The following is a 140214-nucleotide window of genomic DNA, read 5'->3' as shown; positions in this document are numbered from 1 at the left end:
TACACATCCTGTTTTGCAAGCCTTGGGCTTTGTGGCTTGTCCCCACAATCCATGAGGCCATAAAACCTGAAACTCAAGGCTACCAGGGTCCACAAATACCCTTGGGGTGAAGGTTAGTCTCAGAGTTCTATTTACCAATCCAAGTTCCTGTCTTGACTTAACTTTTAGACTCTGGGATTCCTTATTTTTTCATCACCTCACTGGAGCACTTAAAAAGAGGATTTTAAAATATTTTATGGAGCAATTTCAGTTATTTTCATCAGGAAGGTTATTCATAGCATCTACTTTACCAAACTGACTGGAAGAAAGAGAAATCAACCGCATGTTTTGAAATGCCATAAAACTTACATGCATGCTGCCATAAAAACAGCTTCCCTCATGTTTTTCTGATTGCCAAAACCTGGACACATTCATGCGAGTCTCTCTTTCTCTCACTCCCAGTGTTTTGTTAAGGGGTGGCCTTGTCTTTCTATTGTAGATATTTTTGCACCAATAATTACACACTTACTTATTAGATATGGCACCAGATGGCTGTACCCGCACTAGATAATAACAGAGACCACTTCTGTTGTTTTCTCCTCCATCAGTAAACATTACGTTCAGGTACACCCATGAGAAAAACTCATAACGATGGCAACTTAACCAAAGTAGGCATTTGTCTTCTGCACTAATAAAGTCCAGAGGTAAAACATTTAGAGCTAGTATACCATATTTTTCAAATTATAAGATGCACTTTCCCCAAAAATTTGGGAGGAAAGGGGGTGCATCTTATAGTCTGAATGTAAACTTACCTGGCTCACTGTGGGGTGGGGGCAGTGGAGTGGGGTCACAGGTTATTAAATATTTTACCACATTTTTTGCCTCAATTTTTTTTTCCTATTTTCCTCCTCTAAAACCTAGCTGTGTCTTATGGTCCGGTGCATCTTATAGTCCTACAAATACAGTAGATATTCCCCCAAAAAATCATTAGGGATTAAGGTTGTTTCTGGATCATTCCAACTCACTGTTACATAATCCCTAGAGTGTGACTTTCATTGCCTTGACCCAAAATGGCAGCCAGAGCTCCAGCCATCACACCAGAATGAGATGAGGAAGAGAACAAAGGAAGGGGTGAACAAGGAGAACAAGGAATGTCCCAAAGAATGCTATACAAAACTTCCAGTTAAATCTCACTGACCAGAACTTGTCATATGGTCACACCTCGCTATAAAGTTGGCTCAGAAGTGGTCTTTATTCAGGCAGCCATCGACCCAGCTAAAGCTCTGCCACCAGATAACAATGAGGAAGCAACCAGCGGTCTTCACCATAACCACTGCATCCAGAGAACCTGGTTCTGACATTCAACCAGCACTCTTCATATGTTGAAATAATTCAGGAGGAAGGGGGCAGGCAGTCCCACAGACCTGTCAAGAGTAGGTATTTAGCAAAAGACTGGAGACATCACCCATTTCCAATGCACCACCCAATCCTGGACCCAAGCTACATCAGCTGTGCCAGGCCTGTGTCTTGAAGCATTTTATAGCTGGCTAAATGAATGAGGAAAAGCTTTGCATACCCTGAAATATCTCCAGGACATAATAATACATCCAAAGGCTATGAGGATATAAATATGCACATATAGATATTGTTACATGAAAAATGTTTCTGTAATTCAAACAAAATCGAAAAGAAAACTAAAGCAATTCCTAAGCACCAAAAAAAAAAAAATCAAAAAACCAAAAACGAATGGAACCAGTTGGTGGCATAAGCTGAACAAAAAGCATTTCAATTGTCTTGAAAATGTGTTATTTTGACTGCATACACTTAATGGGTTATATCTTAAGGATAAAAAGAACTGCAAACAACTCTTAAACTGTAATCAGCAGTACCTACATGTGGTCTCTCTGAATATCATTTCCTTCTAACAAGAACTAGTAGGACTCCTTGAAGACATGTCACAATCCAGGTCTGAAGCAGGAAATATACAAGATGTGCCTTGGGACATCCTACTGTAGCAGGAAGTAAGGAAACTCTCAGATCACTAGGACCAAGACTGGGAAACACAGGAGCCACCTTAAATGAGCTCCCACAGGCCAAAGATGAGACCATCTCTGCATAAAAAGAACGATGGTAACAGCTGAAGTGTATTCAGAATTCTTAATGAGTGTTCAATCTGGATGTTGCTAGGGAGCCATGTCATCATTCTGAAGGGTAATAAATAGAAAGAATGTTCTTGCATCGATCCTGTTTTTCCTAGATCACCTATATTTCACAATACCCAGGAGTTGACAAGGGAAATTTCTGCCATTGCAGAATTTCAACTAGGAAATACAAGAAGATTTACAAAATCAGAAAATTGCCCTTTTGTAACCCTAAATAATGGGTCTAGATGGAGGTAATCAACAGCTACTAAAATCATTGGGTGTCGGGTTGCAGGGGAGTTTTATAAAGGCTGAATCAGGCTGATGCCACCTGAATCTACCAATCCATCCTAATATATTTGAAAGCGGGTTAACAGACAAGGTGTGTCTCTTGGTGTTATAGGATGGGAAGCGCTCAGCTCCATCTGGGGAGTCATCTTGCCCTGAAATTTTAACTTGAATCTGATCATGCCTTTTGCTCTATTAGTTGATAGGAAATGCAGAGCATAAAGGAACTCAATAGATACTGCAAGGATGCCGTCAGCCACATCCAGATTGTGGGAAATGCTACAGGGCAAAGGACTTGGCTTTTTCAACAGATAGGTGGTATGGAAAAGGGGCAAGGAGCGGTTCTAGATTTTAAGAGACACGAGCTATATCAATCCTGTGCTAGGTATGCACCTTGCCGACATCCACGGCTGAGTAAACCATTTATAGAAAGGCATCTCTGAGACAATCAAGGAAAGTGGGTTTTAGGGGACATTAAGGGCTTATTTTTCATATGGATATTAGGTGTGATAATGACATTATGGGGTTGTTTTTAGAAGCCTTTATCTGTTAGAAATCAATAGGTAACTATTTATGTGTGAAATCACACGATGTCTAGCATTTATTTTGAAACACTCCAAACTAAAAGCAATGTGGGATCTTGGAACAGAAAAACAACATTAGTAGGAAAACTGGTGAAATCTGAATGAAGTCTGGAATTGAGGTGCTAGTATTGTACCAAACATTCATTTCTCAGTTTTAACAAACATCCTGTGCTCAGGGCAGATGTTAACATCAAGAGGAACCTGCTGCGGGCAGGGGCGGGGGGCCCGGGGGGGGGGACAGAGAGAGTACACAGGAACTCTGCACTATCTTTGCAACTTTTCTGTAAAATTAAAATTATTTCATCATCAGAGTTTCATTTAAAAAACATATTCCAGAAAAAGGGGGAGGTGTATAAATGTCAAAGATGGACAAAACCCAAGAGTAAAAATGCAGACAATCCTTTTAGAAAATGGACAAAAGAAAGACATTTCGCCGAAGAGGCCATGGGGGTGGTAAAGGAGCACATGAAAAGCTGCTTTACATCATTAGCCATCAGATAAATGGAGGTCAGAACCCAGTGGATGTCACCCCGGGTCTATCTGAAGGGCTGAAATTAAAAGTAGGGACAATAGCAATGGCGGGTGAGAACATGGAGAAATGGGCATGGAAAATGGGGCAGCCACTTTGGAAAACAATTTGGCAGATTCTTATAAAACCACACATCTGTAGAAGGTAACACGAAGATGTGTGTGGTGACAGCACAGGACTGTATTTTGATGGCAGAGGTGTCACATGGATCTATACACGGGCGATGACACTGCAGAGGCGCACACACACACACATGCACAAACAAATGTAAACCCCAAGCCACTCTGGGATGGCACTGGTCTCATCTTCTGGACGTGCAAGATGCTGGGTGCTGAGGAGCTGGGGAGAGGGACACCAGCCTCCCGTTCGTGTCTTTGCAACTCCCTGTGACCCTAACTACAATATTTCAAAATCAGAAATTCCAAAAACTACTCCAGGAAATAAAAGAAAGGTATAAATTAAAAATGCAAGCAAACTGTTGATAATTGTTGACACTGGCTGATCAGTTCCAGGACTTCATTAACGATTCTGTACCTTTGCTTTTGGTTGACATTTTCCATGATAAACAGTTTTCTTAAGAGGCACTGCTAAACCAATGTCTGTTGAATGAATAAATGAAGGATTAATGAATAACCCCAGTCTAAACCTGTGGTTCTATAGATAATGGAAGCAAGACTTAGGGAGGGAGAGGCCTGCTCAAGGCCACACTGAATAGCAGAGGCCAAGCCAGGCGTCAAAAGCCGGGCTCTTGATCTCCAGTTTAGCTCTTTTTATATTTTTTAAACTTTACACAAGCATTACATAAACACAAGCTTTATGTTAAAAAAAAAAAAAGCATAAACTGAGGGCTCTAACATGGGGTGAGGAAAAACTAAGAGCTCCAACCGAGGGGTCCCCGGTAAAAGACAAAGGAGGACCTAGGATGCCAGCCGTGCCCAGGGACGGGGCACAGGCAGCTAGACAGCCTGCAGCTGGTCAGAGCTCCGCCATGAAAGATTTTCTTCAAGATGAAATCACTAGAATGCCTGGTGTGTTTGAACGTCTTGAGAGAACATTTACACACCAGGACGAGTCTGGGGTTGAATTAGTGATAAGTGCATGGGAAGCTAAGCAAACAGCCAGCCAAAGGACAATTATTAACTCCTGGGAAAACAAAATGCTCTGCAGAGAAGAAAAGTAACCATGGCTTGCATGGCTTAACTGTGAATGGCCTTTACGTGGCTGCATAATTTTCAAGGGTGGGGGGATCAGAGGGAGTGGGGAGAACAGAACCCTCGGCTTACAGAGGAAGCACTGAAGCAGGCTGAGGTTGTAAGGGCACGAGCCTCCAGGTAGGGCAGACTTGTGAGCAGAGGTTGGGGGGCAGGACAGAGGGAAGCCTCCGTGTAGTTTCTCAAGATGTGCTGGTCCCTCTTCCAAAATGCTCAAGGACTCAGAGGACTGTGCCTTCAGTCTTCATACTCCGCCCCCGACCCCTGTCTTCCCCTGGGGCCCCATATTTTCCTGAGGAAACAACCCACCACCCCAGCTGTGTTTCTTGCCCCTAGCTCCACCCTGTCCCTCCCAATGGCCTGTCCGTCCTCCTGTGTTAGGCCAGCTCCTCTGCAGGGCACCAGCCCCCTCCCTACTGGCCTGCTCCCCATCTCTCAGTCACACAGAGACCTCAAACACCAACCTGTGCACATGCCCGGACAGATACACCCAGGCCACTCTGAAGAGGGGACTCCTGTCTGGCTTTGTGCTGGACAATGCCTGGGTGACAGGAAGAAGGACACTCAGATCCCCATAGCCAGAGCAGGAAAGGGCTGCGGAGCACGTGGCTTTGGTGGTCATCCCTTTCACACCTGTACCTGAGAACAACTATCCCACAGAGTGGAACACAGCCACAGTGTGGTCCCTGGCCTTCAGTGCAACTGGGGCCATCCAGGACTCCCACACACAAGCCAGCGTCCTCAGAATTGGGGTGCCTGGGAGTGTAATGCACAGTGGGTATGGCGTGGTGAATGGTGGTCCACAAAAGATATGTCTACATTCTGGACCCTGTGAATGTGACTTATTAGGTCAGAGGGCCTTTGCCAATGTAATGAAGTCAAGGATCTAGAGACGAGATCATCCTCGATGATCAGGTGGGCCCTAAGTCCAATGACAAAGTGTCCTTATAAGAGACAGAAGAGAAACACAGAGAAGGTCACGTGAAAGTGAAGGCAGAGACCGGAATGGTGTCTGTAAGCCAGGAATGCCTGGAGCCCCCAGAACTGGAAGATGCAGGAAGGACCCTCCCCAAAGCCTCCAGAGGACTTCAAAAACCTTGATTTTAGACATATGTCCCCCAGAGCTATGAGAGAAGGCCCCCAGTCACGGTCCTCTGTTAGGACAGCCCCAGGACACTCCTACAATGAGGAAAATGGGAACGTGAGAAACAGCCCCTTTACGTGCACAGAGCGTGAGGGCCACTGGCCACAGCAAGCCTGCCAGGCCTCACAACGGAGTGCCTGGCTAGCCAGCCTGACCCATACAAATAGGGGGCATGGGGTGCTTCTCCGGACCTGATGGACAAGAGCTAAGAGGCTTCATTCAGTAGGTGCCCAGCACATTCTCGCTGACTGTGAGACCTGGGCCACAGGGAGGAAGGGAAAGGGGTGCAAGGAACGTCCTCTAGACATCACCTCTCTTGCTAACAGGCCTCTGCCGATTCGGTTGCTACCCACTCTGACACTGCTCTGGCCGAGGTCACCAGGTCCTTCTACGTCACTAAACCTGGTAGCCTCAGCTCAGCCTTCCAGGCGCCTGGCCTTTCAGCAGCCTGTCTCCAGCTCTTGCCCTCGGCCATTTCCTCCCTCTCTGGACCATGACTCTTCTCCCCGCAGGCCTGACTGACAGTCTATCTACCCGTCCATCTGTCTGCAGGCTCTGTTCCATGATCTCTGACCTTGACTGGGGGCAGGGGGAGAAGGAGAGACCCAGGACTGTTCCACAGCTCCTTTCTCTGAGGTGTTCTTGGGTTTGCATATCAAGATTGGGGGATGACACTCTGAGCAGGAGGAGTGAAGGCCATAGCCAAGACAGACAGCGTGTTCATTCTATCTGAGGCACAAGGAGGGGAGGGTCAGGGGGTCTGGGTAGGGACCAAGCACTGAAGGGGGGTACATACTGGTTTGAGCCCCAGCACCCCCCGTTGGGGGCAGGCAGGCTTACAGGAAACCGAGCTCACCATGTAGCTAGGTGCCCAGGGCTTCCGGCCCAGGATGGCCTCACAGCTGCCTAGGTGCAGCCACCCAGGGTCTGACAGTCACCAGAGGGCAAGGGGTTAGAGAATCGTGGACCTGCCACAGGCACACTGACTCCACGGGGCTCTGGAAGGGTGCCTGGGCCCAGGTGCACCCTGGGCTCTGGGCAACTTGCCCTTTATCTGGGTAACCATCTGGTTCCCCTGATTGAATGTCAAGCACTGTGACAAGTCACTTGGTTTTCTTCACTGTTCTATCAGCACCTAGCCCAGCAAGTGGCACATCAGAGGTGCTTCGCTGTTTGATGACCAGAGGAAGAGAACCAGCTCTCCCTGTGAGTGTAGGCAGCAGAGAGTGGTCTGGTGGCCCCCGCAATGGGCCAGTGTCACCAAGGCATGGCTGCTGTGCCCACCCTCTTTGAGGGGTGTTCTGGGGATCAGAGGTATGGCTGACAGCGCCCCAGGGACTAGGGACCTCTTGCTCACAGCCACACAGTCTGTAGCTTCGGAGCCCCTGGGAACAGATCACCCAGGTGCTGCCCTGGATCCCCATTGCCACTGAACCCAAGTCTTTTCCCTGTGGTCAGGTCTCTTGGGCCACTTGTTGGGACAGTGGCCTCTGAGCTCACGGTCACCAAGCACCAAGCACACATACAAAGGGGCCACAGCCCAGCAGATCACAGTCAAGGGGGTGAGGTGATCACTTGGCAGAGGTCTTCCTCCTGAGGGGGGGGGATAAAATTGGGGTGCTGGGGAGTCGGTGAGAAGTTGAGGAGGAAGGGTGTAGTGCTGGCCCTCTCCCCATGTGACTGGCATGACCATTCCCAGCTCCACTCACTCTTACTTGACACAGGTGAAGCAGCTGGGCTGCTGGGGAACTAGATGGGGAACTAGACCAAGCCAGAGGCAGCTTCCTCCTGGGGCAACAGACATCAAGGCACCAGCTGTGCAGCAGGTCCTCTGGACCCCAACAGGGAAGGGGACTGGAGAAGGGGTTCAGGGTGAACCAGCAGTGGGGAAGCCAGGCCTATGCAGGCCATGGACTAACTTCAAAAGGGGCAGGGGTCTAAGTGGGTACCTCTTCTATGGCCACTGTGGGTGCCACATGGGCTTGGTGAACAGGAGAGTGAAGGTTCTCCTGAAAGTCCATGGACACACCAGTCAGCTGTGGTCCACACAGGGCCACCTCGATCCATCTCTGCTCCGACCACCACCCCCCCTTTATTGTGGAAGGGGGACCTTCTTGAGAGAAGTGGCCTCACACTGCAGTCAAGGACAGCGCCCCTAGGGCGAAAAGCCCAGACTTGGAATCTCAGCCCACATCTGCACCAGTTGAGGCCGGCAACTAGCCCACTCAGCTGGGGGGACCCTCAGGGGTGCCCCAAGCTGGGCTCAGGCAGCTGGGGGTGGAGACTTCCCAGAAGTGCTGAGTTCACAAATCAGCCTCTGGTGCTTCGTGGGGCAGATCAAAGCCAGTGTGAGGTATGGGAGGCATCTACAAGGGCTACATGAAAAAAGCAAGGTCCTGGGCTATAGGCGGGCCCAGACAGAAATTGCCCCAGGCATTTGCTCACATAGAGCGACAGCATCAAGGAAAAGCAATGTCCTAACCAGAAAAGAAGGTATGTGCGTCAACTTGGTACAAAGGTCAGGTGGGACTGGAATTGAAGCAGAGAGGACAGTGGCCAGGAATCTCAAGGGGCAGGCAGGAAGGAAGCCAGGCACTGAGCTCTCTCCCACTGCCTGTCACTCCCTGTGGTCACCACAGGCTTGCAGCCAAGTCCCAGATCCATGGCCCAACCTCCTACCTACCATCTCATAGGGGTCTTCTGAGAAGGTGTGATGTCCTCTAGTCCAGACCAGCCTCCCTCATATAGATCCCTCAGATACCTCTGGCATGTGCTCCGCCAAGCATCGGAGCCATCCTGGAATGCCTGGTTCCTCTCCACCCACCCTGTGTCTATGAGGTTCCAGGTACAATTGCTTCTCTTCTTCCCAGATACCTTCCAGGTTTGTCCACTTCTCATCTCTCCACTCCCTCCTTTGAGTGCCTACTCAGGCTTCCTGCCTGGAGGCCAAGCAATGGTCACTGTGTCCCAAAGCCCTTCTCCCATCAACACAAATGCAAGCTTTTTGGACTGAGTGAAGGTTGGGACAAACATACCTGCCTTTGCCTTACAAATAATGGGTGAAAAATCATTGATTCCCATCACAGGCAGGCAGAGAGGCTGGATCCCGGAGTCCAAGACTTTCTGGACAACCAGAACTTGGAAGAGAATGGCTCCAAGGGGCCCGCCAAATGGTTACCATCTTGTTGGCCCAGGATGGTGGCTGCTCCCAGAAGTGAGCTTCCTGCGTGAGGACTGAGCTGGCAGGGTCAGCACCAGGCACTGGGCACTTACAGCCCAGCTGTGGGTCGAAGGAAATCTCTCTCTCTCTCCCTCCCACAGCAGGCTTGCTCCACCCCACCTTATCCAGACCAGGCCTGCTGGGCCCGGCTCTGCCTTGTCTGGCTTCCCCTCACCCAGCTCTTGGAGGGTCCGTAGAGCCAAGGGCCAGCGTAAGAGGGGGCTAGGGGAGGGGCTGGCCCAAGGCTGCCAGCTAAAGGAGCCCCTGTCAGGAGTGAGAGACAGCACTGAGGGGCACCTTCAAGGACAAATGTGTCTGATTTCTACTTGACCGGCCTGCAGAAGCAAAGAGCTGTGTGTGTGTGTGTGTGTTCCTGTGTGTCCCAGAGATGAGACGAGCTGGTATTCAGGAAGCATCTTAAGGCCCTTGAAGAAAAGAGACAGCCTCTATTGTCTCTCTCCCCAAAGTGTTCTCCTCTGATGTAACAGCTGTATGGTCAAGTATGTCCAGCTCTCCTACACTTCCAGCCTCATTTTTTTTACCCCAAATACACACACATGCATACATGCCACAGGGAAAGTCCCTGAATAGATTAGGCATTTTCATGCCTCCGTGCTCTCACCCATGCTGTTCCCCCGGTCCGGTATGACTTTTTTCTCTGCTCCACCTGGTGAACTATTTCCATACTCGGTTGCAGGACTCACTCTCTGCAGAGCTCTTCCTGGTCCCCGTATCTGTGGAGTTTGTGGGACACTTGTTGAAGGCAGTCCTCCTCCTCCCAGGTCCTCAACTACCATGTCAGTAATAACCCCAAGACCTAAGTTATCCCTGGAAACCAATCGAGTCAGTTAATTCATTCAATCCACAGGCATGTGTTGGATGCCAACTATATTATGCTTCTTCCGTAATGATAAGCTCTTAGTTAACATAACTAATCATCCATTACTAGGTTACAATGCATATTTTTTAAAAGCTGTTATTTACAGCAGGGTTGAAAGCACTGCCATCAAGTAAGAATAAACTAAGGACCTTGTTTCATTGTCAACTATGAACAGCTGTTGCTTGTTAAACCCGGCTCCGTCTTCGAGGTGGAATAAGCAACCACCTCTTCATGGAACTCTAAGTTTCCCATCAAAAACCTCCAGCCCCACCTGTGCCTCTCTCATGTTGGAGTTTCCCACGCAGGTGGGAATGGTCACTGGCGGCTTTCTCCCTTTGCCGTGGTGAGGGGCAGAGGAGGGTGCAGGCTGCCCTGCCCTTTCCTTAATCTGGGTCTAGACCAGCCAAAAAAAGCAAACACCATCTCTTCTGAGTTGCGTTCCCTTTCCCTCCAAGACCCTTTTCTGCTGCTGGCCCCTACATCATGAAAACTATAACTGCTCAAAAGAAAATTCATCTGCATAAAAATCAAAAAATTCATTTTAATAACAATGAAAACGTCATGATAAAGGCCATTCCACCAGAGGACATAACACACTCCTAATGTGCATTTACCCAGAGATGCAAAATACGTGAAGCAAAAATTTGTAGAACTGAAAGGAGAAAAGAACAAATCTACAATGATAGTATTTGGAGACTTCAACACTCCACCCTCAGCAACTGACAAAACAACTACAATGGAGAAAAAATCAGCAAAGATATAGAAAAACTCAACAACACCATCAGCAAACAAGCTCTAATGGACATGCATAGGACACTCTACTCAGCAGTGGAAGATATCTGTTGCTTAGAAGTACCCATGCTACACATGCCAATATAGACCATATCCCAGACTGTAAAACAAGCCTTAACACGCTGAAAAAAAAACCTGGAATCACCAGAGTGTGTTTTCCCACCACAATAGAATCAAAGTAGAAATCAATAACAAAATAATAACAGAAAAATCTTCAGACACTAAGAAGCTAAATGACACACACTTCTTTTTTTTTTTAAAGACTTATTTCCTTATTTTTAGAGAGAGGGGAAGGGAAAGAGAAAGAGAGAGGCAGAGAAACATCAATGTGTGAGAGATACATTGCCTCTCATGCACTCCCTTCTGGGGACCTGGCCCACAACCTAGGCTTGTGCCCTGACTGGGAATCCGACAGGTGACCTTTTCGTTCACTGCCCGGCACTCAATCCACTGAGCCACAGCAGCCGGAGCAACAACACACTTCTAAATTGACCATGGCACAAAGAAGAAGTCTGAAGAAAAAATTTTAAATACACCAAAATGAAAGAAAATAAAACCATAACATAACAAAATTTGTGAGATTCAGCTAAAGTGGTGCTGAGGAGGGACATTTATAGTAAAATAAAATAAAATAAGATAAAGATGGTTTCAACCTTAGAAAGGAATTCTAGAGAGGAATCACTTTATCAGAAGTAAGACAGTGTATAGGATAAGGGTGGGCAATTTGCCTTGACTTAATCAACGGTATCTGTCAGGCTCAAAGCTTGAGAAGTATACACTTTGAAATAGAATTAAAACCTGTTGATATCAGAAAGCCAGGCAACTTTTGAGCTCTTACATTTCACTGGGTCTAGATTTAAAATCAGAAGAGTTGCCTGAAACCTTGGGCCTACCTCAAACTGTCCGAGTTAGTCTGAGCTCGTCATTCAAATGTTCCAAATCATAGCAAAGTGTGAAGAGCATCTACCTCATAGGGATATTTTGTCATTAAAGAGGTGGGGACGGGGGGTAGGGTGGAGGGGAATGAAGGGGGGAATAGAACAACTGTAATGGCATAATCAATAAAAAATAAAAATTAAAAAAATAAAAAATAAATTTAAAAGAGAGAGTCCAACAGATGAGAAAGAAAACAGTAAAACTCTGTATGAGCTTCCTGGGGCTGTTGCAACAAACTATGTGGCTTAGAACAACAGGCATGTAGGGTCTCCCAGTTCTGGAGCCCGGAAATCTGGGGTCAAGCTGGCAGCAGGACAGTGCCCCTTCTGAAGTCACATGGGAAGGATCTACTCAATGTGTCCCCCCCCCCAGCTTCCAGTGGTGTGGTGGTGATCTGTGGTGTTCCTTGGCTTGAGCAGGTCTGCTTCTGCCTTCACACACTGTTCTCCCTCCGTGCGTCTGTGTCCACACGTTTCCTTTTCATCTTTTCGAAAAAAGGACACCGGTCAGATTAGATTAGAGGCCCACAGTAATCCGGGATGACCTCATTTCAATTACATCTGCAACCATCCTATATCCAAATAAGGTCATATGCACAGGTACAAGGAGATTGGGGCTTCAACGGGTGACTTCCGGAGGGGTGGGGGAAGGGAAGGGGCACGACTCAAACCATACCAAGCTGTACACTAATACTGTATTAGAACACCTGAGTCTTTTTATTGTTGTCTCTTTTGTCAGCTACAGTTTATGTGGTCCAATTAAATTAAATGATTATATATATTAACATACTTGAGCATGGGTGCTTGTGTCTCAACTGTTATAGGCGGCCCCCCGCCAGTCTTCCTGGATGGCTCAGGCAGCTTATTCACACCCCGTGAAGGTGTGTGCGCACCCAAGTTTAGACACTGTACCACTGCCTTGGTTCCAGCTCTGTGCTGCCACAGCAGTCCTCGTAGTTCAAACCAGCAAGCGCATCTAGCCATCCCCCCTTAGGTAGGCAACATGCACAGGCCTGTCCCGCCCTGGGGCCTCTGCAGTCCTGGAAGCCAGCCAGGCTCCCAGAGCACACGTTTGCGTCCATCCAGTGGAATTCTGTGCAGTCACATGGACACTCTGTCCCTCGTCTTTGGCAGAGGTGTGCTCTCTTTGTCTTCTTATTCCCAGATGATAAGCACTCACAGGAAGTTTCGGTTTCCGCAGTAACCAAGGCCTGTGGCTGACTGGTCACGGAGCCTGTGGCAGAGGTGGCCTGCGGACCACCAATGGGATGACACAGCAGCTTGTTCTTCCTCCTTCCCTGTCTACCTTTCTTCCCCAGCATATGCCCAGCAAGCACCTCAGGGCTAGGCAGGGAACAACCAGCCCCATCCTTGAAAAGTACACATTCAGCCCTCTGAGCAAAAAACAAAGGTGAGGACAGGAGTAGCCACAGGCCCCAGCTGACTACCTGGTGTGGAATCAGGATGTTGTGGGCAAGTAAGAGGCAGCAGGAGAGAAGGCTGGGAAATACCTGGGGCCAGCACGGCATCAAGGCCACCCGACACTGCCTGCAGGCTCCGGAGTACATCAGAGTGTGGAGGAAGGGCTCAAAGGCAGCTAGCTATCCATCCGGGCGCTACCCCAGGAATTCAGAATCTTCACCTGGAGGCAGGACAGGACCACAGGAATGAGAAGGCTACATTTCATATGCCAAGAGTGAGGGAAGAGGAGGAAGGCAGCCCCAAAGCAGGGGAAGGACCTGGCAAGTGGCGGGAGCAATAGGAGCCAACCAGGTGACCAGGTAGCCCTGGGTCAGTGCCGGGATAGTGGAATGTGCCACTAGTCCTACACATGGGCATCGCCCAGAAGCAGTCCAGGATCCCAATCCTCTCTGTACCACAGTGGGCCAGCTCAGGGCCAGGCACACAGTAGGGCACTCTGCAGGTCTATGAACTGCCCCAACTCGACGTCATTCATTCAGGAGACGTTTGTGGAGTACTTGTGGTGCCCAAGCCCAATGCCAGGTGCACTGGAGGACTGAGGCACCCGCAGTGTCCCTGGGCTCGCCAGCTGACCAGGCACAAAAGGACATGTCAGGGAAGCCCCATAACACATGAGAGAAGAGCAGGGTGACACCTGACGCATGTGCTCTGAGCTGTGAGGCCAAGGGAGGAGGGGAGGGCTCTGAAGGCAGGGACACCCTTTGTGCCAGGACCCCGAGCCGGGAAGCAGCCTGGTGAGGGTAAGGACCAGGCCCAGGGGTTCCAAGAGGGAGTGTGGGGTGGTGGGGGGACTGTGCAGAGGCAGGAGGGCCTCTCTCACATCAGGACGCCTCAATGACAACAACATGGAGTCCGAGTTCTTCCCTCAGGGTGCACCTCCTGAGGTCCCTGACCCCTCTGTTCATACCCAGGTACCTGCTGAAGCCAGGTGCTGAGAAAGGGGTGGTGCACGGTGAAGGAGAAGATGCGGGAAGTGGAGCTGGGCTGTACAGCCAGGGAGTTCTGCCCGCAAGCTCATCTTTGCGATCCTCCTCTGGGGGTCAACCTAATAGTGCCTGGAAACTGGGACAGGGGGTCCTGGTATGAACCCTCATGAGAGGGCTGCCCCTAGCTCTGAGGAGAGAGGACCAAGAGCCCTGACACTGCCACCCTTATCCTGCCCACAGGCCCCTCCCTGTTGTCCTGCTGCAGGAGCTGAGCCACAGCAGGTGGGAGCCTCCCTCTGATGGCAGGGGCTGTCCCCTCACAGGGCAGGGCTCCCAACCAAGACAGGACATTTCACCCCAGGTTCTTCCAGGAAGAATGGAGCAGAGGCCCATGCTGGGGGGGTATCAGGCTCTGAAGATCCTACTGAAGATCCTCAGGACCTGCTGTGGCAGCTGGGGCCCGAATTCAACCCAGGAGGCAGGGGCCCGGGCCATTCCCCACACTGGGCAAGGAGCGCTCTGAGCACTTCCCACAGGGCTGCTCCACTGTGGAGAAGGGTCCTGCCTGCGTGGTCGCGTCTCGTGCCACCATCCTGGCCTGTGCCAGTGATCACGCGGATGGTGGTTCAGCAGAGCCCGCTGTTCCAGAAGCCTCCACCCTGGTTCAAAACTCGGGCACGTAGGATGTTCGACGTCAGGATAGTCCGGGGACTGATGACATTGCCAGGCCAGGTGAACAAAGCTGACCACGGTGGCTCTTTAGAACGTGCTCTAATTCCCAAGCAAGCCAGAGATGTGACTCCCTTCAACGGGAAGCCAAAGGGCCAAAGCCCTGTCCTCTGGGTCCCCAGCAGCTAGAACGGAGCCGGCCAGCAGCGGCTCCACATCTCCCTGTCCCTTCCTTGGTTGCCAGCCTTGTTTTCCTCTTTTTTAATCAGGAGGGTCTGGTGATCCTATTGAAGTCATATAGCAATTCAAGCCCAACTTTTAGATTCGTTTGCTCCGGCATCTACACACATGGCTTGAGCCCCATCCCAGAGCCAAGTTGGGTGCAAAGTCCTAGAGACAGATGCCAATGTGACACGGCCCCTCTTCTCAAAATGTTCTGTCAACTCAAAGAGGTGGCTTTCCAGCCAAAGGCTGCAGTGGTCCGGCGCTGGAAGGACACAACCAACCTGTGCCGGGTGATCCCAGGAAAGGGAAGAAAGTGATATGCCAGGTGCGCAGGGGGCTTTGATGGTAAGAGGCAAACAGGAATGCATTCTACACATGGGCTGCACATGAGTGAGCTGGGGGCAGAAGGCAGGCTGTAGTGGGCTGCAGAGAAGCCCCACAAAACCTATGTCTACCTCGAACCTCACAGTGGAAGCTTAGTTAGAATAAGGCAAAGGGATATGAGACATCCTGGTACATCCTGACAGCCGCCCACCGAAACCTGGGGCTGGAGGGGTGACCTGGGAGAAAAGGACTGGAGAAGAGACAGGAGCTGGTCACACAGGGCCATGTGAGCTGGCCACAGCTCTTGGATGTTGTTCTCAAAGCCACTCGGAACCATTGGAGGGTGTTGAGGAGGAGAGTGCCTGATGGCCTTTGCTTTAGGACAGTCACTGTGTCCACCGTGTGGGGGTTGAGTGGCAGGGCTGAACTGGGAGGGTTCAGATGGGGGGAGGGGCCTGGCTAGGGACAGGAGTTAATGAACTTGCAAGCTCTTTAGTTGGGAAACCCAGCAGAGACCAGCAATGTGACGGGGGTGTTGGAAAGAAAGGAGAACTGAGTGGGGTTAGACCCCCGAGGTTAGAATGACTGGGGGGAGAGATGGCGAGTTCCCTGTGGAACACAATTCATCTGAAGGGCCACAGGCACCCAGGTGGCAATGGCCAGCTGGCAGTTGGAGCTGTAGGCATGCCCCCCACCAGCCCCCTGAGACACCGATGTCACAGTCATCGCCAAGAGAACAGCTGAGGTCATCCAGTGAGATCACGTAAGGAAGATGAGGGCTGTGGAGCCCAAGAGAGATGGGACAACTGGCCAGAATGACGGGAAGAAAACTGGCACGTGGGAGGGCAGAAGGGCTAAGTGTTTCAGCAGGAGGGCGCTGAGGCTCTGACAGAGAGCAGGACAGAAGTGGGCACCTGGGCAGCAGCACCTGACCGGTGGTTGAGGCACAACTGGAGAGGCCTACTCAGTGCAGCACCAGGACTGCAACTGCTGGGGGTTTGGGGTGAGGGGGGGCACGAAGTCCAGGGAGCTCTCACCTGACTGGCCTGAAGTTTTTTTTTAATCCTCACCCAAGGATATGTTAATTGATTTGAGAGAGAGAGACAGAGTCGGAGAGAGATGGAGAGAAGGAGAAAAAAGCATCCATGTGAGAGAGAAACAGATCAGTTGCCTCCTGTATACGCCCTGACTGGGGACCAAACCCACAGCCTAGGTATGTGTCCTGACTGCAGATCAAACCTGCAAGCTTTTGGCATACAGGATGACACCCCAACCAACTGAGCCACCTGACTAGGGCTGGCCTGAATGTTCTTGATGATGTGGGTAGCAAAGGCACCCACTGGGAGAGATTGGCCTGAGCTAGGCTCAGGGAGATTGATGGAGGTTGGGAGGGGCTGCTGAGGATTGCGGAAAGGAAGGTAGCCAGGAGAAAATAAGGGGTTCTACAGGCAGAGAGTGAGGTTCCAACTGGAGATGGGGCCAGCACCAGAGAAGCAAGGAGAAGCAAGAGCTCAAGTGAGCCATAACAAGGATGAGAGCTGACATGGAAGGAGGGAGGCTGTGAACCCAGAGCCGAGGCCCTAGGAGTGGACCTGCAACTGGGGGGGTGAGGGGGTGGCTGGGAGGAAGAGCCTCAAAGACCCTGGAGTTTGACAGGAATGTGGACAAGTCAACTGGAAGCTAGGTGATACTAATTAGCATTGGGCTCTGGGTGGTGGGTGTGGGAAAACATGCCGTGCCCAGAGCTTAGGAGAGAGCTGGCCACAAGGGTGTCTCCACTCCAAAGGCACATTTGTCACGGGAGGATTTTGAGAGCCATTTAGGGACCTGGGTGGAGGCAAGGCTGGTGCTGGGAGGACAAGGGCCAGGGGTGGTAGGGACATGATGATGAAAGCCACGGGGGAAGGTAGGCTTGGCTAAGGAGACAGCATTCCAGCTACCACATGGTCCCCCGCCTGAAGACAACTTCTGGTTACTTCTCTCCCTTGTAACCTGCAGAGCCCGTCCAGGCCAGCCACGGTGGACGGGACCAGGACTGAGACCTGAAGCACAGGAGTTTGCTTCTGGAGCTCGGCAACTTTGCTCTAATGATCTGCAAGCCCTCCTAGGGGTATAGCCTTGAGGACCTTGATGATCCTCAGCCCCACCCCCATTTCCGTTCTGGGACCGCAGAGCACAGGCAGCACAGGCCAGAATGCCACAGGGAAGCTGAGGTCACAATCACAGTCCCTGTGGCTCTGGCCAGCTCTTCAAGGACAGCTTGACAAATTGAGCTCTGTGTTACCCTCACGGCCCCACCCCATGCTGGCCCGGAGTAGGGGTTCTGTGAAGAAACGCTTCCACTGCTAGAAGACCAGTCTCAGGCCACTGCTCCGGGTTGGTGACAGCAGGGTCAAACAAGACCCTAGAGCAGCTTGGACTGAGCTATGAGTCTCAGAGCCCCCCAGGGGCTCAGTGGTAATGAAATGGCAGTGCCAGTGGGAGAGGCGGGACCCAGCAGGCAGGGACTGAGCCACATCCTGAGTGTCAGGATGAGACAGGAGACAGTGAGGAGCTGACTCCCCACACTGCCCAGGGACACAGCGCCTAAGGACTGACAGTCATCTACAGGCAGGACTGAGGACCCCCTCGAGGGGCTCTGTGACTCATTATAGCCCCACACTGTGATGGCCAGTGTGGAAACCAGGCTACGTGCCTGACCCTGAGTGAGGGACCTTGACTGTCTTCTTCCCACTCATGGAATCTCTTGAGTCATTCGATTGATCCCTCCGGCTTTGCTGCCACAGGATCTGACCTCCCCTTCCCTCTTCCTGATCTCTCTGCCCAGGGGCTGGTCCTTAGGGCCAGGAGGCCACATGGCCCCACATCTGCGCTGGGTGCTCTCAGGATGCAAATGAGTCACCAATGTGGGAAGCAGGTACTGTGGCAGGGTAATAGCTACTCTAAATTTAGACAGAAAATCCCCACAGAGTTGGCAGAAATATCCCAAGCCTTCCTGGTGGCAAGATTCTCAAGCAAGAAAGTGGGGAGGGGGCAGCAAGAGCTGAGGGGCTCCATAGAGGACAGGCCAAGAAAGAGTGACAGAGGAGAAGGCCCTCATCGGGGCTGGGGTACACCTGCTCCAGAGGCCTATCTGTCACCTCCGAGCATGGACTAGGGCTTTGCCCCGGTGGAGTTGGCCTGGCCTCAAAGGTGAACCAGGCCCTCTCTCTCCACAGTCCATTCAGACAGTCCATTCAGCTCACCAGGGCCCCTCTTACAATCAGAAGCTGCCTCCTTCCTTGCTCTGACTAGGTCTCTGGACCCCATCCCGCCAGCCTCCAAACCCCCAAAGGCAGAGGCAATTCCCACTATGGAGGCTGCAGCCTGGCTAGGTCCTAGAGCCTGTCTCTCCGTGCCTCAGTTTCTTCCTCTGAAAGGTTCATCAAGTGCTGCCAGAATGGTTTAGTAACACCATGGCTGTGCCCATTGTCCTCTTTACCGGAATGGTGGTCAGGAGCTTCCGTTCTCCTCACCCAAGGGTCCCACCTGAATCTCCCTCCCAGTGGCCAAGCAGCTCTGTGAGCCGGCCCTGCACAGCACCCTCCTGAGACTTGGGCCCTGAAGGCTCAGCCACAGTCCCTGGTTTGGTCACATCTGGCTCCTGCCCTAGAAAGTGGTCCCTGTCCCCTGCAGCTCTGGACTTGGGCTCCAACTTCACCAACTAAGCTGCAGGGCCTCGGGCAAGTCCCTGTCCTGGGCCTCGGCGCCCTCCTGCCCTCAGTTATTTCAGTCTCTGTGAGAGACTAGGGCTTCCAGGCCCAGGGCTGGGGCCACAGAAGTGATCCCGGAGCAGACTCGAGGATGGAGACCTCCCCCCTACCCCGAGATGGCTCCAGCACTTGGGGGAAAGGTACAGAGAGGTGCTAGTGCACCCTAACCCCAGAGCAGCACGTGACCCATCCTGACGACCAGCCTTGGTCCGGGTGCAGGGAGCCAAAGGGGGCCCAGGCTGGGCCTTGCAGTGTTGGGAGGGACAAGGGGAAGCAGTGAGGGGAGAGCCAGATGGGATGCTCAGTGATGTGATAAAAAAGGGCAGAGGCCCTGAGGTAAGTAAAACCTGAAGCATCCCTGGAAGTCGCCCCCCCACCCCCGCAGACATCTGAGCATCAGCCAGGGCAAGGAGTCAGAATGACCCTCTCCTGGACCCAGCCTCACTACCTGTTTTATATATTGTTTCCAGTGATGAGATGGCCTAAGTGGAGAAGCATGTTGCTGGAGAAGGAATGGAGAGAGGTAGCCAGAAAGGCAGGTAGGCCACTCTCAGAGGCCTTCCTACCAGCAACTGGGAGTCTGTAGCAATTCCAGCCGTCTACCCTCAGTGGCTCCCCTCTCGCCTGCCCCCATTCGGCCCTCATTTTCCCTTGGACAAGCCAGGAAAGTCATCTGCTTCCTTCTCTTCTCCCCTTTCCACCATGTGGGGGCTGGAGGGGCTCCCCAGTCTCTCTCCTCTTCCCTCTTGCCTCCTTTTGCCTGTCCAGCCAATGGACGTGGGTGTCTGGCTCTCTCCTTATAGAAGGATTATATCAACTGTAATGTACATCCAGACACACGCACTGCTGCTTGAGAGGACAAGACGAGGAGATGGAGCTTGCGCAGCTGGTCGGAGGGGCTTTATAACCAGGTTATTGAACCTGAACCTGAGCCCTCCTGGAATGGGGGTGTTAATGGCTCCTAAAGAACCAGCCCCTCAGAAATCAATTGTGCTATGGCTGGCTGTTGGCCTCCCTCCCTCCTCTCTTACTCCCTCCTGCTCCTGCCTGGCACTGCATCTCACCCTTTTACCTCAGCTGCAAGTGCAGATCTGGGAGCTGCCACAGGGCCATTGGTTTAGAATGTCCTGATGTAGCTCCTCTGGGGAGCTGCCACAGGCAGGTGGGGCGCTCTGGAACAGGGTCTAGAATGTGCTTCTGAAGGCATGGCAACTGGTAACACTCCACAAAATGCCGGCTGAGGAGCCTCGGGTGGGGGAGGGGCGGAGTGAAGCTTGTTACCCAGTGGTGCAGCGATGGCAGCCTGGGGGCCAATTGTCATATGAGCAAATGTCTTCAGCTGCAGATGTTGCTTTCAGTAGGACCAAACGTTTGCCCAGGAATAATTCCTCAGGTGTGCGTGCACCCCAGTGCTATGGCCCTCCAGATGGAAGCAGGATCTCCACGCCAGGGCCTGATGGGGTGGTGGACCTCTCCTCAAAGCTTCGCTCACTTGTCAAGTGGCCTGGAATCGGAAAAAGGAAAAGGTGCTGAACAGGAACTGAACTTTCAGTGAAAGGCCCACCAGAGCAGCGTGTGAAAGCAGGGCCAGCAGTTGGGTCAGCCAGGTTGGAGACTTCTCCATCCCAAGCAAGGCCCAGCTCTCTGCACCCCCTCCAGCCCCACTGAGAGCCTTGGGGGAGAGTTTTTCTCTTGGGGAAGGGGACAGGGCCTCAAAGGAGAGGGTGAGAGCTGGAGCTACCCAATCGCCCTACTCTGAGATTTCTGTGAGGGAAGACAGGACCGAAGCGCCTGGGCTTAGTTGCTTCCAAGAAGGAGGCCCAGCTGTGCCTTGAGAACAACCTCAGTTCTGACATGGTTGGCCTCATACTCAAGACCTGTTCAAGAAGGTTCTCCATTTCATTCCTCAACAGGGCACAGGCCAGGCCTTGTTAGCCAAGAAAAGTCTCTGGGGATGAGGAGGGAGGTCCCATTTCCTGAGGTGGAGCAGGTTTGTGCCTTTAGAGCTCTTAGGCCTGGGCTGGCCATTGTGTTAGCGTTCTTTTCCTCCAGCGCTGGTGGGTCTTGTTGCCTGGAGAGCAGCGGCACTGTGGGAGGGTTGCAGTAGGAGCTCTGCAGGGGTGGGGGGGGCCGCATCATTCAATCCAAATGTTCCTCCTCCAGCCGTTCAGCCCTGAGTCACTAAAGCACAAGATGGGGGGGGGGGGTTATCCAATCTTTCCAGAAACTCCTCCGTGAGTCAGCTCACCAAGCCTTCGCCAGAGGCCAAGTGAGTGTCCAGGGCCATGGGCACAGCCACTAGACACGTCTTCCCCGAATGCGAGGGTCACCAAAGGGTGAAAGCCAGTTTCATCTTTTTTGATCTCCATGTAATTTCGTGTTTTCGCTGACAAAATGGCCCTGCTGCCGTACGGCACAGCTTTTAGGGTGTCATTTCTTAGCCAAGGCTCCCAAACTTCAGGACAACTTGCAGTGCTGTCAGAGCACGGAGTCCAGTGGCGGGACCCATACACAGTTCTGTTTGCTCACTGGGGTGGCATCATTTTGGAGGTTTGGTTCCACACTGGACCCCAGAGCCCTAATGCAGAAGGAGGTGAGAAATAACGGTCTGAGGGGCCAAGGGCCCTAGACGGGAGTGGGCATCTGCTGAGGCCAGAAGGGGACAAAGGGCAGAGCAGGCATGTAGGCTTAGTGGCAGCAGGACCCTGCCCCGGCTCACACATTACGGATTAAAACTGCCATGAAGCTGAGAGGGCCCTTGAAGATGAAGCAGTCCCCTCTCCCTCCCCAAATATACAGATGAGGAAACTGAGGCACCAGAAACAAAGCTGTCTCTCTCCTCTCTTTTCCAGGGGTAATGACTCAGGGGAATCCAGTACTGCAGCAGACACAAGCCAGGCAGCCAGGCCTCCCTTGGCTGCCCCTCATCCATGGAGTGGCTGGCAACCCAGCTCTGCCCATCTCCTTTGAGATGTCATCTCAGCCTGGCCTCACCTCATTCTGATCTCCCTGAGCTGAGAAGGGAACCCCCCCCCCCAGCCGGAAGCCTGCCCTTGAGGGACCAAGGCCTCATGCATCCCTCATGACTCATTCCAGGGCAGAGCCCCAGCTCAACTGGCTACTGAGCTACTGGCTTGGGAGCCTCTGTGTGCTCCCAGCTGCCTCCCCCTCCCCACAGAAGTGACCGATCCAGGAACCAGTAGGCCTCCTTGTTCACACTCAGCTGTAGCTCTGGAACTCAGCCAATCTGAGCCCACTCAGGCTCTGCCGCAACATTATTGCGTGACAACCAGGAAACCACTGCCTCAGTTTCCACAGCTATCACATGGGAACAGACTGGAGTAAGGACAAAAATGAGTTCCTTGATGGGGATGCTTGTGGCCTTTAGTGCAGAGGAAAGCACCCTGGGCCTAATGACCCCCCTCCCCAGCCCTTCCCCTATGTCTTGGCTCCACCCTTTCCAGGCACCCAAGCTCAGATGCTATTACTATTAGAGCCTAATATGTGAGAATTGGGAGAAGACAGGGCAGGAGGACCTAGCAGTTGGGGGCACTTGCAGTGCTGTTAGGGGGACCTTAAGCCCTCTTCCCTGTGGCAACAGAGGGTGGCCCAGGAGGCCAAGCTGTACTCGGTCCTCGATGAGCCCCTTCACTTCTCTTTAAGGAAGCAGGGTTGCCATCGGAGATTCTTTGGGGAAACCGGACCCCAGCCCAGGCTCAGCATAGGGCCCTCCGCCTCACGCCTGCTCCCCAGTCTCGGGGGCCCCCACGCAGCAGGGCTGTTGGGGGCCAGGGGATGCAGTGGATATCCAGACAGGGGCCTCGGCCAGCGGAGTGGGCAAAGGCTTGCAGGTGGGAGGAAGACGGAAGGAGGTGGGAGAGGTGGAGGGAGACTCGGGGCAGGCCGCGGCCCCTCCCCGCTCCCTCCCTGCGCGCCGCCGGCGACAGTGCCCCTCCTGGGCAGGGGGCGGAGAAGACGGCGACGGGAGGGGAGGAGGCGGCGGCGGAGGCGGGATTTGGAGTTTCCCTCCGCAGCGGCGGCGGCGGCGGCGGCGGCCCCTCGGCTCCAGGCGAGGCCGCCGCCCGAGGCTCCAGTGGCGCTCGGAGGCAGTGGCGGTGACGCTCCCCGCCTCCCGGGCCTCGGAAACTTCCCGGCCGCCACGCGCGGAGCCGGCGCAGGAAGCCGAGCGGAACAGAGGTGAACAGAGGTGAGCGGAGCACGCGGCGCCAGGGCACCCACCCCACCCCACCCCCACCCGGCCTGGCCGCCGTCCGACGTGCGCTCCTCCACCCTGCACCCCCAAAGTCTTGCCAATGCACATCCTACGGGGCCAACCACGCGCCCCTGTGAGACCCGCTTGGTCCTGCCACCACATACCCCCGCATCCCACCCATGCACCTACTGTGTCCTCCGCCACGCACACCCCCTGCCACTTAAGGCGAGCGCACATACCATGCACCGGGGGCCCAGGTCCCTACAGTGCAAACAGCAGCCCCTAACCTAGCACTCACCACTGTCCCCAACTCAGGCCAGCACCCATCCCAGACCCTGCCACACCTCGAAACACACCCAGGCACACATATTCCCAAAACATCCCTGCACTCTCTGCACTAACATAGCTCCCCTCACTGTGCCCCCACCATCTCTGACTCCCCATATGTTCATTACAGACACTCCACCCACATTCCCAGCCCAGAGACACTGCAATCCACCCACCCCAAGTGAAGCCCCAACACTAACCCATACCCCAGTGGCCAACACTCCCCACTTTCCGCAGCCAGGCCCACTCCCCAGCATGTAATCTCAGACACCCCAACATGTATGCACACCTGCTGGATTCCCACTTTCCAGCACCCTGCACCGCCCCCATCACAAATAGCCCTCAACAGCCCCCAGCACATCCCTGAGTCCCTCCCACCACCACCCCCAACACCTGGCACGCGGGCTCTAGAGGCTGCAGCATTTGGTGACATCCCTGCCAGGTGCCTGTGGCTCGTCTTCGGCAGCGACTTGCCATCCTGAGGGCCACCAGGTGACTTCCTAAAAAGACCTTGAGTCTCCCCAGCGGCTGGTTTGGCCTCTTCCCTAAGAGATAAAGAAGGCTCTTGGGGAGCAAGGTACCGTACTTAGATATCGGGGCGTTGGTGGGGGACGGGAGGAAGCCGAGAGGCAGGCACTGAAATGGAGGCAGCACACATAGTAGGTCGGTTCCATGGGCACAGGAATTCACACAATGTGTGTGTCTAGGTGTATTGGGGGGAGAATGTGTGTGCATGTGTGCTCGTGTGGGAGGGGCAATGTGCAACACGCTGAGAGAAAAAGCAAAAGCAGCACCCTCTCAGGCTCCCTGGGTGCAACAATTGGTTTCATTCATTCATGCCTTCGTTGTAAACGAGCATTTCTTCCGTGAGGTCCCAGCTGTTGCCAGGCCCCACACTGGGGGCTGAGGCCAGCTTGGGGCCATGCACACACCCGCTCCTGCCTTGGAGGAACTCCCAGTCCCACGAGGAGACCGACCAGGAAAGCAGAAAGCCATCCCCAGCAAAAAGTGAATTTGGTGGAAAAGACACAGGATTTGGCAGGAACGCTGTCGCTGGGAGTCGTGCTCCCGGCCATGTGACCGGGCCGCGACAGCCGAAATCCTGCCACTCGGCCCGGCGGGAACCGTACATTTCGGAATGGGGGGATGGCGGGAGAGGCGGGGCGCCGCTCTCCGGAGGCTCTGGGGACAAGAGGACACACGCGACGCGCAAGGGGCCTAGGGCCGCAACGTACCCGCGGCCTCCTAGGGGCAGTGGCGAGGTCGAGGAGGAGGCCGGGGAGCTCCCAGCGTGGGCTGGGGTAGCGGGCGCAACGCCCACCCTGCGGAGAGCCTTGCTCCGCCCGCCCGCCAGAGGGGGCCTAGAGAGGCCCAGGCGCGCAGCCCGCCTCCCCCTGCCCAGCCTGCCGGAGAGCAGGCGCGGGGCGGGGTGGGCGCCCCGAGTGGGCTCCCAGAGCAGGCGCTGCCGGGGGCCCGAGTGCGGGCGGGCGGCGAGGGTCGGGGGGAGGGGGGTTTGGCTGCGCTCAGCCCTGCAGTGCGGAGGTGGCAACAGGTTCCAGTTCGTCCTGCTGCTGGCGCAGCGGGAGCCGCTGGCGCCCGGCACAGAGCACTCGCTTTTCTGGTTGGAGGGCTTGCCAGCAGGATTGGGAGAAGATGCAGGGGAGCCACTTTTCAGGCGTTGGGAGACAAAGACCCCAACACAATCCCACCCTGGGGTGTTTCTTGGAGCCTAGCTTCCTCTCCCTTCACTACTGCAGAAGTTGCCTCCCTCTCCATCATCTTCCCAGCCAGCTTCGTATCACCTCCTCCAGGAAGCCCTCTCCAGAGAGCATGCCTGGGCATCCTACCTCCCTCGGGGGGGACAAAGACCTTCTCTCCAGCCACACTGAACCCCCATGACAGGGTGGGTGGGGGTATGTGACTCTCCACCTTCCTGTCAGATGTACCTTTCCACCTCACTGCCTACAACACAGCCAAGCCAGGAACTCTGGGCTGGCACGTGGCAGAGCCACTTGGTGCCTTCAACCCCTGGCCACCCCAGGGGTCCCACCCACAGGTGCAGTGGGCCTGGAGCAAGCCCCCAGTCTTGGGGCCCATGGCCAGGTAGCAGCCTACTTCTGCCTGTGGCAGCGAGGATGGAGGGATAGGATACACCGGAAGACAGAGTCCCTGCCTAAGAGCACGTGGGACAGAGGGAAATGGGCCCTGCTCTGACCTCCACCCTCATCCCCAGCCTCCCAAACTCTCAGAGAACTGAGGTCTGGAGCACAGAGGAGGGAGACCACAAAGTCCAGGAGACAGACAAAGGCTGCCTAGAGGAGGGCACCTTGGGGAGAGCTGGGCTGAAGAAGGAACGGAATCTCTACAGCATGCAGGGGAGGGAGGCCTAGGCTGAGGAAAGGGGGACACAACCTAGCTGCCCCTGAGTACTAGCAGTGGGACTCATCCCAGAGGCCAGAAGTGGGGAGCTATGGCCAGAGATTAGACCCAGGCTGGTGACCCAGTGCGCCGGGGACAAAGGGAAGATGGGATGACGAGGCCCCTTTGAGGCGGCCTGGCTCTACCCAGCATTACTTCCTGAGTTTTCTCATCTTACTCTGATCTGAGAGGAGTCTTCAGTAGCCACACCGGACTTCACTAGCCTGAATTTGGGGCTTCCAGTGGCTTTGAGCCCTGTTCTCCTTAATCACATGGCTTGTGACATCCCGTCCTATGCGCATAGCTCTGCCTTCTTTTACTTTACTCCTTAGGGTAGATTCCCAGAAGTGGCCACAGGATGTGGATTTCTTCCTAGGTCTAGATTCATATTACCATATTCATTTCCAAAAGGGCCGGCAGAGAATCCCCCAACAACCAGCAATAGAGCAGCAGGCCAGTTTCACAGCACCCTTGCCAGCACTGGGTGTTCTCATTTTGAGAACATTTTACTAATGTAATAGGTGGGAAGCATTATCTTGTTTTCTGTGGCTGTTACCTTGGTTTTGAAATTTGTTTTCCTTCCATGCCTGAGGTTGAACCCCCCCCCCCTCTTGTTTCCTCCTTCATGCAGTCTTTTCTGGTTCCTTGCCTATTTATCTATCGGAGTCTTCACCTTTCGATTCATTTGTATGAGCTTTGTCTTATCTGCTGTACATTTTCCTTCACTTTGCTATTTGCTTTAGATGAGTTTTAAACAGAAGGAACATAGACTCAGACTTTTCGGAAACCTTCCCCACCTCGTTTCAATGTCTCGGCACTTATCACACCTGGTATCTGGTCCCCGGTTGATGACGGGCTTGTCCTACTAGCCTGGGAGCTCTGTGCAAGCAGAGACCCTGTGTGTCTTGTCGGTTTATCAGCCTGTGTCCGTGGAAGGTATGGAGGCCACCAGCCTTTGCTGAACGAATGTTCTGGTGCAGGGCAGGGCAGAAGGTGGTTGAGGCAGACAAACCCAGAGGCAGGGAGAGAGCTTTGGAAGCTCTATCAGCGCCCTGGTCACGATCTGGCAAGTACAACCCCCTGGCAAGAGCAGGGGCAGAGGAGAGAGTACAGATGTGGGACTTAAGTAGAAACTTCTTGACTCTTGACTCTTGACTAGGCAGGAGGCATAGGGGGAAGCCGGGGTGACTCCCGAGATCAGTAACGTGATAAGAGCAGAGCACCGAAGTTTTGTACTGGGAGCTCAGGGCTCCCGGGTGTCTTTACCCAGGCCTGCTCAAAGGAAGCCAGTGGGGGCGTCCAGAAGCTGCCCTCTGCCTGCCTAGTCTTCTAGCCAGCCCTGGGCAGAGTTCTGGGCCAGAAAGCAGCAATGGATTTCTGTTCCTATCTCCTCCTCCCCTCCATGATTTCAGTGGCACCCCACGGTAACCCAAGGTGGTGGCCATGATGAGCCACTAGATAGATGGGACCACTGAAGTCCACTGTGGGGACGGGAGAGTCCAGGGTCACTAAGTGAGTAGGGCTGGAAGCAGCCTCTGGGGCAGGGGCACTGGGCTCTTGTCCCCACCCCTCCCCCTGCCTCCGGGGCCTGACTGGCGCCGGCCAGGGGAGCTGTGGCTGGTCCCCTGCTGGGCCCCTGACCTGCCCTTGGCCTCTGCCCCGGCCCTGTCCCGCTTGGGTGGAAACCCCGGCTGGAGGGAGGGGGCACCCGAGTGCTTTCTCTGGCACCCGTTGGCTCGCTGGACCCCTGACCCCGCCCACATTGCCCCGCCCCTCTAAACCGTAACTCCTTGTCCAAAAGCAGCCGCTTCCCAGGTGGAAGTCAGTTCCCTCTGCTAGGGAGCAACCAGCAAGTGGGTGGCGAAGGACTCAGGACTTTGCTTCCACGTGCCCGTCTGCTCGGCAGCACAGCCTTCTTCCCTTCGTCCGAACCTAGGAACATCTTGCCTGGAGACCGTGCCCGTGTTCCACCCTGGCTACCGCGGGGACTTCGGATCAAGCCTCAGGTCTCCTTTTCTTTTTCGAGAACGGGCTGGGGACCATAGCTGGGTCAGATCTGAGAGGGCTAGCCAAGGTCCATCACCTCAGCTCCACCTTTATTCTCTGGGCCCACCTGGCCGTGGGGAAGATCTCGGCTTTGAACCCCTCTCACACGCACACGCTCCCAAAGTCGGAAGCGCGAACGTAAGGGGTGATTTCGGGTAGGCCAAGGGATAGAAACGTAGAAACAAGGTATGTAAGGAGGAAGGTGGCCGGGGCCTCGGAATGCCCCAGGAGAGGCTGGAAAGGAACGCACGGCTCTCAAAGGGGCCGTTGGATGCCCAGCTTTCCTCTTCTGGGGGACCTCTCACACTTCCTTTCCCCGGACAGTGAGCAGCGACCAGGAACCCAGGTGGCTGCTTCGGGTGTTTTTTTTTTCTGGGGCGCAGGAGAGCCTTCTGAGTGTTCTCACTGTGGGAGGGGTGCGAGAAGAGAATCGGGAGGTGGAGAGTGTCCCTGCGGGACCCTGAGAGCTTGTTTTCAGGACACGAGGGTTGGCTTCACATCTTGACTCCCGAGCCCGCGCCCTGGGGCAGCCAGGTCGGAGGACGCAGGCTCACAACGCACGCCTTTCCTCTCTCTCCGCAGCACCGGAGGCCCGACGTGCTGAGAGCTGCGAACCCATGGAGGGTCTGGGTCGCTCGTGCTTGTGGCTGCGCCGGGAGCTATCGCCCCCGCAACCGCGGCTGATGCTCCTGGACTGCCGCAGCCGCGAGCTGTTCGAGTCGGCGCGCATCCGCGGGGCGCTGAGTGTGGCCCTGCCCGCGCTGCTGCTGCGTCGCCTTCGGCGGGGGAGTATGTCGGTGCGCGCGCTCCTGCCGGGACCGCCGCTGCAGCCGCCCCCGCCCGCCCCAGTGCTCCTGTACGACCAGGGTGGGAGCCGGCATCGGCGCGGGGAGGACGAGGCTGAGGTCGAGGAGTGGGAGCCGGAGTCAGTGCTGGGCACCCTGCTCCAGAAGCTGCGTGACGAAGGCTACCTGGCCTACTACCTACAGGGTAGGTGCGAGCGGTGGCGGTGGCTTGGTGGCTTGGTTGGGCACTGGCCTGGGTAGGATACCAGCCCGGGAGTCAGGGCCGCCCCACTACCTTCCAAGGGGATTGACAGTTAGTTCATCTGACCTGGAGCAAGCCCCGCTTTTTGTGTAAAATGCAGGAGAGTTACACTCCCCTGAGCATGACCTCGGTTGGGCAAGTCCTTTACCTCCGGGAGCCTCAATTTCTGAGTCTGGAAAATGGGGAGAATCTGGCTGACCTGACTTGGCTCACAAGATTTTCAAGAATGTAGTACCACATGCGGGCTCCAGGCATTTCTGGGATAGTAATAGCACCTCCTCCAGCTGCTCAGCCTTGGGCAAAAGAGGCAGGGGACACAAGAGGACAAATCCTGCTCTGCAAAGGCGCTGGTGGGGGGAGGGGAGAGAGAGAAGCAGTGAAGGCAGAAGGAGCCTGTGGAAGCAGAGACCTGCCCTCTTACAGTCATGACAAGGCTGGGGGGTGGAGGAGAGACAGGCCGATACAAGCCCGTTGGCTCCTTGCCGAGACACACACACACACACACACACACACACACACACACACCCTCCAGAAGTCCAGGGTAAGGACAGGGTTCCCATGAATCTACAGAGCCAGTTGTCCCCACCTCCCCATCAAAGAGGGTCATTGGTCTTTGTTCCCTTGCTCCATTCTGAATGCCTGGGGATATAGAAATATACAACGTGTTGGGTTTCCCGGCCCCCACCCCAGCCCAGGGAAATAAAAGTTATCTGTAGACCAAGGAAATGCTTGCTTCTTGGGACTTTGGAACCATCCAGGTGGAATGCCGCACTCTCTCCCAGGCTCTCCTCCTCTCGGGGTCCCATTTCATTCCTGAAGAGAGCACAGAGATGGCTGTGACCTGGCCCCTGCGTTGGGGTGCTCCCAGTTGAGCTGGCTAAGGAGACACTCAGGCAGAGAAGTCGCATCTGAACCTTTCCTCTTCTTTAACGGATGGCCTCTGTCCTCCCCCAAACTAGCAGTACCTCTAGACTCTGTTGAGCCTTCATGCTTGCCTCAGCTTGGCCCTGGGGGCTTAAGATCCTTTTGGGGTGGCTTTGCCTGGGCCCAGCAGCCACAGTGGGCACTTGCTGTCCAGAGAAGTAGCCAAAGGTACTAACTAGGTGAGGGTGGCTGGGCTGCCCATAGCACACCATGCAGTGATGCCGGTCTAAAACATTTGGCTTTCAAGTTTTATTTGGGGACATCTGCAAGCCCCCTCAGGTGTCGAGACTGTCTAAGGTCAGTTCCCTATCCCCAGCCAGGGGCACTTGGCTGCCCAGGAGTCCAAATCAGCAGGACACTCCCTCTCTCCCCTCTCAGGTGGCTTCAGCAGATTCCAGGCTGAGTGCCCTGACCTGTGTGAGACCAGCCTCAGCAGCCGCGGTGGCTCAAGCCTGGCCTCGGCGCCCAGCCCAGTAGTGGGGCTGGGCGGCCTGTGCCTGGGCACTGAGTCCTCTGATGCTGAATCTGAGGCCGACCGAGACACCTTGAGCTGCGGCCTGGATTTGGAGGCTACCACACCCCCGCCAGGGGGGCTGCTGCCATCCTTTCCTGTCCAGATTCTGCACAACCTCTACCTGGGCAGCGCCCGAGATTCAGCCAATGTGGAGAGCTTGGCCAAGCTCGGCATCCGATACATCCTCAATGTCACCCCCAACCTCCCTAACCTGTTCGAGAAGAACGGCGACTTTCACTACAAGCAGATCCCCATCTCGGACCACTGGAGCCAGAACCTGTCCCAGTTCTTTCCGGAGGCCATTGCATTCATTGGTGAGTCCACTTCATCCTCCCCTTCCTCCCTCCCCCCCCCCTCTTTGCCCCAGGCGGACTCCTGGCCTCTCCCATTTCTTCTCCCACTCCTTCCCAGCTTAACTGCCATCTCCAGAGCCCAAAGCCAAGATGGTACTTCTGGCGTTGGGCACTGCTGGGGCCAGGAGCCCTCAGCCCAGGCAGTGCTCCCGGGCAAACCTGGCCAGGGCCATCTGACTTGGAGGGTGGGACAGGGGCTACAAGGGTCCCTCCGGAAGGCCACTAGCCTGCACCTCACACTGGCCCCCACTTTGCCCCCCCCACCTAGATGAGGCCTTGTCCCAGAACTGCGGGGTGCTTGTCCACTGCCTGGCGGGTGTCAGCCGCTCCGTCACTGTCACCGTGGCCTACCTCATGCAGAAGCTCCACCTCTCTCTCAATGATGCCTACGACCTGGTCAAGCGGAAGAAGTCTAACATCTCGCCCAACTTCAACTTCATGGGGCAGCTGCTAGACTTCGAGCGCAGTCTGCGGCTGGAGGAGAGGCGTGCCCAGGAGCGGAGTAGTGGGGAGCAGGAGTCTGCCACCTCCGACCCACCCTCTTTCTTCACCACCCCCACCAGCGATGGTGTCTTTGAGCTGGACCCCACATAGGGCCCTGCCTTGCCCCCCAATGGGTGGTGCTCCCAACCACCCATGTGCTACGGGGGAGATGGAGGGAGGGGGCTCAGCTATCAGTGGGGGGTGGGGGGAGGGTTGGTGGGGAAGCACAATACCTCATTTAGGGGCTGTGGGAAGAGGCAGGAGCTAGGAGTCCCTCCAGTGTAGCCACCAGGAGAGACCTGTCCTGCCCACTTGAAACATCCTCGGGAATCCTATTAAATGTGCCTATGGGCTGGCCAGGGACCACCGGCCTGACCCTTGCCGCTTTGGGGCGGAACCACGCTCCAGAAACTGCCTCTTCTGCGACTGTTACTTTTTTCTTTGGGGGAGGGTTCCCATTCTGAGGGACCATTCCAGGTGGCCTCCCGTTCCCGGGCCTAGGCCCTGCGTGCTCTGCCAATTCAGCTGGGCCCTGAGCTGCCCTGTGGTTTCCCCCTTCAGGAAGGGCGTGTGCCTGCTCCAGCCACCTCATTTGCCGCAGGGACCTGCTCCCAGACCCATCTCCGTCCCCAGATGTCTGTTTTTGGGGGAAGGGTTCACCACTACCACCAGTGAAGTCACCTCTCTGCTTCTCTTCCAAGAGCTTCCCAGGGAATGTGGACTCAGAGGTGCAGTGGCCACCCAGCGTCCAGGGGGACAGGCCCTCTCTGGGTGGCTTCTTGCTGGGCAGCACCACTGGGGAGAGTGCTAGCCTGAGAGCCGTTGGGAGGGTTCCCAGCCACACATCTGGCGCCCTGACTGTTTATCCACTTGACATTTAAAAAGATGCTTTTTTTTTCCCTCTTTCCCAGATGTCTTGACAGGATCACTGGGGCTCTTTGTGACTGAGGGTGGTCACACTGCCACCGAAGGAGACGGGGTCTCAGAGCAAGAACTGGGGGTAGGGGAGAGGAAGAAGAAGGCCTGAATTTTGATGCTGCGGGTCCCACACAGCCACACACACACACACACACACAATCATTCATTGCAGTACACACCCCTGGCGGCGGTGGACAGCAGCACTTACACACCTACCCTACCTGCTTACGTGCCTGGCCCAGTGACCATCTCACCCTTGGGAACCCACCCCACAATTCCTTTCTTTCTTTGTTCCTGAATAAATGGTTTATGCAAGATACTGAACTGAGGGAAGCTGCTTCCTGAGCACCTTGGAGGGTTTGGTGGAAGGCGGGGGGAGGGGGGCTGCGAAGGAAGCGGGTGGTAAGCTGGGTTGCTGCGGGACTCAAGCACCACCCTGCCACCATGTCATCACTTCCCATCTGGCGCCCACACTGCCTGTTGGCCCAACCTCTGGCCAAGTCCCCCATTTACTCATGACCCACTGAGCCTCTATCTGTCACACACGGCTAATGACTAGGATGAGGCAGTGAACCAAAGGGGCCTGCCACTTGGAGCAAACTTCCTGGGAGGGAAGACACTAAATAACAGACCGCATAAAGCAGTAAATGACACTAAGTGTCTGGAGTGCAGAGAGATCACGGGAGTGGGGACCCAGAAGTGACCATGGAGTTTGACAGCTGCACCCCAAGACTTGGTATGGAGTCAGACCCAAGCCTCAGTATGAGGCGATGGAAGCCACAGAAGGATCCAAGCTGGGGAGGGACAAGGACAGACTCACATGTCCCAAGCCCTGTCCCTCTGGTTGATAAAGTGTGGAATCAGACCAAAAGCCCCAGGCTGGAGGCAAGGAGAGCTTGCAGAGGCCACAGAGCCACCTCGAGTGACGGGATTTGCTCCTTCCTGGCCTCCCGGCCTCAGCTCTGAACACTTCCAGTGTCTTCCGCACATAGTAGCTGGAATGGGCCCTCTAGAATCAGAATTCCCAACCACAGAGACATGACAGGAAGTAGAAAGTAAGCCGCAGGGCGGGTAGGGACAAGTGCAGTATGAGAATGCAGCAGTGACTTTGTGAGCGTGTCCGGGGAAATCTTCCCAGTCCAGAACCCCTAAAATATATGACAAAATGTAAAACCATGTTGGAATGAATGGTTTGCCTGGTAGGAAAATAAGAGAAAACCTCCGAGGTCAGAAACTATGAGGATACTTGTGTCAAGAGGAGTGAGCCAGCTCCGGGGCTAGCACCTGTCCACGGGGAATCTACACCCAGGAGCCCGGGGCCGCCCCCTTTTCCTCGAACACCCATTTCCCATACCTTTCTAGACAACACCCATGGGAACTTAAAGAAAACACCCGGGCTCCACATATAGCCCATACTGCGGAAAGCCGATGTTCACAATAGATGTGGTTGGCGGAAAACTGGCCCCTTAAAGATGGCCACATCCTGATTCTGGGACCCTGTGAATATGGTGCATTATATGGCAGAAGGGACTTTGCCAGTGTCATTAAGTCAAGGATATTGAGATGGGGAGGCTATCCTGGATTATCCGAGTGGGCCCTAAATGCCATCGAATGCATCTTTATAAAGGAAAGAGGAGGCAGGAGGGTGAGAGAAGGAGGTGTGAAGATGGAAACATGGGTCAGAGCCAGAGAGAGATTAGACGATGCTACACTGTTGGCTTTGAAGATGGACAAAGGCATCACAAACCAAGGAATGTGGGTAGCCTCTAGAAGCTGAAAAGGGCCAAAAAAAAAATGGTTTCTTCCCTTGAGCCTCCTCAAAAGAAAAATGCAGCCCTACTGACACCTCGATTTCAACTCAGTAAAATCTATTTTAGATTGCCATACCTGTCACATGATAAATTTGCGCTGTCTTAAGCCACTAAGTTTGTGATCATTTGATATAGCAGCAGCAGAAAACTAATACAACTGGTGACCTAGGAAAAAATACCCCACCAAAAGAGGTGAAGATGTTTGCATATCTGGACCCTGGATCTAAGTAGAAATGGAATAAAAGGAAAATATTGACCTGAGAATTGATAGTCACAAGCTGAAATTTTAGCTTACAGTGGTCTAGGCATAGAGGAGTGGATTCTCCAGAATTTCTCTTTCAGGGACTTGGGGAGACTGATCTGGTTGTGGGGGACAGCTCCTAAATTTGTCATGAAGCTGATCTGATTAGCTTGCACACAGATTTTACTTAGACTGTGACAGTGCAATACAAATAGAAAAGTTTAAAACATTTTTTAAAAAGTTCTAGATGGGTTGGTCCAGAGGGAGTATTGCCCAGCAGTGTGTGGCAACAACCCCTCTGTGCAGGGCTGTCCTTCCAATACGGGCCTTAAGGGATTCCCATAGAAAATTCTAAAATATGTCATTTAAAAAAACACAAAATATACAAGGAAACAAGCCACTATGCATGACAAAAACGTATACATGTAAGTATCAATCCTACAAAAATAGATCTTGAAATTATATGACACAAATAAAAAATACACATGATCAAAATAGTTTTAAAAAATGAAGTATCGCCCTAGCTGATGTGGCTCAGTGGATTGAGCAGTGGCCTTTGGACCAAAGGCTCACAGGTTTGATTCCCAGTCAGGGCACGTGCCAGGGTTGTGGGCCAGGTCCCCAGTAGGGGGTGTACAAGGGACAACCACACACTGATGTTTCTTTCTCTTTCTTCCTCCCTTCCTCTTTCGAAAAATACACAGATAAAATCTTTTTTTTTTAAAGGAAGTATCAAAAGTATAACAAAAGAACAAGAGACTACACAATGACCAAGTACTATTGAAAGATGACCAAATAAAGCTTCTAGAAATTAAAAGTATAATAATTAAAATCGAAAATTCAAGATATGGGTTAAATAGCATATTAAATACAGCTGAAACTGGTGAACTAGAAGATGGATTTAAATAAATTATCCAGAATGCACAACAGAGACACTGAAGTCACACAAATACTTACTCGAATTTGTAGAAGAAGAAAAATGAGAATAGGGACTATGCAATAGTAAAAAAGACAAAGGCTGAGAATTTTCCAAAACTGATGAAAAGACACTGTGGAAAAGAATGTTAAGTATCCCCCAGTATGCATTCTCCCCTCCTTGCTTTTAGAAATAAAATCCCCAAAGGTTAACAGCACATCTGGCTTCCCAGCTAGAAACCTTATTTCACATGCTCCCTGGTGGCTAACTGCGGCCATGTTCTTACATGTTGTCTACTTTCTCCATTACAGCTGTTAGCATATTAATCATAGTATTTTAAATTGCTGGTCCGATCATCCCAGTATCTCTGCCATATCTGAGTCTGGTCCTGATGCTTGCTCTGTCTCTTCAGAGTGGGTTTTGTTTTTTGGTTTTTGGTTTTTTTGTCTTTAGTATGCTTGTGCTTTTTTGTTGAAAGCCAGACATGATGAAGTAGGTCGAAGGACCCGCAGTAAATAGACCTTTAGCAATGTGGTGATGAGGTGTGAGGGCTGAGGAAGCCTTCTGTAGACCTGTCTTTTCGTGAGCCTGTGCCTCTGCACTGTGAGCATCACAGTGCTTCTCGGCTTTCCTCTCCTAAGGCGATATAGGATGGGTAGAGGGGACATGAGTAGGGGATTTATTTCCCTTCTCCCAGGTCTGTCAGACTCTGACAAAACCTCCATAGGTCAGGCTTTGATATAATAATTTCTCTGGAAGGTAGGCCTTGTTAAGAAGAATGGAGTACTCTGGTGTGTTTCAAAATATCTACTTCCCCCTCTCCCCCTGCCGGAACCCCCTGCTCCGATCCTCACTGGGAGAACCTGGTAAGGCTCCTGGAGGTAAAACCCCAAAAGTGCGAAGGCCTCCCTAAGACCGTCCCCCTCCCTCCAGTTGGAGTGTTTAACTCTCAGGCTTGTCCGCAAAGAGCCTCCAGAAATTCATCAAGCCCAGTTCCGGTTTTCCTGCCCCAGCACTGCTCCCAGTTGTGGGTTTTCACTCTGGGAAATTGTAATTCTCTGTATTCGCCTGTCTCTCCAGTTTTGAGGGCAGCAGTTTGTTCCGCAACCTCAATTCTCCAACGGATCTAAGAAGAAGGGTTGATTTTTCAGGTTGTTCCATTTTTACTCATTGTTAGCATGGAGTGATGACTTCCAAGCTCTTTACATACCAGACCATAAACGGGAACTGCCCTGAATCCATTTCGATTGGCTGATTTTTATCATTACGGGTTACATTCTTATGCTTCTCCAACCTCGGTAAGAAAGTCTCTGTGGTGGAGGTTGCCTAACCTGTTTCATTTCTTTAGGGCAGCACGGGGTCCTCACTGACGGTTGTCCACCATCTAAAAACAGTTGACTCATCTATTTTGCCAATCATTCCAGTTGTGTATGATGGCAAGATAATTCTGGACCCTGTTATTACCTCATATCCATATCGGTATTGAATAACTTTAAACTTCGTGAAGACAAATATGAATGCTAAATCTTCCAGAGTGACTCCTGAAAGAACAGAGAGTGTACTACTTCTAAACTAGTAGAGGAAAAATATCCAATAATGAGGAAAAAAATCTCAATCCAAAAGAAGTCAAAAGAGAAAAATGAAGAAACAGAAACACTGGAGTAAGTAGAAAGTATAAAATAAGATGATCGAAATTAATCTGAATATCACAAAGCAAATAAATAAATCAAATTTTCCAGTTAAAAACAGGATTTTTTTAGCTCTGGCCAAGTAGCTCAGTTGGTTAGAGCATCATCCAGAAGATATGCCAAGATTGTGGGTTCGATCCCCAGTCAGGAGACATGCAAAAATCAACCAGTGAATTGGTGATACAAAAAAAATCAATGTTTTTTCTCTCTCTCACTCTCTCCTGCTCTCTCTCCTTTCCTCTCTTTCTAAAATCAATAAATGAAATATTCAATAAACTCATAAGCATATATTTATTTTAAAAAGACAGGATTTTTAAAAAACCAGCTATAATCTATTTATAAAAGATACATCTAAATGGTAGGACCAGGAAAAAAAAAACAGATGGAAAGGGCAGGACTTCCAGCTCTGTTCAAGCAAGTATTGACAAAAACAACCTTTATGACCTGGAAATCAACCAAAGGTATATAAGAAACTGATAAGCTGGACTTCAGGAATGTGTGTCATTCTGGCCTAGGCCACTCCCATACTTCCCAGCTTTCTTTTTTTTTTTCTTTTTAAGATTTTATTCATTTGTTTTTAGAAAGAGGGGAAGGGAAGGGAGAAAGAGAGGGAGAGAAATATCAATATGTGGTTGTCTCTTGAGCACCCCCTACTGGGGCCCTGGCCTGCAACCCAGGCATGAGCCCTGACTGATAATCTAACCAGCAACCCCTAGGTTCACAGGCGCATGCTCAGTCCACTGAGCCACAGCAACCAGGGCCCATGCCTCCCAGCTTAGTTGGCATGGAGGTTCTGCCTGGGCAAGGCAGCCTGTGAAGACCAGCAGTTTTCCTGCCTAGGTTTGAAGGAGGCTTAACTCAATTTGAAGTGTTGGGCAATACCCACACCCAAGGGCATTGCCAGTGGAAGTGACCCCTCAGAGGTTCATCAGCAGGGAAGGACCAGCAGTTTAGCTCTAATGGATTGAGGTGGTGAGTGTGGTTGGGGCAGCATATTCCTGGCTAACCAGAAAATGGAGAGGTCCCAGGCTATTCACACTCTCCTGGATTACCTCAGGGCTACACACATGTATATAGGAGACTCAAAAGGGCCCAGCAAAAAGAAAACCCAGGGCAGACCTTAAAATAGCTTAAACATTGAGAGAACTTCCCTGCCCACACGCAGATCCATCAGCAGAGTACTACTATGTTTGAGCACAGTTTCTGTCCAATAACTGGCTGGCCACTAAGTTAGGCAGATACAGGGGCAGCCCCTAGGACACCAAGCTCAACAGTTCAAACTATAATTTTTTAAACTATGCACAGGCACTAGTAACTGCATACTGCAGGGGGGGTGGATTTCAGAGATTCCATCCAGAAAAATTATACGACAAAGAAACAAACAAGTTACAAAACACATGCACAGCAAAAATAACAACTTCTAGGGGAAAAAGAGAATATCAGAATCCAGAGTCACTAGAAAATATTATCTAAAATGTTCAATTTTTAAGAAAAAAATTACATAACATGCAAAAAAAAACCCCAGCAAAGTGTAACCCATATTCAGGGGAACAACCAGTCAATAGAAACTATGTCGATATGTTGCCAGACATTGAACTAGCAGGTGAAGACTTCAAAGTAGGTATTGTAAGTATGTCCAATGTACTAAAGAAAACCATGTTTAAAGAGTTAAAGGAAAGTGTGGCAACAATGAATTAACAAGTACAGATTTTCAATAAGAATCTAGAAATTATGAAAAAGTAACAATGAAAATCATGGAGTTGAAGAATATGATAACTGAAATGAAAACTTCTCTAGATGTATTTAAGAGCAGGTTCAAGATGTTTAAAAAAAATTAGGAAACTTGAAAATAGATCATCCAATTCAAAGAACAGAGAGAAAAATGGTTGAGCTCCAGAGACCCATGGTATAACAACATGCATACTAAAATGTGTGTAATGGGAGGCTTTGAAGAAGAGAAAAGAGAGGAGGGGACAGAATAAATATTTCAAGAAATAATGATGGAAATGTCCAAACTTTTATGAGAAACACTAATGAGATCCAAGAAGTTCAGTGAACCCCAAGTGAGATAAACACAAAAGAACCAGCTGTAGATGCTTCATAGTGATACTGTTGAAAGCCAAAAATAGACAATTTTGAAAGCAGTAAGCCCATACAGAGGGAACCACAGTAAAACTAAGCTAACTTCTCATCAGAAACAATGGAGGCCAAAAGACAGTAGGATGATGTAATTAAAGAGCTGAAAGGAAAAGAATATTATCAAAAATTCTATACGTAAAACTATCCTTTAGAAATTAAAGGTTACAATAAGCAATAAGTGTTGGAGAGGTTGTGGAGAAAAGGGAACCCTAGTGCACTGTTGGTGGGAATGCAGACTGGTACACCCACTGTGGAAGACAGTGTGGAATTTCCTCAGAAAAACTAAAAATGGAACAGCCTTTTGATCCAGCAATTCAACTTGGGATTATACCCCAAGAACCCTGAAACACCAATCCAAAAGAACCTATGCACCCCAATGTTCACAGCAGCACAATTTACAGTAGCCAAGTGCTGAAAGCAACCTAAGTGCCCATCAGTGAATGAGTGGATCAAAAAACTGGTACATTTACACAACAGAATACCATGCAGCAGAAAGAAAGAAGGAGCTCCTACCCTTTGCAACAGCATGCATGGATCTGGAGAGCACTATGTGAAGTGAAATAAGTCAGGTGGTGAAAAACAAACACCGTATGATCTCACCTATAAGTGGAACCTAATTACCAAAACAAACAAGTGAGCAAAATAGAACCAGAGACATGGAAATAAAGAACAAACTGACAGGGAGCAGAGGGGAGGGCAGAGGGGGGTGACGGGGGAAAGAAGGGGAAGGATCAAGTGGAGAGACACGAATAGACAAGGGCTTGTGGACAAAGACAACAGGACAGGGGAGGACTGAATGTGGGAGGGGTGTGGGCAAGGCAGGGGAGAGTAATGGGGGAGAAATGGGGACAACTGTCATTGAACAACAATAAAAAAATTTAAACATTGAAGGTTAAAAACACATTCCCAGATAAATGACTGAGAAAATCCATTGCTAGTAGACTTCTTTACAAGGAATATTAAAATAAGTACTTCAGGCTAACAACAGTTCATAACATGGCTTCACAGAAAGAAATAAAGAGCATCAAAAATAATTAACATGTGGGTTGATAGAAAAGTCTCTCGTAATATATTTTCCTCATTTCTTAATTTGTTGAAGACATACAATTGTATAAAGCATTAGGTATAATACTGTATTTGGGGATTTATAGCTTATATAGATGTAATGCGCATGGTATTAATGGCACAAAAGAGGAGGGAAGGAATGAAGCTGTCTTGGAGCCAAGTCTCTACATTTTGCCAAAACTGAGTCAATATTAATATGAAGTAGATTGTGAATAAGATGCATAGTCATGCAACTGCAATTAAATATATATATGTATATATTTAAAAAGCCAATGGACGGAATATTTAACAAAGACAAGGCAGTCAAGGACAAAAAGAAGGACAAGAAACCCAGAAAATATATAGAAAACAAATAGCAAAATGGCAAACATAAATCCAACCATATCAATCATCACATTAAATGTGGATGATCTAAATACCCCAACCAAAAATCAGAGAGTCAAAAAAGCAAGATGCAAGTAACTATACAAGGGGCAAATCTTTGATTCAAAGCCACAAATAGACTGAAAGTAGAAGGACAGAAAAAGATATATCATGCAAACAGTAACCATAGGAGAGCTGGAGTGGCTACATTAATACAGGATAAAATAGACTTCAAGACAAAAGCTATTATTAGGGGGAAAAAAAGAAACGTTTCATCATGAGGAAAGGGTCAGTTCATTAGGAAGACATAACAATTACAAACATGTACACATCTGACAGAGCAACCCCAAGTACATAAAGCAGAAACTGACCGTACTGAAAGAGAAAGAAACAATTCCGCTATGATAGTCAGAGATTTCAATACCCACTTTCAATAACTGATAAAACTAGAAAGAAAAGCAGCAAGGATATAGAAAACTTCAACAACAATAACAACAAGCTTGACATAACTGGAATCTGTAAAATACTCCATTCAACAAAGGCAATATACTCACTCTTTCCATGTACACATGGAACATTCTCCTGGACACAACGTAGCCTAGGTCATAAAACAAGTCTCAATACATCAAAAGAGACAGAAATAATACAAAAGCTGTTCTCTGACCACAGCAAAATTAAATTAGAAATTTTTTCAAAAGAAAAGATCTAGGAGTCTTGGTTGGTGTGGCTCAGTAAATTGAGTGCCAGCCTGCAAACCAAAGGGTGGCTGATTCGTTGCCCAGTCTAGGGCACAGGCCTGGGTTTTGGGCCAGGTCCCCAGTAGGGGGCGCTCGGGAGGCAACCACGCACATGTTTCTCTCCCTGTCTTTCTCCCTCCCTTCCCCTTTCTAAAAATAAATAAATAAAATATTTTTTTAAAAATCCAGGAAATTCAAAAATATTTGGAAATTGAGCATCAAACTCCTAAACAGCACACAGGTCAAAGGAACAATTACAGAAGAAATTGCAGGATACTTTGAACAGAATGAAATGAAAACACAACATGTTGAAATTATGGGATACAGCTAAAGCAGTTCTTAGAAGGAAACTTACAGCTTTAAATGTCTATACCAGCAAAAAAGAAAGGTCCCAAGTCAACGGCCTAATGATCCACCTTAATAAACCAAAAAAAGAAAAGCGAACTAAATCCAAAGCCAGCAGAGGCCAGATTAGTACAGACATGAATGAAATAGAAAACAGGAAAACAATAGAGAACATCAATTCAAACAAAAGTTGCTTCATTGATTTACCTAGAATGATCAAGAAAAAAAAAGATTATCGAGATTAAGAATGAAAGAGGGAACATTACTAGCAACCTACAGAAATGAAAGAGATTATAACGCAAAGTTTTAAAGAATTTTATGCCAACAAACTAGATAATTCAGATGAAATGGACAAATTCCTAGAAAGACACAAATATGACCAAAGTTGACATTAAAATAGAAAGTTTGAATAGATTTATAACAAGCAAATAAATTAAGTTACAAATTGAAACTCTTCCCACAAAGAAAACCCAAGCCCAGAAGTCTTCACTGGTGGATTCTACCAAATAACACAACTGAAAACATATGTCCACACAAAACTTGCACAGAAATGATCGCAGCAGCATGATTCACAGTAGCCAAAAGGTGGAAACAACCAAATGTCCACCAGTGGATGCCCGGACAAACAAAGTGCGGTCTATCTGTACAATGGGACGTTATTCGTCTATAAAAAGGAATGACGTACTGACAACATGGATGAAAACATTATGCAAAGCATAAGAAACCAGACACAAGAGGCCACATATTGTATGATTCTGTTTATGTGCAATACCAAATAGGCAGACCCACAGAGACAAAAAGTAGATTAGTGATTGTCAGAGGCTGGGGGTGAGGTGTGGTGGGGAAATTGTGGCATGACCACTAAATGGGTACAGGGATTTCTTTGGGGGTGATGAAAATATTCTGTGATTAGACTGGGGTGATGATTGCAACACTTTGTAAATATGCTAAAAAACAATAAATTATAGACTTTAAAGGGGCAATTTTATGGTATGTGAATTGTATCTCAATTAAAACAAAGTTTCAAGTTTGAAAGGAAAAGTATGGAACAAGATATAGCTGGCTAGTATCAACCAAAAGAAAGTTATAGTTGCCCTGTTACTGTTAAACAAAGTAACACAATAAGGCAAAAGCATTACCACTGCTAATGCATGTCACTACGCTTTGTGTTTTTGTTTTGTTATTTTATTTTATTTATTTATTTTTATTTCTTTTTTAATTTTAATTGTTCAGGTACAGTTTCTCACCACATTTTGATCAAGTATATCAATTCTAAGCTCATCTGCACTTAGTAATGTCACTTGAAAATACGTATAGTGTGATGGCCAGGTAGCTCAGTGGGTTAGAGCAGCGTTTGCTACGCCAGGATTGCAGGTTCCATCCCCTGGTGACAGCACATACAAGAATCAACCAATGAGTACATAAATAAGTAGAACAACAAATCTCTCTCTCTCTCTCTCTCTCTCTCTCTCTATCTATCTATCTATCTATCTATCTATCTCCCTTCCTCTCTTTTAAAAAAGGTTTTATTTATTTATTTATTAGACAGAGGACAAAGGATAGAGGGAAACATCAGTGTGTGGTTGTATCTCGGGCGCCCCCTACTGGGGACCTGCCCCACAGCCCAGGCATGTGCACTGACTGGGAAACTAACTGGCAACCCTTTGGTTCGCAGGCCAGTGCTCAGTCCACTGAGCCACACCAGCCGGGGCTCCCTTTCTATCTTCAAAAAAATCGATAACTTTTTAAAATCTTTAAAACAATACAAAAGCAATAGTTGAAAGAACTATAAGGATAAACTGAGAGGGGCAATGAGGCCTCCTCTGGCATGAGGGGAGCCACTCAACTGTCCACGGGACCTGGGGAGAGGGCCTGGAGATGAGGTTTTCATATTTATCAAGAGGGGACAGATAGGGCTGGGAAATACAGAAAAACTCCTGACGCAAACATCTGACCCTGTGCCCTCTTGAGAAAATTCACTTCCAGGCTGATCTCCAGTGACGTCTCACAGCAGACCTCAATCAACCAAACCAGGTGGCTTGTTATTTTCCAAACGTTCTATCTTAGAAGCCAGGAATGGAGTCAGCAGTGCCTGCACAAAGCTGGGGCTGGACAGAGAACATGGCTGTCACGTGCCCACCGACTGGCTGGCAGGAAGATACTCGGCTTAGAGTCGAGAGGGGTCTGGCTTGGCCCCTTCATGTCCTGAACAAGCCTGCTTCTAGAACTCCTGAGTTCTGGGGCGTTGGGGGTGGGCGGCATCCTCAGTTCTCTTTCACCCTCTTCTCCCATCCATTCCACCGTGACCCATCTCCATCTTTCCAGTCCCACTTCAGCCACCCTGGCACAGGCTCTATTTATGTCTTGCCTTGCCCTTTACAGGACCCATGCACATGTACACCTGCCACCAGCCCTGCCCCACTTCCAGCCACCCATCCCTCACACTGAAGTCTGGAGGGGTTCTTTCTAGGGCCCAGATGCCACGCCCTGCCTCTACCACTGTGGAACGACCTCCCCAGTTCTCATCTCACAGGGAATTTAAATAAATGACACTGAGGCACAGAAGACTTTGAAGGTGACAAAACCACCTGCAAGGCTCAAACTCAAATCGAGGGCAGTTCTTCCAGCCTAGTGTTCTCTCTTTTGTCCCTCACACTGAGTTCCCTCCCAGGGAGAAGGCTGAAGAACTCCCCAGTCATTTTCTCAAGTCCCTATACAACCCTCACGTGAATGGAGGCAGGCAGCACCATAGAGCACAAGGCTACGTGGCCTTGGCTCAGTTACTTGGCCTCTCCACATCTCAGTTTCCCCAGCTGTAGAATGGGACCAATGATAACAAGAATGGCTACTTCTCAGCTGAGCTCTGAGAGACTACTGGCAAAGCTCTCCAGAACAGAGTCTGGCACACAGTGAGTCCTCAAGAAGAGCTCCCGCTGAGCTAAGGCTTGGGGTCAGCTGCAGAGCCAAATGCAGATTTGCAGAGAGAAAGGTGAGAAACAAGCCTCTTCTGCTCTACACCCCCTTCAGGCCATGTCCAAAACGAATCCCATTGTCTCCCCACAGACCCACCCAGGCGAACCCCTCTTGGTGAATGGTGGCACAATCCACCCAGAAATGCAGAGTCCACCCCACGCCCCTCTCCTTCATTCTCCACCCCACTGTGGCCCTGAGTTGAGCTTCCCCAGAACACCTACCACCCACAGGTTTGCTCCAAGACAGAGTGTGTGACCAACCCTGTGTAGTCCAGAATGAGGGTGACAGCTTCCTCTTGGGACACCCACAAGGCTTCCCTCCCAATTCTGGTCTGGTCCCCAACACCCAACGCCCGCCTACTGGACCTTGCTCCTGACTCACAGCACTGAGTTTTCTACAACAGCTCAGCACCTACCACAGACTGGATAAGAGCACTCTAGCGGCTGGCTCACCATTGCTCAGACTAAAGCCTGACTCTGGCCCTGCCAGGTTCTGATCCCTCCAGCTTCAGCACTGAGCACCTGTCGTTCCCTGAGCGTGAAATGCTCCCACACTGGCCCCCCCAGCTCCCCATCACACGCTGCCCCCCCCCCATCTCTTGCCTTTGGCTGAACCAGTCCTTTCTCTCTCCCAGCCCTCATCCGACAACCTAGCTGGCCCAAAGCTTTCTTCTCACAAACAGGCCCCTTGGATAGGAAGGGCTTGGAGGGATGAAGGAAAGGTCCTACTCTCTGCCTCACCCAGCTGGGCAGGGCAGGACCTCTCTCCCAAGTGAGGATTTTCCTGGGGCAGGATCTTGGGGGACAGTAGATGCTGCCCCAGGTGCTGAAGGAACAAGGATGGCTGATGAATGTGACCATGGTGCCGCCTTCTGGCCGGAGGCCAAACTGCACTCTGTGTCGGGGCAGCGGGAGCTGCAACCCCAACTCTGCAGCAGTGATCTGGCAGCCCGCCTGGGCTGGAAGAGCTGGCCCTCTCCGATTGACTGCGATTCCTTCTGGAAGGCTGGCTTGGATATCGCTGCTCCTGAGCAGCCAGCATGCTGCTTTCCCCACGCAGCTCATCCCTATCATCCGAGTAAGCCCATCCCTGCACCGTAGGGCCTCCTCCATGAGGGCAGGCACCTTGTCTGGTAGGCTCAGCACCTGGCACAGAGCAGAGGCCTGAACAATATTTGACAGACAAAACAAGAATGAGTCGGTGTCGCGGGGTCTAATGTGAACAACTGGAAAGGGAGGGGAAGGAGAGCCAGCAAAGGGACACTGGCGAAGCCGTCTGAGGTAGCAGGAGAGCTGATAAGGTCCCAAGTGGGGAGCTAAGGAGAGGCAAAACAGGTCACTGGGGGTGAGAAGGCCAAGTTGTTGAGATCTGGCCGTGGTGCCAGCTGCCTGAGGTCCCCTGGCTTGTGTGACCCCAAAGCCTGGAGTGAAGGATGATACAGAGTGGCCATGGGGACAGATAAGAAAGCTGCCCACCCATCTCCAGACTCTCCCAGGCTCAGGGACCTGTGGGGAGGTGTGCATGGGGCAGTGCGGAGCAGGAAGGTGGTGGGAAGATGCTGGGAGAAGAGGAGCCCAGAGGGTCTGGTAGGCCTGGGACCCAGCGGGCAGGCATGCCCACCCTGGGCTGTGCCCATCCCCAGCTCAGCAGAGGTGCGTGGTGCAAAGGCTGCTCTCCTCAGTGCAAAGCACACCCTCTGTTTCCAACCCCAAACCCTGATCCAGTCCCCACCCGGGAGACCCAGGCCAGCAGAGCTTTGTCTCACTGCCCGGTTCAGGTCCCAAAGGTTAACAAGAAGGTTCTTCTCCATCACACTCCATGAGGGGGGCTGGCAGAGGGCAGCAGAGGCAGGGTTGCAGTGGGGAGGAAGGAGTGGCCAGCTCACCCAAAACTCTGAAGGGTGCTTCCTCTGCTCTGGCTGAGGCCGAGGAGCGGTCCTAGGGGTCTTCCACTGATGCGCACGGGAGAAAGGCTTAATAGGGCCAGAAGAGGCTTGGGTGCGAGCATTTGGGTACGAGAGGCAGGGGCCATGCCGACCAGAGGACCAGCCACCACTCTTCACACAAGAAGTCATAACCAACCCAGCCTGTTCCTCCAGGCCTGGAGCCCATGGGTTCCAAACTGCGGCACAGCACAGGATTTGAAGCCAGTGGCGCCCTCTCCTGGCCAAAGGGCTCTGACACTGTGCTGGAAATGCTTTTTCTGGCCTGAGCCCAGGTAAGGGGAGTAGGGAGTGAGGAGAGGTTGGAGACGGCAAGCTGGGGGACTCTGGTTGCTCTCCAGGCTACAGGCTTCTGCTCACCTGTGAGCCCTTCCCGGCCTGGCCCTGAACAGCAGGGCCACTGCAGCCCGTCCCCGGGGTCCTGGAGACAGGCCTCCCACCACCCACCTCTGCTAACAACCCAGCAGGGAGCCAGGGCTACAAGCAGGTCACCTCTAGGGTGGCAGAGCTGACCATGTGACTGCCTTCTGCTGGCACTTTGGATGTGGGGTGAGGACAAGACGTTCTTGGACAACCAGGAGTTTGTCTGTTGTGATCCAAGGAAGCACAAGTCTGGGTGGCAGTGGGCCGGATCACGGGTGTGGTCCCACAGGCAGCGGCCCTGCCTCCTTGGTTCCTTTCCCACAGTGGACCCCACAGTCACCCTCCAACCCTGTCCCTTACCCCTTCCTCCAGCTCACCACTGGCCCATTGCTCTGTCTGTCTTTATTGATTTGGGGAAAAGTGGAGGGGAGCTGGAGGGCTACGACACAAGCGGAACCACCCACAGTCAGCGAAGCGCAGAACAGCGTGCAGGAAGGACTTTCCCTGGAGCCTCTCCAGGTTTCAAAGGGGTTATGGCGGTGACAGGGGAGGGGAGCCCTGTGGACATGCTCCACCAGCCCCTAAGGTGAGGGCAGAGCCTGGGGGTGCCCCACTCTCACCCCAGTGTCATGCGCCACACTGACATGTCTCAAACTCTCCAGCAGAGGCCAGCCCCGGGGTTCAGGGGATGGGGAAGAGGAGTGAACGAGTCCGTGGGAAGAGAATCTGGGGGTCAGTGCATTCAGCCTCGGCATCTGCCAGGGGTGGAGGGGGAGAGAGAAGCTCACAGGGAAGGGGAACAGTCCGGAGGCACCCCTGGCCTGCCCTGTGCCCATGCTCCCAGTCAAGGCTCTCGGCAGCGGTGCCCACTCGGTCTTCACATTGGGCCCTCTCGGATCCTCACAGTCTTGTAGTCATCAGCCCCTGCCGGCCCCTCTCTCGTCCACTCCTCCCAGAACCCCAGATCCTGCCTTCCAACTGTGCTCCCCGCCCACAGCCCTCTGCTCTCTGGAGTCCACTCCACTTAGCTCTTGGCCACATGGGGCTCAACACTGTAAGTTCACCAAGGAAGCACCTCCCAGGGGGTGCAGGGCCCACCCCCACACACCTGGGCGTCACCAGTTGGGGGACTGGCCGGCCCGGAGGCCTGGGTGGCTGTGGCGGGCCATCTTCCGCTCTGAGGCCTCCTCACCTTCTGGGCTGTGCCCCAGCTTTCGGATGTGGCGCAGGAAAGAGGTGGCATTGAATGCCCGCTGCAGGGAGAGGAGGATATCAGGCCATGCCCCCGCCCTGGCCCCAAGGCTTCAAGGATCCCAGAGGTCACTGGCAGCCTAGGCCATCTCCCTGAGGCTGAGGGATGGAGCAGACAGGGAAGGGAGGCAGTCTCCAGCCAAAAAATGTCCACGGGCCCCCCCCACCCAATCCTGACCTTCCAGTGGGTTCGAGCAAAATTCTTCTGGATCTGTTCACTGACTGAGCCCAGGATGTCCTTGTCAAAGGCGGCATCCCCGGAGATCCTAGAAGGAGGCCAAGGGTCAGCTGGGCAGTGGACAGTCTCTGAGGGTGTGGTCCTTCACTCTGGTCCTGAGACAGCTTGGCAGGGGCTCCACTCACCAAAGATGCTGTAAGGCCTGCTGGCAGGTGAACCTCTTCTGGGGGTCTCGCTCCAGAAGGTGCCGGATGAAGTCTTTGGCTGGAGCAGGGAGGCCAGGTCAGCCCAACCCATCGCACTCCACTTATCACTCCCCCCTCCCTTCCCTGAGCTTGGGGTCAGCCTCAAGTTCACCTGATTCTGAGATGTCATCCCAAAAGGGAGAGTCAAACTCGTAGCTGGCCCTCAGGATCTGGCTGAAGAGTTCGGGGTCGCTCTCGTCGTAGAAGGGGGGGTACCCACACAGCCTGGCACCCACAGATGAATCACCCAGCTGTCCAACCCTCCCCAACCCAGCAGGGGGCAGGCAGGCAGAAGAAGAGCCTTTCGCAGCGGTCACTCACAGAATGTAGGAGATGACACCCAGGGCCCACACATCTACGGCCTTTCCATAGGGTTTCTGTTCCAAGAGCTCCGGGGCTGGGGGCCAGAGACAGACAGACAGACGCACACCACGCACGTGCATACCAGCCTTCAGTGCTCCCTGGCTCAGCCTAGTCAACCCCAGGAATAGCCCACCACCTGCCCTGCCCCTGGCATCACAGCTCCTGCAGGGTCACCCAGGCCTCCAGCCCCCAAGGAACCTCAGGGCGCCCCCTCACTTACCCACATATCCTGGGGTACCACAGGCGGTGCCCAGCATGTTGCCAGCCTGGATTTTGGAGAGGCCGAAGTCAGACACCATGATCTTAGAGTCCTCAAATGGTGTGGCATAGAGGAGGTTTTCAGGCTGTGGCACACAGGTGACCAGAGGAAGTGCCAAGTCAGCCCTGGCATGAACGCTGGGGGCTGGGACAAGGGGCTGAGCCTCCTCAAGTCCCCCAGACCCTTGGTGCACAGGGAGACTAGGTACGGCCTGGGTGGGCAGGCAAGAGGACAGGCACCTTGAGGTCACGGTGCACAATGCCCAAGCTGTGCAGGTAGGAGACAGCACCAAGAACCTGGCCCACCAAGTGGCTGGCATCCTTCTCTGTGTAGGAGCCACGCTCCATGATGCGGTCGAACAGCTCACCTCCTGTCACCCTGTGAGGAGAGGGGGCTTAGTTGACCCAGGCCCCTTGGCCCCCACTCACCACCCAGCCCCCGGCCTGTCCCTAACCCTCCTCACAGCTCCATGGCAAGGTAGAGGTGGGAGGGGCTCTCGTGGACGTCCTCCAGAGCCACGATGTTGGGGTGGCTGACCCTGTAACGGCAAGAAAAAGTCCTTGTAGTCCATGCGGCCCCTTTCTAGGCCTCAGGGCCTAAGAGTGCTTCCTTCCACCTCTGCCCAATCCAGCAAGGCAGAACCCCATCCCAGGCCTGGGCACTGGGTGCGAAGCAGGGCACTCTGAGGCGGGACACACTGCCCACAAGCCTTAAGCAATAGCAGCCTGGCCAGGGGCCAGGCACGCACCTGCGGAGCACCGCAATCTCATTCTCCACCAGGGCCTCCTTGCCTTGAAGGGCCTTCTTGGAGATGCACTTGAGAGCAACAAGGTGTGAGGAGCCCCGCTCCTGGGCCAACACCACCTCAGAGAAAGCACCCCTGCCATAGAGACAGCGGGGAGGCAGGAGGGGAGGGGGAAGTTGAAGAGGAGGAAGAGAGGAGAGGGAGGGGAGAGAGAGCAGAGGTGGGGAGAGGGAAGGGCCCCCCAAGCTGAAGCAGAAGAGGAGGCCCTCTCCATCCCATGCCACCCATCCCCCCCCACACTTACACATTCACGGACACACATCACATTCACTGACACACACTCACGAGCCCAGCTTCTCCCGGATCTCATAGACGCTGCTAATGTCCTCCGTCTGTTTCTTGAGCAGCAGCATGTCTGGGGGGCAAGGGAGAGGTGGAGGGAGGTGCTCTGGGTGAGGGGCAGTCCCTACCCCCACCCCAGTCACAGCAGTGCTTCAGCCTCCCTCAGAGGCAACCCCACTCAGGAACACATGTCTCATAAGGTCCCAGAACCCTCCCCCAGCCCGGGTACCTCTCGCCCCTCCCCCACCGCCCAGGTCAGCACTCTCAGGTGGGACGCCTCCCTGCTAGGCCACCAAATACACCCCTTCCACCCCCTCCCCAGATACGGCGCGGCGATCCGGAAACCCCCCACCCTAAGGGCGATCAACCTTCAGCACCCAGCCACCTGCTCTCTGCGGCCACACAACCTGCAGCGCAATCAGCCGTCTTCCAGAAGGCTCCATGCACCCCCACCCTGGCCCCTCCGAGCCCACCCCCACCCACATCGCCCAAAGGGCCCTCCCTTTCCCCCAGGCCTAGACTTGCCACTCATTGCCCAGCGCCCACAGGCAAAGGCCACCAATCCGCCTGAGATGCACCTGCGACCCCAGTACACAGCCGCCTGCCACTGCCGCGGCCACCCACGCGGCCGCCCGGGCACACTGGGCCCTCGGAACCGCGGGGCGGGAGAAACTCCGCAGCTTGTGCGTTCAGCGTCCAGAGCTGCGTGGGCGGCGCGCGTGCTGGCCAGGGGTGCTCCAGTCGTGACAGGTGTGCGCAGGGACACGGGGGGGCTACAATGGCCACAGCCAGGGACCCTGAACACCCCTGCCAGCGCGGGTGAGCCTCTAGGAGTGCTCGGTACGGACCTGAATTGGAAGCTGCAGCGTCAACTCATGCAGTGACAGCCGCGCAGAACCCACAGCCGGCGCCCGTCGGCCCCGCCCCCTCCGAGCGCGTTCCTGCCGAATGCTGGGGGCCGAGCTGGCGGTGGCTGAGCGTGGCCACAACGCTGCAGGGAGCCTTGTAAGGCAATCTGCCCGCAGCAGCTGCCACCTCCCTCCTCGGTTATTCACTCAGGTTCCCACCGGCTTCAGCCCCCTGGTGGCCAGGTTGGGCTGGCCCCAGGGCCTTTGCACCACTGGTGTCTTCCATCCCGAAGTCTCTTTGCCCGCATGTTGACATGGCTGTGAGTCTTGGGGTCTCTGCTCCACCCAGGTCGTTTGATCTCAAACAGCCTCCTTCCCTAGCCTAGCCCTGCCACTGCTGCATCTGCCCCCCTGGCCTGAGCCCCATCAGAAGCTACAGCCTCCTTCCTGGACTTTCTCTCAGCCTTAACCCCTACCCAGCAGCCTGAACATTCCCTTTAGAGATCACCTCACCCCTGGGCTATAAACCAGCCCCCGCCCCCATGGTTTTTCATGATACTCCAAGTCAAAGAATGAGTCTTCACAGTGGCCAAAGGACTCTGTACGGTTGGCCCCCCTTTCCCATCACTAGTCTGGCCTCTCTACCTACTTCCCCCCCTTGCTGAAGCAGCTCCAGCCAATCCCAGCCACAATGGCTCCCTAACTGGCCTTCAAACACACCATGCATGGGGTGTGTACCATACATGACTCTCAAACATACGAACATGCACCCACTCCAGGGCCTTTGCACTTGCTGCCTCTCTGCCTGGAATGCTGTTCACTCAGATATATGCTTGATTTGCTCCCTCACTCCATCAGGTCTCAGTTCAAATGTCACCTCTTCAAACACACCTGCCCTGCTCCCTCCCCCGGCCCTGTCTTCAGAACACCTATCACTGCAAAATCACTTTCTGCATCTTCCTCACCAGAATATGCACTCCCCAGAAGTGTCTCTGCTGATCCGGCCCAGGGGAAGCGCTCAGAAAATAAGTGCTGGGAGACCAAACTCAACCCCCCAACAATTCATAGATTCCTCTTACTCGGTCCCATCAATTCCAGTGCCCCCTCCCGGGGGGTCCAGGCCTCACTGGGGATAGAAGGGTGGGTTTCCTGGTTGTTGACAAGAGCATGTGCACACAGGACAGAGCTGCAGGGGCTCCATGGAGTCACAGGGTCCGGGAGTGACCTGCTGAATCCATCTTCACAGCACTAAAGAAGCCTTCAATGACACAAAGTCCTTAAGAGGGTCCACAGAGCAGGCCGAGGTTTCTAAAAATCATCTTTCCGGATCTCACCCCCCACATGTACTCTGTCCAAAAATCAGTAAGTTTGAGAAGCCCCCCCCCAGTTCCTGGCCCCCTTCCCTTTCCCAATCGCCCCTCCTAGTTCACTCAAGTGAGCTCCAGGGGCCCCAGCCCTCAGCAGCGTGGGCCCCACTCCCAACTGCTCATCTCTGTGCACAGGGTCTCCTTGAGCTCACACATAAAACAGAAGAGAGGAATGGGACTGACGGCGAAGCCCACCTCACGCTGGCAGCAAGTCCTATTCGACACAGACTGGAGCCAATCTTCCTTGTTTATTTGGTGATTATGCCAGAAGAAACATGATAAGAGCTCCATGGTCACAGGTTATAACAAGAAATGTAACTTATACACGTTTGTGTTTTGGAGAAGTACGATGGAGGAATAACAAAAAAACTGCCGACATGGAGAAAGATGGCACGAGGAGACCTCTCTGAGGGGCAGCGAATGAAAACTGGAGGCAGGAATCAAAGGGCCCAGTTCCAACGGGAGCCTGAGAAAGAAGAGCCAGCGTGCAGAATTTGAGATGGACACAGGTATCAGTTCACCAGGTGATTTTGATGTCACTGGCCTTGTGTAAAAAGTGATATCATGCCCTGACTAGTGTGGCTCAGTTGGCTGGGCATCGTCCCTCAAAGCAAAAGGTCGATGGTTCTATTCCCAGTCAGGGCACGTGCCTGGCTTGTGGATTCGGTCAGTCAGGCACATGAGAGGCAACTGATTGATGTTTCTCTCTCAGATCAACATTTCTCACCCCGTCTTTCTCTCTCCCTTTCCCATTCTCTAAAAATAAATAAATAAAATCTTTTTTGTTTAAAAGTGATATCACAATTTTTATTTCAAGTGGGAATCTATAACACAGCAGGAATTGTACCCTTCATGGTTATTTAAATGTCTGTTGAAATATTGTAGATGTGAACTTCAAAATGCATGTGTGTTGGGTGGTAGTAGATAAAGAACTTTTGAAAATCCTTTCAGGGACCTCTTACCAAAAAATTAACTTAAAGTGCCTCATAGGCCTAAATACAAAATGTCAAACCTCTAGAAGAAAACACAGGAGAAATTCTGTCTTACCTTGGCTTGGGGATGAGTTTTTAAATACAATATGAAAAGCATGGTTCATGAAGGAAGAAAAAAAACGATCAATTGGACTGTATCAAAAGTTTTTATGTCTGCTCCGTGAACAGCACTGGTGAGAGAAAGAGAAGACAAGCCACAATCTGGGGGAAAATCTTTGCAAAACACAGATGTGGCAAAGGACTGGTGCTCTTAAAACCCAACAATAAGAAAACAAACAACTCTATTAAACATAGGCAGCCTGGCCAGTGCTGAGCCAGCCTGACTCAGCTGGTTGGAGCGTTGTCCCTTAACCAAAGGGTCGAGGTTTGATTACAGGTCAGGGTGCGTGCCCGAGTTGGGGGTTTCATCCCTGTTGGGGTGTGTGAGGAGGCAGTGGATCGGTGTTGCTCTTGCATCGATGTTTGTCTCTTTCCTTACTCTCTCATATAAGAATAAAATAACCTTTAAAAAGTGGGCAAAAGAGCTGAACAGACGTGTCACCAAAGAAAAATACAAGGGCAAATAAGCATAGGAAAAGATGCTCCACGTCATTTGTCATTAGGGAATAGCAAATTAAAACAAGATACCACTACAGCCCTGGCTGGTGTGGCTTAGTGGACTGAGTGCTGGCCTATGAACCAAAAGGTCACTGGTTTGATTCTCATTCAGGACACATGCCTGGGTCGTGGGCCAGGTCCCTAGTTGGCAGTGGGTAAGAGGCAACTGATTGATGTACCTCTCCCACTTTGGAAACATTGATGTTTCTCTCCCTCTTTTTCGCTCCCTTCCTTCTCTCTAAAAATAAATTTAAAATCTTTTTTTTAAAAAAAACAACAAAAACAAGATACCACTACATACCTGTGAGAATGTCCAAAATCCCAACACTGATAACACCAAATGCTAGCAAGGATGTGGAGCAACAGAAACCCTTATTTCTTTTATTTTGTTTTACTTTATTTTTAATCTTTACCCGAGGGTATGTTCATTGATTTGAGAGAGAGGGATGTGAGAAACATCGATCAGTTGCCTCCCATACATGCCATGACCCAGGATCAAAGCCACAACCATTCTGGTGTATGGGACAATGCTGCAACCAAGCAACCAGGCCAGGGTAGAACCCTCATTTATTGCTAGTGGGAATGCAAAATAATGGGAATGCAGTCACTTTGGAAGACAGTTTGGTGGTTTCTTACAAAACTAAACATATATGATTTGACTATTGTGCTTCTTGGTATTTTCCCAAAGGAGTTGAAAACTTATGTCCACATAAAACCTGCACCTGGATGTTTACCGCAGCTTTATTCAAAAGCAGCAAAAAGTGGCAGTAACTGAGACGTCTGTCCTTCTGTAGGTCAATGGATAAATAAACTGTGGTACATCCAGACAATAATGTATTATTCAATTAGTAAGAGAAAAGAGCTTTGAAGCCGCGAAAAGACATGAATTAATATTAAATATATATTGCTAAATGAAAGAAGCCAGTCTGAAAAAGGCTACATAGTGTACGAGGTCTGTCCAGAAGGTATCCAGCCATATAATATGAAAAATAGAGACATTTACTGAAGAAGACACAAGATACAAGAAACATTGTACACAGGACAATGATGCCTCAGTCCCCTTCAAAGTAGGCACCCTGGGACCTCACACAGTTCTCCCAATCACCATCACCTGCCCCATCGTGTTTTCTGAATCTCATCAATGGTCTGAAATCTATTCCCTTTCAAAGATGATTTCAGTTTTAAAAAAGGCATGTCATCCCCCTGGCTGGTGTAGCTCAGTGGATTGAGCACAGGCCTGCGAACCAGAGGATCGCAGTTCAATTCCCAGTCAGGGCACATGCCTGGGTTGCAGGCCAGTTCCCAGCAGGGGACACACGAGAGGCAACCACACATTGATATTTCTCTCCCTCTCTCCTTCCCTTCCCCTCTAGAGATAAATAAATTTAAAAGAATTTTAAAAAAGAAAAAAATAAAAGCCAGAAGTCACGGGGTGCCAAATCAGAGCTTATAGGGGGGCTGAGTCACCCGGGTGATTTGATGTTTTGCCAAAAAACTGTGCATGAGATGTGATGTATAAGCAGGCACATTGTCCTAATGAATCTCCAAATCACCAGTTGCCCATAGCTGCAGCCTTCTGAATCATCCGAATAGTTTCCATGGAGGAATTTTCAAGCTTCATGCAAAATGCAAAATCTGATGCAGATTCATTGCCTGACTCACTCAATCATTTTGAATGCAACACCATACACTACACATGCTCACTCAATGGGGTCTACCACTCCCACTGAAGAGTGAAGTCATCACTGTTCACACATGCGCATTCCTGTCCACTCTCCTTGGCTGCCAGGTTACGTTGATGTTGTGCAGTAACAGACTGGTGGTTACCAGGGTTTTGAGGAGGGAAGTAGTGTTTGACTAAGGAAGCCCAGGGGTGATTAGGGCAATGAAACTACTCTGTATGATGTTGTAATTGTGGATACGTGACTCTCAGCATATGTCAAAACCCAGAAAACTGTACAGCAGAAAGAGTGAATTTTAACATATGCAAAATTAAAAATAACGCTTCAGGAAGTTGGGGGATCCCAGTAAGAACTGTGGACTATGATCTAAGAAGCTAGTGTATTAAAATTGTACAAAAGTGAAGATGGCGGCATAGGGAAACAGTTTGTATTCTTGCACAACCACATCAAAATTACAGCTAAACTATTGAGCAACCATCATTCAGAACCATCAAAAATTGAGCTGAATGGATATCTGACAACTACAGAATTAAAGATACCACATCCTTCCAGACTCATAGGAGGAGCAGACACATGGAATGGGCTAGTCTGATATCCACAAGGGATGGATAAAAGTTCATAATGAATAAAAATTTGGAAGGATTATCTTGAGAGTGAGGAGGCCCCGCCCCACACCAGGCCCCTCAGCCCGGGCTTCCAGTGCCAGAAAGACAAGTCCCCATAACTCTGGCTGCAAAAATCAGCAGGGACTGAGTGAGGAAAATAAACTTCTGGAGTCCCAAGCGTTTCCTGTTAAAGATCCCACACAGGGACTTACTCAGACTCACTCCGTCTGAGCTCTGGCATCAGGGTAGCAACTTGAAAGACAAACAAACTGAAAGGTAGCAGTGGTATGGAGTGAGGAACTGAAGTGTCTGGCATCAAGGCAAGAGCTGGGGGACAGCTTTCTCCCGGACAGAAAGGTGGGCAGAGGCCATTGTCCCTTTTCTGAACCCTCTCCTCACAGAGCCACAGAGCAGGCAGGTGGGTGCCATATCTGAGACTCTATCAACCTAGCTAAATAACACTGGCTGGCCCTAAAATCCCCTGAGGATCTTACCCCCCAACTGACAGGCCCACCCAAGCTGTTAACAGTGGCTTTTCCATATGAATGGCTGGTCTTGGCTCATATTGCACAACTTCCTAAATCCTCTCAGACAAGCAACAACTAGCCTCAGTGAGTCCCCAGTCCCTGTACCTCTTTCTAAGTGGCCCCAGGCCTGGCACTAGCAGCAGCCAGCCTAGATGCACAGCTTGGCTTTGCCTGAGAATCTCCAAGCCCAGCACAAGTGACAACCACCTAAGATTGCTTTATACCTCAGGTAGGGTGGTCCAGAACAAAACACAGGTTGGGGCTGACCTTGGCCTGCACCACCTGGGAAATCTCAGGGCCAGCCCATCCACTGGACAGCTGCAGACCATGTCGGAGCACCACCACCCTGCCCCTGCACAGCTGGTCCTTCAGGGAGGGCAGAAGTTGGTGGTCAGTGGTCACAGCCAGTCCTTGCAGCTGACTAGCCTGGGTAAGTCCCTCCCACTGATCTGCCGACAGCAATCAAGTCTCAACCACAAGAGGAGGGTGTATTCAGCCGACATGAAGGGTGCACCTCGAGTACCCAGCTTGGGTGACAGGGGAGGCTGTGCCACTGGACCCTGCAGGACGCCTACTACATTAGATCACACTACCAAGACAGAGAGTCAAAGCAGCTCTACCTAACACATAGAAACAAACACAGGGAGGCTGCCAAAATGAGGAGACAAAGAAACATGGCCCAAATGAAAGAACAGATCAAAACTCCAGAAAAAGAGCTAAAAGACATGGACGTAAGCAATCTATCAGATGCAGAGTTCAAAACACTGGCTGTAAGAATGTTCAAGGAACTTAGTGAGGACCTCGACAGCATAAAAAAGATCCACTCAGAAACGAAGGATACACTAACTGAAATAAAGAACAATTTGCGGGGAAACAACAGTACAGTGGATGAAGCCGAGAATCAAATCAATGATTTGGAACATATGGAAGGGAAAAACAACCAATCAGAACAAGAAGAAGAAAAAAGAATTTAAAAAATGAGGAGAGTATAAGCAGCTTCTGGGACAACTTCAAGAGGTTCAACATTCATATCATAGGGGGGTCTGAAGGAGAAGAGAAAGAGGAAGAAACTAGAAATCTGTTCGAAAAAATAGTGAAATAAAGCTTCCCTAATTTGGTGAAGGAAATAGACATGCAAGTCCAGGAAGCACAGAGAGTCCCAAACAAGATGGATGCAAAGAGCCCCACTCCAAGACTCATCATAATTAAAATGCCAAAGGTTAAATATAAAGGGAGAATCTTGAAAGCAGGAAGAGATAAGAAGTCAGTTACCTACAGGGGAGTTCCCATAAGACTGTGAGCTGATTTCTTCAAAGAAAGTTTGAAGGCAAGAGGGATTGGCAAGAAATACTCAAAGTCATGAAATGCTGGGACCTACAGCCAAGATTGCTCTACCCAGTAAGAAATAATTTAGAATCGAAGGGCAGATAAAGTGCTTCCCAGACAAGAAGAAACTAAAGGAGCTCATCATCACCAAACCATTATATTTTTTAAATTTCATTTATTTATTTTTAGAGAGAGGGGAAGGGAAGGAGAAAGACAGGGAGAGAAACATCAGTGTGGGAGAGATACGTTGATCAGTTGCCTCTCACATGCTCACAACTGGGAACCTGGCCCACAACCTGGGCATGTGCCCTGACTGGGAATCGAACTGGCGACCTTTCAGTTCACAGGCCAGTACTCATTCCACTGAGCCACCCCAGCCACGGCCCAAATCATTATCATATGAAATATTAAAGGGACTTATTTAAGAAAAAAAAGATCAAAACTATGAATAATAAAATGGCAAAACATACATATCTATCAACGATGGAATCTAAAAAAAAAACTAAGCAAACAAGAAGAACAGAGACAGAATCATGGAGACTGAGAGCGTTTTGATGGTCGCCACATGGGGGGTGGCGGTGAGGGAATGGGTCAAGAGGTGAGGGGATTAAGAAGTACAAACAGGTAGTTACAGAACAGCCATGGGGACAAAGTACAGTAAGGAAATCGAGTAGCCAGAGAACCCATACGCAAGACTCATGGGCATGAACAATGCTGGTGGGATTGCCTGAAGGGGTGGGGGGTGCTGGGTGGACAAGGGCAAAGGGGGAAAAAATCAGCACAACTGTAATAGCACAATCAATAACATGTGATTTAAAAACAATATTAAAACTATTCAGAAATTTAAAATGTGTTTAAAACATAAAAATAAATGTACAAATCCTTTTAGGAGTCTGTGTGGACAAGAACAGCTGGTGAACAAGGAGTGCTGTGCAGGGGTGGGGGTCAGGTGGCCCCCTCTTACCCCCGGCCTCTGTAGGTGGCCTGGCGCCATCCTTGCCTCCCCAGCTATTGAAAGCACAAACTCCTTCAAGGTGGACTCCAGCCTTCCCTTTGTTCCCAGTGCATTCTAATTGCACAGCTTCTTGTACCAGCAGCCTGAGCAGAAGAGGGCCCCCCCCACCCCACCAACCCGCCCTCTAGCTGTCCTGGGGCAATGGGTTAACCCACTGCCCCAGAGCAGGGCGCCCTCCCACCCAGTCTCCTCGGAGGTCCACCCAGTGGGGCCTGTAGCCCCAGTTGCTGCGGGCACCAGGTCCAACTTCCAGACCTCCCTAGACAATAGGAGCCCTCTTTCCAGTGCTCCCCTCCTCCCCTCACCCTCCTCCTGGGCTCCTACTCCACCCCCACCACACGCCCCACTGGCCTCTAAAAGGCCGACCACCATGGCTGCTGCCTGGAGAACACTTTGCTTCTCACCCAAGAGTGAAGCTTCTCACTCAGTACACATCCCACACTTAAGAACAGTGGGTTACACTCTCCCTCTGGAGTTGGGCAAGCATCTACAAGTATCTCACCCGCTCCTGCACGTGCTCCAGAACCAGCCTCACAGAGCCATGAACACAAAGACCTGGCAGGGACAGCCTCCCAGGCCTTAGCTGGGGTCCCGGGGAGTCCACCCCACTCCTCCCCAGCAGCTGGTGCTGGGGTGGAGCATTGGCAATATACACCTTCCCAAAGCCCTGAGAACCCAAGGGCTGAAAATCCCTCTTCCTTTGTTTTGTTCTGATGCCCACAGGAACTACCCCGGGAACGCTGTAGCTTGGCCATTCCCACAGGCTGTGCGGGTCAGCACAGCAGAAGCCAGTTTATGGCCTCCAGCTCCCACTTCGGGAAACTCTGGCCTAATCATCCGGCCTGAGAGGATGGGTTCTTGAACTTCAAGCACCACACAAGCCCAGCTGCCCTGGCTGGGCACCAATGGAAGCTTGGGTCAGAGGATCCCCCTCGCCTTCCTCTCTAGCCTCCTGGAACAGGTGGCGGCTGAGCTGAGTCTTACGGGATCAGAGGGAAGTAAACAAAGAAGAGGCACCCCAGGCAGTGGGCTCTTGCGAGGGCGGAGGGCAAAGGGCAGGGAAGGCAGCTTGGGAGGTGGCTGCTCTTCAGTGCTGGGGAGCCCGTGGGTCAGCTGATGCCTCATCTTGTAGCCTTGAAGAAGAATTGAACTTGATTTCCCATGTGAAGAAAAGTCCTAAAAAGAGCAGATGAGGAGGGACTGGTCAGATTTGTGCTGCTAGGGAAACCATGCAGTACATGGGCCTCGAGGAGGCCACTGCGGGGTCCAAGAAAGCCAGGGGCGTGGTGTCATTCATTGCCTGCTTGAGGAAGACTGGGGGAGCGGGAGGGAGGGAAGGTCTGGCAGCCTGTGCGCCCCACCCTCAGATGAGGAGACCCCTGCTCCAGAATCTGGAGACACCCTTTGAAGGCAGCGGCCCCTGGAGCAGTGGGAGCCACGTCCACAGGAGTCGCAGAGCTCACAGAAGACGTTGCCAGCAGCCACTGCCGCCAAGCCACGTCCCTCTCAGACTCTGACCTCACAGAGGCCAGGGCAGCCACAGGTGGCAGCTCCCTCTGGTTCCTGCCACCAGCCTTGCAGCCTGCCTCCGCTCCCAAGTAGAATGGAGGAGGCCCCCATTCTTGGCTTCTTCGGCCCTTCTCAGGTTCCCTCTATCTTGCTTTTTTTTTTTTTTTTACCTGGAGAACTCCTGGAAGCTGCGGCCACTTCCCCAAAGGGCCACCGACTGGCCCATGTCCTTCTCCAGCCACTGCTCTCTCTCCCCACCACACTTTTTGGACAAGCATGATCTTCAATTTTTGAGTCACCTGCACCCACATCCTCACTCCCCCCTGCTTCTCCCTGTGCTGTCTGGCCTCTGCCCTGGTGTTTCCATTGAAGCAGCCCTCCCCCAGGGGCCAGTTTCTCTAGGCCATCTATGGATAATATACTTCTTTACCAACCTCTTCGTCTCCAGATGGGCTTCAGTACCAGGATGAAGAGGATTCATGTTAGGGTCTTCTGATCAAGCAGTGTGACCCTGCCAGCTCAAGGGTATCCAAGCCCCCTCAATCCCACCCCAGCTCCAGCCAGCCTGGGTGGAGATGTTGCCCCTCCCTCACCTAGCAGGCTTAATCTGGCTCCAGCCGGAACTGCTTTTCTTCTTAAAGCCAGTGGATGGCTGAGGGTTTAGTTTAATAGGATGAGCCATCTGGGGACTGCAGCGTGGCAATCAGGGAGCCTGGGACTTGGGGAGAGGGCACACTTCACATACCCGGCCATGACAATGACCCCTTCCTTCCACACCCCATGGCTGCTCTTGGCCCTGGAAAATTCCAAACAGGCCGCTCAGCTGCCAGTGGAGAGGCAGCTGAACCACCTTGCTGTTGCTGAGGAGGTCTGGAGGTCCCTGGGGAAAGGAGTGCTAAGAGTGGGGAGCTGGGACCTCCCAGCTGAGGACTTTGAGTAAGGGTCTGTGTACCCACTAGGCCCCAGGGGGCGGCCTTAGTGGTTCCCTGCCTGAGGCTCCAGCAGCTCTCACAGGGTTGGGGGGCAGCAGGGGTCCCTACCACCCCTTACCTTGGTGACAAAATGTGGCCTAGTACTTCAGCCAGGCAGGCTCCACTCTGCCTCCTTAAAATACTCACAGAGATTTGTCACCCCAAACAATGGGACCCTGGCCTCCAGCTTCTAGGGCTGCACCCCTCAGGAAGGGCCGAATTCTGGGAGAAGGCAGCGTGGTGCCCGTGTGGCAAAACCCCACAGTACACCTAGAGGAAGACATGCCCACTCCCCAGCTTTGCCCTTGTGGCCAGCTGGGCCCAGTCCCTAAGGAGACTAAGCACCGTGCACCCCGTCTAGGGCCCAACACTGCCCCAGCCCCAGATGAGAGTCAGAGAGGGGCCAGAGATGGGACAGGCTGGATGGAGGGGGAGAAGAAAAAGGGCTAAGGATGGCTGGACGTCTGCCAGGGAAGCGGCTGTGCTACAGTCTGGAAGGGCAGGTTAGGATCGGCAATCTGGGCAGGGGTAGGCGCAGGTGAACCTGGGGTCAGGGGCGGTTTAGCCTCTGGGAAGAAGGTGCTGCTGAGTTCTCTAGGTAGCAGCCATCCTGCTTCCCGCTGGAGCGGCGTCTCCTCCTCGGGAGGAGGGCGAGAGGAGGTGGGAGGAGTAACGGGGAGAACGGGAGGGAGGGACGAAGGAGGGGGAGGGAGAGGAGCCCGGGTGTGGGGGGGGTGGGGCGACAGTGACGTCACCCGGGAGTCGGTTCTTAAGCAGCAGCCGGTCAAGCCGAGGAGAAGAGGGACGGTCCAAACGCGGTGGGAAGTCCGTGAGCCCGCCGCGGCCCGGAGAGCGGCTGGAGCCGCCGCCGCCGGGAAAAAAGGGGTGAGCACGCCCGGGCCGCCGCTGCCGCCCGAGCCAGAGGCGTCTGAGCCGGAGCCGCAGGAGAGCTAGGCAGTCGTGTGGGCCCGGGCCGGGGCGGGGGGCGCGGGCCGCAAGCCCATGCTCCGGCCGCCGCTTGCAGACAGTGGGCTCCCGATGCCGCCCGCACCCCGCTAGGCTAAGCGTCGGACCGGGCGAGCCGCCGCCGCCTCCGCCGCCGCCGCCCGTATCGCGGGCAGGAGCCTCGGGAGCCGCCGCCGCCGCCGCTCGAATCGCGGGCAGGAGCCTTGGGAGCCGCCGCCGCCGCCGCCCGGCCGGGCCCCGCCGCCGCCCGCGCGCCCCCGGGCCCCCGACACACATGAGATTCTTCAGGCTCACTTTCAAGTGCTTCGTGGACTGCTTCTGACCGCGCCGCCTGTCCGCCCCGCACCCCGCCCGCCGCCCGCCCGCCCGCCGCCCCGACTCCGGCCCGGCCGCCCCCGGCCGGCCCGCGCCTTCGGGGTCCCCAAGCAGCCGGCGCCCCCCGCCGCCCGTCCCTCGGCCCGGCTGCGCCGCCCTCTGGGACCATGGCGAAGAAGAGCGCCGAGAACGGCATCTACAGCGTGTCTGGAGACGACAAGAAGGGTCCGCTGATCGAGCCCGTGCCCGACGGGGCCCCGGCCAAGGGCGATGGCCCCGCGGGCCTGGGGGTGCCTGGCGGCCGCCTCGCCGTACCTCCGCGCGAGACCTGGACGCGCCAGATGGACTTCATCATGTCGTGCGTGGGCTTCGCCGTGGGCTTGGGCAATGTGTGGCGCTTCCCCTACCTGTGCTACAAGAACGGCGGAGGTGAGCTCCCCCGCTCCTTCGCATCATGGACCCTCCCCCGCCCGCTGCCCGCCCCATCGAGGAGGCGCACGGGCGAAGTCCAGTGGGTGGGGAGGGCCTCCAGGACAGCTGGGGCCAGGGGCTGCCCCTCGCCGGCCGTTGCCACTCGGTGGCCCAGCCTGGCAGCGTCCACCCCAGGCCAGTCATGTGCCTGGCAGTGTGTGGGGGGAGGGGGCCCGCGAGCCTCCGGCCCAAGCCGCGGGGCTGCCCCCTCATACTCCCTGCGCTCCGGGATTGGCCACTGAGGTGGGAAGGCGAGGCCTGCCCCCGGGGGGGGGGGCTCCCAGAGGTGAGGAGCCCTGGCTGCCTCAGCTGGTCAGGCACACAAGTGGCACATTGTGTGGGCCCCCCACGTGTGCACACACGAACACACACACACACAATGGGCCACTCTGTCCCTCCCACTCCCCTCCCTTCCCCTCTCTTTCCTTCCCCTCTCTTCTCTTCCCCTCTCCCCCCTGCCCTCCCCTCCTCGCCCTCCCCTCTAGCCTGGGCCTGGAACACTGGGTGCCTGAGCCAGGCTTGGGAAGCCTGCGGCCTGGGCTGCCTGGCGCCGCCGCTGGACACACTGCACGCACACCCCATGCCCGCTTGCCGGCCCCGGCCCAGCTTAGCAACAGTGATGGGCGCTCATGTCCTGCGTACAACTGCAAAGCAGCGCAGGGGTTGGTGGGAAGCCATGGTGACTGGGTGATGGGTGAGAAACTGAGGCCCGGAGTGAAGGCCTTTGCCCAAGGTCACACACAACAAGGATGCTGGGACCAAGAGCCAGGCGAGCTACAGTGAAGCCCATCTTCTCAGTAATGGGGAGGGCTGGGCCAGGGGCAAGGGTAGCGGGCCTAGGAGGAAGGGGTAGTGCACAGGAGCTACTGGGGCCCAGCTTCCCCACCCCACCCCACCCCCTGGCCTGTGGTCTCTGGCCCTGCCCTGCATACTGCCTCCAGAGCCGGTGGCCTCCACCAGGATGTCTTTCTCCGTCCTTGTTCACTGACATTTTAAGGCACCCACACATACACCCGCTGTCAGAATACTGCTACCCACCCACCCTCTTCCCTGGACCTTCCCACTCGCAGGCCAGTGTGTGGGTACAGGGAAGGCACGTCTCCCTGCCTCCACCCAAGCCAGGCAGGCCCTCAGGCCTAAGCGCCAGCCATGGCACACGCACGCACATGCACGCACACACCTCGCTGCCTTTCCTTCCTGTACTGCCTGGCAAGCACGGACTGTGACACGAGGGATGGCTTGTATGTGCAAGCATATGTGTCTTCCATGCCCATTAGGTCACCCTAGGTGACTGGAGGCAGAAGCCTATGGGCACAGGGCACCTCCTCCCTGGCTCAGGGAGCTGGACCACAGCACCCCCAACACTCCAACCCCCCCCCACACCATTCAGCTGGGGCCTCTGAGTCAGTGACCACCTCCTGCACTGATTCACTCACTGGGAAGTTATGATGGGTTTGGGGTGGAGTCCAGAGCTGGGGCTTCACCCTGGCCTCCCAGGGCCTCTTGAAAGCCGTGCTGGCTACAAGCCTACACAGCCTAGGTGTGGAATTTGGGTTAAGTCCCCAGCACGTGTGTCCTCCCTCAGGTGTGTTCCTTATTCCCTACATCCTGATCGCCCTGATCGGAGGAATCCCCATTTTCTTCTTGGAGATCTCACTGGGCCAGTTCATGAAGGCCGGCAGCATCAATGTCTGGAACATCTGCCCCCTGTTCAAAGGTGAGCAGCCCCAGGCCAGCCCCTCTCTGCCCTCTTCCTCAGGGACCCTGTCCCTTTACCGCTGCTGGGGCAAGAGTGGCACCCACCTGAGAAATCTCATCGTGTCTGAACACCAGGCCTGGGGTCCATCAGTGGCCCCCAAGTCATAAGGGAGAAGCTGGAGACCATGCAGACCACCCAGTGACCTTGGGCAGGCTGGGGCTAGCATGGGGGATCCAGCCTCTCTATCAGGGTGATCAGGCCCAGCAAGGCTGGGAACAGACTCTGCTAAGCCCACTTGGCTCAGCAGAGTGGAGGGTGGCTGCATACAAAAGACAATGGTGAGAGAAGCTGCCTGTGGCCCGCTCTGTCAAGGCCACAGAGCCAGACCAAGGAGCTTGGGTAGGAGCCACTGAAAGTTCAGGGTCTGAATGGAAGAACTAATCATGGCAGAGGTCACCTTAGAGACTGTTCTGTGTGGACAGTGTTCCCCATCATCTCTCGCAGCCCTGGGGGGTGGGTTTTACCTCTACTGTCCCAGAGGAGGCTGGGGCGTGATAACTGGCTGAGGTTGCAAGCTGAGAGAGTGACTGTCTCCCACACTGCCCGAGGTCACCAGAAAGCCCTCCAAGCTGCTGAATACTGGAGGCCACCACAGGGCCAGGTGGATGCTTGGCCCTCCCTCAATTGCTGTGGTGATGGGGGGGGGCATGAGGAGGGGCAGGTGTGTGAGGTTAGGTAATCAATCAAACTCTGTGCTCAGATGGGGCAGGGAGGGAGAGGTTCTGCCTTGGGTCTGGGGAGGATGCAGGAGGTGAGCCCATGAGCTAGGGCTGATTTTTGGCCAGGGACCAACTGGGGAATAAGCCCAGCATTGGCATACTTGTGCAAGGGATACTGCAGCGGGCTCTGGCCAGAGCAGAATAGAGAAGGACCTAGTGGGATGGACGGTGAGGAGGGGAAGGACAGCAGATACAGGGAGCAGAATGTTGGGGTGGCAGTGGAAAGCTGGCCAGAGAAGAGCCTGCACAGAAACTGCCCTCCTCCTAGGCCTGGGCTACGCCTCCATGGTGATTGTCTTCTATTGCAACACCTACTACATCATGGTGCTGGCCTGGGGCTTCTACTACCTGGTGAAATCCTTCACCACCACGCTGCCCTGGGCCACGTGCGGCCATACCTGGAACACTCCTGACTGCGTGGAGATCTTCCACCACGAAGACTGTGCCAATGCCAGCCTGGCCAACCTCACATGTGACCAGCTTGCTGACCGCCGGTCCCCTGTCATCGAGTTCTGGGAGTGAGTCAGGCACCTCTGGGCCAGGCCCAGCCTATCCCGCTCTCTGGGCTCCACCCAAATTCACGTGGGTTGGTTGGGGCCCAGCCGTGGGGCCGATTCCCAGCAAGAGTACTCCTGAGCCCCGCCTGCCCTCAGGGACCCCCAGCCCAGTGCCTGGGGGAGCCAGGATGGATGAGCCTTGCTCCTTCAGCACCATTTGTCACTCTGGGTCCCGTCAATTCAGGTGCCTACTAGCCTTGGGGAGTGGGGTAGCTGCCAGCCCCACCATCTCCACCCTGTGGCTCCCGGGGCCCAGGCACATACCCTGTGATGTGTCCAGGCCTCAGGCTTGGGGCTGCCTAGCCCAGGGGCTCAGGAGTGACCAGCTGGGCATAAGGGCTGCAGGAGCGGGAGGACCACATCTGGGACAGCCCCCAGTTCCTTTACCCTCTGCTGGCACAGCCCTCATGGGCTCTCCCTCCCCCAGGAACAAAGTCTTGCGGCTCTCCAAGGGGCTGGAGGTACCGGGGGACCTCAACTGGGAGGTGACCCTATGTCTGCTGGCCTGCTGGGTCCTGGTCTACTTCTGTGTCTGGAAGGGGGTCAAGTCAACAGGAAAGGTACAGCTGGGGGTGACAGCAGGGCTGGGGGGCAGCACTGCCTGGGGGAGTCTCTGATGGGAACTACTGTTGCAACAGGAGGTGGCTGGGTTAGGGCCGGGACCTGAGCCTGTGGAGGGAGCAAATACTTCAATCCAGGCCACTTGATTCCCCACCCCATGGCTTCGGAGTCTTTCCCCACCCTCCAAATTCAGGTCTAGCAAGCCTTTGGTCCTGAGTCGGAGAGGCCCAGGCAGCAGCTGCCCCTTCTCTGTGTTGGGCATCCCTCCTCCCTCCCAGTTTCTCCCTAATTCCTCACTTACCTTCTTCCTGAATCTGTTTGGTCTGTCTGGGTGGATGTGCTCTATAGCTCTTATCTTCTGCCTGCCTGTCTGACCCAGGGTCGAGGCTAGACACATGCCTTCCCCAGAAGCTCTCTGTCAGGTTTGGGAGACAGATGTGTGAACAGAGGCATAATAAGACAGTGTGCCGAGGGCTGTGGGGCACAGCCAGGTCCCTGAAGGGCCGACCGATTCCCCAGCAGGGCTTGAAGAGAAGCCACTTTCTGTGCTGGCATTCCCGCCTGGATGGAAGGCAGAGGCCTTTGCCATCTGCCTCATTGTTGCCTCTGTCTCTGGCTGGCCCACTTCTAATCCCAGCTACCAAGAACCCCACCTCTCTGCAGAGGATGAGCTGGAGTCAGGGACACAGGATGTATAGGACCTGCCTCCAGGCTGCTCTTCCACTCTCTGCCCAGGGAGGGCCCTGCCTGTCCCCTCCCTAAGAAGCTGACCTGTGTTTGCCACGGGGCTGCTAATGCCCCAGCCAAGCACCTGGCTTCCTTTGGAAGAAGCTACGGCTCTGAGGAGGACTGCTGGCCAGCCACATTTCTTACCTCTGAACACACTGTCCAGTGTCAGGGGACGGTGGCCTGACCTGCTCAGGCTGCTCAGGCTGGGGGCCTCTAAGAGGGAGGTGGGTGCTGCAGGGCCCGTCTGAGCAGCCTGGCACCGCCCCTCCCACCCAGATTGTATACTTCACGGCTACGTTCCCGTATGTGGTCCTTGTTGTGCTGCTGGTGCGCGGAGTACTGCTGCCTGGCGCCTTGGATGGCATCATCTACTATCTCAAGCCTGACTGGTCAAAGCTGGGATCCCCTCAGGTGAGGTGGAGGTGGTGGGAGGTAGACCGGGGGCCAGCCCAACAGGGCCCCTCACATCTACTCTTTCCTGGCCCATCTCCAGGTATGGATAGATGCTGGGACCCAGATTTTCTTCTCTTATGCCATTGGCCTAGGGGCCCTCACGGCCCTCGGCAGCTACAATCGCTTCAACAACAACTGCTACAAGTAAGAACCCCTGCCCTGCCCTCCTGCTCTGTCCGCCCATGGGCAACAAGCAGGCAGCCTGACCAGCCCGTGGTCCCATGCACCCCCAGGGACGCCATCATCCTTGCGCTCATCAACAGCGGGACCAGCTTCTTCGCTGGCTTCGTGGTCTTTTCCATCCTGGGCTTCATGGCTACGGAGCAGGGCGTGCATATCTCCAAGGTAGCAGAGTCAGGTAAAGATCCCTGGGCCCCAGCCTGGCCTCCGGAACAGCAAGTGCTGTCCTTACACACCATGTATGTGAACACACATGCAAATTGACATTCTGAGAAATAAAAAAATTCAAACTCAACTTGTCACACTGCTCTGGGCCAGAGGCAGGCCTGGATGAGCAACTGCAGTGCCCAGCTGTTCCAGCCAGCTTAGGGCTAAAGCCTCGTGGGCCAGGCCATATGGAACCTTGAGCCCCAGGTCATCCATTCCGAGGGGCTTCAGGGTATGGTCTCGTATTTTCCAGTGTTGCAAAGGGGAGGAAAGGCCTTTCCAGGGTCAATGGTGACCGGAAGTCTGAACCACACCCCCCACTCCTGTGGGCAGAGGTCTGCTGAGGGCCCGCAGGAGCCTTCCAGCCCCTGGTATGGCACACCCACACAGGACTGGAGCTGCTCAGCAGCGCCTTGATGTGAGGGGAAGGGCCCTTGGCTATAGGGTGCTGTGGCGCTGTCCACTGTTCTGGCACCAAGCAGCAGGGGTAGGGGGACAGGAAGTGGGCATAGGCTGCAGGTGTCCACATCCTGCCCCTTTCCCTCTTAGGGCCCGGCCTGGCCTTCATCGCTTACCCCCGGGCAGTCACGCTGATGCCCGTGGCCCCACTTTGGGCTGCCCTGTTCTTCTTCATGCTGCTGCTGCTGGGCCTTGACAGCCAGGTTTGCAAGGGGGGTAAGATGGCGGGGACCGAGAGGGCAAAGGGGCTGGTAGGTGGCCAAGGGGCATGGCCTGAGCACCTGGCCACAGTTTGTAGGTGTGGAAGGCTTCATCACAGGCCTGCTGGACCTCCTCCCGGCCTCCTACTACTTCCGTTTCCAAAGGGAGATCTCCGTGGCCCTCTGCTGTGCTCTCTGCTTTGTCATCGACCTCTCCATGGTGACAGATGTGAGTGGGGGCAGGGTGGGGGCTGCCTCTGGCCCCTGGCTGCCACCTGCACCTGCTCTGACCTGGCTCTGTCCCCAGGGCGGGATGTATGTCTTCCAGCTGTTTGACTACTACTCGGCCAGTGGCACAACCCTGCTCTGGCAGGCCTTCTGGGAGTGTGTGGTGGTCGCCTGGGTATATGGTAGGTCTGGGTCCAGGGGCAAGTGGGGCTATGGTGTGGAGCAGGGGTGGTGGGTCTCCAGCTCTGGCCCTCCTGCCTCATCTCACCCAGGAGCTGACCGCTTCATGGACGACGTGGCCTGCATGATTGGGTACCGGCCTTGCCCCTGGATGAAATGGTGCTGGTCCTTCTTCACCCCACTGGTCTGCATGGTAAGGGCCGGGAAGGCTGGACTGGGTGGGGTGGGGTGGGGCAGGGCACCTCGGGCCACTGGCTGATGGCAGATTCTCTCTGCAGGGTATCTTTGTCTTCAACGCTGTGTACTCCGAGCCACTGGTCTACAACAACACCTACGTGTACCCATGGTGGGGCGAGGCCATGGGCTGGGGCCTTGCGCTCTCCTCCATGCTGTGTGTACCCCTGCACTTGCTGGGCCGCCTCCTCACGGCCAAGGGGACCATGGCTGAGGTCAGTTCCCCAACACTGTCCCTCCCTTCTGTTGGGTCAAAGTCTTACCTCTAGACTACCCATTCCACTCACCAGGATGGGCCATTGTACCAGAAGCCTCCGGGCCAGCTGGAGGAAAGGAAAGCTGGCCCTCCGGGGCCTCGGGTCATGGCAGGGGGAGGAGACGCCTGTTGTTAGCTTCCACTCTTGCAGCCCGCCCAACCTTGTCTCCCTGATACAGGGAGTAGGGCCAGGTCAGTGTCCTGGGAGGAGCAGCCCTGGGCCCTGAGTCGGTGGTAGGTGGTGGTAGTGGAAGGAGGCCAAGGACAAGCAGGTGTCCCTGCCTAGGGGCTCACCATGTCCCTTTCTCCTGCAGCGCTGGCAGCACCTGACACAGCCTGTCTGGGGCCTCCACCACTTGGAGTACAGAGCTCAGGACTTGGAGGTCAGGGGCCTGACCACCCTGACCCCAGTGGCCGAGAGCAGCAAGGTGGTGGTGGTAGAGAGCGTCATGTGACAGGCAGCCGGCTCCCAGTGCCAGCTCTCCCTCTTGTAGCCATAGCAGCCCCTGCTTTAGAGCCCCCACCCCCTCCAGGGGGCTTGCCTTTCCCTGACACTTTTGGGGTCTGCCTGGGGGGAGGGGAAGAAGCACCATGAGTGCTTATAACTAAAATAACTTTTTCCATTTTTAATAAAAATGCCAAAAATACCACAACCCACCAAAAATAGATGCCTCCCCCCACCAACCAAGCTGGTGCCCACACTGCTTCCCAGGCCCTGCCGCCTGCCCTCCCCCCAGTGCCTGCTGCCTCTCTGGGCTCTGCCCGGCCCACTCCCGGGTGGCCTCTCACCCGAGGCAGCTTGGGGAACAGAACAGGGCAGGGGAGGAAGGTGAGGGAGGGGCAGCAGAACCAAGGTGAGTATTTCAACTGGGCTAGACCCCCTCTCCCCATCCCTACTCTAGAAGCTTAGAGAGCCAGCCAGCAATGGAACCTTCTGGTTCCTGCGCCAATTGCCACCAATATCAATTGTGTGAGCTTGTGTACGAGTGCATGTGTGCGTGAGTATGTAGGGCGTATCTAGAGCTCTATCTCTTAGCAAAGGTGAATACCAGGTGTAAACTGTGCCTGTGGGCAAATGAGGCTTGTATTTTGCACATTTTATAAAAATTTGAGGAGAGAGATTTCTGCTTGTATATTTCTAAAGAGAAAACAGCCCCGAGGTCCCTCTCCTTGCCACACCCCAGTCCCTTTTAACCCCTCCTCATTCCTCTGCCCCAGCCAAGGAGTGTGACTTCATAGATCTAATTTTCATAGGCAAAACAAGAGCTTCAAGCCGTCGAGTTTGCGAGTCTGTTGTGTGGGTATGCATGTATAGTCCCTGGCCCCAGACTGAGGTGGAAAAGTGCACGGTAGGGGCCTTGACAGATGTCCCCACTCTATCCCTCTGCCCACAAGTCATGGGGGTGAGTACGTGCGGTGTTCTGTCCCAGGGATCTGGGGCTGCTTACCTGGCATGCTCAAGCTTACCCACACCCTGCCCCTGGGCTGGGCAGACTGCAGGGATCTGAGGTGGGCACCAGCCAGGGAAGGGATCCAGGCTTGGCTCCCAGCTTAAAGCTGATGCACTTTTCACGTGTCAAGTCTTCCATGTAGCAGCTGTACTTAACCCACATCTGTGTCATATGTAATCCCAAGACGAGACAGCCGAGTGGAGCCTACCTAGAAAGACTTATCCCACACCCCGATGCCAGCTGGAGGGGAGGGGCTGGGTGAGGGCCGGGGGCCAGCGGGGACATTCTTACTGTGCTAAAAGCCACTGCAAACATAGCAATAAAAACATGTCATTTTCCAAAGCTGGCTCCTGTTCTGCTTCTGCTTGTCTGGGGTTGGGGGGTGGGGCTGGAGGGAGGTGCAGGAGACCGCCCCACCTGGAGCTGTTTCCTTGGGCAGGTGTTTGTTCTGGGGGACTCCATGCCCAACAGTGTTGCAGGAACTGGGAATAGAGCAGGAAAGTAACCTGGCAGAAAGCCTTTTCCCCAAGGAGCTGACATGCTTGGGGAGAAAGGATAACAGTATGCTAAAGAGGAACACACCAAGCAGTGCAAGTGGGTATGAGGCCATGGAAGGTGGGTGGGAAGTCATGGGTGCAGATTTTCCAATGGTTGTCCAAATGCCACACTAAACAGGTGACTTTCCAAGATGCAGACAGCGAGGGGCAGGCAAGGTGGAGAGGTGAGGCTGCAGCCGAGCCTGGGGAAGGTGGAGGTCACTGGGACCAGGGCACTAGTAGTGCTGGGGAGAGGTCTGGAATAGAGGCCAGTTTGGAAGGCAGAAACAGGGCTTGTGGACAGCTGGGATGCAGGGTTGAGAGGAGTCAGGGAGGCTGCGGAAGACAGCCTGAGCACAACGAAGGGTGGCACTGCCACAGAGACGAGGTTTGGAGGGGATGGTGGTGTCATCCGAGTGGAGACCCCCAGACAGCACCTGGACAAGGAGTCTGGAGTTCGGGAAGGGTCTGAATTGAAACAAGAACTTAGGAAGTTCTCAGCACATAAAGATGGCCCCAAAGCCCGAGCCTGGATGAACTCAGCGAGGGCAGCAGAGCGGGTATAGAGGGAGAGGTGGCCTAAGTAAGCACTGGGGCTCTGGGACACTCAGAAGTGGCAGAGAAGACAGGGAGCAGCAGTGGACACAGAGTGGCCAGTGGGGTGGGATGGACCCCAAGAGGACAGAACTGATCCCGGAACATGGATGTGAGCAGCCTCCGACCTGTGGGGGTCAGAGAGGAGGGAGCGATCGGCTGTCAGGTGCCGCTGATGGTCAGGGGGGAGGGGGCCCAAGAACGCTGGCCGGGTTTGGTGACAAGACCATGGAGACCTGGCCAAGAGAGGCTTGGGTTGGGGGTATGCAAAAGCCTGACTGCAGTGGGAGGAAGGAAGGAGGAGTGGGACAATCCCAGTGTCCACTGACAGAGGAGTAAATGAACAAAATGTAGTCTAGTCATACAGTGGAGTATTATTCAGCATTAAAAAGGAAAATATGACACAGGCTACAAGGATGAACCTTGAGGACATTATGCTGAGTGGAAGCCAGACACAAAGAGACAATCACTGTCTGATTGCATTCTCTGAGTCCCGCCCGCCCCCCGCCCGTTGGAGTTAATGAAAAGAGGTGGAGACAGGGATGGCTGGTGCCAGGGGCTGGGGAAGGAGGATGAGGGCGAGTGCTTTGTGGAGGCAGTCTCAGTTTTACAAGATGAAAAGTTCTGGGAATTGGACGGTAGTGACGCACAACGATGTCTTTGATGCCACTGAACTGTAATCTTAAAATATGGAAGTTTTAGGTTATATACATTTTACCGCAACTTAAAAGAGCAGGTGGGAAAGAACTGGAGACAATGACTCCATTCATTCGGGTCCTTGTGGGCAGGACCTCAAACACAGGAGGCTTCAGCTGCAGGTGAGAGCAGGGCTCTCCATCCAGTGCCACGGGAGGGAGGGCAGGATAAGGCATGGGCACAGGGGGTGGCCAGGGCCAGCCCAGTCCTCGGCTAAGGCAGGCCTGCGATGGGGGTTAGGGTTAGGAGCCTGGTGCTGTCTCTGGATACCAGTCTGGGAAGAAGAGAAGGGGTGGCCGCTCAGAGAACAGTGACTGCTCTTTCGGTCCTCCCTCTCAGGCTAATCCCTGCTCTTTCTATACAGCAAGGCATGGTCCCTTAGCAAGGAGGGACTTCAGCCATCAACTGTACAGCCAGCACGGGCTCTGGTATGTCATGCTGCCATCAGCCATGCTCTGTCTAGGTCACCAAGAACCCAGACAGGGGGCAGGTCCCCACAGAGCTTGGGAAGGTCTTTACAGAGCCTGTGCCAGCCCATAGGGAGGTGCCTCCCCAGCAGGCCCAGCCCTGTAGGACACCTGACAACCTGCTCTTCCAACCCAACTACCGCCCCACCCTTCTCTTCAATGCTTCTCACTCCACAAACCCTCAGCCCTCGCCAGGCCTGCAACTTCCAGAACCCCGAGTGCTGGCAGCTCCGGAAACCCCAGCCTGGCTCTCCTGAGGTGAAAAGGCCCCTCATACTGCCGGCACCCCCAGCAGTTCTTCCCTGCCCGCTGGGCAGAGCCTGGAGTTGCCATCAGGCCTGCTCCACTCCCTACCCCACCCCAGGCTCATACCAACTCTTAACTTCTCCACTCCCCCAGTGGTGGCATGCCTTGGCTCAGATCTTTGTCACTTCTTGCCAAATGGCCTCTTAAGCCACCTGCCACACCACCGAAGACTCAGAAAACATCAACATCACAAAAAGAAAAGTAGAGCCTGACGGGTGTGGCTCGGTGGCTGGATGTCCTACAAGGCAAAAAAAGGTTACCAGTTCTATTCCCAGTCAGGACACATGCCTGAATTGCCGGTTTGGTCCCCAGTTGGGATGCATAGAAGTGGCAACCAATCGACTGTTTCTCTGTCACATTGATGTTTCTCTCCTCTTTCTCCCTCCCTTCCCCTCTCTCTGAAAATAAATAAAACTTTAAAAAAATAAAACTAAAAATAAAGAGAACTTGACAGAGATTGGAGTGCTTTGACCAGGGCTAGGAGAGCCATGGGCAGGCACCATTTACTCAGGAAGCTGCCCCCTGTGGTAGGAGCTTATGACAGAGATGACACGGGGACAGACAATCTAAGGGGGAGACAGGGAGGAAATGGATCGGCCAGGCCAGCGAGGCAGGGATGCTGGCATACAGCCCCACTCAGAGTGGAAGGACGCTAGAGGAAAGGAACACTCGGGATCGGCCAGAGGGGCTGCTCACCGAGGCTGGGCCTCCAGTCTAGACTGGGTGGGCACCTCACTTTCCAACTCTGTCTGTCGCCGCCAGCTAGGCAGCCTGCTCCTCTCTGCTGGGCCCAGGGCCACACACTGAGGAGGCGCGGAGGCGGCCTGGGGCTGGCCAGAGAAGAACTCGAAACCACACTGTCTGGACTCTGGCCTCTAGAAGTCTGGAGAAGGGTGAGGCCAAGGCCGTCAAGGAACAACGTCCTAGGACCAGCTTTCAGCCTTGGTGTAACAACCAGAGGGTGTCACCTGGGGGCCCCTCCCCAGCAGGCACCACCTCAAGAGAGGAAGGAAGAAATAAACACTAGGAAAGGGAGCCGCTGGCCCAGGCCTGGCTGAGGCAGGAGGAGAATGAGTACAAGACTGGCCATCAGCACCACCATCTTGATGGAACTCCTTAATTCCAAAAGAGAACACCCTCCAACCTACTCCCCGGGCTCCCCTCCCAGTCCTCAGGGCCAGCAGCCCTGGGCACCTCTGCCCCAGCTTGGTGGAGACCACCTGTGGAAGCCGGCCTAGGGGGATGCTGAGGGGCAGTCTGCTGGAAGAACGGGCTCTCCAGGCAAACTGGCATGCTTGGTATGTACTCGGAGCTGTACCCAACCAATCCAGAACCCCTCCCCACCCCCTAGCTCTGCCCTGGGCCAGTCATAGGTCACCACCAAGGGCAAGTCTCCTCTCTCAGCTGGCATTACTCAGAGGTCATCCTGCAAAGCTGGGGTGGGGGGTGGGGCAGGGAGTGACTGGTGGCACTCTGCCACATTCTATCTGCCCTAAATGTGATGAACAGGACCCAGAGGAGGCAGCAAACAAGACCCACTGTTTCCTGAGTCTAAGAACCTCCCCTGGGCTCACTGGCCAACCCCCAGGGTGGCAACAGGACAGACACACCCCAAGTGGCCATCAAGTGGAGCCTGGCCAGGGGATCAGGAAGCAGAGGGGCAGAGAAGGCAAGTATAAGCCTGGGCCTCACCTGGGATGCGGAGCCTTTAAGGGTTAGAGCAAACTGGGGGTCTCTGTCAGAGCTATCACTCCAGGCAGGGGGAGAAAGAGACCTCCTTGTAGCCTCAGTTATACACATGCACCACAGAGACATCATAACAACCTTTATTGCCAAGAGAAACTCCACTCTGCCTGCTCCACCCACCCTCCTGCAGGACCAGAGAAAAGGAGCCTTAGAACCCCGAACATCAATGAGCAACAAAAAAGGGGCTCAACCCAGTGGGAAGCAAGCCCCATTGCAAGGGTTCCAGGTGCCCGCCTTGCACCTGGTTGGCCAGGCGAGCAGCAAGCTCGTCCTGAGCAGGTGGAAATCTGGTCCCCTGTGCGGTGCTAGGAGAACAAGAACTATAAGCAGTGGGGGGGCGGGGCAGTAAGTGCCGAGGGAGGCCCGGCTCTCAGGAAGCGGGGGGCTTGGGCCAGGCCACAGCCACATGTGGGAAGGAGGGGCCCTCACTCCTCCTTCTTGTCCGTGGGACCTTCTATCTCCTCCTAAAAAGGGACAAAAATCACAAAGTACTGGGGTGATATATTCCTCCCCTTGGCCCTCTAGCCCCTCCACCCCAGAGGTCCAGCATGGCACTCATTTTCCCCAAATGACAGGTATCCGGGTGAAGAAAGGACCCCCTCAGCAGTACCCAAAGGCCTACAAGGGTGGGAGTAGCCTCACTCCAGTGAAGGCCTCGACCCTGACGCCAGCCGGCCCCGCACCAACACCCCGCCTTGGGCCCCACCCTACTCCAGCCCCAATGCTCATGGCAACCTCAGCTTTCCAGTCTCTTCCGAGCCCGAGGCCAGGCTCTTCTCAACCCTACACACCTTTCACAGTTCCTGCCAGTGATTCTGCCCTACACTGAGGCTGTTGGCCCCCTCTGGGGGCTAGGCCCTCCCCTTCGACTGCTGTGGTGCCCAAACTTGGGCTTCCAAGTGCCAAGGCAAACTGTCAGAACCCAGGAGTGTTTACTTGGCCTTCAGGCCCGATTTGCTGGCCACCTGCACTTCCAGATGCAGCCAGTCTGAGGCTCAGACCAGGCCTGGGGGCACAGGTAACGGCAATGTCTAGCATCTGCTGGGGCAAGGGGCGCTGCAATGCCCCAAGCTTTTTGCACCCTGAAGCCCCTACAGAAGGAAGGCCGGCAGCTAGTCCTGGAGCATCGCCTGTATGCCTTTGTCTGCTTCTTGATGAGGTCCCTTCAGTGGACTTGGACTGGAGTCGAGGGCCCCACACCACAGGCTGAAGGGGGGGGCGGTGTCACATAAAGGAAAGAGCTCCTTCTAAGAGCAGTGATTCTGGGCATGAGGCCAACCCCACTGCCGAGACCACCTTAGCAGCAATGAAGAAAGGGGGGTGAGAAAGGGAGCAGCCCCCCACTGCCAATGCCTCCTGAAGAGCCTACAGCAGGAGGGCAGTGGCCTCCCAGGGCACAGGGACGAACTGGCAGGGTGAAAGGGAGCCTTGCATCCAACAGAGCGGGCCAAGGCATGCTGACCTGCAGTCTCATGTGCTCCTCCAACAGGCGGTCATACTCCTTGGTCAGGCCCTCGGACTGCTTCCGCATGGCCAGAGTCTCGTTTTCAGCTTTCTCTAGTTCTGGGGATGCAAGTAATGGAGAAAAGAAAATGAAAAGACCAGGATTAAGGAGAAAAATCCTGCTTGCTGCTGACACCAAATGTGGGTCCTTGATCAGTCCCTGGTGGGGTCTATGCCACTCCTCTCAAGACAGCTGCTCTGCTGGCTGCCTTGAAACCCCCCCGAATGGGGAAGCTGGCCAACAAAACTGGGGGGAGTGGGAAAATACCAAGGACCTCCCCGGCCCCTTTAATGAAGGTACCCCCAAGTGGCTTCTTGGGAGCAGTGATTTCACAAAGTGTGAGGGCATGGGACAAACATTCTGAGAATATGGGGATGAGCTCAAGAAGCAGGGCGTGCGTGCATTCCCAGGCTGGAAGCTGAGAACAGGAGAGGTATGTGGGGAGAGGCCTTCAGGAAGGGAGCGTCTGGGAACTCGCAGTGGGGTTTTTGGGAACATCTCGACCAGCTCCCATGCAGTCTCCTGAGTTCTTTCCTTCCCTGCCCACAAGCCCCTGCTGACGATGATGCCAATATGCCTTACCTGGCTGGCCCTAGGTGAGGGGCTGTGGAATTAGTCTGCAGGCCTCTGGGACTCCCAGGGCCGTCCTCAGAGGAACCCCGCACGCAGCGCTGAACCACTGAGCCCCACAGGCTGTCTGCACTGGATGAGCGGGGTGCCATTTGTTTGTTTTCACCCAACTCCTAAGCCTGCATGTTTGTCATTAATACTCTGGCAAGAGAGCAGCGACAGCCACCAGAGGAGGCTCCAGACTTCTGGGGCCCAGGGGACACCTGAGGACAATGCTCACTTTGCTTAGTGATGGCCAGCTCATCCTTCAGCTTTTGCAGATCAGCCTCCAAGTCACTGTTAAACTTCAACTTCACCTCCCTGGCAGTCGACCCGCCTGCAGTTTCCTAGGAAGAGTGCCAAGGGTCTGGTTACTTGGGAGGGAGAGACGGAGGAACAGAGGGCAGGGAAGGAGGGGGCAGGGGCAGGGGGGAGGAAGGGAGGCACTCCAGCACCGTCCTTCCCACTGAGCTGTGATTCCTCAAACTGCCTGGGCACTTGCCCCTTCGGAAATGTCAGCATGGAATTGGGCCACTGCTTCTCCCCAGACACTCGGCAAAGGCCAGAGCCAGCAGGGCCACCTGTTGAAGCTCACAGGCCACATGCCCTGCCCACCCTGGCCCCCAGCCCTGCCTCCTTTTCTCAGCCGCTCCTCAGAGTTTACCAGCCCATCCAATGACTCAATTTGCTGTCACGTGGGGACTGCTGCCAGTCACTCCCAAGCGACCAATGCTCCTCCTTCCTTCCCCCAAGCTCCGCAGCTCACTCTGGCCAAGGAGCCCCAAACTCACCCCAGCTCATCCAGCTCTATCCTGCCTCAGAATGCAAGCCCATGAGCCTCCTGCCCAGCTTGGCTCACACCTCACCTCTTCTCACAGGCCTTCTAGGACCGGCCACACCTCATCCCTGCCTTGCCCCCAGCTAACAGCAATGTTCTTCTGTGCTAACTCACCCATGGGTCACACACAGGGCTCAGTTCCCTAGGAGTCTGTTTTATCAGAAAAGAATCTGGCCCGAACGTAGCACGTAGAGGTGAGAGAGCAGCAAGAGCACCCCCATCCTTTCTCCTAGTCCCCCAGGCCCCTCCTACACATGCCCCCACTAAAAACTGCCTCTTTGCCTGTCTACCCAATTCCTCAGCTTTTCCAACAACCACAGTGTCACTGATAGGCTCCACTGGCCACTGTGGCCCATAAAGAATGTCACATGGTAGGGTTACGCAGGCAGAACTCACCTTCAGCTCGGCATTCTCTTCCATGTACTTCTTGGCCGCCTCACTAGCACTCTCTGCCTGCTTTTTAAAGGCTTCATTGGAGGCCAGCAGCGTGGCCTGCTGGGAGATGAGAGTCACCAGGCGTCTAAGTAGGCTGTGATTGTTTACAAAAAGGGAGAAGTGAGCAAAAGGAAGAAATGGCTGACATGAATTTCTCTTGGTTGTTCCCGCCCCATGCCTGCCTCTAGCCTAGACTTGCCTTCTTGAATTGCCAGGGCAGCCAAGTGAGACACTACAGGCCTGAATCTGGCAACATGAGGAAAAAGGTGAACCAGGAGCTGTCCTCCGCACCAGAATGATTAACACTGCCCCCAAACGGCAGGCACAGGAAGTGTGACAGGACACCCAGGCCAGGTGAGCTACAGGCCAAGGGACCAGGACTGGGCATTTTCCAGGTCAGGACCTGGAGGTACAGAGCCAGAGCAGCGCCATCTTCCTCACTGGGAGGCCAGGGTCACCCTGAGAACCAAGAGCAGCTAGTACCTGATGTGCTTCCAAAAGGCCAGCTAAATCCTCATACCTACCTTGTGAGGTAGGGTGATCATCACCCCCATTTCACAGAGGGGAAGCTGAAGCTCAACAGGCTAAAGCAACTGGTCAAGGTCAAGAGCCAGAAACGGATATGGCTGAAATTCCCCACTTCTGTCTGACCCCAAGACCTGAGCTGGGAACAACTACACATCCTAAATTTCCAGGGACCGGCTCCCGGGCCAACTGAGATGGAAATGACTCTTCTTTCTCCACCCGCTTCCCAAACACGTTCTGCAGGCAGCCGCCAGAACACATCTGTTAGATAACATTGCCACACGGAGATCCTCTGGGGCCAGGGGGACAGAAACAAAGAATCGGGGCCAGACCAACCACGAGAAGCAATCAGGCAGCAGCTGGGGTACGTGCCTCTCCACTTCCTGAAGTTACCCTCCAATGGTCAAAACCGAGGAACAGGGATGGACAGGACGACTTTCCCCACACACCTGGGGCAGGGACCCAGGCCAACCATAGCTTAGAGCAAGCGACGGTATGTGCAGGACCTCTGGGCTTGAAGAGGGAAACACTCTGCTTTGCTCGGGCCCATTCCCAAGCCAAGTCATCGTATCCGGCCCCACCAGCCAGCCTTTGTGGGGTTCTCATGGATACCTGCTGCTCAGAAAACCGGAGGGAAGAGGCAAGCTCTTGCTGTCAGGACACCCAGGCCAGAGGGCACAGAACCTAGCACGTTCCAGGTTAGGACCTGGACATGCCAGAGCAACCTGGGCCCTGGCAGGACCGCTGTCAGAAACAAGCATTTAGTGGGGAGCAGGCTCCGGAAGACATGAGATGCCTACTTTGCTTCCTGGTTTGGGAATAGGTTCCAGGGGCCCCTGGCAGTACTGGGAGATCCAGGCCGCTGGCTCCTGGCAGGAGGGCAGAGTTTCCAGTGACATGTGCTCTCTAAAATTAGCAGCCGGGACCTCGTGGCCCAGGGCTCAGGTTTCCCTGTCTCAGCCCCTGACTGCCCACCAGCCTGCCCCCCATTGGGCTGGAGCCCTGGAGGTAGAGGGAGCTCCCAGGTACCTCAGAAGCCAGAGAGAAGCAAACCGCATGACTCACAGAGGCAGTGGATGTGACTGGAGGGGCCCAAAAAGAAAGGCAAGTCTGACCAAGCCCCAATCTCCCAGCACAGAGTGCTCAAGCCAATCCCCAGCTGGAGTGGGGAGGGGTCAGGGCATGTGTGCCACCTGGTGGACCCAGCAAGCAAAGCTGGAGAGGTAAGCCCAAGGGTGACACTTCCCCTTAGGCCCGCCCCCAACAAAGCTGGGCAGGCAGCTGACTCGGGCAGAACTCCAGCAGTGTTATGTGTGACCACGGGTGTCACCCTAGTTACCCAGGGAGGTTGGGCCCAGGGTGGTGGTGGCAGCGATGACAGCAGCAGCACAGCAGGGACCTGGCTCCCTTTGGTGCCCTCCCAGCCCATCCCCAGCTATGAAGCGCCTTTGTTGCCAAAAGGAGTCTGGGCACACGCACAGAACCCAGCCCAAGAGCCATCCAGGGCCCTCCCTAAGCCTCAGCCTGCTAGGCTCCCCACTTTAGCTTGCAGCCCTTAGGGTCTCTCCGTCAGTGCAGGGCAGGCACCACCCCCAGCCTTCACATGTGTTTCATGCCATCCTTTGTACCATCCACATCCTCTCCCTCCCTTCCTGTTAGACCTGTTCCTCCAACCTGGCCCAGGAAGTTTCTGGGTAATTCTTCCCTCCGGGAGCCTCACTTCTCACTGCTCTCCCTCCTGCCAACCCAAGGCACTCCCCTCTCCTCCCACCACTGCTAAACCTGTGCCAACCTAGGCTACAGTCTGGCCAAGCCACCAGCAGTCCCACCAGTGCCACAGCTGCCCAACCCAAGGAACGCCCCAGAGTCCTGGAGGTGTGCTCATTCTGCAGCACTTGGAGCAACCAACAAGTCTGCCTTGCAGAATTTCCCCCACCCTTAATTCAAGCAGCACTGGCAGCCTGCCAATCTCTTCCTTGACAGGGTTTGTCTCAGCCCAGACCCTTATGCCCAACTGCCTACTAGACCAAGGTTCCTGAGTATCCCCTAGACATGCCCCACACAGCCTGTCCATGAGGGCTGGACCACTCCTTCACCTCCCAAGCTCTCAGACCTGCACCCCACCTTAGGCTCCACCCCTCATCTAGTTCTATCCTATCCACAGGCCCATCCTTAGCCTCGGGCCTATGCCTGGCACACAGCTCTCTTCTCTAGTAACACCGAACCACTGGCGCTTCTTGGAACACGTGGAGTTTGCACTGGTCTTGTCTCCGTGACACTGCACTCAGCCCTCCAGTCTGCAATGGCTCCTCCCCTTCTATTTAGGAACTCTTGCTGACAACCTAGCTTGATTCAGCTCGATCACTAGCTGCCCCCAAAATGCCTCTCCAGACCACCCAGTGGGACTCCCATCTGGCCGCACTGTTCTCCTTATTTCTCTGCATCATTTGTCCTCTGTCTGGCTGCCCAGCTACAATGCCTTCAGGCCAGGGACTGCACCTTTGATCTCTAGAAAGGACCCCCAAAGCCTTGGAGACAACCTCCCCACTCACGTGTATGAGGCTACATCTCGTGGCAGGGCCAGATACTGGTCTGGGGCCCTAGCTCTTCCCCAGCCTAGCTGCACTGAAGGGCACACAGGAGCCAGAGCTTGCCAGTGCAAAAACAGGGTGACAGAAAACAGCAGCAGGAAGGCACCGAGTCAGACCCGTGTGGATGAGCAAGCCAGGCTTGTGACCGCAGTGGTAGCTGAGAAGGCACTCGGGGAAGTATTTATCACCACAGCTGGGGGCAGAATCCAGTGCCCTGGACAGAGTCCAGAATATTCCCACTGGGCCCCAGGCTAAGCCAAGAACAGTACTCCCTAGGCAGGCCAACTAGACCTGCCCAGGAGCTGGCCTTCTAGAACTCTCGCTGCCCCTCCACCATGCTCTTGCATCTGCCCTACACTTGCCCATCAAGATCCAGCTCCAAAGCCCTCCCAAACACATCAGTGATCCCTTGTGTGTCCCCTCGGGGCTGAGTCTCCACCAGGCCCACAATGGAAGGTACTGAGCTTCAGACTCTTTAAGTTTCAACAGCCCAGGAGATGTCAGCCTGGAGAAAAAGATGAGGTATGTGACTCCCAGTCCTGCTGGTTAGCCTCCACTGTCCTCAGCTTTACCACCCAAGTACTGTTATGCGGTAACTGCTCTTAGCTAGCCATTTCCAGACAACAGGTCAGACATAACTCAGGGGCCGATGGGGTATCTCAAAGGCACAGGGCTGACAGAAGAGCCCAGGTTCCAGGTTAAACGCACCCAGTGACAGAGGGAGAAGCCAGCACATGAATCTTGAGAGAATCCAGATGCGTCCTTGGCAGACAAATATCCCCAAACACCTGATTTCAACACAGGCTTCTTGGTAAAATGTTTTTTGGTGTTTCTGGACACTGAGTGGGACTCACACTTTTGTGAAAGGTTGAATAAACAAGAGAAGGCAAGACAAAGCCAATGTCTGTATGGACACTAGAGAAACAGGGCCAATCATATCAAGTGGGGGAGACGTGCCTCATGTGCTCTTTGCACCAATCCTGTCTCCCTCCTGTGGGCAAACAGGAAATAGGACAAGAACAAGGGGAAAGGTCCTTCCAAGTTCTGAATAGGATATTCTATGGCTCTGGTGGAACCCCATCCCTGTTGCTGATCCTGCCCACCTAGTATTTACCAGGCACCTCCTATGTGCCACTCCCTCAGGTGAGTTGGGTCACTCAGTCCCCACCACGGCACAGGTAGGCAGGGAGCTACCCGGCTGCCCCTGTGCAAGTGGGAAGCTGGTGTCACAGCACCACCTATTGACTCTCCAGGAGGACTACAGACCTACCCCAGGCAGGACTCCCCATGACTGGTGCATTCTGGGTAAATCTGCCCCAGCTGTCCAGGAAAAAACAGGAGGCTGCCCTGGCAAAGAACCAAAAGCCAGGTGATGCCCAGGGAAGGCTTTGGGCACAGAACTATAATAACAGGGCAGAAGCTACTCCAGGAAACTCTCACCCTAAAGGGCCTAGGGTGATGAAAATGAGGCAGCAAATTATAACTCGAGAAGATCCAAGGATAGCCTTGGCTGGTATGGCTCAGTGGATTGGGTGCTGGCCTGCAAACCGCAGTCAGGGTACATACCTCAGTTTCAGGCCCGGTCCCCAGTAGGGGTTGTAAGCAAGAGACAACCAATCCATGTATCTTTCATACATTGATGTTTCTCTCCTCCCTTTCCCTCTGTCTAAAAGTAAATAAATAAAATCTTTAAAAAAGGAAAAAAAGAAGATCCAGGGATAACCTTCCCACAGAGCTGCTGATTTAACATCTTTTTTAAAAAATATTTTATTTATTTATTTTTAAAGAGAGGGTAAGGGATGGAGAAAGCATGGGAAAGAAACACTGTGTGGTTGCCTCTAATGTGTCACCTACTGGGGACCTGGCCTGCAACCCAGGCATGTGCCCTGACTGGGAATCAAACCAGCGACCCTTTGCTTCACAGGCCCGTGCTCAATCCACTGAGCTACGCCAGCCAGGGCTGATTTAACATCTTGGCATACCCCTTTTAACCTTCCTCTTAGCCCTGGAACAGAAGTTGTAGAAAATGAGGAGGGGGAAATGCCCCTGTGGCGACTCCAGCTGAAGACCCAGGTGGCTGTCAGCACCCTGAGGACAGCAAAACCAGCTAAAGAGGGAGGGGGCAGGGGCATACAGCCAGTCCTCCCAGCCTCTGCCTGTCCTCCATATTCTTGAGCTGAAGAGAGCCAGTGGACAGGAGCAGGCTGTGTTTCTGGAGTTTTTGTAGTATACCTTCTGGAAACAGGCTGATAGACTCTGTGTAAACTGGAGAATAGAGACCAGCTGAAAGAGCTCAGAGAACCTGGGCAAAAATATTCCAATACTAAAACATACTGTTAGCCCGCCTGGCTACTGGAGAAGTAACCCTGAAGGCATGGCAGGGAGAGGGCTATCACCCCTGTGTGTGCCCTGCATGACCCTAGAGTCCAGAGCAAATAAGGCAGTACCTCCGGCAGAAGACCTAATGCACTCAGAGCCCAAGGGCAGGGACTGGAGTAAAGGATAAGAGGTGGCTTCAGCTGTGCTGTCCAATATGAAGGCCACCAAATCCAAACCCAGTTCCTCAGTTACACAAGCCACACTCCTCCCAGTTAAGAGTGTTTCCATCTTGCAGAGATTGGTTTGAAGGAGCACGTAGTCCCTTCTCATGCAGACCCTGCTCTACACTCCCCTAACCTCTGCCTTTTTGCCTCAGAGGCTGGAGTCCTCAGGCTCCCCTTTTCTGGGAGAAAGGGGGCTTCCTGAAAGGGTAGGCTTTCAATGAACCTGCAGTCAAGAAGATAGAACTCCTGCGTACTTGGCACCTAGCCCCAAAGGTAATTCACTGTTTGTTCTTAGTGTGAGGAAGAGAATTCTTTGGCCAGAATCAAGTAGCTGAGCAGACAATCTGTATTTTTAAAAGCCAATGCTAGACAGATTACACAACCCAGGGTTCCAGTACAGGGAAATAAAGCCTCAAAACCTCTGATTGAAAAATCCTGTGAGTGTTGGGACATCAGGAGAAACTCCCAGCCTCATAAGAGTCTGCTGGAGAGACTCACAGGATCCTAGGATGTACAAAAACCCATCCATCCGGGAATGAGCACCAGAAGAGCCCAATTTGCTTGTGGGTAGTGGCAGAAGGAACTGAAAGCCTGCTGAGAGCTGAGTAAGCTGCTCTGTTCCCTCTCTGGCTCCTCCCCCACATACAGCACACAACGCAGCAACGTGGGCTGCCCCACCCTGGCAAATACCTAAGGCTCCACCCCTTACTATGTAACAGGCACACTGAGACAAAAAAATATATATGGCCCAAATGAAAGAACAGATCAAAGCTCCAGAAAAAAATACAACTAAGTGATGAAGAGATAGCCAATCTATCAGATGAACAGTTCAAAACATTGGTAATCAGGATGTTCACAGAAATGGTAGAGGATGGTCACAAAATAGAGGAAAAAGTGAAGGCTATGCAAAGTGAAGTAAAGAGAAATGTACAAGAAAACAACAGTGATGGAAAGGAAACCGGGACTCAAATCAATGGTTTAGACCAGAAGGAAGAAGTAAACATTCAACCAGAACAGAATGAAGAAACAAGAATTCAAAAAAACGAGGAGAGGCTTAGGAACATCTAGGACAACTTTAAATGTTCCAACATCCAAATCATAGGGGTGCCAGAGGAGAAGAGGAAGAACAAGAAATTGAAAACTTATTTGAAAAAATAATGAAGGAAAACTTCCCCAATCTGGCAAAGGAAATAGCCTTCCAGGAAGTCCAGGAAGGTCAGAGAGTCCCAAACAAGGTGGACCCGAGGAGGGAACACACCAAGACACATCATAATCAAATTACCCAAGAGTCAACAGATGGATGGATCAAGTAGAACTGCAAACCAAAAGTCCCTCTGCTGGGCTTTCTACAGCAGTTTTCCTCCAAGTAAATCACTGGGATTTTAAGAATACCTTAGTTACTTTTCCTAGATACCAATTTAAACAAGTACATTGTAAAGAACAAAAACAAAACCCTAAAAGGTAATCAGGGAAGTGTGAGCAGGCATTAATGAGTTTATGTTATTAAGGAGTTACCATAAACTTCTTGTGAGATGGTAGCTCTTTTCAAAGTGATAAACCAAAATATGATTTTATTTGTAAACATAGCTGGGATTCGCTTCAAAATAATCCAGACCCTGGGGATAGTGGGAGATGGGGATAGATAAAGCAAGACTGGCCAGGCAAGATTTATTGCTGAAGCTAGGTGATATTCACGGGGGACCATTCTATTCTGCCCCTACGTGTGTTCGTGCTTTCTACATCAACTAAGCAAGCAGCTGGCCCTTGACTGAGAATCCCGTAGCACCATCCAACTGGATGCTCAGGGCCCCAAGGACACCTCAGCTTGCCTGGTTCCAACTGTCTTTGCTTTTTCCCTGCCTTTTTTTCTTTTTATGTTTCCAACTCTTATTTAGCCTCTGCCTGGGGAAGCCCTTCTCCTGACGTGCTCTTGCTGCAGGACCTGTCCTCTCTGTCTCACTCTACTCTGCCACTGCTCCATGCCCAGCCCAGAACATAAGACCCCTGAAAGCCAAGACCAGGCCTTCTCTTCCATTCCCAACTCAGACTGGCACAGTCTACCACTCCAGTGGGAAAAACCCCACAAAACTCTGTCACTACTAGGGGTGATACTTATAAAAACTATCATTTATTTCATACTCCCTAAGTGCCAAGCATGATGCTGCAACCATAACCTGAGTCACCTTGATCCCTACACTAATCACCCAAGAGAGGTATCCTCATCCCTGTTCTACAGGTAAGGGAAAGGCTCAGAGAGGGTAAGTGATTAACCCAAAGTCACACAGTTAGTCAGTAACAGACCCAGGATGCCAACCCAGGCCCAATTCCAAAGCCCGCTCTCATTATGCCGCATTCGCATCCTCTTGGGGTCCTAGACACACGTTTTCGCTAGCCCCCCCTGGGAGTCCTGCCAACAGAGCTCCGACACGGAGAGGCTGAAGCAGGGACTGTGGAGGGCCACAGGGAGTGGTCATGTCCTAAAGGATCTGAGCATCAGGCCTATATACCAAAGGTGCTATGAAGGCACTAGAATCAAGGGGTGGTGGGATCAGTTTGATATGACAGAAAAGTCACTTGGCTAGGGGAACAAGGCTGGCAGCGGGAAGCCCCACCATGGCAGTGGTTCCCAGGACAATGAGGACAAAGCACTCAGGAGGGGGAGATACCTAGGCTGTGAAACAAGGGCAGTTTCAGTTTTACAAGATGAACTGGGTCCTAGAGGTTGGTTGTACAAAGTGTGCACAGACTCAACACTACTGACCTATCCATTTAGAAATGGTTCAGATGGTCAACTTGAGGTTATGTGTAATTTGCCACAATTTCAAAAAACACCATAGGACCAGGGGAATCACATGTGATAAGACAGAAGGAAAGGCAGAGCACCCCCGGGCTTCTGGGCTGACGGTACGCCATCCTGCTGACCTTCTCCTCCTACCCTCTGGTTTCCTCGTTCCTTCTGATGGGCCTCACTGGCTCCCCTTCCTCCCTCCCTCCCTCCCTCCCTCCCTCCCTCCCTCCCGTGTATGCATGCATGCAGGTGGTCCTCCGGCTTCTGCAACAGCACGTCAGCTTCAGAGGCTTGGTGTCCCTGCCAGCTCCTCCTCCTCTGTCTCCCATCAAACCTCTCAAACCTGTTCCCCACTCTCAACTCACGCTACCACACCCTGGTTCAGGCTGCCAGCATCTCTCACTCCAGTGACCCACAACTTGGTCTCCCTGCTCCCAGGCTGCTCCACTCCATCCCATGCACTGTCGCCAAATATGAACACACAACTCTGACCACAATGTAGCACCCCTGGAAAAACACAGCACTCTACCACATGGAGAATGAGGACAAACTCATTCAAAACCCTCTAGCCTGTCACTGGCCACTCCTGACCCATCCACCCTGGTCTGCCTCCCTCCCCAACTTAGCCAGTACCCATGGACATTCAGGTACTGAGTCAATGCCTGCCAGTGATACATGTGCAAACACCAACAAAAGAGACGGTAAGGGGGACATGGACACTGGGAACAGGATCAGGAGGCCCACAGAACCTGGCCTGGCTAAGGCACACACAAAATGACAATTGAGAGGGGTTTTCCACGCTTTCTGGTATCAGAAAAAACAGAGAAGGTGGGCTTGGTGTTGGCTAGTGGGGAATTAGTTAGACCATAAGAATGCTGGAGAGAGACATTGGTTGTTCCAGAACAATGTTCATGATAAACTCAGTGCAAAACACAAGTCCCCACATGACAGTTACAGCTTGACCCAGTTTTTTTTTAAATCCTTACCCGAGGATATGTTTAATGATTTCGGAGAGAGGGAACTGGAAAAAGAGAGGATGGGGGGGGGGGAGAAAGAGAGAGAGAAGTATCGATCGGTTGCTTCCTATACACACCCCGACCAGGGACAGGACTCACAACCTTTTGGAGTACAGGATGATGCTCCAACTGTTAACTCCAACCAGGGGTTAACCTAGTTTCCAAGAAGCCTGTGTAATCTGTAGGGAAAGCAGCCTGGTGCGACAGTCACACCTGAAATCTGAGTTCTTAGCTCTGCCAATGACTAGCTCTGGAAACTCAAGAGAGGCTCCTGAATGTCTCTGAACCTCAGTTTTTTCTTCACAGAGCTACTGTAAAGATTAACACATGCCTAGCACATAGAATGCTTAACAAATGGTAGCTGCTCTTAGGCACAGAAAAGTCCAGAAAGATATATAGCAAAAGTATGTAAGTCAGCAGTGGTAACATTAGCATTTCAGAGAACTTCTTATTTATTAAAAACGTCATCTTCCAACCCTGGATGGTGTGGCTCAGTAGATTGAGTGCTGGCCTGTGAACCAAAGGGTCACCAGTTTGATTCCCAGTCAGAGCACATGCCTGGGTTGCAGCCAGGTCCCCAGTAGGGGGTGTGCTAGAGGCAACAGCACACTGATGTTTCTCTCCCTCTCTTCCTCCCTCCCTTCCCCTTTGTCTAAAAATAAAATAAGAAAATTTTAAAAACCTCATCTTCCTCCAAAGGGTGCATGCTGCCAAATGACTTAATCTTCAGATGTACAAAAAAGACTAAAAGGTTATAGTCATCAGACTCTTAAAACTAAGACTAATGAGGACATATAGGCAGGAAGATTTTAAGCTTACAGATTGTGCGGCACAGTCCTACCAAAAGTCAAACAAGAACTACTCTGGGGGAAAAAGCAGCCCACTATCTGGCCTACAGCCAGAGGCAGGCTGAAAACCAATGACTTAGTGCTAAGAGATCACAGGGTAGGATTTGAACAGGGGCTGGGAACTAAGCATGAACTTGGGCTTGGCCACTTAGGACCTGGGTAACTCAGGCCACTCCGTCTCTTTTGGGCTGCCCTTTTTCCCATTATAAAGGCCCACAGAATTATGAAGTGTTATTAAAGTCCAGGCTTCAAGCAGAGCCAGATCCCACAGGAACCAAACAAATAGCTTACACGCACACAGGCAAGGCCACGCGGCCATCCAGTCTTGGAGATAAGCCCTTCTTTGAACAGATGAGAGCACTTAGGGGGAGAGAGAGGGGATGCTTATCCGAAGATACATAGCTGCTGAAGTGGCAGCACTGGCCTGGCAACTCCAGTCTCCTGACTTCTGATTCCGCATCCTTCTTCCTACCCTGCCAGCCCTCCTAAGTGCACACATCCAGAATGTGTGTGGGTGTGTGCTGCTGATCTATACCCCATGACACCAGGCACTCCGATACGGTGTGGTAAGGCTATTCGCACGCTGGTCTCCCCCCAACTACTCTATCTTCTTTCTGTGGCAACAACCCAGCGGTGTTTCACAGAGAGTAATGGTCAAATTTTTGTTGAACTAAGACCATTGTGTGGGACTCCATAAAACAATTCTCATAATACAACCAAACTTGACCTGCCAAAGAGAAAGAGAGAGACCTCTTTCTCATTCTTTCACACAGGCTTACAGGCAGCTAACAAAAGTTAGTGGTTCATTTGCAAAAAAAAAAAGTACGAAAGTTCGTAGGGGCACTTTAGAGAGATTAGCCCACCATACAGGGAAGTGTGTAATGACAGATGAGAGCATTCTTCAAAGAGAAAGGGCTTCGAAAACTGCAGGGTGCACGTACCATGGTTTCTGAGAGAACGAACCAGGTACACGAGGAAAGCGAGAGTACACCAAGGGTTTCAAATGCACATGACTGTGTCCAAGCCTAGATGAAGCCTACCCCAGGCAGCGGAACCCCGCCACACGGGTTGCCCTGTAGGGCAGTGCACAGGGGGAGATGGGCCAGAGCGGTGCCAGCCAAGCACTAATGTGCATGAGGTCAGCTGACCGGGGATGGCCCTAAGGGTCTGCATGTCTAACAAGCCCCCAGGTCTTACCAAAGCTTCTGGGCTATGGGCCACACTTAGAGTAGGAAACCAGCAATATGGGAGAGTGGGTTTTTTTTTTTTAAGAATAAAACTTTCAAACAAGCTCACACATCTGTTGAGCAGGGCATTGGTTAAACATGAGACTCCCTTCACATGACAGAACACTGCAAAGTATGAAGAACAAGAGAAATTTGCGCGAGTCATTTAGAAAAATCAGCAAGATATGTAGTTTGAATAAAAAAGGCAAATCAAAGCCGAGGGGGGGGTAAAAATCTATACCACTTGTAAAAGAAAACGCATACTTGATGAATTTCAATTATTACCTGCTGCTGTCTCTGGGGATGGGACTACAGGGCTCTCTTGCCCAACATTTCTGTATTATTCGAAGTTTGGGGGGGGGGGGACTTTTTTTTTTTTTAACAACGACCAGGTGTAACTTTTATAATCAGAGTAACAAAGATGATAGTTTTGTTTTTAAAGTGTTTCCTGCAAGCGGCATATCGGTTGTATGGATACCAAGTTCTGACAAGAACATTTCTATGGCTAACGTGCAAAGAGAGAGATTCCTCAAGGGCCACCGCCACCTTGTAAGATCTGACCCCCAGACTAGGGAGGATATATGTCCTTTTTTGAATGGCTACTAGACAATAGGGAACAAAGCAGTATCGCAAGAGCAATTAGGAACAATGAGCCCAAAGTTCACTCTGTTCTCCCAACCTCTGTGCGTCCCTTTGTGAATAGTGTAGGAACTACTTTTCTTTTTAATTTTATTTATTTATTTTTAGAGAGAGAAGGGAAAGAGAAAGAAAGGGAGAGGGAGAGAAACGTCAGTGTGTGCTTGCCTCACACTTGCCCCCAACTAGGGACCTGGCCCGCAACCCAGACATGTGCCCTGACTGGTAATCAAACCAGTGACCCTTTGGTTTACAAGCCCACGCTCAATCCACTGAGCTACACCAGCCAGGGCAGAACTGCTTTTCTTTGAAGCCCCCCATTTAGGTTAGAATGGAAACTTCAAACTGTTGGGTATCCTGATTATGGCAGTAGCACCTGACTCCACTCATTGGTCAAAACACTGAGCTGAACGCACACTCATTTGCCTGGTACACCTGACTAAGCACTGCCCCCTGGTCCAGGTAATCTCTTCCCTGGAAGAGATCCCAAAAGCAAAACAGTCAGGAGAGTGAGATTTCGAAGCCACAGTATATGGGGAATAAGCACCATTCTATCTGCCACCACAGTGACTGCTTCAGAACTCACTTTCTGCACTTTTGCCAGCATCTCTCAAGTGGGGCCCCACGGACAACCCTACAGGTAGTGCCGCTGACTCCCTCCTGGTGGCCCAGGCCTTCACTAAAGGGCACTAAGGGCTCATCAGCTTTCGCAGTAGCCTGGCCACTAACTCTTAGCTGCCATGAGCCATGACCACGAGCCTTTCAATATCCTCTTTGGCCCTACCTCCACAGCCCTTTATGAACCTACACATACTTTTGCAGATATTTCCCTTTTAAAAACTCAAATCTCATTCGAATCCACCCGGCCATGGATTACGAGGCAGAAAACTACCTGCTGCTCACTTCCTCCTAGTTCCCATTATCTCCCTGCATCCACTCACCATGACAACTGTCCTCAGCAGAGAACACTAAACAGGTCAGGGGTGGAGCACAAGCTCCTGAGACAGCCACTCAGGGGAGTTAGGAACCCCCAACTCAATGACACTGCTATACCAGCACGGGGCCCACAATGTAGCACCTGGTCCGTAAGAACTGAACTGGATCTTGGCAATCCTTCCGCTGAAAATCCACATACACCAGCTCAACAGAAGGTAGGGGCAGACTGAGAGAACTGGCTCTCTAGGAACTCAGAGTAGTCACCAGCAGTGCCTCCTTTCTTTGAGAGTGCACAAGCTACTCTTTCTAGAACATGGCTTGAGATCATAATCGGACCCTCCCATTCTATTTACTGTCTCATCTATCTTCTCCCTCCATTGGAAATCGGGATGCTTGCCTGTCTGCAATCTTCCAGAGTCTCTCCTGCCATACAATCGCAAGAGCCTTTGGACATAATGCCATCAAGTCCAAGTGTAATCTAAGTCATTTTGAGTAGCTGGGCACTCCAGTGTACCTTTGCTCTTCTGAGAGTTCAATCATCTTATCCAAATGCTTCCTTCACCCCTGACCTTCTGCCCACCATTCCTTACTTGACACAGAAACATCAAAGGGGTTACCTTCTCCCAGTGTCCTACACCATGTTTCATGCTCCAGAGCTCACGGCGGACTTCCATCTTCCTGGTACTATTCCTAAGCTCTCTCTGTGTGCTCTTCCAGGGCAGCCCTTGCTTTTCTGCCTGTCTTTCCTATCCTTCAGATGAGATCTGAGCTGGCTGGGGAGCCCCAAGTACCTCTGCGGTCCCTGAGACTTGGAATGTCATCATGTCCCAGTTCCCCCACTCTCAGGCAGATGGGCTCGGAGTCCTGTTTTGAGACCTGATCTTCCAAACCTGCCTCCCTTTCAGTCTCAGCCTACAAGATCGTCATCTTTTTCAGAGTTTTCCTAAAACCCTGACATCCTAGAGTGTCTGACTCCTTCCAGCCTTGGCACTTTCCAACTCTTGTGATCGGATGGCTCACCACGAAGAGCTGCCTGCCCCTTCCAGTGCCACCCTTGCCACGTTCCAACTTTGACCCAGAGAGGGCTACCTGAGCAACTGACTTTTTTTCTGAAAAAACTGAAAGCCAGGTAGGTATTCTAATGCCCAGTGAAAAAGGATGTCCAGGGGATGGGCACTGGGAGATCCCGGCCCAAGGGTCCACACACTCACCCTGCTTCTGAGTATCTGCACAGCAAGCTGCTTCCCAATACTTCTGGAAGCCCTTGGCCTGCGTGTTACATCTACCCCCTGCCAGTCAGCATTCTTGAAAACAGCCAGGTCCCCGATCAGAACCCCTATAAGCAGGAGGCAGTAAACCAGCCCCAAGCTCAAATGGGTGCTTTCTCTCAGTCTAGTCTTGCCCAACTAGCCAACCCCATGGCCCTGCTCAAGGCATTCAATCTTACCAAAATAAAAAAAAAACCCATCAGCAAAATTCAGACCATGGTAAAACACAATATGCTCTCACTACTCCCACAAGGGTTACATCTGGAAAGGCCCTAGGACAACAGTTGGTCTCAGCCCTTTCATGTCGTTTCTGCCCACTGTTCCCAGGGCAGGACCCCATACACAAAAAGCCTGTTTAATTGGTCCCCTTTAAACTGGGCTTCAAAGGGCCTCTCCCAGAGGGAAACACTTATGTCATGCTATGTACAGAGAGCAAGCTGTTAATGTGTTTGCCCTAAAAGAGCATGTGGCAAGTTGCAGCACAGCCAGAACTTGGGTCTTCTGAACTTCCGGTCAGTCCTCTCTCACTCTTCACACTGCCTCTGGAGGTCGGGGGAAAATTGGAGAACTCTGGGGAAACTGTGGCTCCTCTAACACAGACAGGCCTCTGGTTCAAGACCGTGAACTGAGGAATCAGTCACAAGCTAGCTCAGGGGTCCCCTCATAGTCCCTTGCCCCTCCCCACTCACAAGGACAGCAGCAGGGAAAAACCAGCAATGTAGAGATTCCTCTGGGCACGGAAAAGCTTCATGTGGAAATGTTCCATGGCTCCGGGGTTGTTCTGGAGGTTCACCTTCTCTGTCACGTCGTCATACTTCCTAATCTCACGTACGGCATCTGCAGTGGAAGAGAGGAGAGACAGGGTTTAACTCCCTCTGGACCAAGTCTGGGCTGTCCAGCTGAGACAGTGAGTCACGGAGGCCTTGATTCCCTCAAATCATCTCCCCTTACCGCCCTTTCTACATGCACCTCGGGGGGATGCCTGTCAGAGCGCTATCCTCAGACCCTCTGTCCCCCCTCCAGCTTTTCTCAGCTCCCTCCCTGGCTCCATTCTACCAGGGCCACAAGCTTGCTCTGTCTCAAGATGCTAGCCAAGTCTGAGGCACGGCTAGCCCAGAACAGCTCTCTTTTCCCACGGTTCCATGCAATGTCTGGTTCTGTTTATCTCAAGTCAGGCAGGCCAGCAGCCACCCCAGATAAACCAGGGTGGTCCTGCTTACGGAAATGTCTGCTAAGGAGACAGGAGCTGTCTAGGAGACAAGGACCAGAAGATGCCTGGTAAAGATTCAAGGGTTTTTGTTTCCAAGCTTTATAACAGGTTTTATTTAAACCATTTTTTTCGGATTAAAAAAGGAGTTCGTGCTCATCAAAAGTTCAAACATTCCAGAAATGTAGAAAAAGAAGAATCCCGTGACACAATCACCAGTCGGATACACAATATGTGGCCATCTTATCTAAAGCTGCCACTTTCAGTCCCATTACCTATGTTATTTTGACAATACATGCCCGTATCTGAAATTATCCTAATTACATGTTTATTGTCTGTCTGCCCCCAAATTAAACTACCAACTCCGCAAGGGCAGAAAACTTTTCTACTACACCCCGGGCCACAGCACAGTTCTAGATTCACAGGGGGCATGCAAATAACTGCAGAATGCTGAAGAGCCTCTGCTCCTTAGAGCTGTTAGACATACAGCACTCTAGTTTATAAGTACTTTTACATCTATGTTTATAAAGTAGAAACAGAAACATCCCATACCTGTTTTCTCCCCAAACCTGAGACATCTTTTTGAGTCAGTACATGAAGACCTACCTAAAGAGGGCCCTTAACAGACCCCTATATAAGAGGGGCAAGGTATCACTGTATGGGTATTATATGATCCTTAATTCCTGTCTTACGACTGCTTGGTTTTTAGCTGATCTTCCATCATAAAAATGTGCCTTCCCTCACTGGTGCCTTTGTGTTAAATCTGTACCATAAAGCAAGCACTCTCTTAACACTGTCAGCAGGTGCAGAAAATGGACAACTCACCTATTTTCACAAGAGACTGTGAGTTCCTGTCTTCCCACTTTCCTCTGTGGAATCCTACCCCCAAAGGCATGGTATTAACAGGGGGTGATTAGGGCATGAGTGCAAGGCCCTCGTGAATGGGATTAGTGCCCTTATGAAAGGGTCCCCGAAGAAATCCCTCACCCCCTTCTGCCACGTGAGGACACAGTAAGAAGGCAGTCGTCTTTCGACTAGGAACAGAGCTCTCATGAGACATGAGTTCTGCTGGCACCTTGATCCTGGATTTCCAGCCTCCAGAACCGTTAGAAATAAATGTGTTTTTTAAGCAAGCAATAAAGGTATTTTTGATACAGCAGCCCAAACTAAGACACAGAATTTACAGGAAAACGTTCATATCCTTGGATTTATCAATTTCACTTCTATGAATTTATCCTACAGAAGCACTTACATAAATTTACAATGATACTAGGATGCATCTAAAGAAGGAATTAAATGAGAATATAACCATATGATACAATACAAGCATACTTTATTTCATTGCATCTCACAGATACGGAGCTTTCCTCAACAATGAAGCAAGACCCTTCGCCAGCAAAGAGATTATGACTCACTGAAGGCTCAAATGGTTAGCATTTTTTAACAAAGTATTTTTAATTAAGGTATACACATTATTTTTATAAACATAATTACACACACGCTACAGTATTGTATAAACAACTTTTATATGCCCTAGGAAAACAAAAAATGTATGTGACCCGCTTTATGGTATGACAGCCTCCTCACTGCAGGGGTCTGGAACTGAAACCACAGTACTTCCGAGGTTGCCTGTACCGTCAGCCCTCTGTAGCTGTGTGTTCCACATCTGTGGATTCAACCAATGCAGACCAAAAATATTTGGAAAAAAATGTTACAATGTCGCTGATGTGTATTGTGTAGTTAGGCCTATGATGGTGTTTCTGTACTGAAAATGTACTCACTTTTTTTTGGTCATTATTCCCTAAACAATACAGTATAACAGTTATCTGGCATTACATGCATTAGGTATTATAAATACAGATGATTTAAAGTATACAGGAGGATGTGTATAGGTTATATGCAAATACTACACCATTTTACATAAGGAACTTGAGCATCCACAGAATCTGGTAATCACAGGGATCCTGGAACCAAACCCACAGATAGCAAGGAACATTTATATTACACAATCTTTAAAAAGAAAGAGACTGCTATAAAAAGATGTCATAAGATATAGTAAGTGGTCAATTAAAAAACGGGAAAAGGACTTGAACAGGTACTTCTCCAAGGAGGACATACAGAATATCCAGAGACACATGAAGAGATGCTCAATATCACTAGCTATCAGAGAGATGCAAATTAAAACCACAATGAGATACCACTTTACACCAGTCAGGATGGCTATCATAAACAAAGCAACAAACAACTCATGTTGGAGAGGTTGTGGAGAAAAGGGGTCCTTAGTTCACTGTTGGTGGGATTGCAGACTGGGACAACCATTATGGAAAACAGTATGGAATTTTCTCAGAAAAATAAAAATCGACCTGCCTTTTGACCCAGCAATTCCACTGCTGGGATTATACCCCAGGAATCCTAAAACATCAATATCAAAGAACCTATGCACCACAATGTTCATAGCAGCACAATTTACAATAGCCAAGAGTTGGAAGCAACCTAGGTGCCCATCAGTAAATGAATGGATCCAAAAATTGTGGTACATGTACACAATGGAATTCTATGCTGCAGAGAGAAAGAAGGAGCTACTACCATTTGCAACAACATGGATGGAACTGGAAAGCATTATGCTGAGTGAAATAGGCCAGGTGCTGAAAGATAAATACCATATGATCTCACCTTTGACAGGAAGCTAAACAACAAAACAAACAAGCAAGCAGGAAAAAAAAAACAAAAAAACAAAGACACTGAAATAGAGAACAAGGGGATAGTGACCAGAGGGGAGAAGGAAGGGAAGTTAAGGGGAAAAAGGGGGAGGGATTTGGAGGAACAAATAGGAAGGACACAGGGACGAGAACTAAGGGGGGTGGAAAGGGGAGGGAGGTGGGGAGCAAGGGGTGGGGGAGGCTGGGATGGGAAAAATAGACAAAAAACTGTACTTGAAAAATAACTAAATAAAATTTTTAAAAAAAGACATTAGCATAGAAAATGACTATGGAAATGTACAATAAAGCATTAATAATGGGGAGGGAATTCCAGTCAAGCCAGCAGTGTAGGCAGACATGGCTCACCTCTTTGCACAACCACATCAAAATTACAAATAAAATATAGAACCACCATCACTCAGAACTGCCAGAAATTGAGTGGAATGGAAGTCTGACAACTACAGAATTAAAGAAACCACATCCATCCAGACTGGTAGGAGGGGTGCAGATGCAGAATGGGCTGGTCCCACACCCACGTGTGGTGGATAAAAATTTGGGAGGGGTATCTCCACCCAACTGCTTTTCCAAATGAGCGGCTGGTCTTGGCTCATACTGCACAACTTCCTAAATCCTCTCAAACAAGCCACAGCTGGCCTCAGTGAGTCCCAGGCCCGGCACTGACAGCAGCAGCCTAGACTCACAGCTTCACTTCATCTGGGAATCTCCAATCCCAGCACAAGTGACAACCACCTAAGATTGCTTTATACCTCAGGTAGGGTGGTCCAGAAGAAAACACAGGTTGGGGCTGACCTTGGCCTGCACCACCTGGGAAATCTCAGGGCCAGTGCACCCACTGGACAGCTACAGACCACGTTGGAGCACCACCACCCTGCCCCTGCACAGTTAGCTGATCCTCCATGGAGGGCAGAGTTTGGTGGTCAGTAGTCACAGCCAGTCCTTGTAGCTGATTGGCCTGGGTAAGTCCCTCCCATTGATCTGCCAACAGCAATCAAGGCTCAACTATAACAGGTGGGTATACTCACCCCACACGATGGCTGCACCTTGAGTACCCCCAGCTTGGGTGATAGAAGAGGCTGTGCACTACAGGACACCTACCACATCAGGCCATGCTACCAAAATAGGGAGTCAAAGCAGCTCCACTGAATACATAGAAACAAACACAGGGAGGCTGACAAAATGAGGAGACAAAGAAACCTGGCCCGAATGAAAGAACAGATCAAAACTCCAGAAAAAGACCTAAAAGACATGGACATAAGCAATCTATCAGATGCAGAGTTCAAAACACTGGTTATAAAGATGCTCAAGGAACTTAGTGAGGACCTCAACAACATAAAAAAGATCCAGTCAGAAACAAGGGATACACTAATAAAGAACCATTTGCAGGGAAACAACAGTAGAGTAGATAAAGCTGAGAATCAAATCAATGATTTGGAACATATGGAAGGAAAAAACAACCAATCAGAACAACAAGAAAAAAGAATCCAAAAAACAAATGAGGATACTACAAGCAGCCTCTGGGACAACTTCGAGAGGTCCACCAGTCACATCATAGGAGTACTAGAAGGAGAAGATAAAGAGTAAGAAATTGGAGATCTATTTGAAAAAATAATGAAAGAAAATTCCCCTAATTTAGTGAAGGAAATAGACATGCAAGTCCAGAAAGCACAGAGAGTCCCAAACAAGATGGATGCAAACAGGCCCACTCCAAGACACACCATAATTAAAACACCAGAGGTTAACGATAAACAGAGAATCTTAAAATTCGGCACAATGAAAAAAGCTAGTAACCTATAGTGGAGTTCCCATAAGACTGTCAGCTGATTTCTCAAAAGCAACTGCAGGTTAGAAGGGATTGGCAATAAATGTTCAAAGTCATGAAAAGCAGGGACTTACAGCCAAGACTGCTCTACCCAGCAAAGCTATCATTTAGAATCAAAGGGCAGATAAAAAGAGCTTCCCAGACAGGAAAAAAACGAAAGGAGGTCATCATCACCAAACCATTATTATATGAAATATTAAAGGAACTTATTTAAGAAAAGATCAAAACTCTGGACAATATAATGGCAATAAACACATACTTTTTAATAACTGAATCTAAAAAACAAACTAAGCAAACAAGAACAGAGACAGAATCATGGATACAAAGAGCATTTTGATAGTGGCCAGATGGGAGGGGGGTGTGGAGGAATGGGTGAAGAGGTGAGGGGATTAAGAAGTACAAATAGTGGCCCTGGCTGGTGTAGCTCAGTGGATTGAGCATGGGCCTTCAAACCAAAGGATCGCGGTTCGATTCCCAGTCAGGGCACATGTCTGGGTTGCAGGCCAGTCCCCAAGCAGGGGACTCACGAGAGGCAACCATACATTGATGTTTCTCTTCTCTCCTTCCCTTCTAAAGATAAATAAATAAAATTAAAAATAAAAATAAAAGAAGTACAAATAGTTACAGAATAGCCATGAAGATGTAAAGTACAGTATAGGAAGTGGAATAGCCAAAGAACTTATACACATGACCCATGGACTTAACAATGGTGTGGGGACATCCATGGACAAAGCAATGGATTGCTTGAGGGAGTGGGGAGTGCTGGGTAGATGAGCACAAAGAAGGAAAAATGAGGACAACTGTAATAGCATAATCAATAAAATAAAATTTTGTAACAACCCATGACCTGTGGCTCAGTGAAATTGAGTGCCGGCCTGTGAACCAAGAGGTAGCTGGTTCAATTCCTAGTCAGGTCAGGTCCCCAGTTGGGGGTGTGTGAAAAGCAAGCAATGGATGTATCTGTTGCACATCAATGTTTCTCTCCTTCTCTTTCTCCCTTCCTTCCCTTCTCTTTAAAAATAAGTAAATAAAACCTTTTTAAAAAGAGCATTCATGCCCTGGCTGGTGTAGCTCAGTGGACTGAGCGTGGGCCTGCGAACCACATGATCGAGGTTTGATTCCTAGTCAGGGCACATGCCTGGGTTACAGGCCAGTTCCCAGCAGGGGACACATGAGAGGCAACCACACATTGATATTTCTCTCCCTCTCTCCTTCCCTGCCCCTGTAAAGATAAGTAAATAAAATCTTTTTTTTTAAAGAGCATTCGTGATGGTTATCTGTGAGATATGAAATTATGGGGAACTTCAACTTTCTAGGCTTTATTTCTGAATTTTTTGAAATGTCATTTTTTTGTTATTAAAAAAAACATGTTTCCCTACACTGTCATCTGCATCTAGGAACCCACCACCTTACAGACCACAGACCACCTTGGCCGATGGCAAAGATCAGATGGAGGATAGGGATGTTAGGCCGTACTAGCCCAAGTAATGCAACAGAGTGCTTTCCTCCCTGTCTCAGGCCTCTAGCCCAGAGCAGTTAACCCTAGACCCTCATCAAACCCACTCCCCAGCCAGATCTGCCTGAGGGCCCTCTCAATAAGACTTGAGGCCAGCCAGGATTGCGGCTATCGCTGGTATGCCTATTACCTTTCACTACTCCTTGCTAGTAGCTAACACATATTTGTAGAAGCTGCTGCAGAACTCTCTGAATTACAGTTCTTAACATTAGGGTAGGGAGCAGCTTGTCATCCTAGCCAGATGTCTCTCTAGAACTTTCAAGCAATTTCCCAACTCCAAAAAAGAAAGCTGCCTTTGCTAACTAATGGGTTCTCTTCAAAGGGCTTCCCTGGCCCATTCAGCTCAATTAGGAAATGGAGAACTCCTAGAGCCTAGTGTGCAGAAGGTAAGGCTCTGAGGAAATACCTTCAACAGGTCTCCACCTGCTCCAATTCTCACTCCAATCCCCACTCAAAACCAAAAGCAGCGCTGCCTGGTGTAGCTCAGTGGATTCAGCACCAGCCTACAAAATGAAAGGTCGCTGAATCAATTCCCAGTCAGGACACATACCTGGGTTACAGGTCAGGTCAGGTCCCCAGTTAGGGGTGTTAAGAGGCAAGCACACATTGATGTTTCCCGCCCTCTCTTTCTCCTTCCCTTCCCCTCTCTCTAAAAGTAAATAAATAAAATCTTTTTTTTAAGCGAGCTTCGAGCCAACGTGAAGGGATAGGTAGATTCATTTTGCTGCCTCACACGACCAAAAGAAGGATAAAAACCAATTTAAAAACAAAAACAACCAGAACCACCAGAAAACTGAATTATATGGAAGTCTGACAACGAGGGAGTTAAAGAAGAAACATTCATCCAGACTGGTAGGAGGGGCAGAGATGGGCATCCAGGGTGGCAAGGACAAGTGACAAGGCCATGGCTGATGGAACCCATCGGTCCCACATTCACATGCAGATAAGCTGGGAGAAACAACTCAGGAGCAAGACACACTGCACAACCCAGGGTCCCAGTGCAGGAAACTCAAGCCTCAAAACCTCTGGCTGTAGAAACCTGTGGCGGTTGTGGGGTGGGAGAAACTCCCGGCCTAACAGGAGAGAGTGTTAGAGGGGTCCACAGGACCCTAGAACATACACAAACCTACCCACTCAGGAATCAGCACCAGAAGGGCCCAATTTGCTTGTGGGAAGTGGGGAAAGTGACTGAAAGCAGGGCAAGAGCTGAGTAAGCGGCATTATTGTCTCTGACCCCTCCCCACATACAGCATCACAACACAGTGACATCCATAGCCCCACCCTGGAGAATACCTAAGACTCCACCCCTTACTACATAACAAGCACACCAAGACAAAAAAACATGGCCCAAATAATAGAACAAATCAAAATTCCAGAAAAAGTACAACTAAGTGATGAAGAAATAGCCAACCTATCAGATGCAGAGTTCAAAACACTGGTAATCAGGACACTCACGGGAATGGTCGAGTGTGGCCACAAAATAGAGGAAGTAGTGAAGGCTACGCAAAGTGAAATAAAGAAAATGTACAGGGAACCAACAGTGAAGGGAAGGAAACCGGAACTAAAATCAACAATTTGGAACAGAAGGAACAAATAAACATTTAACCAGAACAGAATGAAGAAAGAAGAATTAAAAAAAAAATGAGGAAAGGCTTAGGAACCTCTGGGACCACTTTAAATGTTCCAACATCCGAATCATAGGGGTACCTGAAGGGGAAGAGGAAGATGCCGCAGTCCAGCCGCAGCAGGATCCAGGGGTCCCGAAGGTGGGTAAGGCGTCAGCAATGGGTAACAGATGACAACTCGCCTCAAAGGACAGTGAAGCTCTGTTCCATTTATTGCAAGTACAAGCAGGTTTTTATATTTTCATTTTAGGTAGTGATTAACATTTGCAGTATAGCATGATCGGTTAAGCAGAAAAAATCAATACAAAGGTAACCAGGAAAAACATGAAAGTTCCCATAGATTCAGTTATAATAAACAAAGATTATTTTGACCAGGAGAGCCATAAATCAGACAATTAAAAATATCTGTATGTGCAGAATTTGAGTATCTTATTATATATGAAAATTTCTCAGAATCTGTCATGGGGCAAAAGGATACGCTAGATTGAGTGGAGGTAATAGGAAATTTATTATAAGGCCTTTGTGATGTCTAACTTAGCTATCTAGCCTTTTCTGTCTAAAATGTTTCTCTGTGTACTATAAACTCTTTAGTAACTGTTTCTACACGTTTAGTTTGTAATAACTAGCCAGCTTTTGCTATTACTTTGCCTAATTGATATATATTCTTATTCAAGGTAAAGGAGGGGCTGTTACTCCCAACAACTTTTAAACATTTAGGAACTATTTCATTAGAGGGAACTTTGTTCTCGGGTCAAGAAATTATTTTGTACAACTTCATTGGAATTATGAGAATCAATGAACCTGAAATATAAGTGTCTAAAAATCCCACCACCTTTTGATCACCCAAACAAACATGTAACTTGTTTTTCTTATTTCTGGTACACCATGGTGGTCCTGATTGCTTTAAGTTGCTCAAACCAGGGTAATTTATACAACTTGACAGGTTTTCCCTTATGGTTAACAATTATATTACCCTGGCTGTCGTACACCCCTGTATAAGGGAGAGGGGAATCTGTGGAGATTTTTCTATCCTTTCAGGCAGTTCCGTGGGGAATATTAATGTTTTCCCCTGAACTGTTCCCTCCTCTTGGGTGACTTTCACAGGAATAAGTAAGTACAGTACAATGTCTATATTCAGGAGCAAAAGTAAAATAATTAAAATAAAAAAGCCAATTGTTAACCCATTTTGGATGCCACGTTCTCTTCTGGGGAGATGAATTCCTTGAACTCAAATCCTCCATGCCCGGACCTTGTCAGACAACATGGTTGGAAGAGGACATGGCAGGAAGAGCAACACATGGAAAACTTATTTGAACAAATAATAAAGAACTTCCCCAATCTGCAAAGGAAAGACTTCCAGGAAGTCCAGGAAGCTCAGAGTGTCCCAAAGAAGTTGGACCCAAGGACACACGCACCAAGCAAAGCACATCATAATTACATCACCCAAGATGACAGATAAGTATAGAACCTTAAAAGCAGCAAGAGGAAGGGAGGCAGTCACCTATAAAGGAGTGCCCATAAGACTACCAGCTGATTTTTCAAAAGAAACCTTACAGGCAAGAAGGGGCTGGAAAGAAGTATTCCAAGTCACGAAAAGCAAGGACCTACATCCAAGATGACTCTATCCAGCAAAGCTCTCATTTAGAATGGAAGGGCAGATAAAGTGCTTCTCAGATAAAGTCAAGTTAAAGGAGTTCATCATCACCAAGCCCTTACTATATGAAATGTTAAAGAAACTTATCTAAGAAAAAAGAAAATCAAAACTATGAACTGTCCTGGCTGGTATGGCTCAGTAGATTGAGTGCCAGCCTGCAAACCAAAGAGTCATTGGTTTGATTCCCAGTCAGGGCACATGCCTGGGTTGCAGGCCAGGTCGCCAACAAGGGGCACATGAGAGGCAACCACACACTGATGTTTTTCTCCTCTCTTTCTCTCTTCCCCTCTCTAAAATAAATAAATAAAACCTTTTAAAAAACATGAACAGTAAAATGACAACAAACCCACAACTATCAACAACTGAACAGGAAAAAAACAAAAGCAAACAACTACAACAGGAAAAGAATCACCAAAATGGCGATCAGACAGAGGGTTATCAGTGGGGAGACAGAGAATGGGGAAAAGTTACAGGGAATAAGAAACACAAATGGTAGACACAAAAGAGACAGGGGGATATTAAGAATAATATAGGAAATGAAGAGGCCAAAGAACTTGTGTGTATGTTCCATAGACATGAACTAAGGTGGGGAATGATGGTGGGAGAAGAGCTACAGGGGGAAGGGGAATAAAGGGGGAAGGGGAATAAAGGGGAGAAAAAATGGGATAACTGTAATAGTATAATCAATATACTTTTAAAAAAGTAAAAGCACATGGAAAACCTGGCTTTTCATGCTCAGGGAATGATGTGCATATTCCCCATAGGAGAGAACCCTGATTGGAAAGAACTATCTCTCGGAGACTCGCGAAACATTTCAACAGCAAGGTATGCAGGCAGCTGGCACCCACATTACATGATCAGGAACGCACCTGGCCTATTCAGAAGCAGTCCTGCCTGAACACATCCCGTCAGGCCCTGAGACATTAGGAAGAAATGTCCAAAACAGCAGCTAGTGGGTAGGGCCATGTAAGTTCCCCTAAACTCCACCTCCCTGCCCTCCAGCCCCTACTGCATTTCCATTGGGGACTAAAAACAGAGAAGTGCTCTGAGCTTAAGCAAGCATCACATCTTGGAGACAGAACCACTATCTGTGGCAGACCCAAGCCAATACTTTGGGAGTCCAAGCAGGGAGACATACTGATCACTAACCAGAGCAAAACATACATTTAACAGCCAGATGAGAGCTTCACTAATTCCTCTGGTCTCTGAATAATCATGCCACCACGACCTACAAAATGTTCGCTTTCCATCTTAGCACCACCAGCCCCAGGCCCCATCCCTGAGCATGCCCTAGGACCAGTTTATCTTTCAAGCCCCTGCTGTTCACCTCTATGTGGGGTTTATAGAACTTCAGTGCTGGAAGAACATGGAAAATCCTGAAGTTTGACCCAGATCCAGAAAGGTCTGAGATCTGATCTGCTCCCTAGATATACTGCCAGAACTCTTCATCACCCCTATACTACAGGACACAGCAGCTTCCTTCCCAGTTAGGGTTCTTGTCTACTGGGTCACTCACTCCCCTAATCATGACCTATTCCAGGTTGGAGAGACTGATGCTAGTAAGTGACTGGAGAACAGCACTACTTAGACCAAAGTCAGCATGCGCCAGTTAGTTTTTCTTGGTTTCAATTCTGGAACATCCTCAAGGAGCTGCCCCAGACACAGGAGGTGGTCATCACATGGTCCACAAAAACTGCTGGTTAAAGTGAAGGACCTACCAGCAGTACCCCTCTTCATGGGTAAAGGAAGGGAGTCTCTTCCCCAAGAGAAAAACAGGAACACTTAAGTGGTCTGTCTCTGAGAAGCCAAAGCTATACAGTACATGTGGAATATGGCACAGGGCTTTGCTGCCAAGGCCATGGCAAAGGGTCTAGGTCAGGCAGCTGCCCTCAGCCACAGCTCACTCACCAATGAACAGCAACACAAGGATGACAATGAGGACCACAAAGAAGGTGTTACTATAGGTCACTACCAACTCCACCAGGCGGGACTTGAAAACCTTCTGCCATCTGTGAAGAAAACAAAAAAGACAGGGGCTGTAGAAAAAGAACACACTTGGGATCAGAGTCTTGAGAATAGAAACTCAGTGTTGCAGTCTTCTCCAATGGTCGAATACCCCGTACAGACTCAGCCTCAACTGCCTGCACTTTTCCGATTTATGACATCCACTCAAGGATGTTTATTTAAAAAAAAGATACTTGTCCATAGATAGAAATTTCTAGAAAACCAGTTTTAAACACTGGTAGTCTCTGGGAAAAGAAGTGGGAACCTCACCTTTCACTGTATTCCTCTATGTAGTATTCAAAAGGCTTGCCACATACACATTATTTCTTTAAGTTGTTCTTCCACATGACCAAGCTTGGTTCATCTAGAATCCCACCACCCTGGATTATTATGAAGCAGGCCCAATCTCCCTTCAGTTCCCTCCACGAGTATTTAGTATGTAGCTCTTTCAGAGAGCTTTCAAAAATGGTTAATGTAAGCACAATACCATCACCAAACCTCATGAAAATCAGTAAATACGCTAAAGAAATTTTTGAAAAACAAACACACGCACACACAAAAGAAGAAAATCAGTAAGAATCCCTCATTATTAAACCCAGAATCCCAAAGTCCAATTGTCGCATTTCTTAATAGCTGGTTTGTTTGAATCCAGAGAGACAAGTTTCCGATTCTGCATTTAGCTGAGAAGTATCTTAAATCTCTTACTCTATGAGCCCTTCCCTTGTTCTCATTTTTCTTTCCCAATTTACTTTATGTAGAAACTAAGTTATTTATCCTACAAAGCTTCCCAGATTCCAGCTCCAAGGGAGTCTCTGTCTCTGTATTCTCTCCAAGCTGAATGAGGTGTGAAGATTCAGATCAGGCTTCTGGCAAGAATATTTCTTAGGCAGTGCTGTGTAACTTTTCTTTTAATTTTATTTATTGATTTTAGAAAGAAAGAGGAAGGGGGCAGAGAGAGAAACATCGATTTGTTGTTCCACTTATTTATGCATGCATGTGCCCTGACAGAGGATCGAACCCACAACCTTGGTGTATCAGGACACTCTAACCAATTAAGCTACCTGGCCAGAGCTATATACTTCCTACTGTATCACATCAGATATTTTTTCATTAAAAAGTTTTTAAAAATATCTGTGGAGAATCAGCCTTATTTGTAATGTTCTAATTTAAGTCAGAATGTGTTCATATGCTATGTGCAATTAAAATTAATCTCCAATTAATTTCCAATTAATTTTTAACAGGTCCTCTATTCACTGAAAGGGAATATGGCTTCACCCTGAATAGGCTGAGTAATGCTCATGAGGCTACTACATAATGCCAGTGAGACTGGTTAGTAGGACAGAAGTCACTAAGCCAGCAACAACGTGACACTGTGGTGCAAGTCTTCTGGATCTCACATAGTCATCCTCCAAACCACAAGGACCCAAGGGAAGGCAGAAGGGCATCATTCCCAGGACCTTAAGCAGAGCTAGCCTTTTCCCCTCTGGTACATTCATAAGGCCAGAAGGCAGGATGCACAGGAACTGTGTAGAAGGCTGGCAATAGTAAACACAACCCCTGCCACCCACCACCTCAGACGCAGTCTACCTATTTCTGTCTGGCCCCAATTCCAGGGTCCACACATAAGTTACAGGTCTGGGCAACAGTCACCTTCTTACTTGCTTGCCTGCTTGCTCCATAGGCCATACCTTTTGGGTGAAATGAAGGGAATGCAAAGAAGCAGCACAACAAAAACCTCTGCATAGAGGAAGGTGGCAACCGCAGTCCACTGCAGACTCATCCTGTTGCTAGAAGGTTTCCAACAGGAAGATGTGAGCTTGTTTCCTACAAGGCACAAAAGAAACAGGAGTCATAAAAGCTGGACAGCCATGCTAACCTGGAAACGGGGCTCACTCAGCACGGAGACCTGAGCATTAATGCACAAAGACCTAACCAACTTCCACCTGCCGGGGCGGAGTCACTTTGCTGCCCCGCAGTTTGTGTGTTATCTCATAGAGAGACACCTTTCTGAACCTTCCCCTTGGAGCCCAAGAGACTCCTTGTGCCTCTTTAAATGGGAATGCAGTTTTAATGAGAATTATATAGACGAGGAAATTCTCAACATCCCCCAGGCCGCTCCCTTCCCAGCCACGGGGAGCTAGAGGCTCCCAACTCCCAGCCAGACCCGCAGCGGCAGTATTTCAGCAACACACGTTCTCCAAAAGCCAGGACACCTCCCCGACCCCCGACCCCCGTCCTTAGGGAAACCAGGAGGCCCTTCCCTCTCAGATATTCCGAAGGGGCCGAGAGAAAACCAGCAGCTCCCTCAGGGGCTAGAGCGGGGGCTAACAGGATTTCCAACTGCCGCGCCTGCCTCCGATAGGTCTGGAGGACTCGGAGTACCTAAAAAAGCCCACAAGAGCGACTCCTACAGGGCGGGAGTCAGAGCCAAGAGGAAACACAGTCTCGACTAAGAATGTCGGGGCTCCATCCAGAGAAACTTCTAGAAGCTATCTCGGCAGAAGCCAGAAGATTCCCTCACGAACAGCCCCGGTCGGCCACAGCTCCCACCAGGCTTGGGAAACCCTGCATGAAATCCCCAGCGGCCTGCCACAAGCTGGGCCCTGGCCAGGACCGGCACGCCCTTCCCAAACCCCACCCCGGAGTACCCAGCAGAGGGGCTTAGCCACCGCCCCCCGCTACCGCAGCCGGCCCTCACGCCCCCAGAGTCCAGCTCCACCCACCGCCGCCCAGACATCCCTGTGCCCAGCCCTGCCCCTGCACTCCTGGTTCGGCCCTGGACCCTGGGGCCGCTTCACACTGCCCGCCACTTCCCGTCGTCGAAGGCTGAAGGGACCTCGGCAGCCCCGCTCACCGAGTTTCCCACAGATTCGAGGACTCTTCCTCCGCTGCCACCAAACTCTACTACCCTGGCCCCGCCCCTTCCCACGCAGACGGAAACCGGAAGCGCAAGCAGCACTGCCCCTCCCCCAACCGAAATGAGGCCCTGTAGGCTCCGCCCACGGTCGCCTTCCGCCCCGCCCCCCCAAGCCGAAAGCGATGACGCCCAGAACTGAGACCGAAGTAGAACTTGGGGTGCGCAGGGAGGCGGGGCGAGTCCTTGGCGGGAAGACGAGGGGGGCAGCTTCTCTAGCCCGCAAGGTCCTCCTACGTCTCTGTGGTCCAGGGAGGGGGCGGGGTCCGACCGTGGGGCGAGAACGGGGTGGGGCGCGGTGCGCCTGGGTTCCGCCTCCCGCCCCTCCTCCGCCTCCTCCCCTTCCACCGACTCGCCCCTGGGGAGGGGTGGGTGGGTGGGGATTCTGGGCGGGTGGCGGAGTCACTGTCGCTTCAGCAAGGCTGTGGAGAGGACGGAGGCGCCTGGTGCCCCGGGGAGGGGTGCCACCAGGGTAGGAGGAGGAGGTGGAGAAGAAGAGACGACCTGTCTGCCCGAGCCCTCTCGAGGTTCTGACCTCAGGGGCTAGGAGACTGCTAAGTTCTTCTACCTCCACTGCCTGAAGAGATCGTGACACTGGAGGGACCTGAGCCCACCGCACCAGGGGCCCCGGCACCGGCCCAGTGGCCTAGAGCAACAGTCTCAGGGACCACTACAAGGTTTCCAGTTGCCTAGACAACGAGCTGGGTCAGAGCAACAACCCTTCCAGCCACCTGCCTCGACTGCTGGCTGGAGATACCCGTCCCAGCCCTGTGCATCCAGCCCAAGTGATATGCCGGTGCTCTCTACCCCCCGGCCTTCGCGGGTGACCACGTTGAAGCGCACAGCTGTGGTCCTGGCCCTCACGGCCTATGGAGCCCACAAAATCTACCCCCTGGTGCGGCAGTGCCTGGCTCCGGCCAGAAGCCCTCAAGTGCCTGCAGGGGAGTCCACCCAGGATGCCTCTGGGGCTACTGGGGCTACTTCGGCCACAGCGGCCAAGGCGGGTGTGAACCGAGTGTTCTTGCAGCGACTCTTGTGGCTCCTACGGCTGCTCTTCCCCAGGATCCTGTGCCGGGAGACTGGGCTGCTGGCGCTGCACTCAGCTGCCCTGGTGAGCCGGACTTTCCTGTCAGTGTATGTGGCCCGCCTGGATGGAAGGCTGGCCCGCTGCATCGTGCGCAAGGACCCTCAGGCCTTTGGTTGGCAGCTTCTGCAGTGGCTCCTCATCGCCCTCCCAGCCACCTTCATCAACAGTGCCATCCGCTACCTGGAGGGCCAACTGGCCCTCTCTTTCCGAAGCCGTCTAGTGGCCCATGCCTACAGCCTCTATTTCTCCCAGCAGACCTACTACCGAGTCAGCAACATGGACGGGCGGCTTCGCAACCCTGACCAGTCCCTGACGGAGGATGTGGTGGCCTTTGCTGCCTCTGTGGCCCACCTCTACTCCAACCTGACCAAGCCACTCCTGGATGTGGCTGTGACTGCCTACACCCTTCTTCGAACGGCCCGCTCCCGTGGGGCTGGCACGGCCTGGCCCTCGGCCATTGCTGGCCTTGTGGTGTTTCTCACAGCTAACGTTCTTCGAGCCTTCTCACCCAAGTTTGGGGAGCTGGTGGCAGAGGAGGCACGGCGGAAGGGGGAGCTGCGCTACATGCACTCTCGTGTGGTGGCCAACTCAGAGGAGATTGCCTTCTATGGGGGCCATGAGGTGGGGCAGGTTGAGGTGTTGAGCATAAAGGAAAGCTTGTAGCCCAGGAACAGGCAACTGAATGGTGGGGAAAGCCCAGGGCTGGCTGGGATTGGTGCCAGAGGCGTGAGCAGGCCACAGGAGAGGGAGGCTGGGGACAGCCAGGGCCTTGGGCAGCCCAGACTTAGGCACAGAAATGGAGAAGCAGGAAGGCTGGGTGGGGACCGCCATGGGCCGGCTGCCCGAATGCTCCAGGCCACTTCTGCTTCCTCTCCTCGGTAAGGCTGCCTGGCCTTGGAGCTGAGGATCCTAGCGGTTTCGGATGCTAGAGCTCCTGGCTCACCCCATTCCTGCAGTCAGCTGGAAGGAGGCTCCTGCTGTCTGGGAGCAGGGAGTGGGATGTGGCCTGCTGCCCGGCTCCTCCTGGGCCCCAGGGCCCTTTGAAGGCCGGCGTCCAGCCGAGCTGGCTGGCCAGGCAGGCATTATGGCTATGACTCAGCCCAAGCGGAGGTTAACAAGCAGCACCCAGCGCGGCGGCCGCAGCAGTGGCAGCACTCAGCACTCTGGGTCAATGGCTTCTCTGCCTGAGCTTGAGGGCCAGCAGGGCTGCTGGTAAGGCTGCCTCCCTGAGGACCTGAGCCCGGGAAGCTGGGCCCCGGGCGCCACCTTGTTGGGAGGCACTTCCTGCCCGCCCAGCGGCCATCCTACCCACCCCCACTCCTCCGGCCCCCTTGAGGCTGTCCTTCCGCCTGGGTCCCAGGGCTCAGCTCCCCAGGGGTCTGGGGCGGGGATGGGGAGTGATGGGGGAGGGGGCTGGGGCAGCCAAGGCTCAGACCTTGGTGCTGGAGAAGGTTACTCCAGGCCACTGCTCCCTTTATCTCGCCCCGGCCCCTCCCCTTCCTCGTGCCTGAGGTTGCAGCTGTCTTCAGCCCGCTCCTTCACTCCCTGCAACTTTAGTTTCAGTTCTGAGTACTTCTCCGGGGGAGGGGTGCAATGGTCTCCACCTCCTGAAGGCCTGTGTGTCCTCCGTGGGTCAGGTGGCCTCTTGTCCCTGGACCTTGTCTTACTGGTTGCTCATTGGACTCCAGATTAGGAGAAAAGCTGCTGGTCTGCAGCTGCAACCCCCTCTCCTCCTCTCACGCACGCCGGGCTGCAGGGCCTTGGCAGGCAGCCGTGGCCTTGGGTGAGGCGCTTGGCACATTACCCGCAGCTACATTGTCAGCCTCAGCCGGCACTCCTGCCAACTCCCAGCACAAGTCAGGATTGCCAGGGTGCTCAGAGGAGGCGTGCTCGCTTCAGGAACAGGAGATTGGGTTTGAGGCAGAACCACAGGATGCGGAGGACCTGTTATGGTGAGAGCAGAAGAGAGATCACTGGCTCTTTGAAGCAATTCCTCTGGGCTAACTTCAGGACGTATTATGTTCACCAGGAGGGTTCAGTGTGGCGGGCTGTGTGCATCCACAGTCTGTCTCTTTAGGCCTTGGCCAAAGGGCTAGAAAGCAGCATGGGATGACAGACCCCCATGGGTGGGTTGATTTTCCTCACTGTGCAGGCATGTAGCTCACCTCAGTCCCACTGGCTGGTGTCCCAGTGGACACTGGCCTAGGCTCAGACTAACAGGTTAGGGCAGAAGTGACTGGCTGGCTGGCAGACAGACAGCAGAGTATTCTGTTCAAACTGAGATTTCGATTATTTAGACACGTACATACACACAACCTCATGTTGGCTTCAGAGTAAGGTAAACCTTTCTTCATAAGTCAAAGCACCAAAGCATCATTTATAAAAATCTGGTTCTCCTGATGGTTCTGCCAGTGTGGTCCAAGTTCCACACCTCTTGCTCCCTTCAGGCTGTGTGAGCTTGGGCAGGTCACTGCCTCTCTGGGCTTCGGTAGTGTCCTATATACAATGAAAATGAGCGCACGGGTGGGGTGGCACGGGGTGAGCATCAAGAGGAGAGTCAGGTGCAAAAGCAATTGGCAAAGGAAATGGTGCCAGCCTGGGCAGCTGTTGTCAGTCCAAGGTGGGAAGGCAGAGCTGGAATGCATGCTCCTGCAGTGAGCCAAGAAATCCATGACCTTGCTGTGACCACTTCCTGACGCCTCCAGCCCCTCTGCCTATCTGGATGCTGCTGCCATGGGAGAGCCTCTTTCTCTCCCACTCTCTTTCCTGCTCTCTTTTCTCCAAGCCTGTGCCCATTCTGAGATGGCAGGTGATGGCCAATGCAGGACGGAGGAGGGGAGGTGCATCTCACTGGAGTCAGCGGCCCAAGGAGGCGAGAGCCAGGCTCAGGCACAGGGGGCTGCCCATTAGGCTGGTTCGGGAGCATGCCCTGCAAGTGTCAGTGGGAGAATGCAGTGGAAGTTTCTTACCCAGAGGATCCCTGGGGAAGGTAACAGGAGGCAGGGCCCAAGTAGACTGTTGGTTGAACCAAGTTCTTCAGAATGAAGTACTTTTGCTTTCCTGCACTGCCCTTTACTGAGTTCGTGTTAGGCCCCCAGCAGTTGTCCAAAGAAACCAGCAAGGTGGCTGCCCTTGGCCAATGTTCAGAAGCTGCCAGGGCAAAGAGAGGGCATGGTGAGCTTCCCAACAACAGAGGTAGTGGAAACAAGGGACCAGAATGAGTTCCTTCTTCACCACCCCTGTACCTCAGTGCCATGACTTCAGACAATTCCATACTGCCCCTGACCCCGAGTTTGAGACCTGTCCACTGTAAATGTGGCCCAGTCATAACCCCCATCTCTCAACCTCATCCTGGCCATCAGATGGCATGGCACGAGTAGGTTTGGCGCTTGGGGCCTCTTGCTTTGCCCCCACGTTAGTTACCACAAGGCCTCTCAGGCTGTCTCTGTCACCTCTCCTTGGCAGGTGGAGCTGGCCCTGCTGCAGCACTCCTATAAGGCCCTGGCTTCACAAATCAACCTCATCTTGCTGGAGCGCCTGTGGTATGTCATGTTGGAGCAATTCCTCATGAAGTACGTGTGGAGCGCCTCAGGCCTGCTCATGGTGGCCGTCCCCATAATCACCGCCACGGGCTACTCAGAATCAGGTAAGAGTCAACACTCCCAGGGGACAGGGGCAGGGCCCTGTCCTCCTGTCCCACTGGATGCTCAGCTCCAGAGGGCCCGACGCTCGGCTGGCCCATCTGCCCCTTCCATTGCTGAGGCCTTGAGGCCCAGCTGGCTTCCTAGAAATCACCACAGCTCACTCTCCCTCACTGCCTTCCACTCTGTGTGAGTCTCCCCTTTACGGCATCTCACACTCTTGGTGCCATTCAGCCGAGCTCAGGGACTTCAACTCAGGAACACCACATGTCCCATCACCCAGCTGTGCCTGTCCTTAGCCCAGCTGTGACTCTAAGGTGGGAGGATGAGAAAGTACCTTGAGCAAGCCCCTTTATCCCCAGGCCTTGGCTTTTCCGGGCCTCAAACATTCCTGTAGGTTGCAGAGGCTACAGACTTCTGCCCTATGGCCTGGGAGGATTGGGAAGCCTGTTCCGCCTGTTACTATAGTGATTAGATCATCAGGATTCCCATTTCATTCCTCTACTGGCTCGCAACATATTCATTGTCTTTGCAGTCTTTTCAAGGTTGCCCTTTCAAAGGTTAACTTGCGTGCTCACTGAGAGCAGTCTAGGTCAGCGGTTTTCTACCTGTGTGGCGGGGTACCCTGGTGCTGGTGTGCCGCAAGGATCTTTAAAACACCCAGTACCTGACTACTTAGTCAGGGGCACTGACTTCTTTTCCCTTAGACTGTCAAGTAAAAAAGATGACAATAGCCAATACAACCATAGCCATCCAGTGTGAATGAGTCAAAGTTATACCAGATTTTTTTGTCAGATCAGGAAAAAAATGTGGTTTTTTTGGTGTGCGACAGAATTTTTGTAATTAGTTTATTCGTGCCATGAGAGGAAGAAGGTTGAAATTGCTAGTCTAGGTTAATCCATGGTTCCTCCTCCTCCCAGCCCTTAGGACACTTTAACACGAGGACCAGCCCCAGCTGATGCGTTGGTATAGCCCAGTGTCACCTTTGCTATCCTGTGTTTTCATACTTGGCTATTGCTTTATCAAGCCAGTGCATGTTTAAATTCATCCCCATGTTTACCGATTTCCCTGCTCACCAGTCCTTTCCTGCAGCCTAGTTATGTCCCTCCAGATAATACATCTTTCAGCAGTTCTTTCTGCAAAGCTTTCATCCTGGGTGCTTCACAATTATTCTGTTTACTTAAAATGTCTTCATTTTACCCTTTTTTCCTGAACTAAAATGTAGTTGGATGTGGGAGTGCAGGTCATTTGTTGTCAGCCCTCTGACAGTATTCCATTGTCTCTGCTGGAAAATCTGTTATAAGCAAACTCCCCTCAGCAGCCTTGATTGTCTCTCTGGTTACTTTTAGACTTTTCCTTTTTTTCCCTTTTTTTATATATATTTTATTTATAATATGCTATTATAGTTGTCCCCTTTTTTTCTCCCCTTTAGTCCCCTCTGCCCTGTACCCCACATCCTACCAGCATTAACCCCCCCTTAGTTCATGTCCATGGGTCACACGTAAAAGTTCTTTGGCTTCTCCATTTCCCATACTATTCTTAACCCCCCCCCCCCGTTTATTTTGTACCTACCATTTATGTACTCTATTCCCTGTACCTTTTCCTGTATTCTTCCTCTCCCCCTCTGCACTGATAACCCTCCATGTGATCTCCATTTCTCTGATTCTGTTCCTGTTCTAGTTGTTTGCTTGGTTCATTTTTGGTTTTGTTCTTTTTTTAGGGTTTGGTTTTTGATAGCTCTGAGTTTGTTGTCATTTTACTGTTCATATTTTTGATCCTCTTCTTTTTCTTAGATGAGTCCCTTTAACCATTTCATATAATAAGGGCTTGGTGATGATGAACTCCTTTAACTGAGCTTATCTGGGAAGCCCTTTATCTGCCCTTCCATTCTAAATGAAAGCTTTGCTGGATAGAGACATCTTGGATGTAGGTCCTTGCCTTTCATGACTTGGAATACTTCTTTCCAGCCCCTTTTTGCCTGTAAGGTTTCTTTTGAGAAATCGGCTAACAGTCTTATGGGAACTCCTTTGTAGTAACTGTCTCCTTTTCTCCTGCTGCTTTTAAGGTTCTCTCCTAATCTATCATCTTGGGTGATGTAATTATGATATGCCTTTGTGCATGTGTTCTTGGGTCCAACTTCTTTGGGACACGCTGAGCTTCCTGGACTTCCTGGAAGGCTATTTCTTTTGCCAGATTGGGAAAGTTCTCCTTTATTAATTGTTCAAATAAGTTTTCCACTTGTTGCTCTTCCTCTTCCCCTTCTGGTACCCCTATAATTTGGATGTTGGAACATTTAAAGATGTCCTGGAGGTTCCTAAGCCTCTCCTCATTCTTTTGAATTCTTCTTTCTTCATTCTGCTCTGGTTGAAAGTTTATGTCTTCCTTCTGCTCCAAATCGTTGATTTGAGTCTCAGTTTCCTTCCCGTCACTGTTGGTGCCTTGTACATTTTCCTTCACTTTTTTCTCTATTTTGCAACCATACCCAACCATCGTTGCAAGCATCCTGATTACCAGTGTTTTGAACTCAGCATCTGATAGGTTGCCTATCTTCTAGTCACTTAGTTGCATTTTTTCTAGAGCTTTGATTTGTTCTTTCATTTGGGCCATATTTCTTTGTCTCAGCATGCCTGTTATCTAGTAAGTGGTGGAGCCTTAGGTATTCACCAGGGCAGGGCAACCCATGTCACTGCGTTGTGGTGCTGTATGTGGGGGAAGGGTCTGAGAGGAATGTGGCTTCCGTGGCACTCAACCAGCTTTCACTCACTTCCCTCACTTCCCACAAGCAAATTGGGCCCTTCCGGTGCTGATTCCCGGTGGGTGATTTTGTGTACTTTCTGGGACCCTGTAGGTCTCTCCAATGAACTCTCTTGTGAGTCTGGGAGTTTCTCCTGCCACCAGAACACCCACAGGATTTTCAGTCAAAGGTTTTGAGGCTTTATTTCCCTGCACTAGAACCCTGGGTTGCACAGTCTGTCTCACTCTCCAGTTGTTGCTCCTGGTTTATCCGCACGCAAATGTGGGACCGCCTGCTCTGCCAGCCGCCTCCTTGCCCACCCTGGTCCTCCAGCTGCTGCCTTGCCACAAGTCCTTTCTGCCCCCGGTGCCCGATTCCACCCCTCATACCTGTCTGAATCAGTGTTTCTTCTTTAACTCCTTGGTTGTCGGAGTTGCATACAGTTCGATTTTCTGGCATTTCTGGTTGGTTTTTGTTTTTAAATTTGTTGTTGTCCTTTTGGTTGTATAAGGACGCAAAAATCTATCTACCTATGCATCCATCTTGGCTGGAAGTCCTGCCTTTAGACTTTTCTTTCTCTGGTATTCTCCTGTTTCACCTGGAAGTGTTAACTGGTGGGTTTTGTGTTTATTCTGCCTGAAACTTGTATGGCCTTCAAATATACAAATTTGTGAATCGCTCAGAAAAATTCTCAGCTGTTATTTTTTCAAATATTGACTCACTCTTGTTCTTTCACTCATTCCTTCTGGAACTCCTGCTGGACGTCTCACTCACTCCTCTGTGGCTCTTCCACTCTTTTCACTATTTCCCCATCTGTGCTGACTCCTGGGAGATTTCTTCAGGTCCTCATGCTTACTCATTCACCAGTTTTCTCTTCAGCTAAGTCTAATTTGAATATTTCTTAATTTTTTATTTAAAATTTTTGTTTATTTTTACAGTTTTGTTTTTGTGTACACATTTGCCTAACAATCACTGAATTCCTAGGCTGTATTCAGGTATCCGGAGAGGCTTTATAAATAGTTTATATTGTCTAGAACCAAGGTGCACTGCAAATCCAGTCTGGAGCAAAATAACAAATAACATCTTTCTAAAGATAGGCTTAGAAATTCTGATCCAGTAGATTAAGATGTTTCCTTTCTCTGGTAGCAGGGCTGAGGCATACCTGGTGGCTGGGCCACCATTCACAGGTATAGCAAAGAAAACGGTACAGACCACCAAACACAAAGTCCCACCAATCCACCTCGTGTTATGGTGCAGGTTTCACAATTCAGATCACCTGTATTCAATGGTAAACTTACAAAACCCTTATAAGATACGTCTGATGTCAAAGATGGGATCACTACCATTGATAAACCAGCAACTATACGAGCCCATGTCACATTTAAGATGCGCCAAAAAAGACTTTGCTGTTAGGCCGCAGAGAACAGCATTACGTCCAATATATGTTGATCCATGTTCAAGTAGAGTCCTTTCTGCTTCTGGAAGTTGATTCATTTTTCTGCTTATGATATCAAAACTTTGTTTTTCCTTGGCAGTATCAACGGGTTCATGATTTTCCATCTTGAGTCTTATGCTCTCCTCCCTGAATTCGTAAAAAATTTCAGTGGCTATTTCAACTTCTATCTGATTCTCTTTCAGATAGAAATTTTCATTTTCAAATAGAAATTTCAAATTGTTTTGGCAGGTATCTGATTTTCTCCTCTTTTGACTATTCCTTGTCTGCTGTGTGTCATATGAATCATACTTATTCCACAGCCTCTGTTCTGCTGTTGGGCTCTCTGAATTCTTGGGGGTCTGAGCCAGCTTGATCTTCCATCTGCCAGTCTTCACCCATGGTGAATTCTTTCCTTGTGGGTTTCGCAACCAGACTGTCTTGGGCACCGAATCGGCCTAACAGGAGGGTGCAATGCCCCAGTGCATACTGGCTTTTGTTTTGGCCAAGCACTCTAGGTAATTAGCCCCTTGGAGGCCATTTTCATGTTCACTTCTCAGTTTGAGAAGGAGGGGTTCCTGATCTTGATCTTGGACGTAGTATTCACTTGAACCCCAGACACATAATTACCAATTCTTAGAAGTGACCTTTTGTTCCCTGCACCTGGAGCTCTGGCTATACGACCTGTCTCCTCAGCCTCTAGGGACTTTGCTGGTGTGCCTGGTTGCTGGCTTCTCTGTGGGCTCCTGGAAATTTGCCTTGCTTTCCTGCAAGAGCAGCTCTGTTTTCAAAGGTGTTCTACTTTATGCAGTTTGGTAGTAAGAGGGTTTTCAGTTATGTATAGAGAGAACCTGACTTGTTTTAGAAGTCTGTCTGATTCTCTCCCTATTGGCAGCTCTACTTTGGGGCTTCCATATCCTCAGCTGTCTGCCCCTCTCTGGGTGACCCCCAAAAGGAAGGATCTGATTGGAGGAGGATGGTTACATTCCGCCAATGGACGTACAAAAAGAGTGGCCCTGATTTAGACACAGGCGCCAGACCCAGTCAGCACACCTGGCCTAGAGCGTGTGGGGACAGACCTATGAGGAGACAGACCTATGGATTCTGTGAACAAATGCCTGCAGGCACTTCCCTCTGCTCCTAGCACTCGGTACAGCTCAGCCTGCCTAGTGCCTGAGGCCTCTCCCTCCTCTGAAGGCCTAGGACTCTCTGGATCCTCTGAGGTGCCAGATTTCATGGGTGATTTAAGAAACATGAGCTCCTGTCCCCAGCCTCATAGCTTTTATAGTCAGTTACCGGTGAAAATGTGAAATTCTCCTCTCTCCCTTGCTCATTCCACTTCCTTCTTACCAGCCTCCTTGTTATTTTTGTAATCGCTTTTTATTTTTCAATTACAGTTGACGTACGATGTTACATTAGTTGCAGGTGTACACCCCAGTGAGTAGATACTATATAACTTACTAAGTGATCGTCCTCATATGGCCTCCTGTTATACCCCCAGAACACTAGGCAGGCTTTTAACTCAGAGACTTTGCACATGCTGCCCCCACTGCCAGGAATGCCTTTTCCTCTGAGATCCCACCCTCTTTCTATCAGACTTTTGCTCACAGGCACCCTCTAGATGAGGCCTGCCCTGCCCATCACCCTACCTCTCTCTTCCCCTTCTCCACCTCTCTGCTCTCCCAAGCACGGAACACCCTATCTATTCCATTTATCTCTCTGGTTTATAGTGTCTGTGCATTTTTAGACTGAGAGGTCAGCGAGGGCAGGGACTTTTGTCTCTGCTCCAGGTGCTTCGAAGAGGGTGAGATCACTGGGGGCCAGTGGGAAGATGCAGGCACTTATCAACTGGGGAAGGTTAAGATACCTTTGCGCTATTTGCCTGCTGGCCCTGCAAAGCTGGAGGACCCGGGGGAGGGGTGGCCTTGCCGGGAACAGCTGCTGTATGTCCTATTCTGGAGTCCTGGTCTTAGCTGCCCAAGGGCAGTTTATTCTGTGTCCAGCGAGGTGCCAGCTGTTGCCAGGACGCCCCGGTCACCTGCAGAACCTTTCATTTTATATGCAGTCGCTATCTAGCTCTCAAGACATCCTGGGATGAGAGCTTGTGTCCCCCTTCCTATTGTGGGCTGTGTCCCTGGGGACACAGTGGGAAAGAAGGCCCAGGACCTGAGACTGACAGGATTAATGACCCTCTCCCCCACCCAGTTCCCTGGATACCTAGGCCAGGCCCCAGAAGGTGATGTGAAGTGCACTAGCCAGCCATCGCATCCCCTTTCTACCCCGCATTGTATCCTTGCTGCTCTGGAGACCACCTGCCCCGAGAGGACTTCCTGCCCCACGGCTATCACCATACCCCTGAGGCTTCCCCCTCTGATCGACATATGCCCTTAGACAGAGCCCTTCCTACTACTTCGGCCTCAGGAGACCTGGCTTCCCCTGGATAGTCCCGGTGGTCACTGCTCACTCACCTATATCCAGTACCCTCAGAGTCAGCATTCCCCTTGCTCCTCATTGCCACTTCTGGAACATTCCTTGTGTAAAAGCCCTGGCCCTCTGGGTTTTCCAAGGGTCAAGGAAGTCAAGGCCATGGACAAGAGAAGGTTGAAGTGAACAACCACGGGGTCTAGACTCAGACAGCAAAGCAAATCAAGACAGGAGTAGGCTCCAAGGAGAAGTTGGGACACCTAGGATAGCTATTTTCATGGATGTCACAGGGGGAGCTGACGGGGAAATGGAGGCTGTGGCACAGGTCGGAAAGGAGATAGGCTTAGGGGTGCAACAGTTCTGCGTGTCAGAGGATGAGGTGCAGGTGTGGCCCCAGAGGGGACGCTGTGAATAGTACAGGACACAGCGCAAGGCCAGTCTAGGGAGAAGAAGCTGGGTGTGCCAAAAAAGGCCAATGCTGAGCGGCTCATTTTTTTATCTGCGTTATTGAGATGTAATTAACATAACATATAATTCAGCCTTTTAAAGTATTCAGTTCAGTGGTTTGGAATATATTCACAAAGTTGTGCAACTATCACCAGCTCAAGTCCAGAACGTTGTCATCATCCTAGAAAGAAAGCCTGGACCCATTAGCAGTCACTCCCCACTCCACCCCCAGCTCCTGTCACCCACTAATTTGCATCACTATGCACTTGCTTCTTCTGGACACCTCCTATAAATGGAGTCATACAACACGTGGCCCTTTGTGTCTGGCTTCTTTCACTCCGGAGAATGTTTTCAAGGTTCACCCATGTAGGATGAATCAATCAGTGCTTCCTTCCTTTTAGCGACTGAATAATAGTCCATTGTTTATGTGTGCCTCGATTTCTTTATCTGTTCATTCACTGATGGACATTTGGGCTGTTTGCACTTTTTGGCTGTTATGAAAATGGTGCTATGATCACTTGTGTGCAAATTTCTGCACGGACATGTACTTTGTTTCTCCCAGCTGTGCATCTAGGGGTGGAATTGCTGGGTCATGTGGTAACTGTTTAACTTTCTGAGAAACTGTCAAACTGTTTTCCCCAGAGGCTGGACCATTTTACATCCCCACCAGCAGTGTTTGAGGAGTCCAATTTCTTCAGTTCCTCATCAACACTTGTTATCTCTTTAATTATAGTCCTCCTAGTGGGTGTGAGGTTGTATCTCATTGTGATTTTGATTTGCATTTCCCTGATGACTAGTGATGCTGAACATCTTTTCATGAGCTTATTAGTCATTTGTATATCTTAGATATCCAATAAAAATGTCTATGAAGATATTCTGCCCATTGTTTAATTGGGTCGTTTGTCACTTGTTGTTGAATTTAAAAAGTCCTTTATGCTCTGCCTGGGTGTCTCAGTTGGTTGAAGCATCATCCTGTATACCAAAAAGGCTGCAGGTTTGATTCCCAGTCAGGGCACATGCCTGGGTTGCAGATTTGATCCCAGGTCAGGGCGCATACGGGAGGCAACTGATCAACGTTTCTCTCTCCCGTGGATGTTTCTCTCCCTTCCTCTCTCTATAGAATTGATAAACATGTCCTTGGGTAAGGATTGAGGGAAAAAAAAAGTTAAAAAGTTCTTTATATATTCGGGAAACTAGACGCTTATCAGATAATATGATTTCCAGGTGTTTTCTCCTAATCCGTAAGTTGTCTTTTCACTTTCTTGATGGTTTACTTTGGTGCCCCAAAGTTTTAAATTTTGGTGAAGATCATTTATCCGTTTTATTTTGTCGCTCGTGTTTTTCATGTCATAGTTAAGGAGCCTTATCTAATCCCAGGTCATGAAGATTTACCCTTGCCTTCTCTAAGAGTTTTGTAGTCTTAGCCCTTGAATGCAGGTCAGTGCTCCCCTTTGAATTAATTTTTGTGTGTGGTGTGAGGTAGGAGCCATTCTTTTGCATGTGGATACCCATTTGTTCCAGCACCATTTGCTGGAGAGACTCATCTTTCCCCTAGTGGGTCAGTTTTAATTTTCCATCCTCCCCTCCCCTCCCCTCCCCTCCCCTCCCCTCCCCTCCCCTCCCCTCCTCTCCCCTGTGCTCGACAGATTCAGAGGCTGTGAAGAAGGCAGCCTTGGAGATGAAGGAGGAAGAGCTGGTGAGTGAGCGCACAGAGGCCTTCACCATTGCCCGAAACCTCCTCACAGCTGCTGCGGATGCCATTGAGCGGATCATGTCATCCTACAAGGAGGTACTCTGCCCACCCCCACGAATCCACCCCTGCCGTGCCCTCCATCCCACTCCCAGATGGCAGGGATTAAGCCAGGGTCACCCTTCCCACAGGTGACAGAGCTGGCTGGCTACACAGCCCGGGTACATGAGATGTTCCAGGTATTTGAAGATGTCCAGCACTGCCGTTTCAAGAGGCCTGGGGAGCTAGAGCCAAAGGATGCTCAGGCAGGGTCTGGAGCTGTGGTCAGGTCTGGTGTCCGTGTGGAGGGCCCCCTGCAGATCCGAGGTAAGGGCACCCTCCCTCTAGAGAAGCCCCACTGGTCCCTGTCTTGCCACTGTTGGTACTTTCCAGTGCCACCCAGAAGGCGGGATCTTTGCACTGTGTCCCTAGAGAAGGCTTCCCGGGCAAGTTGTGGCTCCCACGGCCTTCCTTCCCAGAGTAGTCGCTGCTGGCCAACCTACTCACTTCCCAGTTCCTTCCAGGTGCCCTGGTGGGAATTTCTCTTTGCAAAAGAAGGATCCCTGAGTGGAGGGAGTCACTTGCCTATACAGGCAGCAAGAGAAAGTTAAAGGCTACAGTAGGAGCCAGGATGCTGTGGAAGGGGGGCCATAGTGTTTGAACCACCGCTAAAATGGTGCCAGGAAGAGAGGGCTTCAGAGCAGGAGGGGACTCCATGCTTTGGATACCAGGAGCCATATACGTGGCTTTGCCCCTCCCCAACCAGAACATACCACCAGATAGTGGGGGAAGGAGTCTGCTTGTAGAAAGACCCACTATACTCCCAAGGGACCTTGGACCACATACTGGCATGCTGTTGGGGGAGGTGGGGATATGGAACCTACTAGAAGGTAAAGGGAGCGCTGCTGCTCCTTCCCTTCCTTCCTTGTGTTCTCTCTCCAGGCCAAGTGGTGGATGTAGAGCAGGGGATTATTTGTGACAACATCCCCATCATCACACCCACGGGAGAGGTGGTGGTGGCCAGCCTTAACATCAGGGTAGGTTGAGTGGCTCTGTGTCCAAACGTCCCCTTTTTTATAAATAAGGACCCCAGTCGCTTTGGATTAGGGGTCATCATACTCCAGGAAGACCCCATCCAAACTGAACTAATTACATCTCCAAAGTCTATTTCCTTGGCATCCAATCCGGCTAGCCCGTGGAGGCTGGCCTTGTCAGCAGCCATTGTCCAAGATCTACGTGGCAAGTGAGCTAAGATCAAGCTGAAAGGCCAGCATGTCTCTGCCTGTGAGTTGTGAGGCAATGCGAAGAGAACTGATAAAAGAGACGTGAGATTACCAGGACTGGCCAAAGGTCACTCGAGGATTCCTGGCCCTATGGTCACCAGCCCCACCCCTACCCCGCCCCAGCCCCGCAGAAACCCATAGCATGGGGACCCTGGTTCAAGTCCAACTGTGGTGGAAGAGACTGCCCTTCACTGACATGGGCTTGAGGTCCCACCCAGCTACTTTAAGAAGACTCCAGTGCGGGTGTGCATGCTGGGTGCAGTCTGGCCCCCAGGAGGGCTCTCAGCCACTACACAGGCCACCTGTGGGAAGGAAGCCCCGGCGGCTGACACCCACCAGTCACCTGCATCCCCAACCGGGGCTCTGATTGCAGAGTGATGGAATAGAGGGGAGACTGGGGGGGGGGAGGGTGGGAAAGAAATAAGAGAGTCACTTGTTCATTCATTCATTTACTTATTCAGCCAGTATTTTCTTAGCTCCAGGCTGGACACTGGAGCCCAGAGGTAAATCAGGGAGCCCCCTGCCCTCTGGGAGGTCCCACGGTAGGGGACCCTAAAGTGTTACCTAGGTCTCCAGTTAGATAGCTACGCAGGGTCCAGCAGGGGCCATAGGAAGGGTATTCGCCATCCCTGGAGGAAGCAGAGGTCAGATGAAGCTTCATCCAGGAGCTTTCAAATGGATGGATAGCATGGTGAAGAAGGCTTCTCACAGAGGGCAGGCAGAGAAAAGGCAGTGGAGTGGCAGAGAAGACAGGTCAGCAAGAGCCATGGCCGGGCAGGGAGTAAGTGGAAGAGGTGAACAGAGGGGCCGTGCCTGGGGCTTCTTTCCTTGATCTGCTTAGATGGCCCCTGAGAGCCACTTGGAGGCTGGGCACATGTCCTCGAGCTGCACAGGACAATGGTGTGATCCCCATGGTCCCTAGCAGTGGTCACTCTTGGGATGTAGGGGAAGTCACCAATGGCCAGTTTCTCCAAGGTGAATAATTTCCAGGCAGGCTGGGAAACCCTGGTGAGCAGGGGCTTACTTAGGTGGGTAGGAAGCAAGGCCAGGCCAGGAGGGGGTGACTAGGATGGAAGAGCGGGGATGGGGGGCTGAGTGAGTGTTCTGGCCTGGCAGAGCTGGCGGTAGAGCTAGGCTGTGGGACTGGGAGATGCTGGGGAAGGGGAGCAGTTCCCCGGCGTGATAGGCCAGATGGTGAGGTGAGAAGCACAGTGGGAGAGACACAGGGAAGGAGACAAGGCAGGCACCCATGGCGCCGGCTAAGAGCCGAGACAGCTCTCCCAGGGCCTGTCATCAGAGAAGCCCCCACACACCCGGACAGAGGGAGCCCCAGGCCCCACCGAAGGGAGTTGATAGTCTAACAAAGGACCACAAAGCAAGGGGCTCAAACGATGGAAGCAGAGTGTCTCCCAGTGCTGGAGGCTAGAAGTCCAGACCAGGGTGTCACCTAAGAGCAGTGAGGGAGAATCCACTCCAGGCCATCCCAGCTTCTGGTGGTTGCTGGCCATCACTGGCATCTCTTGGCTTCACTTCAATCCCGGCCCCTGTCTTCACATTGTGTTCTCCCTGTGTTCATAGTTCTGTGTCCAAATGTCCCCTTTTTATAAATAAGGACACCAGTCACTTTGGATTAGGGGTCATCATACTCCAGGAGGACCTCATCTAAATTGAATTAATTACATCTGCAAAGGCTATTTCGAAATAAGGTCACATGCTGAGGTCCTGGGGGTTAGGACTCCAACACATGAATTTGGCGGGGGGACACAGTTCAACCTCTAATGCTGACCAAGGTAAGCCAGGGAACTGGTCATGTGGGCGTCCCTGGCAGGTCTTCCAAGGGCTTCAGAAGCTTGTAGGCGGCCTGAGGATAGCAGTGTCCCTGCCCTCTGACCCCATCCTTCCCACACTTTTTCCACCAACCAGTAGATATCCTGTGATCTGCCGGTCGAAGAGCCTGAGGCCCTTGAGGCTGAGCCTGGGGCGGTGAGAGGGCAGTTCCTAAAGGGAAAGCAGTTCTGCTGGGGAGACCAAACAACCTGTGTTGGCAGTGAAGTGGGATGGAGGGTGATGCTGACCATACAGCTGTGACAGAACAGGCCCTCCTCCTGCTGGCCCCATACTCTGTGGTGTGTGCTGGGGCCTTAAGGGACAGGCCGGGGGCTAAAACACACGTTCAGTTATGGCTCTGAATGTTGGACCTCATTGCTCAGACCTTTCTGTCCCTTACCAAGAGACCAGGAGAGCCTACCCACCAGCCCCAGTGTGCACCTGGGTGTAGGTAGCTGTCAGGAAGGCCACAAGTAAGAGGAAGGAGGCCCTCACCCACCCACCCCCGGTACAACACAGCACTGCCTCCACAGGTGGAAGATGGCATGCACCTGCTTATCACAGGCCCCAATGGCTGTGGCAAGAGTTCTCTCTTCCGGATCCTTGGCGGGCTCTGGCCCACGTATAGTGGCGTGCTCTACAAGCCCCCACCCCAGCGCATGTTCTACATCCCTCAGAGGTGAGTGAGACAAGACAGAGAGGGAACCAGGGCCCCTAGCTCTGCCCCTGCCCCTTCCAACCTGTGGAACCTGACAGGTAGGAAACGGCAGAACTTGGGGCCTCAGGAGAGGGCAGCAAGATGCTGCCCCCAGAATCAGAGGGGCTATGGAACTTCCACCTGCCCCCTCCTGTGCCCCCTCACCTGGTGACTTTACAACTGTTTGATATCCATGCGTGAGGCTACGCACTGAGGGGGAGGCGTGTGTCTGTATATGCTGTGAGTATGTGTGCATGTGAACATGTGTCTGTGTGCATGCGTGCATGCCTGTGCATACAGAATGAGTGTGTGGGTCTGGTGTGCATAGGCAGGTGTGAGCATTGCCTGGAGCACTTTGTGGCAGGGGCCCGAGGGCTTCGAGCTGCCCCGTCCTCTGGCAGCCAGGGCTCATGGCACAGGGCGTCGGCAGGGCCAGCCCTTCCTTTGGTGGACATGCAGCTTTCCTACAGGCCCTACATGTCTGTCGGCTCCTTGCGCGACCAGGTGATCTACCCTGACTCAGTGAAGGATATGCGAAGGAAGGGCTATTCCGAGCAGCACCTGGAAGCCATTCTGGACATCGTGCACCTGAACCACATCCTGCAGCGGGAAGGAGGTAGGGGGTGGGACATCTCACTTCTCAGCACTAACTGAGTGAGCCATCCATCCAACAACCTGCTACCACCCTAGCCCCTCCTCCCTCTGGGCCCCCAACATCCAGGAGGTTGATGTGCCAGGTGCCCCAAGAGTCCCCGCCTAACAGGGAGGACTGACAGGAAGCAGGTGGCTCAGGCGGCCTGACTGTGCTAGGGATGGGAGGCCAGGATCACAGGCAGGGGACATAGTCAGCTGAGATGCTCACCACAGGCTCTGGAGCTGGGGGAGCAGGTAGAGGGGACGGAGGGCCCTAACAGGGAAGGAAGCCCTTGGAAGGCTCCAGGCAAGGAAGATTACATGTTATTTTCGAATTTCACCAAGAGGACCGACCTCAGGTAGGCATGGCAGGGCAGCCAAGGAGGAGTGAGCACAAGCTGTCAGTACAGCTGGCCTGGAGGGTGAGAGGCAGGAGCAAAGGTGAAAGGGACACCAGATCTCTGCCTTGAGCCTGGGAGGTGTCATCCCATGGAAGGAAGAGGAGGAAGGGACAGGCTAGTGGCAAGAGAAGGCACTGGTCACGGGCTTACCTAGTTTGTCTGTGAAAGCCTGCTGGGCCCGGAGGTGAGAAGGAGAGGGCAGAACCTAGGGCAGGGCTGAGCAGAGTTTCTCAGTGAAATCCGGGTGGCAGGGTTCCGCCTACTACCTCTGCCATTTAGGGGCAGCTGGACTTGGAGCAAATACCTCGCCTCTTGAGCCTCCCGCCACCTGTAGAAGGGGACAGGTACCAGTCCCTCCCTCAGCACCAGCATTAAGTGAAATCACTGCTGCAGGCTCTTCCCAGGTGTTGCAGCCTGCACTGCAAGAGGGCTGCAGGCAGTGGAGTCCTGGTTGCCACAGTCACGGTCATGCAAAGGCTTCATCCCCAACTTCCTCCTGGCCTGGCCCGACCTCTTCTGCTCCAGCCACCCTCCCCGTGGATGTGCACCCCTCCTGTCCTCCAGGCACCCCTGAGTGCCTGGGGACACTGAGGGTGACCATCACAACCTATTAGCATTGAGTTCATTTGTGAATAACAGAACCCCCCACACACACAGTGGCTCAAATCACTCGCAAGTTTATCCCACTGTGACATAAAAGCCCCAAGGAAGGTGGGCCACAGCTGGTGGCCCTACTCTGTGTGACCTCTGTTCCCAAAGTCACCTCATGGTCCAAGATGGCTGTTCCGGCCATCAGATCATATCCCAGACCATAGGATGGAGGAAGTGAAGGGAAGGAGCAAAGAGTATGCCATCTTTCTTTCAAAGAAAATTCCAGAAGCTGCCACATATATAACACTTAAACCCCACTTGCCAGGATTCAGTCACGTAGTTATATACCTTAAGACAAGCTAGGGAGTATAGTCTTTTTTGAGGGTACCATGCACTTTATGAAAATTTCTAGTCCTATGGGAAAGCAGAGTGGCAGGAGGTAAGGAGCCATTTCTGGTGAATCATCCACATACCTGCTCATTCAAACAGCTGCCTGAGCCTTGCCAAGGGTCTGGCACAGAGCAGTGATGCAAAGGCCTGGTGACTATGGGTGAGAGGCCTTCTGGAGAGACCACTCCAGCCTTCCTGGGGCTGGCTCTTCACTGGTACCCTGTCAGGTCCCGTATGAGTTTGCTGTGGCTGCTGTAACAACAAACTGCAGACCGAGCAGCTTAAACAACAGAAATGTATTAACCCCCAGCTCTGAAATCCAAAAGTCCAAGATCAACATGTAGGCAAGCTTGGCTCCTTCCGTGGGCTACGAGGGAAAATCTGTCCCAGGTCTCCCTCCTTGCGTCTTCTTTTCCCTGTGTCTCTTCACATCATCTTTCCTCTATGTATATCTTTGTGTCCAAATTTCCCCTTTTTATTTTTATTTTTTTTACCTTTTTAAAGATTTTATTCATTTATTTTTAGAGAGTGGGGAAGGGAGGGAGAAAAACATCAATTGGTTGCCTCCTGCACGCCCTCTCCTGGGGACCTGGCCTACAACCCAGGCATGTGCCCTGACTGGGAAATGAACCAGCGACCCTTGGGTTCGCAGGTCAGCACTCAACCCACTGAGCCACACCAGCCAGGGCAAATTTCCCCTTCTAATAAGGACACCCATTATATTGGATCAGGACCCACACTAGTGACCTCACTTTAACTTGATCACCTCTGCAAAGACCATTTCTCCAAATACAGTCACCTTCTGAAGTCCTGGAAGTTAGGGCTCCCACTTTATCTTCTTCCGGAGGAGATACAATTCTGGTCTCAACTTCTTTTTGACTATTAAACTGTCACCTACAGTCAGACAAGTACCCATAGCACATGTAGCCAGCAGTTGACCTTCTCCAGAGTCAGATGCGCTGCCGTCTTCCACTGTCACTTGTTCCATAGCCCCCACCCACCATGCCCATCGTGCCCAGTGCCCCTGGGCCCTTGTTGAACTAAAAAGAATCCTCTTGTTCCCTGCCTAGGTTGGGAGGCCGTATGTGACTGGAAGGATGTTCTGTCAGGGGGTGAGAAGCAGAGAATCGGCATGGCCCGCATGTTCTACCACAAGTGAGTGGGCTGTCCAGGGTGCTAGGGCCCCCTCAGGCACTGGTTCTCCGAGGCAGAGGCAGAGACAACACGGCAGCTCAGCATGCATGCTCCCTGGGGCCTCCTCCGGGGGAAGGCGGTACCATTAGGAGGCCCCATCTGGGCCCCAGCAGAGACTGGGCCACACAGGGCAGGGGGGCGTGGGGGCCAGACCAGGGCAACAGCAATGGAGGGTCCACAGCCTTGTCCACTTGGTCCCTACTCTCAAGGCCCAAGTACGCCCTCCTGGATGAATGTACCAGCGCTGTAAGCATCGACGTGGAAGGCAAGATCTTCCAGGCGGCCAAGGATGCAGGCATCGCTCTGCTTTCCATCACCCACCGGCCCTCCCTGTGGTAGGTGCCCTCCCTTCCTGCCTGGAATCGGGGTGGGGAGGGAGTGCCCTTCCTGTATTCTACACCTTTGTGGCTTTGCACCTGGGAAGGAAATGGCACCACCATCACAGGGACAGAGGACCCTGGGAGGCCTGGCATGCATCCCCTGATGAACAGCCTCTGCAGCTCTGTCCCTGTCCCTTTCCTGGCCCAGGAAATACCACACACACTTGCTGCAGTTCGATGGGGAGGGCGGCTGGAAGTTGGAGAAGCTGGACTCAGCCACCCGCCTGAGCTTGACTGAGGAGAAGCAGCGGCTTGAGCAGCAACTGGCAGGCATTCCCAAGATGCAGCGGCGTCTACAGGAGCTCTGCCAGATCCTGGGCCAAGGCCCCAAGGTCCTGCAGGGTGCTGCCACCTGACGGGGCTGTGGCTCTGGGCCCTCAGCCCCTGCCCCTCCCCGAGCCCTTGGATCATATGAAGGAAACAGCAGTGCCCCCCCCCTCTGCCCAGCCCTACCACAGCCCCCCCCCGCATGACTTTCCCTCCTCCCAGGCCTCCGTGCCATAGGCCCACCCTGCCTAGAGGACTGCCAGCGAAAGGGTGTGCCCGACCCTCATGCCCCAGCCCTCAAGAAAGCAGACATGGAAGGTCCTACCCTGCTGCCCAGCCTGACCCTGCCCCATTGTAACTGTGACCTGGGCAGGGTAGTTGAGTCCTTTCATTTCTTTGGGGAGGGTAAGAGGGATATAGGAGGGAAGCCCCAGCTCACACCATCAGACAGTTTGTACTGAGCCTCGGCACTTGTGGGATACTGACCTCCTGAGACTGAAGTCCCCCCCTTATTTCCTCCTTTTCAGTCCCTCAGAGACCTTGTGGTCCATCCTTCCATTGCCACCACCCAAGTGGCCACCAAGGCTCCCGTCCCACTGGATGCCCTTCCTACCATAGAAATGGCCAAACAGGGCCCGTGGCCGGACTGGGGCCTTGTCCACACTCCTCCCCTCCAGTTGTTCCGAAGAGCTCTCTGGAGAAGGAATTGCACAGCATTTTTTAATAAGCGATAATAAGAATGTAGTCCCCTTCCCTCTCGGTCCCTACAAGCTAATTTATTGGATCCCTGTTTGTAGCCTTCTCAATTGCCAATATGAAGACCCCACTAGCAGGGGAGGCAGCCCAGGCTGTGGTCTTTCCACAGGTGACCCAGCGTCTGAGCCAGCCCCAGCCAGCCTGTCACCCCACCAGCCTACACTGCCAGCTGCCACCAGGGGGGCCCAGGCCAGCCAGAAGGGTAGATGGACGCTGTGCTGCCAGGAGTGTGGGCACCAGCGTTCCCAGCTCAGTGCCAAAGAGGGGTCAGCCAGGGAAGCTGTCTCTGCAAAGCTAGCTCCTGCCCAAGAGGGAGACCCCACTGCCGCTGTGTGCCTTTCGGGGAAGGGAAGGCTCAGCCCTCGGGCTGGGGAGCCTCCCTCAGTCCCTCAGTAAAAACCTCCCATGGAAAGTGTGTTCTTGCCTCCTGGCCTCTTTGTCTGCAGTGGTGTGGGGGTGACACAGGGATGGGAAGCACTGTGCCTGGGAGGGGAGGAATAATTTCAGTCCCCACCCTCCACCTGAAGGGCCAGCTCAGCACATTCTGTAGCTGGTGAGGAGGAGGATTCAGCAGCAGCATCTCACGAAAATATTGCTGAGCCCAAATAGGACTCTGGACCAAGCCCAGAACCAGTGCTGGGGTGGGGAGGAGAGGACCAATGCTGCGTCTCTGCATGAGGAGCTTCCAGAGAGACAGTATGGGAAACCCAGTGAGCTGCAAAGTGGGCTGACTGAGGGAACATGGAAAAGGAAATGTCCTGACCCAGCCTAGCAAGAGGCAGCGGGGAAGAATCACTTCTGGATCTTCTAGAAGGAGGAAATGCTTATGCAAAGGACCAGGAGTAAATGGGAAGCAAGATGCAGGATATTGATGCTGAGTGCAGGGGAAGGTAGGGGCCAGGGCCACCCTAAGGATCTTGAACTCATTCCAGAGGTAACAAGAAGCTATTGAAGACTCTTCAGCAGGATGGAAACCACATGGAGTTGCACTTAAAGCAGGCTGTGTGAAGAGCTGTTTGGAAGGAGGCGCACCACTATGAAAGGATGAAGTTCTGACCCTGCTATAATGTGGGTGAACTGAAAAAAAACATGATGCTGACTGAGCGGAAGGAGCCAATTACAAAAGACATGTATGAATCCATTCCTCTGAAATGTCCAGAATAAGCAAATCCACAGAAACAGAAAGGAGGTCAGTGGGGGCCAGGGGCCGGGGAGACGGGCAATGGAGAATGACTGCTAATGGGGACCAGATCTCCTTTCGGGATGATGAAAATGTTCTGGAATGATAGAGGTGATGGTTGCACTAAATGGCGCTGAATTGGGTGCTTTAAACAGGTTAATTTTGTGCAATGTGAGTTTCACCTCAAAACATAGATGATCAATGATAGACTGATTGCTTGACGATAGAGTGCAGATTAATGAGTAATAGAGTGCGGAGGGGGGGAGGGGGATAGGTGAGTGAACACAGCACCTAAAACGGCCCAGATGAGATGTGCTGAGGCCTGAAATCTCTGACGGATTAGAGAGACATTACAAGAAAATCAACAGGCCTGGGGGGTGGTCAGTCACTGGGGGAGGGAGGGAGTAAAGTCCAGATGACCCTTGGGTTCATCTTGGCCTGGTGGGTGATGGCTCCCTTCACTGAAGGAGGGTCGGGCAGGAGACAAGCTGTCACCCAGTTAGCACTTGCTGGGCCTCAGCCTGCAGCCCCCTGGGAAATAATGAGTAGGCAGTGGCCAGGGGAGTTTGCAGCTTGGATGAACTCCAGCCTGGAGATATTCTGAAGGGGCATCAGGCTAGCACAGAGGCAGCTGCTGGTTGAAGATCTGCATAGACAGCCTGGGAAAAGGAGGCTTGGGCTCATGGCAGTTGTGGGATGGGGGGAGATAGACTGCATTTTATACAGATGTCAAGGTTAAGATTTGTTCCCGATTATAGGAGAGGCAGTAAATGGAAAGGTGGGAAGTTGTGGAGTCGTTCCTCCATCTCTTCCCAAGATTGTGTAAGTCATCCCTACCTGATCATAAATCCTTTCTTTTTTCCAGAAAAAAAATGCTTAAGTAGCTAGAGGTTCTGTGGTCTGCCACCAACCCCTAATTGATAGGTATGGAAAGAGACAAACCAGCAAATACCAACCCAAAGGAAGTTAGTGAAGAGAAATTAATATAAGACAATATAGACCTCAGGGCAAAAATCATTATTAGGAGTGAAAGAGGTTGCTGCATAATGATTAAAGAAATAATTCATTTGGGGCATCAACCATTCTGAATGTGTGTGCACCCAATGACAGAGCCTCAAATGTATATCAAACGAAAAAGTAGCAATAAAAGGAAAAATTAATAAATCAGTAAATTCACCACAGTAAATTATACCACCTCTCACTACAATGGGCAGTTCAAGTAGACAAAACTAGTAAGAATATGGAGGGGGAAATGAACAAGCTTGATTAATGGGCATTCCAAAACTAGAGGCTACGTATTGTTATCAAGTTCACCTCAAATGTTTAGTATAACTCACCATGTCCTAGGCCACAAAACAAATGTCAACAAATACTCAAAGAATTGGTATTGTACAGATCATTGTACCCAAGCTGCGATAGAATAAAATCATATTTATCATTAATAAAACTAAAATTAAGTTCTCCCAAATGTTTGCAAATTTAAATTTACAAATACACTGCCAAATGGTTGGTCCAAGAAGAATTATAGTGGAAATCTAAAAACAGAACTGAACAACAATGACAAAAATTATGTGAAAACTTATGGAATATAGCTCAAGTGATACTTACGAAGAACTGTATAACCTTCAAATGAATGAGATGAGCACCAACTCAGGAAATTAGAAAAACCATAGTAAAATAAACCTAAAGGAAGTAAAAAGAAGGCCCTGGTCTGGTAGCTCAGTTCATTAGAGCATCATCATCATTAGATACACCAAATTTGTGTGTTCAATCCCTGGTCAGGGCACATATAAGAATCAACCAATGAATGCATAAATAAGTGGAACAACAAATAGATCTCTCTCTCCCCACCCTCCCTCTCTCTATAATCAATTTTTTAAAAAGTCAAAGGAAGGAAATCACAGAGAGAGCAGAAATTAATGAAATGGAAAACACAAAGATCAATAAAACCGAACATAGATTCTTTGAAATTAATCGAATAGGTAAGTCTCTGGCAAGAGTGAAAGGAGAGACTTGGCTGGTGTGGCTCAGTGGATTGAGTGCTGGCCTGCAAACCAAAGGGTCGCTGGTTCAATTCCCAGTCAGGGTACATGCCTGGGTTATGGGCCAGGTCCCCAGTAGGGGCCACATGAGAGGCAACCACACATGGATGTTTCCCTCCACTTCCTTCTCCTCTTCCCCTCTGTCTAAAAATAAATAAATAGAATCTTAAAAAAAATGAATGAAAGGAGAGAATACGCAAATAAACAATGTTCAGAAGGAAAAGCATTTTCCCAACAACCATTTCAAACATAATGGGAAACTTTGGGCTAAGCATGGGAGCTTGAACACCTGTGTGGTCCTTGCTTCTCAAATACCTTGAAAGTGACAGTAAGAGGGTGACCAATGTAAAAAGGAATAAATTTACCAAAGAAAATGAGAGGAGTACCTACCAAGAAAATTTAGGGTGCTAGTAGAGGATAGATGACTAGGACAATCTTTTAAAACAGTGGTGGGAGGCAGCCAGCAGCAGGGGCTGGGTTTGCACAAGAACTGGAGCACCAGATATCTCAGAAAAAAAAACTGTGAATATATGGTGGGTGTGGTGGAACAGGAGGATCGACTAAAAGTCTGCATTAAAAGCTTCTAAAAATCCCACAAAGTGTTAAAAAACCCTTCTACATCATATATGTGTGTGTGTGTGTGTACATTATATATTATGTAATGATATATACATATATGAACTGCCAGATGCTCACATCTTCGACCCACCTTGTGCAGAAGGCCAAACTTTACTCTCTGGGGAGTTAAAACAGAAGGTCTGTGGAAATGCAAATTAAAGCCAGAGTGAAGTATTCTTTTATTTTTACTAGTTAACAGAAATTTAAAGAGTCTGACAATACCAAATGTTAGCAGTGCTATGGAGTAGCAGGAACTCACACACTATGAGGTGGGGGCAGGGAGATATAAAATGGTACGACCATGTTGGAAAACAATTTGGCATTCTGTAGTAGAGTTGAAGACATGCATATTTATAACCTAACAATGTCACTCCTGGGCACACCTTAGAGAAGGTCTTCCACAAATATACCAGATTACATGTATAAACCATTCATAACAGCATTGTTTACAATAGGCAAGAGCCAGAGAGAACCCATATGTCTATTAATAGGAGAATAAATGAACTATATTAGTCATACAATGGAACATTATCTGGCAATAAGAGTGAATAAACTACAGCTATATGCATCAACTTGGATGGATGTGAAAAATATAATGTGGAAAGAAAGCAACAAGTTACAAAAAATACATCTAGTATAATTCCATTTATGTAAAGTTCAAATACAAAACTAAATGATATATCATTTAGAGATAATTCATATTTGGAACAAGTATAAAGAAAAGCAAGGAAAGGATAATGATTGCCTCTGTTAAGGGAGGAAGAGGGTACATGGGGGCTTCAGAGGCATTGGAAATGCTGTACCACTGCCAGTAGGGACGTATGTGTAGCACTTTATCACCATTCTCTAAACCATTCATATAAGTGCTACATACTGTTTTGTATGTATTAGGTCGAATAAGATAAAAATGCCATTTTATAGGTCAAAAATAGCTGAATATTAAGCAATATCACCAGGTTTTGACCTATCAAATTTTATAATAATGAAATAAAACCAAAAGATTTTATGCTAATAATTGCTCTGGCTGGTGTGGTTCAGTGGGTTGGGCATCATCCCCCAAATTCAAAGGTCTCCAGTTCAATTCCTGGTCAGGGTACATGCCTGGGTTGCAGATCCAGTCCCAGGCTGGGGGCACGCAAGAGACAACTGATTGATGTTTCTCTCACACATTAATGTTTCTCTCCCTCTCTTTCTCCCTCCCTTACCAGTCTCTCTAAAAATTAATAAAATATTTTTTTAAATACTTTATGCTAATAAATTTGAAACTTTGATGAAATAAGCATGTTCCCCAGAATATATTGTTTACAAAAATTGACTCAAAATAGAAAAATTCACCTCAAAATTCATATGGAATCCCAAGGGACCCCAAGTAGCCAAAACAATTCTGCAAAAGAAGAGCAAATTTGGAGAACTCACACTTCCTGATTTCAAAACACATTACAAAGCTACAGGAATTGAAGCAATGTGGTATTGGCATGAAGACAGGCAAAATAGACCAATGGAACAGAATACAGAGCCCAGAAATAAATCCTCATTTATATAGTCAAATGATCTTTGACAATGGTCCCAAGACTGTTTATGGAGAAAAAATAGTCTCTTTAACAAATGATGGTGGGAAAAGTGAATTTTCACATGCAAAAGAATGATGTTGGACCCTTATCTTATGTCATATACAAAAATCAACTCAAAATGGATTAAGGTGTAATAACTAAAACTATAAAACTTTTAACAGAAAACATAGGAAAAATCTTCATAACATTGGAATAGGCAATGACTTCTTGCAAACAACACTGAAAGCATAGGCAACAAAAGCAAAAGTAGACAAATGAGACAACATCAAACTTAAAAACTTTTGTGCAACAAAGGACACAATCAGCAGAGTGAAAGGACTCCTACAGAATGGGAGAAAATATTTGCAAATCATATATGTGATAAGGTGTTAATATCCAGAATATATAAAGAACTCCTACAACTCAACAACAAAAAAATCAAATTACCCAATTAAAAAATGCACAAAGGAGTTGAATAGACATTACCCTGAAGATGATATACAAATGCCCAAAAAGCATATGAAAAGATACTCAACATCACTAATCATCAAGAAATGTAAATCAAAACCACAGTAAGATATCACCTCACATACATCAGGATGGTTACTATAGCAAAAAGAAAATGTCAAGTGTTGGCAAGGATGGGGAGAAACTGGAAGTCTCATAAACTGTTGGTGGGATTGTAAAATGGTGAAACTGCCATGGAAAACAGTATGGAAGTTCCTCAAAAAATTAAAAATAGAACTACTGTAGGGTCCAGAAATTCCACTTCGGGGTATATATTCAAAAGAATTGAAAGCAGGTGTTTGCATATCCATGCTCATGGTTGCACTATTCACAATATCCAAGAGGTAGAAGCAACCTGAGTGTTCATCTGCTGGTGAATGGCTAAGAAAAATGTAGTATATACATACAGTGGAATATTATTTCTACTTAAAAAGGAAGGAAACCCTGCCATATACATGTATGAACCTGGTGGACATTATGCTAAGTGAAATAAGACAAATATTGTGTCATTCTACTTACATGAGATATCTAAAGTCAAATTTGTAGAGACAGAAAGTAGAAAGGTGAGTGACAGAGGCCGCGTGGGGGGGGGAAGGAGGTTTTTAATGGGTATAGAGTTTCAGTTCTGCAAGATTTTGAAAAAGTTTTGGAGATTTGTTTCATGACAATGGAAGTATACTTAACAGAAGTGAACCGTACGCTTAACAAAGGTTAAGATGAGCCCTGACTGGTGAGGCTCAGTGGGTTGGGTGTTATTTCAATTTCCAGTCAGGGCACATACCTGGGTTGTGGACACAGTGCCCAGCTGGGGGTGTGCAAGAGGCAACTGATTGATGTTTATCTTTCGCATCGATGTTTTTTCCCTCTTCTTCCCCCTCTCTCTAAAAATAAATTTAAAATGTTTTTAAAAATAAAAATAATTAAGATAATAAACTTTATGTTATGTGTTTTATACCACAATAAAAAATGGACTCAAGAAGAAACAGATCATATTCAATGAGCAAAAACTACAAGTGTTCCCCTTAAGATCAGGAACAAGACAGGGTGTCTGCTTTTGCCTCTCTCATTCAACATAGTACTGGAGGTCCTAGCCAATCGGAAAAGAAGAAGAAATAAAAAGCATCCAAATTGGAAAGGAAGTAGTAAAACAGTCTTTATTTGCAGATAGACAACCCCAAAGATTCCACCAAGGAACTACTAGAACTGCTAAATGAATTCAGCATAGTAGCAGGACACAAAATTAATATCCAGAAATTAGTTGCATTTGTATATGCCAATAATAAGCTAACAGAAAGGATAATTAAGAAAACAATCCCATTCACAATTGCTTCAAAAAGTATAAAATACCTAGGAATAAACCTAACCAAGGATGTAAAAGACCTGTACTCAGAAAACTGTAAGACGCTGAAGAAAGAAACTGAAGAAAATACAAATAAGTGGAAGCACATATCGTGTTCATGGACTTGAAGAATTAAAATAATTAAAATGTCCATACCACCCAAAGCAATCTATAGATTCAGCACAATTCCTATCAAGATTCCAATGCCATATTTCACAGAACTAGAACAATTATTTCAAAAATTTATATGGAACCACAAAAGCCCCCACATAGCTACAGCCATCCTGAGAAAAAACCAAGTTGGAGGAATCACGCTGCCTAATATCAAACTATACTGTAAGGCCATAGTAATCAAATCAGCATGGTATTGGCATATAAACAGACACATAGATCAGTGGAACAGAATAGAGAGCCCAGAAACAAACCCACACCTTTATAGTCAATTAATATTCAACAGAGGGAAGGAAGCACATACAATAAGCTAAAGATACTTATTCAATAAATGCTGTTGGGAAAGTTGGACAGATACATACAGAAAAATAAAACTAGACCACCTTCTTACACCACACACAAAAATGAATTCAAAATGGATCAAAAACTTAAATGTTAGACCTGAAACCATAAAAATCCTAAAAGAAAACATAGGCAGCAAAATCTCAGACATTTCTTGTAGCAATTTTTTCTTGGATATATCTTCCCAGGCAAGGGAAACAAAAGAAAAAATAAATGAATGGGACTACACCAAATTAAAAAGGTTTTGCAAAGCAAAGGACACCGTCAACAAGATTAAAAGACAACCCACAGAATGGGAGAACATATTCACCAATGCATCTGATAAGGAGTTAGTATCCAAAATTTGTAAAGTACTTACAAAACTCAATGCCAAAAAAACCAAACGACCCAATTAAAAAATGGGCAAAGGACCTCAATAGACACTTCTTCAAAGAAGACATGCAGATGGCCAATAGACATATGAAAAAATGCTCAATGTCAGTAATCATCAGAGTAAAACCGAAGTGAGATACTATCTCACGCCTGTCAGAATGGCCATCATCAATAAATCAACAAACAGCAAGTGCTGGCAAGGATGTGGGGAAAGGGGAACCGTTTTGCACTGTTGGGAGAATTCAAACTTGTGCAGCATGGAGAAAGCAGTATGGAGTACCTCAAAAAAATTTAAAATGGATCTGCCTTTTGACCCAGTGCTCCCACTTCTGGGAATATACCTGAAGGAACTCAAAACACTAATTCAAAAGTACATCAGCACGCCTATGTTTATTGCAGTGTTATTTACCATCACCAAGACATGGAAACAACCCAAGTTGTCCATCAACAGATGAGTGGACCAAACAACTATGGGACACCTGGCTGGTGTGGATTGAGTGCCAGCCTGTAAACCAAGAGGTCGCTGGTTCAATTCCCAATCAGGGCACATGCCTGGGTTGTGGGCCAGGTCCCCAGTGGGGGCCCTGTGTGGGGCAACCACACATTGATGTTTCTCTCCCTCTCTTTCTCCTTCCCTTCCCCCCTCTCTAACAATAAATAAATAAAGTATTTTTTAAAAATAACTATGGGCCCTGGCTGGTGTAGCTCAGTGGATTGAGCACGGGCTTGTGAACCAAAAGATTGTGGTTCGATTTCCAGTCAGGGCACATGCCTGGGTTGCAGGCCAGTTCCCAGCAGGGTCCAGTTCCCAGCAGGGGACGCACAAAAGGCAACCATACACTGATATTTCTCTCCATCTCTCCTTCCCTTCCCTTGTAAAGATAAGTAAATAAAAATTTTAAAAAGAACTATGGGATATTTACACAATGAAACAGTACTCAGCCATCAAAAAGAAGAAA

General features: G+C 51.3%; 5 protein-coding genes and 1 pseudogene across 7 annotated transcripts; 3 read left to right on the top strand and 3 right to left on the bottom strand.

Moving 5' to 3' along the window:
* Positions 1–23152: 23152 nt before the first annotated feature.
* DUSP9 (dual specificity phosphatase 9) lies at positions 23153–31537 on the top strand. 3 transcript variants are annotated; one of them, XM_037150555.2, is made up of 5 exons: positions 23153–23288; positions 27844–28045; positions 28668–29075; positions 30435–30884; positions 31192–31537. In XM_037150555.2, the coding sequence occupies exons 3-5, from the start codon at positions 28703–28705 to the stop codon at positions 31515–31517; spliced, it is 1149 nt and encodes a 382-aa protein (XP_037006450.2). In that variant the 5' UTR covers positions 23153–23288; positions 27844–28045; positions 28668–28702; the 3' UTR covers positions 31518–31537. The 3 variants fall into 3 exon arrangements, with proteins under 3 accessions (XP_037006450.2, XP_037006442.2, XP_037006461.2); XM_037150547.2 differs by having other exon boundaries at positions 27841–28045; XM_037150566.2 differs by lacking the exon at positions 27844–28045.
* A 15802-nt stretch (positions 31538–47339) lies between these two features.
* Positions 47340–52351, bottom strand: PNCK (pregnancy up-regulated nonubiquitous CaM kinase). Its single transcript, XM_037150577.2, has 12 exons — positions 52218–52351; positions 50294–50363; positions 49952–50083; positions 49667–49741; positions 49443–49581; positions 49165–49288; positions 48903–48978; positions 48694–48806; positions 48522–48600; positions 48337–48424; positions 48016–48160; positions 47340–47662 (listed from the first exon to the last, which is right to left on the bottom strand). Exons 1-11 carry the CDS (start codon positions 52225–52227, stop codon positions 48023–48025), a joined length of 1044 nt encoding a protein of 347 aa, XP_037006472.1. The 5' UTR covers positions 52228–52351; the 3' UTR covers positions 47340–47662; positions 48016–48022.
* Positions 52352–62511: 10160 nt separating this feature from the next.
* On the top strand, positions 62512–72000 carry SLC6A8 (solute carrier family 6 member 8). Its single transcript, XM_037150904.2, has 13 exons — positions 62512–63439; positions 65067–65198; positions 66228–66477; positions 66944–67076; positions 68083–68217; positions 68300–68403; positions 68493–68617; positions 69196–69308; positions 69397–69534; positions 69613–69715; positions 69806–69906; positions 69992–70162; positions 70518–72000. The coding sequence occupies exons 1-13, from the start codon at positions 63178–63180 to the stop codon at positions 70656–70658; spliced, it is 1908 nt and encodes a 635-aa protein (XP_037006799.1). The 5' UTR covers positions 62512–63177; the 3' UTR covers positions 70659–72000.
* A 4063-nt stretch (positions 72001–76063) lies between these two features.
* On the bottom strand, positions 76064–109245 carry BCAP31 (B cell receptor associated protein 31). Its single transcript, XM_037150940.2, has 8 exons — positions 109162–109245; positions 107996–108131; positions 106212–106312; positions 94452–94599; positions 79347–79479; positions 78354–78459; positions 77462–77562; positions 76064–76463 (listed from the first exon to the last, which is right to left on the bottom strand). Exons 2-8 carry the CDS (start codon positions 108085–108087, stop codon positions 76425–76427), a joined length of 720 nt encoding a protein of 239 aa, XP_037006835.1. The 5' UTR covers positions 108088–108131; positions 109162–109245; the 3' UTR covers positions 76064–76424.
* Positions 109246–109622: 377 nt separating this feature from the next.
* On the top strand, positions 109623–131551 carry ABCD1 (ATP binding cassette subfamily D member 1). The gene is made up of 10 exons (XM_037150917.2): positions 109623–110929; positions 113774–113954; positions 122633–122775; positions 122868–123042; positions 123658–123752; positions 126359–126504; positions 126993–127138; positions 129608–129692; positions 129941–130066; positions 130260–131551. The coding sequence occupies exons 1-10, from the start codon at positions 110012–110014 to the stop codon at positions 130465–130467; spliced, it is 2223 nt and encodes a 740-aa protein (XP_037006812.1). The 5' UTR covers positions 109623–110011; the 3' UTR covers positions 130468–131551.
* On the bottom strand, positions 117653–118249 carry LOC119053396 (transmembrane protein 126A-like; annotated as a pseudogene).
* Positions 131552–140214: the final 8663 nt, after the last annotated feature.

The sequence above is a fragment of the Artibeus jamaicensis genome, unplaced genomic scaffold, assembly GCF_021234435.1.
Source record: "Artibeus jamaicensis isolate MK-2021 breed Jamaican fruit bat unplaced genomic scaffold, CSHL_Jam_final contig_1417, whole genome shotgun sequence".
Classification (NCBI taxonomy): Eukaryota; Metazoa; Chordata; class Mammalia; order Chiroptera; family Phyllostomidae; genus Artibeus; species Artibeus jamaicensis.
Note: the sequence above shows the minus strand (reverse complement) of the source record. Positions and strands in the feature narration are given on the sequence as shown.

What these genes read in the sequence shown, in the direction of transcription:
- DUSP9 (XM_037150566.2), top strand. Translation starts at nt 28,703, where the DNA reads ATGGAGGGTCTGGGTCGCTCGTGCTTGTGGCTGCGCCGGGAGCTATCG. An exon ending in CCTGGCCTACTACCTACAGG is followed by an intron (nt 29,076 to 30,434) that starts GTAGGTGCGAGC and finishes CTCCCCTCTCAG; the next exon opens with GTGGCTTCAGCAGATTCCAG. An exon ending in GGAGGCCATTGCATTCATTG is followed by an intron (nt 30,885 to 31,191) that starts GTGAGTCCACTT and finishes CCCCCCACCTAG; the next exon opens with ATGAGGCCTTGTCCCAGAAC.
- PNCK (XM_037150577.2), bottom strand. An exon ending in GAGATTGCGGTGCTCCGCAG is followed by an intron (nt 49,742 to 49,951) that starts GTGCGTGCCTGG and finishes TTGCCGTTACAG; the next exon opens with GGTCAGCCACCCCAACATCG. An exon ending in TTGTGCACCGTGACCTCAAG is followed by an intron (nt 49,289 to 49,442) that starts GTGCCTGTCCTC and finishes TGTGTGCCACAG; the next exon opens with CCTGAAAACCTCCTCTATGC.
- SLC6A8 (XM_037150904.2), top strand. Translation starts at nt 63,178, where the DNA reads ATGGCGAAGAAGAGCGCCGAGAACGGCATCTACAGCGTGTCTGGAGAC. An exon ending in CATCTGCCCCCTGTTCAAAG is followed by an intron (nt 65,199 to 66,227) that starts GTGAGCAGCCCC and finishes CCCTCCTCCTAG; the next exon opens with GCCTGGGCTACGCCTCCATG. An exon ending in CTCCAAGGTAGCAGAGTCAG is followed by an intron (nt 68,618 to 69,195) that starts GTAAAGATCCCT and finishes TTTCCCTCTTAG; the next exon opens with GGCCCGGCCTGGCCTTCATC.
- BCAP31 (XM_037150940.2), bottom strand. Translation starts at nt 108,087, where the DNA reads ATGAGTCTGCAGTGGACTGCGGTTGCCACCTTCCTCTATGCAGAGGTT. An exon ending in GCTGGCCATCACTAAGCAAA is followed by an intron (nt 77,563 to 78,353) that starts GTGAGCATTGTC and finishes TTGCATCCCCAG; the next exon opens with AACTAGAGAAAGCTGAAAAC. An exon ending in AGGAGCACATGAGACTGCAG is followed by an intron (nt 76,464 to 77,461) that starts GTCAGCATGCCT and finishes GTCCCTTTTTAG; the next exon opens with GAGGAGATAGAAGGTCCCAC.
- ABCD1 (XM_037150917.2), top strand. Translation starts at nt 110,012, where the DNA reads ATGCCGGTGCTCTCTACCCCCCGGCCTTCGCGGGTGACCACGTTGAAG. An exon ending in CACGGGCTACTCAGAATCAG is followed by an intron (nt 113,955 to 122,632) that starts GTAAGAGTCAAC and finishes TGTGCTCGACAG; the next exon opens with ATTCAGAGGCTGTGAAGAAG. An exon ending in ATGTTCTACATCCCTCAGAG is followed by an intron (nt 126,505 to 126,992) that starts GTGAGTGAGACA and finishes GCTTTCCTACAG; the next exon opens with GCCCTACATGTCTGTCGGCT.